The sequence below is a fragment of the Cricetulus griseus genome, chromosome 2 (genome assembly GCF_003668045.3).
Source record: "Cricetulus griseus strain 17A/GY chromosome 2, alternate assembly CriGri-PICRH-1.0, whole genome shotgun sequence".
In the NCBI taxonomy this organism is placed as follows: Eukaryota; Metazoa; Chordata; class Mammalia; order Rodentia; family Cricetidae; genus Cricetulus; species Cricetulus griseus.
Window position 1 is genome coordinate 162,428,367 of NC_048595.1, and position 121,896 is coordinate 162,550,262.

The window sequence follows — 121,896 nt, forward strand, 5'->3', positions numbered from 1 at the left end:
GATGGAGGTGGGATGGAGGTGGGATGGAGGTGGGATGGAGGTGGGATGGAGGTGGGATGGAGGTGGGATGGAGGTGGGATGGAGGTGGGATGGAGATGGGATGGAGGTGGGATGGAGGTGGGATGGGATGGGATGATGGAGGTGGGATGGAGGTGGGATGGAGGTGGGATGGAGGTGGGATGGAGGATGGGATGGGAGGTGGGATGGAGGTGGGATGGAGGTGGGATGGAGGTGGGGGATGGGATGGGATGGGATGGGATGGGATGGATGGGATGGAGATGGGATGGAGGTGGGATGGAGGTGGGATGGAGGTGGGATGGGATGGAGATGGGATGGGATGGGATGGGATGGGATGGAGGTGGGATGGAGGTGGGATGGAGGTGGGATGGAGGTGGGATGGAGATGGGATGGAGGTGGGGGATGGGAGGTGGGATGGAGGTGGGATGGAGGTGGGATGGAGGTGGGATGGAGGTGGGATGGAGGTGGGATGGAGGTGGGATGGAGGATGGGATGGAGGATGGGATGGAGGTGGGATGGAGGTGGGATGGAGGTGGGATGGAGGTGGGATGGAGGTGGGGGATGGGATGGAGGTGGGATGGAGGTGGGATGGAGGTGGGATGGAGGTGGGATGGAGGTGGGATGGATGGGATGGGATGGGATGGAGGTGGGATGGAGGTGGGATGGGATGGGATGGAGGTGGGATGGGATGGGATGGAGGTGGGATGGAGGTGGGATGGAGGTGGGATGGAGATGGGATGGAGGTGGGATGGGAGGTGGGATGGAGGTGGGATGGGATGGAGGTGGGATGGATGGGATGGGATGGGATGGAGGTGGGATGGAGGTGGGATGGAGGTGGGATGGAGGTGGGATGGAGGTGGGATGGAGGTGGGATGGAGGTGGGATGGAGGTGGGATGGATGGGATGGAGATGGGATGGAGGTGGGATGGAGGTGGGATGGAGATGGGATGGAGATGGGATGGGATGGGATGGAGATGGGATGGAGGTGATGGAGGTGGGATGGGTGGGATGGAGGTGGGATGGAGGTGGGATGGAGGTGGGATGGAGGTGGGATGGAGGTGGGATGGGGAGGTGGGATGGAGGTGGGATGGAGGTGGGATGGAGGTGGGTGGAGGTGGGATGGAGGTGGGATGGAGGTGGGATGGAGATGGGATGGAGGTGGGATGGAGGTGGGATGGAGGTGGGATGGAGGTGGGATGGAGGTGGGATGGAGGTGGGATGGAGGTGGGATGGAGGTGGGATGGAGGTGGGATGGATGGGATGGAGATGGGATGGAGGTGGGATGGAGATGGGATGGAGGTGGGGGATGGGATGGATGGGATGGAGGTGGGGGATGGGATGGATGGGATGGAGGTGGGATGGAGGTGGGATGGAGGTGGGATGGAGGTGGGATGGAGGTGGGATGGATGGGATGGATGGATGGGATGGAGGTGGGATGGAGATGGGGTGGAGGTGGGATGGAGATGGGATGGAGGTGGGATGGAGGTGGGATGGAGGTGGGATGGAGATGGGATGGAGGTGGGGATGGGGATGGGATGGAGGTGGGATGGAGGTGGGATGGAGGTGGGGATGGGATGGAGATGGGATGGGGAGGATGGGATGGTGGGGTGGGATGGAGATGGGATGGAGATGGGATGGAGATGGGATGGAGGTGGGATGGAGATGGGATGGAGATGGGATGGAGATGGGATGGAGGTGGGATGGGGTGGGATGGGATGGATGGGATGGGGATGGGATGGAGATGGGATGGGGAGGTGGGGTGGAGGTGGGATGGGGAGGATGGGATGGTGGGGTGGGATGGAGGTGGGATGGGGAGGTGGGATGGTGGGGTGGGATGGAGGTGGGATGGGATGGTGGGATGGGATGGAGATGGGATGGAGGTGGGATGGGGGGGTGGGATGGTGGGGTGGGATGGAGGTGGGATGGATGGGGTGGGATGGGAGGTGGGATGGATGGAGGTGGGATGGATGGAGGGGATGGAGGTGGGATGGAGGTGGGATGGTGGGGTGGGATGGAGGTGGGGATGGAGGTGGGATGGAGGTGGGATGGAGGTGGGATGGAGGAGGGGGGGGGGATGGAGGTGGGATGGAGGTGGATGGAGGGAGGTGGGATGGAGGTGGGATGGAGGTGGGATGGAGGTGGGATGGAGGGGGTGGAGGAGGGGGATGGGATGGAGGTGGGATGGAGGGTGGGATGGAGGTGGGATGGAGGTGGGATGGAGGTGGGATGGAGGTGGGATGGAGGTGGGATGGAGGTGGGATGGAGGTGGGATGGAGGTGGGATGGAGGTGGGATGGAGGTGGGATGGATGGGATGGAGGTGGGATGGAGGTGGGATGGAGGTGGGATGGAGGTGGGATGGTGGGGGATGGAGATGGGATGGAGATGGGATGGAGGTGGGATGGAGGTGGGATGGAGGTGGGATGGAGGTGGGATGGAGGTGGGATGGAGGTGGGATGGGATGGGATGGGATGGGATGGAGGTGGGGATGGGATGGAGATGGGATGGATGGATGGGATGGGATGGAGGTGGGATGGAGGTGGGATGGAGGTGGGATGGAGGTGGGATGGAGGTGGGATGGAGGTGGGATGGAGATGGGATGGAGGTGGGATGGAGGTGGGATGGGGATGGGATGGGATGGGATGGGGATGGGATGGAGGTGGGATGGAGGTGGGATGGAGATGGGATGGAGGTGGGATGGAGGTGGGATGGAGATGGGATGGAGATGGGATGGAGATGGGATGGAGATGGGATGGAGATGGGATGGAGATGGGATGGGATGGGATGGAGATGGGATGGAGGTGGGATGGAGGTGGGATGGAGATGGGATGGAGATGGGATGGAGGTGGGATGGAGGTGGGATGGGATGGATGGGATGGGATGGATGGGATGGGATGGATGGGATGGGAGGTGGGATGGGATGGATGGGATGGGATGGATGGGATGGGATGGAGGTGGGATGGAGGTGGGATGGAGGTGGGATGGAGATGGGATGGAGGTGGGATGGAGGTGGGATGGAGGTGGGATGGAGGTGGGATGGAGGTGGGATGGAGTGGGATGGAGGTGGGATGGGGTGGGATGGAGATGGGATGGAGATGGGATGGAGATGGGATGGAGATGGGATGGAGGTGGGATGGGATGGAGGTGGGATGGAGGTGGGATGGAGGTGGGATGGAGGTGGGATGGAGGTGGGATGGAGGTGGGATGGAGGTGGGATGGAGGTGGGATGGAGGTGGGATGGAGGTGGGATGGGATGGGATGGGATGGAGGTGGGATGGAGGTGGGATGGAGGTGGGATGGAGGTGGGATGGAGGTGGGATGGAGGTGGGATGGAGGTGGGATGGAGGTGGGATGGAGGTGGGATGGAGGTGGGATGGAGGTGGGATGGAGGTGGGATGGAGGTGGGATGGAGGTGGGATGGAGGTGGGATGGGATGGAGATGGGATGGAGGTGGGATGGGGAGGATGGGGAGGTGGGATGGAGATGGGATGGAGGATCTGGGATGGAGGTGGGATGGAGGAGGATGGGATGGAGGTGGGATGGAGGTGGGATGGAGGTGGGATGGAGGTGGGATGGAGGTGGGATGGAGGTGGGATGGAGGTGGGATGGAGGTGGGATGGAGGTGGGATGGAGGTGGGATGGAGTGGGATGGAGGTGGGATGGAGGTGGGATGGAGGTGGGATGGAGGTGGGATGGAGGTGGGATGGAGGTGGGATGGAGGTGGGATGGAGGTGGGATGGAGGTGGGATGGAGGTGGGATGGAGGTGGGATGGAGGTGGGATGGGTGGGATGGAGGTGGGATGGATGGGATGGGATGGGATGGAGGATGGGATGGGAGGTGGGATGGAGGTGGGATGGGATGGGTGGGATGGAGGTGGGATGGGAGGATGGGATGGAGATGGGATGGAGGTGGGATGGAGGTGGGATGGAGGTGGGATGGAGGTGGGATGGATGGATGGGATGGGATGGAGGTGGGATGGAGGTGGGATGGAGGTGGGATGGAGGTGGGATGGAGGTGGGATGGAGGTGGGATGGGAGGGTGGGATGGAGGTGGGTGGGATGGATGGGATGGAGGTGGGATGGAGGTGGGATGGAGGTGGGATGGAGGTGGGATGGAGGTGGGGATGGGATGGAGGTGGGATGGAGGTGGGATGGAGATGGGATGGAGGTGGGATGGAGGTGGGATGGAGGATGGGATGGGATGGGATGGAGGGGGGATGGATGGGAGGTGGGATGGAGGTGGGATGGGAGGGAGGTGGGGTGGGATGGAGGTGGGATGGAGATGGGATGGAGGTGGGATGGAGGTGGGATGGAGGTGGGATGGAGGATGGAGATGGGATGGAGATGGGATGGAGGTGGGATGGATGGGATGGAGATGGGAGGTGGGATGGAGGTGGGATGGAGGTGGGATGGAGGTGGGTGGGATGGAGGTGGGATGGAGGTGGGATGGAGGTGGGATGGAGGTGGGATGGAGGTGGGAGGATGGGATGGAGGTGGGATGGATGGATGGGATGGGATGGAGGTGGGATGGAGGTGGGATGGATGGGATGGAGGTGGGATGGATGGGATGGAGGTGGGATGGAGGTGGGATGGATGGGATGGAGGTGGGATGGGTGGGGATGGGTGGGATGGATGGGATGGAGTGGGATGGGATGGATGGAGGATGGGATGGGATGGATGGGTGGGATGGAGATGGGATGGGAGGATGGGATGGATGGAGGTGGGATGGAGGTGGGATGGAGGTGGGATGGAGGTGGGATGGAGGTGGGATGGAGGTGGGATGGATGGGATGGATGGGATGGAGATGGGATGGAGATGGGATGGAGGTGGGATGGAGGTGGGATGGAGTGGGATGGGGTGGGATGGAGGTGGGATGGAGGTGGGATGGAGGGGATGGGATGATGGGATGGGATGGAGGTGGGATGGAGGTGGGATGGAGGTGGGATGGAGGTGGGATGGAGGTGGGATGGAGGTGGGATGGAGGTGGGATGGAGGTGGGATGGAGGTGGGATGGAGGTGGGATGGAGGTGGGATGGAGGTGGGATGGAGGTGGGATGGAGGTGGGATGGAGGTGGGATGGAGGTGGGATGGAGGTGGGATGGAGGTGGGATGGAGGTGGGATGGAGGTGGGATGGAGGTGGGATGGAGGTGGGATGGAGGTGGGATGGAGGTGGGATGGAGGTGGGATGGAGGTGGGATGGAGATGGGATGGAGGTGGGAGGTGGGATGGAGGTGGGATGGATGGGATGGAGATGGGATGGAGATGGGATGGAGGTGGGATGGAGATGGGATGGGATGGATGGGATGGAGATGGGATGGAGGTGGGATGGAGGTGGGGATGGGATGGAGATGGGATGGAGGTGGGATGGGATGGGATGGAGATGGGATGGAGGTGGGATGGATGGGATGGAGATGGGATGGAGGTGGGATGGAGGTGGGATGGAGGTGGGATGGAGGTGGGATGGAGGTGGGATGGAGGTGGGATGGAGGTGGGATGGAGGTGGGATGGATGGATGGGATGGAGGTGGGATGGAGGTGGGATGGAGGTGGGATGGAGGTGGGATGGAGGTGGGATGGAGGTGGGATGGAGGTGGGATGGATGGAGAGGTGGGATGGAGGTGGGATGGAGGTGGGATGGAGATGGGATGGAGGTGGGATGGAGGTGGGATGGAGGTGGGATGGAGGTGGGATGGAGGTGGGATGGAGGTGGGATGGAGGTGGGATGGAGGTGGGATGGAGATGGGATGGAGGTGGGATGGAGGTGGGATGGAGGTGGGATGGAGGTGGGATGGGGTGGAGGTGGGATGGATGGATGGATGGGATGGAGGTGGGATGGAGGTGGGATGGAGGTGGGATGGAGGTGGGATGGAGGTGGGATGGAGGTGGGATGGAGATGGGATGGAGGTGGGATGGAGGTGGGGGGGTGGGATGGAGGTGGGATGGAGGTGGGATGGATGGATGGGATGGAGGTGGGATGGAGGTGGGATGGGATGGAGGTGGGATGGAGGTGGGATGGATGGATGGATGGGATGGAGGTGGGATGGAGGTGGGATGGAGGTGGGATGGAGGTGGGATGGAGGTGGGATGGAGGTGGGATGGAGGTGGGATGGAGGTGGGATGGAGGTGGGATGGAGGTGGGATGGAGGTGGGATGGAGGTGGGATGGAGGTGGGATGGAGGTGGGATGGAGGTGGGATGGAGGTGGGATGGAGGTGGGATGGAGGTGGGATGGAGGTGGGATGGAGGTGGGATGGAGGTGGGATGGAGGTGGGATGGAGGTGGGATGGAGGTGGGATGGAGGTGGGATGGAGGTGGGATGGGATGGAGGTGGGATGGATGGATGGGATGGGATGGATGGGATGGGATGGAGGTGGGATGGAGGTGGGATGGATGGGATGGAGGTGGGATGGAGGTGGGATGGAGGTGGGATGGAGGTGGGATGGAGGTGGGATGGAGGTGGGATGGAGGTGGGATGGAGGTGGGATGGAGGTGGGATGGAGGTGGGATGGAGGTGGGATGGAGGTGGGATGGAGGTGGGATGGATGGATGGGATGGGATGGATGGGATGGAGGTGGGATGGAGGTGGGATGGAGGTGGGATGGAGGTGGGATGGAGGTGGGATGGAGGTGGGATGGAGGTGGGATGGAGGTGGGATGGAGGTGGGATGGAGGTGGGATGGAGGTGGGATGGAGGTGGGATGGAGGTGGGATGGAGGTGGGATGGAGGTGGGATGGAGGTGGGATGGAGGTGGGATGGAGGTGGGATGGATGGATGGGATGGAGGTGGGATGGAGGTGGGATGGAGGTGGGATGGAGGTGGGATGGAGGTGGGATGGAGGTGGGATGGAGGTGGGATGGAGGTGGGATGGAGGTGGGATGGAGGTGGGATGGAGGTGGGATGGAGGTGGGATGGAGGTGGGATGGAGGTGGGATGGAGGTGGGATGGAGGTGGGATGGAGGTGGGATGGAGGTGGGATGGAGGTGGGATGGAGGTGGGATGGAGGTGGGATGGAGGTGGGATGGAGGTGGGATGGAGGTGGGATGGAGGTGGGATGGAGGTGGGATGGAGGTGGGATGGAGGTGGGATGGAGGTGGGATGGAGGTGGGATGGAGGTGGGATGGAGGTGGGATGGAGGTGGGATGGAGGTGGGATGGAGGTGGGATGGAGGTGGGATGGAGGTGGGATGGAGGTGGGATGGAGGTGGGATGGAGGTGGGATGGAGGTGGGATGGAGGTGGGATGGAGGTGGGATGGAGGTGGGATGGAGGTGGGATGGAGGTGGGATGGAGGTGGGATGGAGGTGGGATGGAGGTGGGATGGAGGTGGGATGGAGGTGGGATGGAGGTGGGATGGAGGTGGGATGGAGGTGGGATGGAGGTGGGATGGAGGTGGGATGGAGGTGGGATGGAGGTGGGATGGAGGTGGGATGGAGGTGGGATGGAGGTGGGATGGAGGTGGGATGGATGGGAGGTGGGATGGAGGTGGGATGGAGGTGGGATGGAGGTGGATGGAGATGGGATGGAGGTGGGATGGAGGTGGGATGGAGGTGGGATGGAGGTGGGATGGAGGTGGGATGGAGGTGGGATGGAGGTGGGATGGAGGTGGGATGGAGGTGGGATGGAGGTGGGATGGAGGTGGGATGGAGAGATGGGATGGAGGTGGGATGGAGGTGGGATGGAGGTGGGATGGAGATGGGATGGAGATGGGATGGAGATGGGATGGATGGAGAGTGGGATGGAGGTGGAGAGTGGGATGGAGGTGGGATGGAGGTGGAGGTGGGATGGAGGTGGAGGTGGGATGGAGGTGGGATGGAGGTGGGATGGAGGTGGGATGGAGGTGGGATGGAGGTGGGATGGAGGTGGGATGGAGGTGGGATGGAGGTGGGATGGAGGTGGGATGGAGGTGGGATGGAGGTGGGATGGAGGTGGGATGGAGGTGGGATGGAGGTGGGATGGATGGAGGTGGGATGGAGGTGGGATGGAGGTGGGATGGAGGTGGGATGGAGGTGGGATGGAGGTGGGATGGAGGTGGGATGGAGGTGGGATGGAGGTGGGATGGAGGTGGGATGGAGGTGGGATGGAGGTGGGATGGATGGATGGGATGGGATGGAGGTGGGATGGAGGTGGGATGGAGGTGGGATGGGATGGGATGGGATGGGATGGGATGGGATGGATGGGATGGGATGGAGGTGGGATGGAGGTGGGATGGAGGTGGGATGGAGGTGGGATGGAGGTGGGATGGAGGTGGGATGGAGGTGGGATGGAGGTGGGATGGAGGTGGGATGGAGGTGGGATGGAGGTGGGATGGAGGTGGGATGGGATGGGATGGGATGGGATGGAGGTGGGATGGATGGATGGGATGGGATGGAGGTGGGATGGAGATGGGATGGGATGGGATGGAGATGGGATGGAGATGGGATGGAGATGGGATGGAGATGGGATGGAGATGGGATGGAGGTGGGATGGGAGGTGGGATGGGAGGATGGGATGGAGGTGGGATGGAGAGGATGGGATGGAGGATGGGATGGAGGTGGGATGGAGATGGGATGGAGATGGGATGGAGATGGGATGGAGGTGGGATGGAGATGGGATGGGATGGGATGGGATGGGATGGAGGTGGGATGGAGATGGGATGGAGATGGGATGGAGATGGGATGGAGGTGGGATGGAGATGGGATGGAGATGGGATGGAGATGGGATGGAGGTGGGATGGGATGGGATGGGATGGGATGGGATGGGATGGAGGTGGGATGGAGATGGGATGGAGATGGGATGGAGATGGGATGGAGGTGGGATGGGAGGATGGAGATGGGATGGAGATGGGATGGAGGTGGGATGGGATGGGATGGGATGGGTGGGATGGAGATGGGATGGGATGGGATGGAGATGGGATGGAGGTGGGATGGATGGATGGGATGGAGATGGGATGGAGGTGGGATGGAGGTGGGATGGAGGTGGGATGGAGGTGGGATGGAGGTGGGATGGAGGTGGGATGGAGATGGGATGGAGATGGGATGGAGGTGGGATGGAGATGGGATGGAGGTGGGATGGAGATGGGATGGGCTTTTGGTGCAGAGCAAAGCAGGCACAAGAATGCCCCATTTTGACCTGAATGTTTGAACTTAGATCTATTCTTTTCTAAGTGGAACCCATCATCTAAGTGATGGAGGTGGTACTTATGAAGATATAAAGACTCAGGGCCTGAGCAAGTAGTGTAGCTCAGTGAAAAAGTGTTTGCCTTTCATACACTGAGGCCCAAGGTTCAATCCCCACTATATTGTCAAATTATAAAGGTATCAGAAAAAATAGCTTAACAACGAATAAATATGCAGGTTCTACGATCCCGCCCTGTGTGTCTTTAGTTTCAGGGACTAAGACCTAGAGACCCTTCTTTTATTTTTTAATTTTTTTCCTTTTTTATTTTTTATATATTTGAATTACAAACAAGATTGAATTACATGACAATCCCAGTTCCCTTCTCCCTCTCATCCTTCTCTACCACCCCCCCCCCCGAACTAAAATCCAACCTATCATATGTCCTTTCTTCTAATCTACACCTCACTCAAAATTTCTGCTTCCTCATGATCTCTGCATCCTTCCATTTCTTCCCTTTTCACTCTCGTAGCTTCCTCCCCCCTCTTCCCATGTTCTCAATTTGCTCAGGGGATGGTGACCCTTTCCCTTCTCCAGGAGACAAAGTTTGTCTCTTTTAGGGTCTTCCTTGTTTACTAGTATCTCCGGCAGTGTGGATTGTAGGATGGTAATCCCTTACTCCTTGTCTAAAATCCACATATGAGTGAGTACATACCTTGTTTATGTTTTTGTGATTGGGTTATCTCGCTCAGTATGGTTTCTTCTAGTTCCATCCATTTTCCTGCAAATTTCAAGATTCCATTGTTTTAGTTTTTTCTGCTGAGTAGTACTCCATTGTGTAAATGTACCATGTTTTCTCTATCCATTTCTTGGTTGAGGGGCATCTAGGCTGCTTCCAGTTTCTGGCTATTACAAATAGTGCTGCTATGAACATGGTTGAACAGATGTCCTTGTTGTATGAATGAATGTGCTTCTTTTGGGTATATGCCTTGGAGTGGAATTGCTGGATCTTGTGGTAGACTCATTCCCATTTTCTTGAGGAGTTGCCATACTGATTTCCAAGGTTGCTGTACCAGTTGGCACTCTCACCAGCAGTGGAGAAGTGTTACTCTTTCTCCACATCCTCTCCAGTATAAACTGTCATTGGTGTTTTTGATTTTAGCCATTCTGACAGGAGTAAGATGGTATCTCAGTTTTGTTTTGATTTGCATTTCCCTGGTGGCTAAGGATATTGAACACTTTCTTATGTGTCTTTCAGCCATTTTAGATTCCTCTATTGAGAATTGTCTATTTAGTTCTGTACCCCATTTTTTAATTGGATTGTTTGGTGTTTTGGAGACTAGCTTCTTGAGTTTTTTGTATATCTTGGAGATCAGCCCTCTGTCAGATGTGGGATTGGTGAATATCTTTTCCCAGTCTGTGGGCTGTCGTTTTGTCTTGCTGACTGTGTCCTTTGCCTTACAGAAGCTTCTCAGTTTCAGGAGGTCCCATTTATTAATTGTGAGGCCCTTCTTTTAAATACGGCGACCATGTGTGTGTGTGTGTGTGTGTGTGTGTGTGTGTGTGTGTGTGTGTGTGTGATGAATACATGTGTATGTTTGTGGCATGTGTACATGTGTGCACGCAAGTGTGCTTAAATGTGCACATGAAGGCCAGAAAACCATTTGGGGCCCAATCGTGTTCTACCTTATTTTCTTGACAGGTTGTCCCACTAAACCGAGAACTCACTGGTTAGATATACTGGTTAGGCAGTGAGCTCCTCGTGCTGCAGGTCTCCATGTGTTTCCACCCCTCACCCACCCACCAGCCAAGGAAGAGGCACTGAGGGAATACAGAACTAAGATGAAGTCATAATGTCTCCATGAGCTGCAGGGAAGTTTAAATAATCATTACATCCTCTCAGACCTCATTCATTCAATATACCTTTTACATTCCCTTAATACTTCAGGCCACTCCCTCTGCTCTCCTTTTCCTGGTAAACTCCCTGTGTGCATTTTAAAGCATGTGGATTTGCAGTTTACCCGTTTCAATAAGCCTAAATTTGGTCTTGTGTCACAGTCAAAACCTGCCATTTCTGTCTAGGGCACAGAATCAGTTATGGAATTATTTGACACCTGGTTGTAGGTAGGAGAAAATGACAGGAAGTTGTAAATAGCTATGACTTCAATGAGACAGAAGTTTAATTTTTTCCTCTGTGTTTAAGAAAGTGTAGGAGTACTGTCTTGGGGTTGGTGTGAAACCACTCAGTGTGGTCCTTTGAATGTAATTGGGTCCCATAAGCTCATAGAGAGAGGCACTGTTACAAGGTATGGCCTTGTTGGAGAAAGTGCGTCACTGTGGGGGTGGGCTTTCAGATCTCTTATGCTCAAGCTATGGAAACAGTTCACTGTGGAAACAGTTCACTTCCTGTGGCCTATGGATCAAGATGTAGTTCTTTCTCCAGCTCCTTTTCTAGTACCTTTGTCTGCCTGCATACTGCCATGTCCCACCATGATGATAATGGACTAAACTTCTAAAACTGTAAGCCACCCAATTAAATGTTTTCCTTTTTGAGAGTTGCTGTCGTCACGGTGTTTCACAGCAATAGAAACCCTAACTAAGATACCCAGTATCTAAAATATTTCAAATTTTCCCTTCAGCATCTCCTGCCTGTCCTTTCCACTTTATTGTGTGTGGCTTCTCCAGTTCAAGCCTTTATAGTCACTTCCATTTGGTACAAATGATAAATAAAAAAGAAGAAAGGCATAATGCCCTGCCTTGAAGAACATTTCTCAGAAATCACACATAAGTTCTGCTGGTATCTCATTGGTTAGAAGTGAGCCAAGAGCCACTCTTGACTGCAGTGGAATCTGGGAAATGTAGTCTTTATATTCAAGTAAGAGTTAAGAGGTTGCCTCCTCAACAAAGAAGAGCAGAGCAGATGCTGGGGTGCTAGAAGTTCCTCAGCACCATCTTGGTCTTCTTCCTGTGCAATCTGAACATGTTGAGAGTCAAACCACAGTGTGGGTAATAAGAAGAACGCTCGCCTTTCAGAGCTGAGTCTGAGAGGCTTTGAATGGTGCCACTCTGGGTTTGGGGACAGATGGATTTGGCACTGCTCGTGGAATTTCATGTGTCATAAGGAAAGCTGCCTGTAGAACATTCTTTTCCCTGGTTAGTAATGTTCTGTGTGTCCTCTTCCACCCTTACACTTGTGCTCAGACTCAACATAATGTTCTGGGACCTGGCTTTTCAAACCCACCTAACTGATGTCCAGGCCCTAGAAAGCATCCACTGCCTTGCTAACTTCGTGCCTGAATGCATTACTTGTCCTAACCTTCCACACCAATTCTCACAGTGTTAGTGCTCCCTGCTGCCTACCAAATAAATGCTTGAGTCCCTTACCAGGTGCATGAACACATACAACACACACATGTACACATACAGACACATACACACATAGACATATATACAGACACACACACAGAGACACACTCATGCGAACACACATAGAAACACAAATACACACGCACACACACGCACACGCACACACACACACACACACACACACACACACACACACACACACACACACCAGCATATTTCCTTGGCTCTTTGCATAAGCTATAACCACCAGCATGCGGGTGTCCTTTTGCCACCATTGCAGGACATGTTCTGAGCAGCTAAAGGAGGCTAAGACACAAGGAACAGAGCCACCACAGCAATGCTATCACAGCAGGGACCAACCTAATACCACCAGAAGAAAGGGCCACAAGAATGGCTACTAGCCATTTTGTTTTGCTTTCTTCTACTTTTGAAAATAATTCAAAGACAAATGTAGGAATAGCAACATAATGGGCCTTCACATATTTTCCCAGTTGCTAACTCAAAGCCTGTCTGCAAGAGCATGGTTTCATTTATATGTATGTATCATCCTTCTGTAGAGCAGGAAGAACCTTCTAAACTAGCGGTTCTCAACCTGTGGGTCACAATGCCTTTGAAAAACCTCTATCTTCAAAAAACATGTACATTACAATTAATAACAGTTGCAAAATTACAGTTCTGAAGTGGTAATGAAATAAGCTTATGGTTGGGGGCCGCACAACATGAGAAACTATATTAAAGGGTCACAGCATTCATAAGGCTTGAGAACCACTGCTCTAGATAGTTTCATATCACCAATTAAAGGAAAGGTTGCTTGTGTGGAGGCCATCACAATATCAAAATCTCTTCTAAAACAAAGCAATCCTTACTATCCCAAAGACCAGCGATTGCCTTTCCCAAATTGCCTTTCCCAGTTTGTCTCTTTGAATTACGTTTCACAAAAAGCCTAGATACAAGGCTTGGACAACTGATCTTTTCTACCTCTGCAGGCTCCCCTTCCGTTACCCCTTTTTTTTCTGATAATTGATTTTTGACAGAAATGGTTAGTGTGTCCCCTTGAGTCTTTGCCCTGGACATTGGTGATTGCATGCATCCCCAAAGCATTTTCATTACATTTCTACTTCCTATTGATTGATATTCTCTGGGGGTGGGGTTGATCAGGTTCAGGTGCCACTTTTTGGAAAGACTAAGGAGGTGGTGTGTTCTCAGTTGGCACTGCTATTGAGAGGTGACACCTCATGTCCCCCGGCCTTCTTTCTGCTGCTTCCAATGGTAGTCATTGGAGGTAACTGCCTAGAAGTATGATGTCCTGTGGGTGACAGTATAAATTTCTTCTTCATTACTGCTTATTAAATCCATCTCTTAACATAGTGCAGTCTGGACAGGAAAGGTAAGGTTTATGCTAGATTCCTTCCCTTTATTTATCCCTTTTCTAGCATCTCTCCAAAACACATTATCCTCTGAGAAAGCCACCTCACAAAATCACGGGAGTTCATGATGTCATCCGACTTCACTGCTAAGGGTTTGGGGGTCTCATCTGGGCAGCCAGGGGCTAGGATCCATGTGACACTGGAGATGGGCACTGTAGACCTGGGGACATGGCTAGAGCTGGACTACTTCATTCCACTTAGGCACTTGCTGGCATCCAGGTTCTGCTGCTACTGCCTGGGGAGTAGGAATAAACAGTCCAGTCCTGTCTGTTCTTACCTCACCCAGGATATCAGCTCAGCCCACAGAGCTTCATCCCAAATGATTCCCCTCCCCCTCCCCCACCTTCCTTCCTTCCTCTTCTCTCTCTAGCACCTTCCTTTTCTTTCTTTGACTTTCCTTCTGAGCCCTCGTCCCCAGTGTCTAGTTTTTCAGCCTGTTCCAGATGCATCCAAATGTTAGGGTCCTCTTCTCAACCTGACCCACTAAAAGGATTTCTTGACTATTCAAGCCCACCTCTCTCATCCTGGATGGTGTGGGAGGCTCTTTTTGATCACTTATTTTCTTGTGTTTATGACTTGACCCTTAGCAGTTAGGAGTTGAGCCTCTTTCTGTAACAGACTGTCTCAAGAATCCCTGTCATGCTCAACACAGAACTACAGTGCCACTAGTCACAGGGAAGTGTTCACTCATGGGGGGGGAGTGTTCACTCAAGGAGGAGTCTTCACTTATGGGGGGTGTTCACTCATGGGGGAGTGTTTACTCATGGGGGGAGAGTTCACTCATTGGGAATGTTCACTCAGAGAAATACCATTGTTTTGCACAGACTTTGATACCAGCACACCATGGAGATGAGCAGGAATTTTATCATTAGGCTTGGACATTTTTTTTATCTACTTGACCACTGTGGTGGATTGTTTTCATCTGTGGATTTAGGGGCAATGATTGCTTATAGCTTGGATCAGTGCTGGGCTCTGTGTTAGCTTTGCAGTGTTGTGAAAACTACGTGAGAAAATCAACCTAAGATCAACTTTGGCTACATTGTTTAGGGCCCAGGATGAGACAGACCATCATGGCCATGTGTGGACTGACAAGAGTAGTGATGCTCACCTCTCAGTACCCAGAAAGCAAGATGAGAGGAAGGAAACAGGGACAAGATTCACCTTTTGACTCCTTCCAACTGGGCCCCCTTCTCTTCATAGTCCACACAGCTATGGATTAATCTATTGATGAGATAAATTCCCTTATCCAATTACCATTCAGCAGCTCCACCAGCTGAAGACCAAACCTCAACACATGAGCCACTGGGAATATTTTGTATCCAAACCAAACAGACTCTGGGTTGTTCTCAAAACAGATGCTCTAGGCTCCAGAAACATGGTGAGCTGTAGAAAATTTTTCTGTGGGTGGCCACAGTGGAGCCAGAAGAGAGGACTTAAAGTGTGGGTATGGGACCAAAGATAGCATTGACTCTGTTCAATCTTTGCTTTTTCTTTTTAAAACTAATTAATTAATTTTATGTGTATGGGTGTTTTGCTTACATGTGTGTCTGTGTACCACATGCAAGTCTAGTGCCTGCAGAGGCCAGAAGAGGGCATCAGATCTCAGATTACAGATGGCTGTGAGTTCTGGGAATCAAACCCAGGTCCTCTGGAAGAGCAGCACATGCTCTTAATCATCTCTCCAGCCCCCACATTATGTTGTCATGGGGATTGACTTTAGGGCCACAAGCATGTTAGGGAGGGGCTTTACCATGGGGCTGTACCCCCATCTCTAACACTGTTAACTCTAAAGAGTCATGTTTTCCCATTTTAGGTCAGGAAGTACCGATGGGCCTTCACTATCTGTTTTATATACTTGTTGAGACTCACACACTAAGTGTGCAAGCAAGCAATGCGTGATTCTGGGCAGTGGACAGAAAGAATATGTAAAGAAGCCACCACCTTTCCTCAAGAAACAGAGAATATCTACAAGACTTTTTCATATTGGAAACCTGCTTGGTTGTTTTAATAGATTTTAACTAATGGGAGAAAGAGTTGATACCACTTATCCCAACATTATGGGTTTAAAAAAGAGAAATAACAGTTACACTAGACAAGGAGATATGGGTTCTAGTTCCACATGAGCCAGAAATGATGGTGGCCTCTTTCATACTGTCTCTGTTCCATATCTATAAAACATAGGACGACAAGATAACAACTATGTTTCATTCTTGTAGCCACTGTTGCAATTATGCTTTTGCATTTCTCTGTATTATTTAAAGACACATCCATTTTCTCAGTTGTTCCTCATGACAAACCCCTGGTAACATGGATGTGTGGCAGGGGAGATTGTGCCAATTTAGACAGTTGGGTATGGTGAGACTGAAGAATATTAGATGCTGGGTCAAGGTTTTATTAAAGATGAAACTCTTCCTCCTATTCGGCAATAGTTTCTTCTTAACGGAAGATGTGTGCCTGTGGTGGATTTTGGTATAATGGAGCAGGGGGTGTCTGTCTGTTAGGCTTCTTTGATGTGTGAATACAAAGCATGTAGTTCTTACTACATGGTGGATTCATGATTGCTGCTCTGTCATTGATTATCTTTGTCTTCTGGAGGCTCTGACCCAGCCGTTGACAGTGAATACATTAAATAGGCCACCATATGAAGTAACTGGAAGGAAAAAGAGATGGGCCAGGACAAGTTGGAGAAAAAGCCAAATGACAGGATGAGCCAGCCAGGTCCTACTCTGTGTACTCTCCCAGCACAACATACTTGCTCATATTAATAAACTTGCTGCTATATTCACCCCATTTCCCAGATGTTGAAACCAACACCTAGAGGGTCAAAAATTTGTCCAACTCTAAGTGTCAGAGCCAGGTCAGGAAGGCAGGCAATCTGGTTTCAGAATTTGCACTCTTACCACACTGATGCCAAGATTGAACCAGATAATAAGAAACCCCTGTGAGCTGCTAGAATAGAATGTATGATTAAAAAAAAAAAGAATACCTACTAAGCAACCTGACATTGGAACAAACATAATGTGTATTATTGTAGCACTGACAAATGGTTTTAATTATTTTAAAAATGAAGTATGTGGCAAGATCTATCAAACCTTCTATTCTAGGAGTAAGTAATGCCTGTCCCAGAAGTTAATTCTAAGCTTATGGTTCAGCTAATGTAGGAAGTCATGCTCTATAATAATGGAAAACATTGAACAAATCAGTAGCCTAGAGTAACTCATGACTAAGTAATTTCATAATACACTCACTAGCAGGATTATTAAAGGACCGGAGAATGAGCTACGTGTTAAAATGTAAAAATAATGTGGATTATGACAACACTGATAATGTTTGCCCGTGCACATGGCAGGCAGGGCCTGGAAGAGAACAGGAAAAATAATTCTACTAGTTAGGTTGAAGTCTTTGTTCTTTGACTTTTTTAGTGATGGCATGTTTAATAATGAAAGCTGGGAAGAGCTGCTGCTTGGTTGGGTTGAGGTAATTATCTGAGGGCAAGGTGTGGCTCTTTGCTAGGTTGCCTTGGCTGCCTTCATCCCAGAGTTCACAGGGGCTAGCCAATCTTGAAAGTGTCAGAGGACATTTTCCTGGAGTCATTCCAACTGTTCCTCTAGCTCCTACTTCTCTTCAGGTCATCTTCCTTTCAGAGCAATCATCCAGTGGCTCATCTCCGCATCTCTGCATCTCTACATCTCTCATCAGCGGGGCCCAGTGGGGATTTCCTCTTTGCACCACTGAAGCATCCTGGGATTAGGGTTCTCAAGCTTGTATGCATCACCCCAGTGCTGTGACTGCAGCACAGCATAAATGGCTGTCCTGAGTGGGGTGAGATTCCTTCCATCTTCATCTGTGGTTTTGCCAGCTAGTCCATAATAGATTAATTAAAGTAGCCACCGAGCTTCGAAAAGAAGCCTGGTGTTGGAGCTGTTCTGTCTTGCCAGTAGGTGAGTGATCTCCGGCCTTGGTATGGACCTGAAGCCTTCTCTCAGTGTCCTCCTACTACTAGGTAGGCCGAATGTGCCTGGAGGTAGTCTGGGGTATCTACCGAGAACAGAGTTTCAGAAGGTGCTTTGGTCTCTAAGTACCTTGGCTGGCTGGCTAAGGGTCACACAAGACAAGGAACCACGTGCGAATCTGCACCTATTTGCCTATGAATGTGGAAGTGGGCGTGCCTGTGAAATGGCTGGACATGCCAGTGGCAGAGCAGGTGAAAGGTGGTGAAGGGGACTTGGGTTTCTGGATAGTGTATCACTGCGCTGATAGTGTGCACATTGCAGGAAATGTGCGGTTTTCAAATAAGCAAAATTGGGGGAGCTTTGTGCTCTGCAAGAGCAAGACCGCGGTGTGTCAGGCAGAGAGCTTGGAGTGTGCAGTCTCACCCGCGTCTGCATTGTGTCCCCGTGTGTGTGTCTTTGGGAATGCGTTTTCGGCACACACACCCTGCCTTAACAAGGCATTTGTCTGTTGTTGTGTGCAAGTCTGTCTGTGCGGCAGTGCCTGGGTCCTGTTTGCGGCTGCTTGCTGGCTTTCCAGCTTCACTTGAGCCTGCAGTCAGGCTCTGCACGTGCGCCAGCCTCTGTGCGCACGTCCCCGAGTGACCCGTGTGCGGTGCCCGGAGACCTCTGAGTCGTGTGCACTCGCTGCCTGTCACTGCGCTGACGAACGCACCTCCACATGTCCGGGAGCACGTCTCCCGTTGTGTGCACGCTCCGTGTGCACGCCGTGTGTGTGTGTGTGTGTGTGCACGCCGCCCGTGTGTGTGTGTGTGTGTGTGTGTGTGTGTGTGTGTGTGCACGCCGCCCGTGGTGTGTGTGTGTGCACGCCGCCCGTGTGTGTGTGTTGTGTGTGTGCAGGGCGCTGTGCGCTGCGGCCGGAGGACCAAGCCAGGCTCCACGCCCCCGCGCTCCCCCCCCCCCCCGCGCACCGCAGCGGGCCCCGCGATTGGCCGCCCGCTCCTCTAGCCGTCACCTCCTCCCCCGCCCCGCGCGCCCGCGGTCCCCGCTGTCCCCCGCGGTTCCGGCGAGGCCGCGCCGCGCTGCGCTCCGCTCCCATTGGCTGCGCGCGCCTTTGTGTGGCGGCAGCTGCGGCCCCAGCGCCTTTGAATGTCGAGAGGGGCCGGGAAGGGAGCCTTTCCATGGGCCATCTGTCTCCCCGCCAGCCGCCGCCCCGCCGCCTGCGCCCCGCGCTCCGCCTCCCGCCCCGGCGGCTCCCGCAGCCCCGCCGCCCGCGCCCGGAGCCGCGCCACAAAGGGCCCGCGCGCAGCCGCCGCCGCCGCCGCCGCGCGAGGAGCCAGGATGGTCCTGGTCCACGTCGGTTATCTCGTGCTTCCAGTGTTTGGCTCTGTGCGAAACAGAGGTATCGCTTTTTCCTTTCGGGGTCTGCTTCCTTCCGAGCGCGGATCGCCGCAGGCACCGGGCGGGGACGGGGACGGGGGCGGGGGCGGGCGCGGCGGGCGGGGGCGCAGGCACAGCCTCGGGGCGAGCCGAGGCGAGCGGTGCTGCTTCCCACCCCCTTCTGGGGAGACCCCCGAGTGTGGGGTGGCACCCTCGCGGGAGCTTTTGTAGTGAAGTTAGGGTTTGGTGAATTTGGGTCCCTTCCTCCCCATATTTTTTATTATTATTTGCGGCGGACATGGTTCCTCCAAATCATAGCCCCTTCCCCAACCTAGCCCTGTATGACCGAAAGGAGATGAATGCCGTGTGTGTGTGTGTGTGTGTGTGTGTGTGTGTGTGTGTGTGTGTGTGTGTGAGAGAGAGAGAGAGAGAGAGAGAGAGAGAGAGAGAGAGAGAGAGAGAGAGAGGGGGGGGGAGTGGGTAGATTTGATTTTCTGTGATTTTTTAAAGGCATATGTATGTTTTGTTCTGTTTTGTATTTTTTTTTTCATTTTGGGGGCTTTAAGGCCAATGGCCGGTGAGCTGGGATCAGCCCCATCCCATGCTCCGACTCCTTCCTTCTCATGGGTACTGGTACCTTCTTGTCCCTTCCTTTTCTCTTATTTAATCCTTTTTGTTTTATTGCCCTTATTCTGTAGACCTGCACACCTCCCTCCCCGCAACTGTCTTTGTATGACAGTTGCAGTTACAGGTTCAAAATGCTTGTATGTATGCGTGTGCATGTGTATGTATGTGTATGCATGTATACGTGTGCGCGCGCGCGCGTGCTTACGCGCTTTGGAAATCAGACGTGCGCTGCCTTGCACCCCTGGGCCGGTCCGGAGCGGGTTGTCTGTTTCTTGGGTGTTGAGCTATGCGTGAGAATGAGGTGGGAAGCTGCCCCCACGCCAGGCCTTTGCCCGGGGCAGGGGTTGACCAAGCAGCAGGCTGGCGATGTCTTTGTTTTTAACTGTGGTATATGGGGTGTGTTTGCACGGTCCCCCTTCCCCACACCCCCTTTTCCTTACATTTCCCTGCAACAATAGCTTGGTTTCCCCCTTTCTTCCCCCGACTCCACATTCCTTCCATTTTCTTTTAATCAAAAATTCCCACCTCCCAAAGCAAATCTGAGATACATCAATTCATTTCCCCCCTTCTTTTTGTATTCTGCCTCTGGACTCACATTTCTCTTGGAAATGTTTCTTCTCTCCCACTCCACGTCTACTTAAATCCCCACTGGCTAAGCACCCCCTCCTTTTACAAGAATGATGTCTTCCCTTCACCTCCCGACCCTCTCTGGTCCTCCGAGTCAGAGCTGGGGGTGGGGTCACAGAGCCAGCGCTTTAGTGCGCCCCAGGGGCCAGACTGCACCAGGCTAGGAAAGACCAGCCCTCCTTCAGTCCAACTCTCCCCAACCCCGCGCCTCTCCCCAGAAATCTCAAGGCAAGGTTGGCCTCTTAGGCCTGTTTGAACTGCGGTTTTTTTGTGTGTGTTGATAGAATGATGACATTCTGCATTTATCAAATCTTTTTTTTTTCTTCATTGTGTAGCTCAGTGAATGGTCAACTCGCTGCTGTGTGCGCTGTGACCCTTCTGCCTCCGCATTTAGCTGTATTGTGACACCCTCTTAACCATTTCCTGTCTCCATCCGAGGAAGGCATTGCTATTTAAGCGGCAGTATCCCCTATCTCAGGCCAACGTGGTGGTGGTGGTGGGGAGAGGAGATCAGGACTAGATCATGAAATGCCACCCTGCTCCCCAGTACACAATTATCTCTTATTACTTGGCATTTCCTCTTAAAACGGGTGTGGAGCATTACACTAGGCAGAAATTCAAAAATGATTAAGAAGGGTGTTGAGCCTGAAAGTATAATTACCCTGATTAAATCATTATCATCCTCATTAATACCACCGATCTCTAAATACCATTGCAGCATGCTGGTTCCATATTTTGAAATTCAAATTGTTCAGCTGCCTTTAAGATTTATTTTTACTAACCCCTCCACCAACAAAAATCCAACAAAACCAATTCTGCCTGTCAGAATTGCAATGGCAAACTTTCACGGTAAACACACCCACAGCAAATTTTAGGGTCTGAGGGGTGAGTTGGGCTGTGGGTGAAATTTAGCACTGTGCGCTAGGAACTCATGACCTTTTGATAGAGGATACTAAAGCTTAATTCAAAGGTCCTAAACCACAATTTTTTCTTGTAAAACTATTAGATAGTCTGCTAGCTTAAGCCTGTTCTTTTAGTTTCCATTGTAGTAGTGTAGGATGTAGGCCATTTCAGAATAGATATAGAGAAATAACCATTTTTGTATCTTCATCTTGTTTAGCCAAGTACATTGCACTGTAAATCCCTGTTAAGTGGATTCCTTTTGCCCTGGCTTGGAGGCTGTAGCAGCCCATTTTCCACTTGTCTGGGTGACCATCAGCTGGCCTCCTGGCAACACCCAGGCATAACATTTAGTTGGAGGCAAAATTTATTAAATATATATTAAAAAGAAAATCTGTGATGAAATGACAGTTGCTGCTATTTTAGCCTCTGAAAAATTGGTGCACCAAGGTCTCTGGCTTAAGGGGAGCTGCTGTGGCCAGAGGGTCCTAATTGTTTAATTGTACAATGTCAAGAGCATCTTTGGACATCTGCCCTGGCCCTCAGGGCTGTCCCTTTAACAGCCGGCTCCCTTCTGCTGCCTGGCCAGCCAGACCTGCTTGAAAACTGAAACAAAACAGCAGCAGTCATAAAAGAATAAGGCGCCTACTTTGAGGGCCCTTCCAAAATAATAGTAAGTAGCCTCCCCAGAATGCCATTTGGCAATCTGAAAAAAAAAAAAAAAGAGAAAAACTCAAAACAAAGCAAAAACAACAACAAAAAACCTCAGCAAAATGGTTTTCCATTAAACAGGGGTAGCGTGTTCTGCTGTGCTGAATTTACTTCCTGTTCTTATTTTGTGGGTAATTTTTTATGTATCAAATATCCTTTTGGTTGTGTATCTTTTCACCTTTTCTTGTACTAAAACTAAAGCATGGTCTGTATTTTTTTACATCCCCCAGTTGACACTGTACAGCGCTCGGTTAGAGACGTTCCCCTGCTGAACCGTACTGTGGTCGTGTAGCCCGGCCATCTGCTCATTGTACGCTGCTTTTGTTGTTACCCTTCCGAAGCATGGTGGGCCCAGCCTTTTCTTTTTCTTTTTTTTTCTTTTTATTTTCCTTTTTTTTTGTATCGTGTGCATGATGACATTGTTACACACAGAATCCACTAATACTAATATACAATCTCAATAAAGAACTAGTTTTCCTATATTAACCTAGTGTGCTTTTTCTCTTGCTGTTTCCCCATTTATTGTCGTATCCTGCTGTTTAGAACCTCCTTGCTTTTCTGTCCTCAACCTCACCCACCACCACCCCCACCTCCCATTGTAAGATTTGAGTGAATGCCCTTTTCTTTTACTTTCTTTCCTTGTTTTCCTTTCCCACTCTCTCCCTCCTTTTCTCTCCTTTTTTTGTGGTATAGATATGGTGACTCTAATCTCATATAGCCCATATCTCATAACAATAGAAGCCTGGGGCCATGGGAAGGGTCATTTGTCCTGTCACACTGAAACAGCCCAGCCGCATAGAGATCCTCTATCTTCGGTCACCTGTGTCCTCAATACCTCCCACTTTTCATCCTAGTGTCCGAGCTACAAGGTATTGGAAAGCAAAGAGAAATTACACTGAGGTTGAGAAAAGGGGTACTGTACTTAACTAGCAACCTTGCAGTATTGACTCACCTGAAAAACCCATTCTGAGTTGTGTTTTAACTTTTCGTTCACTGTCTCATTGATTTACTGTCTTTACAAATCATGCTGGGGGTGACACGTGACATGTAGCCGAAGCCATGATCTGAAGCACTAAAGCATCCCTTTCTATGTGTATATTGAAATTCTTGAGACCTACAACTGTAAGTTTGTCATTTGGATCCTGGGTAAGGAAGATGTTTGTGACAGAAGCTCCTGATGGCCCTCCTCATCCTGGGGATGGCTGCCCCACCTGGGACTGTAGGAATAAGAGTCTGCACTTTCTGTGGGCTGTGAGCCAGTTAAAGCTGATTATAGCCTGCCTGCCTGACAGCTGCTTCATCTGTGGCCCTAGGGCCTCTCTGGGGAGAAAGCAAAGCAGATCTGGCTTTTGTCTCAGAGTGTGTGCCCCTTGGAGTGGGGGTGGGGAGGTCAGGAGGGAAGTCAGGACCCGTGTCCAAATTGAATTGCAAGAACCCTTCCAAGTGACTTTACCCCCTCCCTGTAATTGCTCTGGAAAAGCCAACAGAGAAGTATCCCCCCCCCCAGAGTGGAACCCAAATTCAAGCATTTGTCGATTACATCTATTCAATTTCAGCCCAGAACAAGCCTTGTTAAATGAGGCGTTTTAGACACCAGAGGAAATCAGTTGATTAAAGAAATTCATGGTTCCTTCAAGGGGTCATCATTTTGAAGCTGTTTCTCTTGGCGGCTGTGCTTAGTCTTGGCTCGGCTAGGCCAACCCTTCTGGGAGGGTCTCTGATGGTCCCCTCAGGGAGGATGGCCTGCCACCTCACTGGTGCCTGACCACTGTGCTTCCTTGCCTTCTTTGTGGCCTCCAGAGACACTCCCCACCCCCAAGAGCTGCCCTCTTTGCTCTGGCCCTTTGTTCTTTTCTTCCCAGCCTGGGAGGAAAAGCTGAACTGATTTACTGTGACACATGGACGCACATGGGTGTTCTTGGCGGAGGAAGCTTGTGCTATGGTGTGTGCAAATGGAGACATGCAGATCTGTGGGGCCAGGCCCTGGAAGCTTTTCTGGTTTGTCTTTAATTTATTTATTTTTTGGTTTATTTGAGACCTAAGTTTGGTAAAGCAAATGATACTTCCAAGCAACCTCGATTAAAAAAAACAAAAAAAAACAAAACAAATTGGGTGACCACTTTCATTTCTCCCTAAAGACAGATCAGTGTTAATCAACTCTAAGATTTTATTTTTTAAGTTAATGTTCAGTATTTCAGAATTCTCCAATACATATCAAGGATAGTTCTTCAATGATCCAGAAATAGTACAGAAAGCAATTGGCTTAATGGCAATTGTGACTTAGCAACACATTGAGTTTGGACTGCACATGACCCATGTTACCAGAGCTAAATGTCTAACATTGGAGAACTCTACCCCGACTTAAGGTCCAATAACTCTAAAACCATTGCATGTGGTCTTTATTCTCCCAGTCCTCTATCTGCTGTAGGAACATTGACTCCAGGATTTTGTACTAGCTGCCTGTAAATGGATCAGGTACCCCAGGGTCTCTGAAAAGATGGAGTATAGCTCTTGTTCCAGTCTTCTCTGGATTTCCCTTCTGACCGGCATTCGATAAGCCCCACTTAGTGAACTTCCGTAAGAAGAAATTTCCTACAAAACAGCAAATACAATTACACTTTCCAGATGAGGGGGAAAGACCACCCAGACGGCTGATGTTCTTTTATGCAGGTGACAGATCAGTGGAACCTCTTTTACAGTTCTGTCATCTTTCCTCATGTCCTTTTTTCTCTTTCAATAAGCATCTTGAAGTTTCTCTTTGGAAACTTTATGACTTTCTAGGAGGGTGAAGCCTCAGCTTTGGGCTCCGGTGTTAGGTGGAGTTTCCCTAGAGCTGGCCAGAAGACAGCTGGCCCTTGACTTTGACCCATGACTGTGGGTCCCTCAATTCTACTGGACCTTGCTGCCCAGATATACAGGACATGATCACATTAGTTACTCCATGGGTGTAAATAGCTTTAAAAAAATTCCCAGAGCAGCATAATGTGTATCGAATTAGTGACAGTTTGTGGTATGGTTTAGCCTCCGAGGGGCTTCCCTCAGAGAGGCTCTGATTCTGGGTAATTGATGAAGTACTTGCAATGCCTGTTCCTCATATGTTCACTCATTCATTCCTCCATTTGCTTACTTGTTCTTTCATTTTAGTTAATGATTATTCATTCAGTACCTACTTGGACCAAACACTGTGCTAAGGGGGTGCCAAAGAGAGACCTACTAAGATTTATGCTGCCTGAGACATCTGAGCTGAGGGTCTACGTGGGTGGAGAGTGTTCTCATTTGGAGTAGTTTAGAACTTGAGTCCTGGCTGTGTTGACTTGGAAGGGGGATATAGGTACCATTCTGAACATCACCTTGGTAATGAGCATCCTAAAACCCGCCCCATAGGGTGTGTTAAAATTATCCAAGGCACCTGGCTCACAGCAGGTGTCAAAGGCAGGGTAGAAAGCAGCTACCACCTTCGTAACTGTAGGTATTTACTGTCCCCAGGATCAGTATCACATAAGGTCGGAGATGGTGTTGTGGAGGGTTGTTGTGTGTGTCTTGATGGTGGCATGTATACTGAGGTAGATAATACCAGGAGGGGTGGGATACAAGTGAGTTTTGCCTAAGAACAGGTGTGCCTGTCGTATGTGCACATGGGTGAATGCGGGGACACCTGTGTAGCATTGTTTCTTTCTGCAGATACAGGAGCAGCAGTAGGGCCATGGTCCTGTGTTTGAACACGTCTCCCTAAATCACAACTCCAGGTCTGTAGAATGTACAGATAAGTCTGGAAGGGATTTTTGAGACCAGTTCCTGAGACCTTTGGGGTAGTTTGGACTTATTTCTTTGGCCACTGGGACTCTCAGGAGAAACAGGTGTTCATGCAACTTATTCTGGCACCTGTGACTGAGAGCTGACACTAGGGGACTGAGGCCAGGGGGAGGCGTGGCAACCTTCCAGGTGTGATACAGGCCCAGATTCCAGGTCTAAGGAGTGGGAGGAAGGCTTACATTGTGGGCCTTGCCATGAAGGGGGAATGACCAGGATCAAGTTGATGTGGAGGGCTGAGGGACAGCAGGTCTTTAGTGTGCCTTGAACAGAGTAAGATCACAAAGACAGAGAAGAGGAGAACAGCCAGCTTTGGAAACTATGAGTATCCTAGCACATGGATAAACACGGAATTTGGCAAAGCAAAGGCGACTGTGGCAACGTCTAGGAGCAGAGACCTCTGGGACTCTTCTGTAGTTTTAGTGGGAGCAGGACTCAAGCTTCCACAGTAACAATTGTTCATATTGTCTTGATGCTCTGTCCACGTCAGGTATCCCCTACTGGGTTGTGGGTTGTTCACATGTGTATCTTCAGCTGCTAGGCTGGCCCTTGGGAGCTGCCTGTCTCAAAACCTCAGCCTCTCTGGCAGCTGTGCCACCCTGTCCAGATGTCACAGTCTGAAGTTTTATTGAATTTCAATTCTTGAGAAAAGAGACTCAGAGAGAGAGAGAGAGAGAGAGAGAGAGAGAGAGAGAGAGAGAGAGAGAGAGAGAGAGAGAGAGAGAATCAGTCACCTGTACCCATGGGGAAGATGAAGCTAGAAGGAAGATCAAAGTCATGGGTGTGGCAAGGACGGTGTATGTGTGGCAAGTAGGTGTGATCTCAGGGTTGGCCCATTATCTTATTTCCTCCAGGTATAACTGTAGCCTGTGAGGAGGTAATTGAGGACCTGGAAGGAAACTGAGACCCAAAGTGCCAAAAGCCTTTGCCACCCTCTCCCTGTTAATACAGTGGCTGACCCAAGGTGACTGGCCACCCAGTCTTGGTCCCCCTGTGTCTTCTGTAGTTTGTACATTGTCAGGAACCTCCCGCCCCCACCCTAACTCTGAGTTAAGCATAGGAAGCAGTCTTTGTTTGGTGTTGGTATCTGGTAGAAGCAACTCTAGAAAACCAGGCACCATGTCCACATGGGGACATCAAGCTATGGGGAGGTTTATGTTCTCAGCACTGAGTTGGTGTTCCCACAAGGGAACTCTGAAATACAGGGTTAGAATGGTGGAGGACTCTGTTCCTGTGTCTCCAGCTGGGAACTGTGTTCTGGGATGGTAAGTTCTTTGCTTACTCAGAGGCAGATGCCAGAGGTCTGGGAGGTACAGTCTGTGCCCTGATTTCTGCAGATAGAATAGCAGTGCTTCTCACACCACGAATCCATGTTGCAGTCTTTCTCAGATCACCTTGGTGACTTCACAGATGACATGGGCTACATAAGGAGATGATGGAATCCCAATCTGGAAAGTTTAGGAAGTAAAGCAAGGGTATTCACCCTGGTGTGATCCAGTGAGCACATGCACAGGATGCCTTCCACATTCACCCTGGTGTGATCCAGTGAGCACATGCACAGGATGCCTTCCACATTCACCCTGGTGTGATCCAGTGAGCACATGCATAGGATGCCTTCCACATTCACCCTGGTATGATCCAGTGAGCACATGCACAGGATGCCTTCCACATTCACCCTGGTGTGATCCAGTGAGCACATGCACAGGATGCCTTCCACATTCACCCTGGTGTGATCCAGTGAGCACATGCACAAGAGGTCTTCCATATTCACCCTGGTGTGATCCAGTGAGCACATGCACAGGATGCCTTCCATATTCACCCTGGTGTGATCCAGTGAGCACATGCACAGGATGCCTTCCACATTCACCCTGGTGTGATCCAGTGAGCACATGCACAGGATGCCTTCCACATTCACCCTGGTGTGATCCAGTGAACACATGCACAAGAGGTCTTCCACATTCACCCTGGTGTGATCCAGTGAGCACATGCACAGGATGCCTTCCACATTCACCCTGGTGTGATCCAGTGAGCACATGCACAGGATGCCTTCCACATTCACCCTGGTGTGATCCAGTGAGCACATGCACAGGATGCCTTCCACGTTCACCCTGGTGTGATCCAGTGAGCACATGCACAGGATGCCTTCCACATTCACCCTGGTGTGATCCAGTGAGCACATGCACAAGAGGTCTTCCATGTTCACCCTGGTGTGATCCAATGAGCACATGCATGGGATGCCTTCCCTGTTTTCAGATATGCATTTGGGGTGTGCTTGTAGAGTGGGCATAGAAACAATTTATGCCTTCAGTAATGGAGATGCAATCAGGGCTTCATGCATGCTAGACAAGTATCCACAACTGAGGTGTCCAGCCCTTTAAAAATACCTTAAAATTTTTTTTCAGAGTCTTCCCAAGTTGTCTAGACTGGCCTCAAATGCTGAATAGCTGGGATTACAGGCCTTCAGCACTAGAGCCAGCTACATTCTCCATTTTTATTTAGTGTTATGATATGAGCAGTTTCACAGTCTGCTGTGCTGTTCTTACAGGCATCACTTTTAGTGACTGTGTAACATTTCACTCGAAACATTCCTGGTATACTAGGACTGCCTAGATCCCAGGCCTCTCTGGGTTGGCCTATCCCAGCTAAGGGTTATTGTGGTGGTTCCCACCCTCTACCAGGCCCTTCCACCGACAGGCTCAGTGAGGTATAGGTGAGGGGCTAGAGGAGAGGAGCTGCTGAGATAATCCCATCAACAGCCCAGGATCGTTTGCTCCTCCTCCTTCTTCTTCCAGGAGCTTCTCCATTGAACAAGTATATCTTTCCCTCAGTTCTGGGACTCTGCTCATCAGATGGTGACTCTGTAATTTGTGCTTTCTCGGGTTTGTCATCATGAAACATGCAGAGACGTTAGCCAAAGGCAAGAGTAATAATAAAGGCCCTTGTGGAGCTTAGTGGAAGTAGTCCTGGCTTCCACCCCTCTCTGTCACTGACTGTCCTACGAGGCTGGCCAAAGCTGAGGCCTCTCTATCTTCACTTCCTGTCTGCCAAGGGGATAATCGGCCTAATTACCCTTCCTGCTCTAAACAAATCCGTGATTTCCTCTTGGTGCGAACTTGCACTTCCTCTGCCCTTTTTGCCTTTTCTCTGGGAGGCAGCAACTCATGCCTTGGTGCCTGGTGGGCGAGCGCCCTTCTGATGGCAGGTGCTGTAGGCAGGGAAGGAGCAGTGCTGGGCAGGAGGCAACTCTCCTTGAAACATGAGGAATGTGTGCTGTCATGGACTGGGTAGGCCCCCTTATCTAGAAGGGGGTGGTGACATCACCCACATGGTGGCTTGGGCATGGCAATGCCAGCACGTGCTTCCTAGCTCTTAGGACTGGCCTCCCCAGCTCAGGAGAGAAAGTGCCAGAGATGAGGTGGATTGGCAGGAGCCTCAGGCTGGAGGGAGCAGGACTCAGCTAGCACCTGTCTCAAGGAAGGAAGAAACCTGGACAGCTGCTGCTACTTCCCATCCCCTCTGATGTGGGGGCTGAGGGGGATGCCTTGCTCCTGGCAGCTTAAGTTGTTCTAGCTTCCTCTTCAGCTGCCAGAATCCCTTTCCCCCATTCCTGAGAGCTTGAGGCACCCGTTTCTGGCCCATCCCTATCTCAGAGCAGCAGCTTCTGCTCCTGAGCTCTGTGGGAACTAATGGGTTAATGTGACCGTTCCCACTCTGGGCTGTCCTTCCTTAGCCAAAAGATGCTCTTCCACAAGGCCTGCTTGGCAGGGCTCATTTGCAGAGTGAAAAGCCACAAGGCCTCCCACTACCTATCTCTTCATCACTGAGGCCTTGGCCTGCTGACTAGAACTGAAGATCCTGTTCCACAGAAAGGGGAGAGAGCAGGAAAAACAGGCCCAGGCATCTTTTCCCACAGCTTCTGTCACCCCAACTTCTGCCAGGGGAGGGTGACCATGGGGATGGCTGGACCGGCCACAGTCCTGGTCCAATCAGTGTTCACCAGGGCCCCTAATCTTGGATGCCAGAGTGCACAAGCCACAGCCTTGGCCTCACTTTGTTGTCAGAGGAAGAAGTCAGGCCAGGTCAGGAGGGAGGCACCTCAGTGTGAGGGAACTGAGGAATGCTGCAGTTGCTCCACTGCAGGGTGTTGCCTGCCACGGAACCTCAGGGGACTGACAGTAAGACATGATGCAAGGATGAAGCTGCAGCATGGGTGAGAGGATTGGCCAGCTGTAGTGAGAGGGCCTTGACTTGGTCGTGCCTGGCAAGTGAGGGCAGATAGAAGAGGTGAAAACAAAGCTTGGGTGGTAACCTGGAGTGGCATTTCTTCTGGAGGGTCCCTGTGCCTTCCCAGAGAGTCATGGGAGAAAGCAAAAGCAGGAAGGGAAGGCAAGAGGGGTGACAGAAGCTAGCTCTGTTGTTCCTGTCCCCAGCCTCCCCTAAGCAGGGGCATTTATCAGTCCCATGGATTCCAGGTCTGTGCCATACCTGAGAGTTCCCCCTGGCAAGTGGGTGTCCATCCTCAAGTAGCCTCTAGACTCCAGGGAAGCTAGACATGTGCTTGGAAGATCCCAGAATTCTGAGTCTGGGGCCATAAAAGAGCCCAGACTTGAGGAGGGGCAAACTGCAGTTTCCAATTTTTACTTCTGAATTTGCAGAAAAAGTGATTTTTAGATAAATTATGCAAGGAATTCTACTTTATACGAACTTGAGGGGAAAGCTAGAATTTTGTGATGTACCCAGTCTAGGCCACACCCTGATTGTGGGGGTGCTTCACACCCCTTCTAAATGTGAGCACTTCAGGGGCAGGTGAAGAATACTTAGTTGGCCCAAGGCCTTATCTTCCCTGTGCTGGAGACCCAAGCTATCTAGTGGCTGGAATTGGGACTCTGTTCTCCCAAGTCCCAGTAAGGATGGAAGTCAGGTCTTTTGACTCTGAGGGCAGTGGGCTCCTGGCCCTCTAACCTAAGGCCAGGTTAGAAGTGCCATGGGCTCTTGGGTCTTGACCTAAGGCCAGGTAGAAGTGTCATGAGTCCCCTACGTCTAGGTGGGGCAATTAAGGGTGGCCTTACAGAAGATGTGCCTGAATGAGTCTTGAAGACAACAGGGATGTAACTGGGCAGGAGATGAGAACTTGAGGATGAATCCACAGTTGGGGCGCCAGAGAGGCCTCCTGAGGAGGAGGAGCTCAGCTGGAGCTGTCCCTGGTGCACTAAGGACTCTTTTCTTCTTATTGTGGTAAAATACATATTGCATAAAATTTGCCTTTTAAATCAGTGGTATTACACATACCCACACACAGGGTTGTGCAGACATCACTGTTTGCTATTTCCAAACCTTTTTAAATCACTTCAAATGAGGGTTTCCTTAGTCTTTCCCTATTCCCAGGGGTCTATTCCCAGATAGGGCTGGGGCTGCATTTGCCGAGTTTCCTTCTGAAAAGGATGGGGTGGTGGTGGTGGTGGTGGTGGTGCTGTGTGTGTGTGTGTGTGTGTGTGTGTGTGTGTGTGTGTGTGTGTGTGTGTGTGTGGTAGGGTAGGGAGAGAGAAGAAGAGAGGGAGATACAACACATACACACACACACACACACACACACAGAGAGAGAGAGAGAGAGAGAGAGAGAGAGAGAGAGAGAGAGAGAGAGAGTAAAGAATGCCTACCATTTGTCCTCAGGCCATCTGGCTTACTACCTACCACTTGGGAATCTTGTTCTTCCCTGAACCCTAACACCCTCTTCTGAAAAGATGGAGCAGACTTGATTTAATACTAGCAACATGAGATGACAGAAGCCAATTACGATGCCGATAAAGTGTGAGATAAGCAAAGCCCTGGATGTAGTTGGCAGAAGATGGTCATTTTCTGAACCCCATCCATGGGTTCTCTACCCTTCTGCAAGCACTGCCTGTCCAGGTCAGAAACAGTCCTGAGGGTATGGAGAGTGCATTTGGCTTCTGGGCAGACAGGAGAGGGTCAGGCATGGTGCATGTGTCTTTGCTGTCTAAGCAGTTAATGAGCCTCCAGGTTGGGTTGTGGGTGGCAGAGGCACAGATGGCTTCTGGCCACAGCCTCCCTGGAGACACCTCTGAACACTCCTGGAATGGGTAGAGAATGCACAGACAGGTTCCACAACCAGAACTAAGTAAGCCATCGTCAGTCTGGGCAACAGTGTGGACCATTATTTTGCCACAGGGATGGGGAGAGGCCACAAACCCCCACAGAAGTCTGGGGGTCCTCTAAGGGAGGAGCTCTGGGCTCTACAGCTGTCAGGCCAGTTCTGGCCCCTGCTCTGCCCACATGGGCCCAAATCCAATCCAAGAGGTAAATGTCAGAGTCCTGTGGCTGTCACTTTTGTTTGAGTTTTCTTTTCTTTTTCTGGAGTATTGGGTCCCTCTAGCCTCATTGTCATCCCACCCATTCCATCCACTCTTTCTCCTGCCCTCCCCACTGGCCTGATCATTTCTGCTGTTTCTCTGCTTTTTCTCCTGACTCTCTGCTGGCCTGCACCTGCCTGAGTGCTCCCGTAGGGGGCTGCTCTGTCCTCAAAAGAGTCATGTGAGGAGTGACTGGATGGTCAAGGTCTCCCTCTGAAGGGGTCAACCCTTCTGGGCTGTTGGTTCTGGCCTCTGACAATAGGGTTCCCATTCTTACCTGCCATGATGAGGTAAGCTGTGGATGTCCTGCACTGGCCATGATGCCCGGTGCACAGCAGGTTGTCCTCCCTGTTACATGTGGCCACAGGGAGTTGCCATGTGCAGACACCCTCTGCTGCCTCTCGCCACCTTGAATATGGTAAGAGGAAGAATCTTTGAGCCTTGACATTCTCATCTGTGAAATGGGAACAGTCATAGTGACCTCCCAACAGGATTACAAGGAGACTCTGATTAAGTGAGTTTGTTCGTCTCATCTAGCAGATGCACACAGAACACAGGTCTCTGCTCTTGATCCAGGAACCCCATGCCAGGTTCTGGGGACAGAAACAGAAAGATGACACCAATACAAGAGCAGCAGCAGACATCCCTGTAATGTCCACTTTGTGCCCAGGCATGGCCTCAGTCACTTACCTGTCTTGAAGAAATTGAATTTGGGTGGACCGGCCCAAGTTTCTCTTAATATGGAATGACACATGTGTGGGGGAGGAGATGCTGAGTCTGAGCGAGGGTTAAAGGAGACACAGTGAGCAGGCCAGGAATGGGGGGGTCATGCTACAGGTAAGGGATGGCAGGGAAGGAGCTCTGTAGAGGATGGGGTGACCTGGGGCACTATCAGGCCTCATTGCAACAAGCAGCTGAACAGTATTGCTTGTTGCCCAGGAATCAAGCATCCACAGTCTTCTCCAAGCTCAGGATTGTGAGCTGGGTGTTCTAGAGGAACACAAAACATGCAAGGGTCCCATAGTCTCCCAGGAAGTAGTGATGGGGATACTCTTAGTAAGGGGTTAGCACACTCAGTGATGGGAGGGTGAGGGCTGGGAGGGGAGGAAGCAGTGATGAATGTCTGAAAGACTGCTAGAAGATGCAGGTGGGACTGAACTTGACATAGAAACTTGGAGTGACAATTCTCACACTTTTCTACCAGATGCCAGGGCCCTTTGCTGCTAAAAAGCTTTCCCGTGGGAAGGTTACACATGCCCAAAGTTATGCAGGGTTGCAAGGGGTCTTGGAGAGTATCATCTGGTGCTAGTTCAAAGCTCTGCAGGGGCCTGCCATAAAAAGAGATTTTTGGTTTTCCTTCACTAGCATTTCCTAAAACTATCCAATCACAGACATTTGTGTTTTCTTTGTGCACACACATGTGAATCAGAGTGCATGGCTTCTAGAAACATCCATTAAACCTGATGCCCGGAACATGGCATGGGAAGTATTAGACTGAGAACCCAGCTCAAGACTGGCCAAAGGCAGCTTCCCTATATTGAGGGAGGTGGCATGTTGATTGGTGACACCTGGACCTTCCTCAGAGGACCCATCCTTAGCTACTGTCTGAGTCCATTCCAGCTGCAATAGCAAAACAGAAGTTCGTTTCTTACCCTTCTGGATCTTTGAAAGTCCACGATCTAAGTGTCAACGGATTTGGGGTGTGGAGAGGGTCCATTTGCTGTGACTTCACACGGATGGAGAAGGAAGATCTCCTTTGTAAGGGTACTAACCTTGCTCATTCAGGCCCTGCACATTCAGCACTTAACTACTTGAATGTGCATGCACACACATCTCCATCATTCACAAGAATTCAAGTTTCAGTATTTTGTCATTGGGTTTTTGCTTTCTTTTCTCCCACTTGTCCTCTGTGCCCTGTGATGCCCTCACCCTGCTGTCAACAAATTCTCAAGACAACTATCCCAACAGAGAGGCAGAGGTCATTAGCCAGGTTCATCTCCAGGCCGAGCCGTGCTGACTATGCCAACGTGCCTATGCCAGCCTCAGAACTTGGGCCTACACACCTATTTATCACTATCGTCAGGGCGCTGCTGCCTCCATGAACTCTTGTGAAACACAGGCAGAGAGGAGAGGCCACCGCTGCCAAGGATGGTGGCCCTGCTGACTTGGTGTGGTCTCTATCATTATGGGTAAAGCAGACTTCACAAGGCCTCTGAGTGGTGGTGAGTGGCCTGGGAGGTCATGGGGGGGCAGATCTTGAGCTGGGGCAGAGGATGTGCTTCATGTTAGCAGGGAGGGAAAGAAAGCAGGCACTGAAGTGTAGAGACCATATGAGGGCATCAGGAAGAGTTATCATGTCTCTTGGCCCCAGTCCTAAGGTCTGAGCATCAGATATGGTCACAGTCTATGGAGGTAGGATGATCACTGGTGTCTCCCCTATTGCCCCAGGCATTGGTGCTGATCCCGACTGAGGTGGTCACTCGCCTCTGCCATGCCAGCTGTGGAGTAGAAGAGACCGGATGATATAAATGCTGCTGCCTTGTTTTATGAAGTGCCCTAACAAGCTGGCGAGCCAGACACACTCAGTCTTCTTTATGGCCACTATGATTTTTTCCAACATCAAGATTAATTTGATGATAGCTGTTTATAAGCTCTTCCATCATCACATATACCCGTTACCTGGGAGGAGAGGAGGACTGGGTTTAATTTGTGAACAGCCCTCCAGGTCTCTCTGCCCCAGAATGTGTGTGGGAGTCTCGGCCATAAATCACGGCAGACACTGGCACTGCTGAGACCAGAAGGCAGGAGCTCCTGCTAGGCAAGCCCCAGCACTCATGTGCCAAGGAGAAGTCCTGGCATGTGGACTGCTCTGCAGATGGAGCAGGACAGGCAGGGATACTCAGCCATCTATGCTGGGAGAGAGACCCTGGGGAGGGTGTCATCTGGCTGGGAAATTTCACTTTCTTGAACCTACACTCTGTAAGAATCATCTGGAAGCTTGCTAAAATAAAATACAAACTTTCCTCCATTCTTTAGTCATTACCCCAGCTTCAGAGTCTAGGTCTTTCCCAGGGGAATGCAGGCTTCTACATGCCTGCCTCCAGTAAGGCTTGCCCTGTGGAGGTGACTCTGTGAGCTAAGCAAAACATAAGATGGTGATCGTGACATGCCTAGCCCAGGATTGGTATAAATAGACTCTTGTCTTAGTTACTTTTCTATTGCTGTGACCAAGGCAATTTTTCTATCGCTGTAAAGAGACACCATAACTAAGAAAACTTATTGAGACTCATGGTTCTAGAGGATTAGAGTCTATGGTAACAGGCAGACAGGTAGTCATGTAGTTGAGAGCTTACATCCTGATCCACAGTTACTAGGCAAGTGGAGGACAGGTACCTAACTAGGCATGGTGTGGGCTTTTGAAACCCAAAGCCCACCCCGAGTAACACACCTATTCCAATAAAGCCAGGCCTAATCTTTCCCAAATAGTTCTACCACGTAGGAGCCAAACATTCAAATATGTGTGCCTATGGGGGCCAGTCTCATCCAATCCACCATAACACTCATCAAAACGACACCCAATGCTTCGGCTTTCTCATCTGAGGAATGGGATGGAACTGTGACATTTCCCTTGGGTTGATGGAGACATTCCTTGAGAGTCCATAGGAAGTGCCTGGCACAGTGTGTGGGCTCTGGGTCAGGTTCTTTAGTGAGAACCAAGGCATGGAGCCTCCCAAGCCAGTTGTTGAGAGAGGTGGGATCCCCCTTGTTTTTTAACTAGCTTTAGGGGCTCAGAGTTATCCTGTTCATGGTCCCTGGCCTCACTGCCATTGTAACTGCATTCCATTTGTCTGCCTATGGAAGTGAGGGGAGTGTCCTGAGAATCAGAGGGCAATAATGACAGGCCCAGGACACAGCTGCTGACAGGTGGATGCCAGTACTCTTCCTTCTTAGGGCTTTGTCCACCCTCCACTCCTGCCCAGCTCTTCTCTTTTCTGAGGGAATGAGGCTGCTCTAGGGAAGACACAAGCAGACACAGAGGCCCATAGTAAGAGTCCAGACACCTGGGCCTGAGGGCTGGAATAGCAGGGCCTCTGGGTGGGGGGCTTGGTTGGGTCCCAGGTCATTCTGTCTCCTGGTCCACCAGAGCTCTCAGGTTTTTCAGACTATGAAGTGTCCTAGAGATATTTGGTCCCACTTACGCTTCATTTTAGGGGGGGGGAGGGGATTTGACCAAGGTCGGTCAGCAGACAGAGATCCAGCTCTTTATGTCTCAGTTTCTGTGTTCTATACTGAACCAGAAGAGCAAGAATCTCTTAAGTCACCCTGAACTCTGCATCTCTCCCTTTCCTTCTGCTCACAGCTATGGATTATTCTGTTATACATCAGCAGACGTACCGTCAGTGGAGGAGGGCAGCAGCCTCTGGAGGAGAGGTGGTGGTGGTGGAGGTGTGGTGGTGGTGCAGGTGAGGTTTTCCGTCAGGAATTGGGAACCTGGGCTCAGATGCCAGCTCCAAGGCTCCCTGGTACATTTTGAAGGGCTAGTGCGGGTCAAGTCAGACACAGTTTCCAGGGTAAGAGTGGAGGAGCTGGTGTAATCCACAGACTGTCTGGGACAATCCCCTCTTCCAGGTAAGGAAGCTAAGGTTCCTCAAATGTGAGTTAGCTTTCATGACTGTGATAAATAGCCGAGAAACAACGTAAAGGAGGGGAGATCTATGCTGGCAGTTCTGTGCTGGGCTGGCTCTGTTGTTTATAATGAAGCAAACCATCTGGTGGATGGGCAGAGGGAGAATCAGGAAGGGGCCTGGGCAAAACAGAACCTTCATGAAGGCGTTTCCTCCTACCAGGCCCCACCTCACAGAATCCCACTCAGCAATAAAGTCATCAATGGAGTAACTCGATCTCACCATCCTCACCTCTCAATAGCGCCACCCGGGAACCAAGCCACCAACACATGGGCCCTGTGAGGTGAGGGGTGGAGCACTCACTTCATAGCCAAATCATAAAGGCAGGAATCACAGAGGGACAGGTAATTTCTCACATAACATGTAACAAGCAGGAAGCACAGAGGGATACATGTAAATTCTCACATAACATGTAACAAGCAGGAAGCACTGTGGGATGCATGTAATTTCTCACATAACATGTAACAAGCAGGAAGCACTGTGGGATGCATGTAATTTCTCATGTAACATGCAGCAAGCAGGAAGTACTGCAGGACACATGTAATTTCTCAAACTATCAGTGCTGTTGGCAGGATGGTGGTGTGTTCTGTCTTACAGGCTCCCTGGGAAAAACTCTTAATGAGAGACTTGATGTCAGTTGGACTAATTCCTGGGTCTCTATATGGTCCTCTTTGGAATTTTCAAAGACCACCCCACCCCTGCTAACTGCCACATTCATATGACTCTAGAGTACATACACTTTCACATTTCACATCTTAGAAACTGAACTACGCTTTCTAATGATACTGTACCCTAGTTTAATTTCCTCCTGGAAGTCTTTCATTGGTTCGTAAAAAATGGTGAAACTTAGGGCCTTGCAGGTTTGATGCCATTTGACATTTTTTTATTATGGACTCATCCATACACAAAGCTTTGAAGACCACAAATCCACAGGATCCTCAAACAAACATGGCCAAGTTTGTGGGTTGTAAGACATAGGTTTCTTTCTTACCATAGTTGTTCTCCTCCGCCATGCTTGTGACATATGTAATTTAATGCAAGCTTCTCCTCCATCATGCATGTGACATGTATAGTTTAACTCAAGCTTATCCTCTGTCATGCTTGTGATATGTGTGTTTAGCTCAAGCACTTGGAAGGATGAGCACATCCAAGTAAGTCAGAAGTCAGAGGACTAGGAGGTAAAGTTTCAGAGTCCCTCGGAGGGCAAGCCTGGTTCTCCTCTCTCATGGCCTAGAGGTCCTTGCTGGCCCATGACCTCCTTCTTCATTACTATATAGCTCCTAAGGAGGGTCTCAGAGATACGTGATATTAAGGAGGCTTGAAGAGGACACACATACTGGTCCCAGAATCAATTCCAGGGAAAGCACCAACTTCAGCTCTTCTCCCCACAAATTGGTCATCAAGTCCCCTTCCTGTGCCTGAATGAAGTCAGGACACCAATCTCCTCAATACAGATGATCTAAAAGGTTGCTGTCCCCCTCTTTTTGTTGTTTCCCCAGCAACCATGATCTCTAACTATCTTGGAATGTCTTAGGTCCCTGTTGTCTCCTGGCTCCCTGGCTGCCCCCTCCATTTCTTTACCCTTTGGGTGTTCAGTTGCCCTAGACCTTTCCCAAACTCAGCTCTGCACACATGATCAAAATCATGCCTCACCATGCCTGCAGGACAGTTCTACCTAAATATCCAGATTGGCTTTGCCACATTGGGTATACAACCACCGTAGATGATGGTGATAATAATAATGACTGTGAAGATGTGGGAGGGCTCTGCAGTGAGTATAGTGACAGCTGCTGGGATAGACACTAGTCTGATTCTTCCTTCCAGTGACCCTTAGCTCTGGGCCACTCAACCACTACTGTAGCTTAACCAGTAGCTTGACACACCACTGGCCCATGGTACAAATTTCCATCGCTCTTATTATTGCTTTTATTTATTGCTGAAGTGCTTGCTAAGGCACTCACCTGCCAGGAGCTAGGCAGAAGCTGAAATAGATATGAATACCCACTCATTCATTCATTCATTCATTCATTCATTCATGCATGCATGCATCCACACATTCTTCAAATACTATTGCATCCTCTTCTCCATTCCTAGCATGTTCTAGTGCTGAAGATGCAGCAGGGAACAGTCCTAACTTTATGGAGCTTGGTCTCCTATGAGGGAAGATAGCAGTAGACAGATCGGTAACATGCCTGAGGTCACGTGTGCCACCATGCAAAATGACACGGGCAAGGGAGATGTGATGCTGGTGAGGACATGGAGAGAGGAGCTGGCCTTGGGTGACATGCAGGACAGGTCTTATACCTTGATATTTTGTTCATCAGAGCCCTCAGGTTTCAGGCAGTGGAAGAGGGAGCCTTGGATCCTGTCAGAGTGTGACATGATGTGACTAGACTGGATGCTTCTGAGGGCCTTTCATACCAGTTGGTTCCATATCCAAGGATTCAGCCATTCATTTCTGTTGAATTGGAAAATATATTGTTCCTGTACTGAACACAAACTGACGTTTGCTTCTCATCACTATTCCCTGAACAGTGCAATTGAACAACTGCTTACACAGCAAGTTTGCATTTATTGCTATTATAATCAAGAGGGGATTTAAAGCACATGGAGGGTATGCAAGGGTTATATGCAAATACTACGACACTTTATACAGGGACTTGGCCATTGTTGGGTTTGAGAATATGAGGGGCATCCTGGAAGAACCCCGAGAGTCAAATGAAGGACAGCCATGCTCACCCTGAGCACACACACAGAGCCATGCTCACCCTGAGCACACACACAGAGCCATGCTCACCCTGAGCATACACAGAGCCATGCTCACCCTGAGCGCACAGAGTTCAGACCCCATGAAACCTCCATGAGTCCTGCCCAAGACACCAGCCATGGAGGGCTGAGAGGGCCTCCACATCCTCTCCTTCTCCCCTAGGCCCTTCTCTAAATGTCCTTGTCATGGGCTTTATTTATTTATTTATTTATTTATTTATTTATTTATTTATTATTTAACTTTCTGTGTGGCCCCTTCTCTATGACTTCTCGTGTCAAGTCTAGACCTTGGTCACTTCTAGTCATGGTGCAGGTGCAGGCTTCACACCAAGGAAAAACAGGGACTCTAGAGCAGCAGAGCCTCAGAGAAGTAGCACTCTGCTCTAGCTGCTGTGCTGGTCTGACTGGGGACAGTGGGTGTTTGCTAGACCCTGTCCCCTACTATCTCGGCCCCCTTCCCAGAGGTGACAGTTTGCCAGCACTCTCAATCGAGTACCCAGCCCAGGGTGAGGTATGGTATGAAGTTTAGCAGAGCTTAGCCTCATGAAAGTGACAGTAAGCACATGATCTGCAGAGAGACATGATCATGTGAACACATTTTAGAAAGGGTGACCTATTTTTGGAGGCTATGCTGGAGGAGGATAGAATTTCCTGACCTTCCCAGAATTCCTTGTAATTGTGAAGGAACTTTGGAGGCCTTAGGGTCATCTATTAAGCCATTAGTCCTCTATTTACTCTCACTCAAGGGCACTGGGCTTGAAGCCTTGGGTACACGGGGAGCAAAACTCCTCCTGATGCATGTGGGACATCACTATCAAATTGAGAAGGAAGACATCCATCAGCCACAGTAAATACTGTTTTTGGTTTGTTTGTTTGTTTGTTTGTTTTGTGGCCATTGTGACAAAGCACCATAAATTGTGCCTTAACAGAAATTGTCTCCCAACCCTGGAGGATAAAATCATGGACTCAAGGGGCCAGCAGGTCCTTGGGTCCCTTGGCTTGTGCACACAACACTCCTGTCTCTATCTCTGTCGTCACCTGTGTTTTCTTCATGTGTCTCATGCCTCTGTAGGTTGCAGAACACATTCATTATTAGGATCTCACCTTACAGATTCCATCTGCAAAGAAGTTTCCATCTGCAAGCATTGGCCTAGGACTTCAACATACCATTTTGAGGGCAATATGAACCAGCATATAAGGACAGGGAGGACTCAACAGAGGGAGAATGGGCCCCAGTAGGCCCCAGGAATGGGAATCTCCATAGTTTTGGATAGTTCAGTGACACAGAGATGATGGTGAGCAGAGTGAATGTGAATAAATTAAACAGTAGTGTTAGGAATTCACAAAGTTCCCACATCACAGGCTCTTGGCTCCCTCAGAGCTGCCTGCTAGAACTGTAAGGCAAGGGTAATGAGGCCACAGAACTTAGGATAGATACTGCAGCCTATCCTTGTGCCATCCATTTGCTCCTGCCTTGCAGGAGGCATCATGGCATGTGTGTTTGTGTGTGCATGCTCATGCTTCTGTGACCTTTCCCATTGCCTGGACTTCAGGTATGGTGGCTAAAGGCAAATATGAGCGACTGTAATCTGGACAGTTGGATGAGCTGACATGTATTATCCAATTCCAGAGCCTCTGGCCCTGGACATTCTGCCAACACCTGGGACTGTCTCTTTCTTTCTTTGTTCTTATACAGATCTACTTCTCTTCCATTTCCTTTCCTTTTGTGTGTCTGGGAGAAACATGGGTGAATGAGACACCTCTTGTCACTACACTGATGGCCCCTGCTCCAAGGATGCTCATAGAACTCTGCTTTTGCCCTAAAGACCAAAACTGAAAGACTCTCTTGGTCACCCTACTCCCTATTCTTGTCCCAGCACAGTCCCCTGCCCTGCATCCATCCCACTGTGGGCTCCAGTCATGGCACTGATCATGGGCAAGTTCTACCCCTTCCTGAGTTTTGGTTATGCCTATAAAGTGGAGGTAGGAAGGTCCACACAAGGCTTACATGAAAGAGCCAACAGCTTTGAGAAGCTGGCATTGTGTAGTGCAATTTCATGCTACCATCAGTTTTGGTCCAGCAATTCAAGTGTGATGACTGGGCCCAGAGACTGACTCAAGGTGGCCAAGCCTGTCTGCTTCCTGCCTACATGGGTTATGTTCAACCTGCTAGTAAAGGTGAGTCTTAGGTAAGAGTTTACAAAGTGATGAAACTCTACAACAGGGGCATGTCAGCAGCTCTGGAAGGGTCAAGTAGTCTTCCTGAGAACATGACACATAAGAGGGACCTGGAGATGAAGTGACTTTAGCAGTCTAATGATAAGAGAGCAGTTCTTAGCAGAGTGTGTAATATCTGGGTGGCTGGAGCTCCAAGCCTCTTTGTCCAGTCTAGGGCCTAGAGCAAGGATAACGTGAGAACTGACATCAGAGAATCTAGAGGTATCCCATCCAGAAGAATCAGCATCTGATAATTCTATTTGGTTGAAAATTATTTTATTTTACTCATTTATTTAGAAAAAAAGTTTGCAGGGATTGGTGTGATATTCAACATTATCAGACACATAGGACTCTTCTACTTCTATGGCCAGCACTGCTATTTGTAATATCCACTCTCAAAGTCACTCATGACCAAGATGGCTGCTAAAGCTGCAGTTGTTAGATTTATACATTTTTCAGCAAAGAGAAGAAAATATCTTCATATGTGAAGGCATTTCCTAGAAAGTGTAAGTACCATTTCCATCTCCCCATAAATCCTAATGGACAGGTTGCAGTCACAGATAGCAGCAAGGGAAGCTGGGAAAACATCTTTACCCTGGGTGTTTATGTGCCTTTTATGATGGAAGGAGGGGAAGCAGCATGTCGGAGGAAACCCCAAACCTCTACCACAGTCAGTGATTTAGTTCTTCAGCTGACAAATGGTGCTCTAGGTCCCGATTAGCTAGAGATGCATCAAGAGTCCATTGACTCTTTGTTGGTTCAAGCCAGGATGTCCCACTCATGTGGATCATGCACGAACAGCCTCTTCTCCATGGGACCAAGTTCTTTTTGAGGGTGTGGTGAGGTCTACTGCTAGAACAAGAGCAGGATGTGTTTGTGGCTGTCCATCATGGGACAACATAGAGGATGGTCTGTACAGGGGCTGAACTAGGTGTCAGGGAAAGCAGTATTCTTATGTCTATGGAGTGCGCAGAACTTGGGGTTCCTAAGGAGATTGCAGTTGGAATCTGAAACCTCTTACTTACAAACACACTCTTGAAAACCCCATGGGTTGTGTCCTTTTCTTGAAGGTATTTCCACAGTAATCCCAGTTTTCCTGCTCATCCTTCCTTTCCATCCTTTTCCTTTCTGTAGGAGGGAGGAGTTAAGCACAGGCAGCACCAGGAAAAAGGCCTTATCTTATCAGGAACTTTGTCAGTGTTGCAGGAGGAGGAAGGTTCAGCTGCTGCAGAAGAGTCCCCCTAAGCCTGGCCTGCCTCACCATCGCCCCCACAGGCCTGTGTTCTCTGGCTCCCTTGGGCCACGAAGCAGGTGCAGGGATCTCTGGGAATACCAGAATAGTCACAGGGCTCACTCCATAGGGGAGGTTCTGTGTGTGTCCAGCCTTGGACTATGGAGCTTTGGAGGAGAGGGGCCTTAACTCCAGAGCAGACATCTTTGTTGACACTTTCTAAGGGGTTTTCCATGGCATCCTGCATCTGGAGGTGGGACTGAGCCTTCAGTTGCCCTCCCAGAGAAGTACAGGATAGATGGAACACTGTTGGGAAGAGGACCAGTTCTTGCCACCAGCTGGTGACAAAGCTGGTGTGTAGGTTCTTTTTCTTGATGTGAACTATGAAGCTTTTCTAGCCCTCCCAACCCATTGCTTCTAGTCTACTTGGATCAGGTATTGGCTTCCAGGTACTCTGACCTAGACATTTCCTTCTAACTCCAGATGTTAAAACATCACTTCGCCATGCTCTCTAGAATGAAACTTCAATTCCTATAGACTTACTTTTCTTTCTTTCTTTCTTTCTTTCTTTCTTTCTTTCTTTCTTTCTTTCTTTCTTACATTAACCATAGAGTTTATTACAGGTGGGGAGAGCAAAAGGGGGAGAAGAGAGAGTGACGAAGGGGAAGGGGGGGAGAACAAGAGAGAGAGACTAAGAGGGTAAGAGAGAGTGTGTGTGAGAGAGAGGGGCGAGGGGCAAGAGAGTAAGCAGGTGGGGAGGGGAAGAAGAGAGACAAAGCAGGAGAGCAAGAAAGAGACGAAGAGGGTATGAGCAAGAGAAGAGAGCAAAGAGGAAGGGGAAGGGGTAGACTTGCTTTTCTAAGAAGAACAATAAGTGTATTAAGGTACTTATATTTAAAATGGTGCAGAAAGCTTTGCATGTGCAGTATGTGTATATGCATATATATGTATATGTATATATATACATGTTATGTATGTGTGCATTAATATTTGACTGGGAATTATAGGCACATAGCAAATATCCTAAGGATGGACACTGTGTACAAGCAACATTTCTTTCCCAGGGATAGTTGCCCTCCAAGGTTTCTTATGGACCTCTCCAAATATTGTCATGCCCATTCCATTTCAGCTCCTTTGTTCTCTGTTAATGCTGTTCTCAGTATTGTCATCACACACACACATGATCATAGATAGAATGAGGGGAAACAAGCCAACAAGGTGGCTCTCTGTAGAAGAGCCCTTCCTCTACAGAGCCAAGACTGCCTCCTCTTCAAATACAAGCTAGAGACACCAGAGACCAGTCACCCTCTCCTCTGCTGTTAGTGTGCTCCTGGGTGACAGGCTCTGTCCCTTCCCAGTCCTTAGACTTCTGCACTAACAGGAGAGGGGGTTGGGTGAAACGCTTTTGAAGATCCCTTTTAGCTCGAATTTCCATGATCCTATTATCTACTTCATGCCCCGTTTCCCCACTTAAAGAAATTAGAAATAGAGCAGCATTGAAGATAATAGCTCATTTGTGTCCCTGAAGGATTTCAAAGGCATTTCCAGATTGCAAGCAAAATGGAGCTTGAATTTGAGTATGGTTGGTTTGCTAAAGGCACCCCCTCCTGCTTCCAGCTCCCACTCATGAGTGGAGTGCCACAGGGACGCCCTAGGTTTGCATGGGGACAAGTCCAAGATAAGGAAACAGATTAGGGGCAAACAGTAGTTTCTCTCCAGAGGCCATGGCCTGGGTCCAGCAGACCCTTGGGATGAATGAATTATTGGGAAAGCCAGTTTTCTTCATATGGTTTTTACATCCAGTGTTAACATGCCAGCTAGATTCTCCTAAGAAACCTCTCTCAAGAGGTTTGACATAAAGGAGTGGGTTGTGGAGCAGAGTGCTTTAGAGGCCTGGCAGGTCACAGGAGCTTTGGGCTGCTCTACCAAATCCTGGGGTTCTGTTCTAGATGCCATCCTTGTGGCCCAGGGTTTCATGTTACTAGGAACCCTGCAGGGCAATATAGAAGCTGCTCAAACTGACAATGGCACCTCTTATTGGACAAAGGAAAGCCCCAAAATGTTACCATTTGTAGGCAGAGTGTGCAAGCCTTCATCAGTGAAACTGGGCAGTTTGTGTCAGGGAGGCTCAGTATGCACAACACATTCAACCCCATGAATCTCTCTGTTCAGAGTGCTCTACAGCAAACTCACCTCCATTCACCTACTCAACCATCCATCCACTCAGTCACCCATGTACCCAATACACACAGACAGGTTGCACACTCTGAATCCAGCACTAGGCTTGGGGAAGCATTAACAAATGCAGCCATCTCCAAGCAGGAAGATCAAAGTCTGGAAAAAGATCCTGGTGTCCTGCTGGAAATAGGAGGTTTCCTAACACTGGCTTGGGGCCCAGGCGGGTCGCACTTCTGGGATTCACACCAAGAGGAAATTCATCATATACTTAACTTCCAAGAAAAAGGAAGTAAGTGACCAAGCAAAACATTCTGAATCTTCTAAAGCAAACAACAGGAAGACACAGGCTTGAAAGGCTCCCACCAGGTGCTGGTCTGCTGGGAGACATAAGATTTTTCTTTTTTTACAATTACAGAGTTTGGCACATTTGCCAAGGGCCATCTAGGATGTTTAGCTTCTCATCCAGCTAGCTCTATTCTGCGTCTTCTATTACTGACTGCCATATCTGCTTTCCAGATGTTGGATAGACCAGATGACCCCTGATGTTTGTGTTTGCCTTAAAATTCAACACGTTGGCATTTTTACAGGAGACTGTGTTATCTGAGCTCAGGTTGCAGGACTGCATGCATGAGCAATGGGGACAGTTTGTCCATAGCAGTGGCCTGGAAGGCAGCAGCTTCTGCTTAGAAGAGAAGAAATAACCTCTAGAGCTGTTTATCTGCGCTAAAACCTTGACCTGACAGTTGGTTACTGAATGGTAGAGAGGTTTTCTGGGCCCATTTCTTGGTACCTCATAATTAGATTGTTCAGAGAAAAGATGGGCCTTCATATGGCCTAAGTCCACACCGCATCAAACGAACAAGGAGAAAGTTGTATTTGTATGACCCTCAGCAATATACTTTACTAAACTGGTTCAGGCTACTCTACCTCCAACTGTGGCTTTGTACCCTAATCACCCTGGATATGAGGTTAGAGACTAGTTCTCATGCAGTCTATTCAGTGCCTAAAACAAGAAAACTATTTGACTTGGTTAAGGACAGGAGTATATTTTCTTTCCCTATGTCCCTCCATCCTCTACTCATATCTTGTCTCTCACAAGGGCAGTTGCTTTTGCAAATTTTTTCCCTTTCTATGAACTTGATGTTCTTTCTTCTACAGCCCCTTTCCAACTTTTCCACCAAACAAACACTTCCTTTTATTTTATACCCAGCTCAAATGTCACCTTTCCCCAGGGCTCCTTGGGAAAAGATACTTTCACTTCATTCCTACTGAGATATCATACCTTTAACCACTTTGATTACATCAAAATACATGATTTTGATGCACAGTTAGGTTTGAGAACCAGTACCTGAGACCACTAGGTCCTTAGATGTCATCTCCTAAGCAGCACTCCCACTTGTAGAGCTTGTTAAATAGGTGGATTTCTAGCCTTCTCCTCAGAGATACTCAGTTAGAATCTCCAAGGTTGTACTTGAGAACCTATGTGGACTTTCTGATGCCCACTGATGGTGGTGTGCTCTAGGCCTTGCTTGTTTCTTTGAATCCTCTCTGTGCTAAATCTATTAGAATCCACTAAGTGGGTTCATCCTTAGAGACAGAGTTTGTTCATATATACTTCTGTTTGGGTGAGATAGACTTTGGTTTCACAGACCTAAGTAAAGAAATGTTTGATAAATCATTTAACTCTTTCCCCACATCTTAGTTACTTTCTTATTGCTCTGATAAACACCATGACTGAGGCATCTTATAAAAGAAAGCATTTAATTTGGCTTATGGTTTCAGAGGGTTAGAGTCCATGATGGTGGAGGGAACAGCTTACCTCTTGATTCACAACCAACTATGAGGCATGGAGAGACTTTGGGAATCACACAAGTTTCCTGAAACTCCAAACTTGCGTCCAGGGACACACCTCCTCCAACAAGACTGCACCTTCTAATTCTTCAAAAACAGTTCCATAAATTGGGGACCAAGTGTTGAAACATAGGAGACTATGGGGGCCATTCTCATTCAAACCATTTCATTCCATTCCCTGGCCCCCACTGGCATGTGATCATATCATGGTGTAAAATGTATTTAGTCCAACGTCAAAAGTCCCCATAGACCTTTACAGTCTTAACACTGTTTAAAAGTCCAAAGTCTTTTCTGAGACCCAAGGTGATCTCTTAACTGTAATCCCTTATAAAATAAGAAGGCAAATGATGTACTGCCGATATACGATGGCACAGAATATATATTACCACTCCCAAAAGGGAGGAATCAGGGAATAATGAAGCCCAGCAGGGTACACTCCAAAGGCTGTGGTTCCAAGTCTGATGTCAGAGAGCTTCCCTAGCCCTTCCCTTCTGGGTTTGCTGACATCTCTTGGATTCTATTGCCTGAGTGTAGCTCTTCTTGGCAGATAGATATCCCATGGCTCTGGCACCTCTAACATCATGGGGTCTCCAGTACAATCCAGCTTCACACCATAGCCTCTCAGGGTTCTATGCATGGACTACTGTGCCACACATTGGCTTTAGCAGCCTTCCTTAACTGCAGAGGGAGATTTCACAACCTCTGCTGCACTCGTGTCTCCTTGACTTTAAAGCCAGAACTGCGCACACAACATGGCCACGTTGAGCTTCCTGCTTGGGATGGAGCCTGGTTCCCTTGAATCACATTTGAAACTGCTTTCCTTTGTTGTTGCTTTTAAGGAGCAGAAACTTCTTAGGCCTTTTTCTTTCACAAGTTGGAATCTTAGCTGGTTTGGGCCTTGCCTTGAGGGTATCCCTCTCTTTATTCCATTTAGGATTACTTTTCTCCTCATCTCTTTCAGTTCAAGTCTTGGCTCTTCAATTTCATGGAGCTCCCTTTCTTTTCTAACTGTACACTTTGTATTTCTTTTTGCCTCATCTCCTTTTCTCCATAAACCTTCATGAGAGAGACTGCTGAGAACTACATGGCAGAGTCAATATTAGGCTCTCCCTGATCCTCTACCAATGAAATTAGCCCATTACTTTTCAGTTTAGCCTCAGGCACATCCTTAGGGCAGGGAGGGAAAGCAGCCACATTATTTAAAAAAAATATCACAACAATTGTCTCTAGCCCAGTTGTGTAGTAGCATCTCGCCTTTTCAGTGAATTTGTGTTAGTGGCCACACCCCTTTGGCATAGCTTCAGGTACAGACATGACCAGAAGGTAGAGAAGAGCAGGGCAGGTTCTCTCTCTTGGGTGTTGGATCACATCAGAAGGGCAGAGACTGCATCTTTTGGAGCAGGAATGCCACGGCAGTTCTTTACTATTATCTGTGTAAGTTGTTCCTCAATAAAACACCCATTTATCATTTATCTTGGGTCTAGTGAACTCATTAATAACCTGCCTTCACAGTTGTTGACATTGTTCCCTTCTGAAACCTCTTGAGTCTGGCCTCCATAATCCACGTGGCTGTCAGACCCACGGTCTTCCAAGCTCAGTCAGCCCCACTTACAGTGCTCAACTGCTTTCCCAGCCCAAAGTCTTGCATATTCCTCCAAAAAACAGAGTACAGTCAGGCCTGTCACAGCAACAGCCCACTCCCTGGTACCCACTTTCATTGTGGTTATTTTTCTATTGCTGTGATAAAACATGATGACCAAGGGAACTTACAAAGGGAAGCATTTAATTTGGCTGATGGTTTCAGGGGGTTAGAGTTCATGACAGTAGAACAATGGAGCAGCTGAGAGAGCTCTTGATCCACAATCAACTATAAGGTAGAGAGAGAAACTGGGGATGCTATGAGTCTTTTGAAACCCTCATTGACACACTTTCTCTAACAAGGCCATGCCTCCTAATCCTTCCCATCAGTTCTGTCAACTGGGGACCAAGTCTTCAAATATATGAGCCTACGAGGGCCATTCTCATCCAAACCCCTACAACCCATATTCATCCTTCCCTCCTCTCTTCTCTCCCCTACCCTCTGCCTATGTCACCACCCTAAATATCTGTGGTCATTGAGCAAGAACCCCAAATTTCCAGGTCAAGGACTTGTTGTAAGACACAGGAGAATGAATATGTCCACAAGTTCCCCCTGCTTTCTTACGAACCAGGGGTATACATGTCACCATCATCAAATCCTGCCCTGGACTTTGTTCGTGTCCCCATTGGTCATATAGGAGAAGCCACATGATCTTTGTTCTGGGACAGTATAGTTCTGCTTTTTAGGGCAAGTCCATGGGGCTTGTTCTGTTTTAGGGAGTCAGGGAGCAGTGCATGTACCAAGGCTGGCCGTGAAGGTCTGTGTGATAGCTGGGATTACAAAATGCACAGATGCAAACCTAATCCTTCTGTGACTAAAGAGGCTTGTTTTTTCTTCTCTGTATGAGTGCTGTGTGGAAAACCAGTAAACAAGTTTTAAAATTGTATGTAGAGCCAGCATGTGGCTTACGGGTTCCTGGGAGCCATTAAAGAGTCACACAAGATGACCTCCCTGTGGGCTATGTTGAGAAGAGGGGCTTGTAGTGTGTGTGTGTGTGTGTGTGTGTGTGTGTGTGTGTGTGTGTGTGTGTGTTGCATATAACAGAACCAGGGTAAAGACAACACCTGGAGAAAGCGGTGTGTGGAAGGGGTGAGACATGGAAGCCTCTGGGAATGTTTGAGCACATATTATGAGTGCCAAGGGAGGTGGCAGGTACCTCACAAGGCAGCTGCAGAGGTGCTGCTTTAGGTGTGCAGGGCAGGGTTCCCCTCCCCTAGTAACCTGTGCACAACTCAGGCGACAGCTCTGTCTTTAGATGGGGGTGGTTTTCTAGTTAGCCTCCCTGGGCTCTGCTCAGCTTTTCACCAAGTGCTTCAGTTTCTGGTGGACAAAGTCAAATTTCACCCCTGCATCTCATCAAGAGACTGGGGGAGCCTGTGTCTGTTCTCTTCCTGGTGCTATCAGTGCCCATCTGCGGCAAGCAGCCAGAGTTCTCCATCCCAGAGACAGCTGTTGGTGGTCTGCACACACATGCAAGTGTGCACTCACAGTCTGAATTTGGAGATGGTTTGACTGGGCCTTTGTGGACAGGGTTGCTTCTTGCTGTTGGGACTCCCCTCAAGGGGAAGGAACTAGAAAATTTCTTGCTGCTCTTGTTTCCCCAAATCATCTTCTGCCAGCATTGTCTGCCTGGGTCCCTCTGTCTCTTTTGAAAAAAAATGAAATAATAAATACTAATAAAAAGACAGATTAGAATGGAGCAGCCTTGTTTTGTTCAGTGGACTTGACATCTATCCTCAGAGCATCCTCTGTGGGGAAGGTAGGGAGACATAACGTTACAGAGAAGCCCGCGGAACGGCTCACTATCTTGTCCAAGTATGACCACGAATGAGGAGTGGAGGCAGAGTTGACATGAAGGGGATCAGTGTTCAGAGGTCATGGCCTGGCCTGGTTCTTCACATAGCCCTCGTTCTGTGTGTGGTGAAGGGAGCCTGGGAAGACTACTCCATCAGCAGGTCCTTTGATGCTTTTCTGTCCTTGGGTATAGAGAAACAAATCATGTTCACACTCAAGATCTGGCTCTAGGCCCCTGTCTCCCTGTCTCTACTCCTTGGCCATTCCAGATGTGGGACAAAGCCTCTCCAGGCCCTGCCCCCTGCCAACCCTAAAGAGATCCACCATTCTCTGGAGTTACTCTCTAGGTGACAAGGCTAGCTGTCTAGAGACAGTTGTGAGGACACAGGGGCCCCCACATTGCAGAAGGTCAGCCTAGAGAACTGTGGCTCTTTGGGAGCAGTTAATGTGGGCTCTCAGGGACTAGTAGGAGTTTGGTATAGGAAAGAAGAGGCATGTGGGAGGAGGGAAGTCCAGCAATGGCAGGAGGGGACCTAGCAAGTCCCTAGCAGACAGGGGGACAGCTGCAGGGGAGGGACAAGGGCACAGAGTTCAGTGAGTGGGGAGGGTAATGCAGCTGGGTTAGGGGTGGGTGGGTGTGAGTGTGTGTGGGGGGTCTGGCCATGGGACAGTCTAAGGGATGACACGAGCCCTTGCCGGATCCTCAGTTACACATGTGAAACTCAGCAAACACCCTCTGGTTAAGAGAGAAGTTTGAGGGAACCATATTTTACAAAGATGTGCAAACAAAAAGATTTTGAAGAGACAGTAGGTTTGGGTGATGATGTGGGCATATATTCCCCATCTACTATCTGGTATTGAGCAGACAGCAGCATTAGTTTACTTAGGTGGGAACTGAGAGCTGAAATCATGGTCTGGGGACCCCCTCCATGAAGTACTGGCTGTACTGAAGCTGTGTCCTGGCTTTTCATAGGGTTTGTTCCCAGTGGTCCAGTGGAGAGAGCAAGCGTTGGGCCAGAGTCACAGTGAGGAAGGGGTAGATGCAGAACATACATATTTCAGAGGTGACGGGTTACCCGTTTGTTCATTGGTGACTCATATCTACCCGTCCAACATCCATGTATTATAAACTGACTCACAACGAAGTGGATTTGACCACAGGCCATTTCTGCAAGCTGAGTACAGAGGCCTAGATGGGCCATGTAAGACAGTGTCTTAAAGAGAAGGCGTTGTGCCCTGAGGGCAGACCAAGGGATTCATATCTATTGAGAAGTTCATCAATGCTGGTGGCCGGGGTTGCTTCCATAGCCATAATGTGGCATGCCTGAGCAGTGTCCACTCGGAGGCACCTGGACCTTTGCATGGGTTTCTCAGAGAGCATGGATGAAAGTCACTACCATCTGGGTGTGATACCACAATCCACTCACCGCCTCCTCAATCAGTCATTCCACTCCTTCCTGCCTGGCTTTCATCATTCTTCAGCTGGGATGCTTCTGCCACCACACCTCCAGAGCTCCATGTGGGGACCCAAAGGAGTCATGTATACAGCGAAGCCTGAAACCGTGCTGTGTGACATAAGAACACCCTTGTCATTTGTTACCACTATGTGGGGCCATCTTACTAGACTTATTTCCAGCTTCCTTCAGCTTACCGAATTCCCAGAAAAGAGGTTCACTATTTGTAGAACCAAGTCCACATTACCATGGTAACAAGCAGCAGTTTGAATGCTAACCTCACAGGAGTGTCAAAAAGGGCTAGCCTGAGGTGTCTCCTATTAGTATCTGGGAGTAGGAGGGAGCGAAGCCTCCTACTTAGCTATGGAAACAGTTACTGGTTGCCCCGTGCCAGGATGTTTTGTTCATACTGTTCAGCCTTGTACATTTGGAGAGACCCAAATCTGTGTTTGCCTTATTCTGACATTTTATTGCGATGCTGTCCCATAATGACTTCATGGGGTCCAGGAAGCCACCAGGGCACAGGCAAGATAAGCTTCACCACCACATTCCCACACTTCCCCCTTCTTTCCCCACCACCTCCTAATGGCACCAGCACAGCTGCAGTGATGGGGGGGATCCTTCCACTCAGAATCTTGGAGGTGCGGGGAGGGAAGGAGGGAGGAAGATGTGCGTGTGTGTTCGTATGCATGTGAGTGTATGTAGGATGTGTAGAGTGGGTTAAACATCAGTGGTGGCAAATAGACACAGGGCTCTCATCCTTCCCGTGTCACTCACTGACATGAGTGGAAGAGTTTCTTGTCCTGGTTAGGAAAGCTCTGGAAACCCGTATTCTCCAGGGCCTCCTGAGAACCTCATGGCTTGACCTCTGCAGCATGCCTCTTGCCCTAGTGTGGCTGCGGCACTTATAGTGCTGGGGTTCCATTTCTGCCCTTCATGCCCAGAGAACAAGGAAGGTGACCAGCCCTCCAGGTACATGATGAAAGTGGGATCCCAAGGGAGCTTGGGATCCTGGGCTAGATGGGTCAGGGAACTGTGAGCTCTCTCCAGGTTTCCTGAGTCCCAGTGCCCCCCGTCCTGGGGCAGAGGGGCTGGCAGAGTTGGCTGCATACCAGGGGTGATTGATCTCTGTTTTGGTGCCCCTGACCATGGATACCCCATTGAAAGTGATGTGGCATTGAAAATGCTGACCACAGGGCTTAACAAACCCTGCCCACTTAAACCTGGACCAGGGCTGAGCACCCAGATATGCCCACTGGGCTCTGAGGACAGCACGCCACTGAGGTGGATGGGTGTGGCTTTACATGGCTCTTCCTGGGACTCAGCCTTCCAAAGATCTCCAAGGGGATAGAAGAGGGATTAGAAGGAGCTCTTATCTGCATCACACACAGGGATGTTGAGCTCAGAGTAACTGCCTAAAGGAGCAGAGCTGAGGCTTGCTGGGCTCCCAGACCCTGCCTGTGCCCTGAGTCCTCTTGGCAGCTGCCTACTTTCCCAGAAGCAGATGGAAGGAGACTTCCACAAAGAGGTTGTGGTGCCCCGTGCTGCAGTTCCCATGGTAAGTTCAGGCCCCTCGTGTTTCTAATTACTCCTGGTGTTCTTTTCTTCCCATGGTGTGAGCGCAGGCTGGGCTGTCCCAGTCTACCATGCTACCCTGTCCCAGTCTACCATGCTACCCTGTCCCAGTCTACCATGCTACCCTGTCCCATGCTACCCTGTCCCCCACATCCCTTCCCCTTCTCACAGACAGGAGCTCCAGCCACAAGAAGCTTTCAGGGGTCACTAAGAGATGACTTTCAGTTCATTAAAATGGTTTTGCTGTTATTGTGGTAAAATACATAGAATGTGTATTTGGCTTTTAAAAACCATGTTAAGCACCGCAATTAAGTATGTTCACAAGGGTTGTACAACTTTCCCTGCCATCTCCAGAACCAAAGCTCTACTTATTACTACACAAGAACTGTTCATTTCTCCCCAGCAAACTTTATTCTAGTTTCTGTCCATGGATTTATCCACTCCAGGTCCCTCATCACTCTGTCCTGAGGAAAGATTCTGTATGTCCCTATATCTGAACCCCAAAGCAGCACATGGCCCAACCATGGATTTTTTTTCTAGTGGCGAACATGCCAGAGCTAAAGAAGGTAGAAGATAAGTCACATTTAAACTTAAAATGCCAAAGTTGGGCATGAAAGTGCCCTCATGGTACCAGCACTCCAGATATTGAGGCAGGAAGTCATGATTTTGAGGCCAGTCTGGGCTATATAACAAGCTCCTCTTTTAAAAGACTGAAACAAACAACTGAACACACTAGCCAGCCAACCTTGTACTATCAATAAGTAGATTTTTAAGGGACAGAGTAGGATGTTTCATGAAACGAAGACTAGAAATTGGAGACGGTTTTAAAATGTGCTCACTCATTCCTTCTTGGAGCACGCTATGCCTCAGGCATTGTGCTAGACACAGTAAATGTGTGTTTTCCGTAAGGTGGTTAGGGCAGGACAAACAAAAGGCAGCGTCAACACAGTTCCAAAATGTCTTGACCAACTAGAGACAGTGTGTAAGAAGCACTGTGGAAGAAGTGATAAAAATACTGTAGAGTTTGCCAGGTGAGAGTCTGGGGTGGGGATATGACACAGACTCAGACTGGAGAAAAAGGTTCATTTGTAGACAAGGTCTAGGAGGTCAGAGAAGGGTGTAACTAGTTTCGTTCAAGGGCAGAGGCATGGAGATACAATTTTTCTAGAGTTGTCATTTGGGACATTGTGAGGATAGGAGTTCACTAAGCAAAGTTTGAGAACATTTCAGACAGAGAAAGTGGTATGAGCCAATAAATAAATGACATTTTTAGATGATGAGGTAGATGTTGATACAAGTGGTACAGGTGGGCGCGGCTTGACATGGTGAATTCCGTGGCAGGAGGGCTACTGTGGGTGCTGTTTGGCTGTGTGTGGGAGGAATTGCAGAGTGAAAAGAAAGATTCAGTACACAACTGGGAATTGAGGTGTATGTGCTGACAACTGAGCTGTTGCTGTTGTTGAGTTGATGCCCATGAAAGACAGCCTTGGGGTTCACAGTTGAGCTCACTCTTCTACCAGCTCCTAACATTCATTCATGCTCCCAGAAACCCCCCTCCCACCATTCATCAGTTTGTACCAGGTGTTCAAGGCAAGATCAAAATGAGAAAAGTGAGTGTGGATAACTGGGTGGGTGGCTAGAGGGCAGGCCAGTGTGGGGGCAACCTGGAAAACACCCTCTAGACCAATGGTTCTCAACCTGTGGTCTGTGACCCCCGAGTGTCAAACCATCCTTTCCTGGGGGCAAGATCATTGGGAAACAGAAATTTACAGTATGGCTCATAACAGTAGCAAAATTACAGTTATGGAATAGCAACAGAAGCAATTGTTTGGTTGTTGGGGATCACCACAGCACAAGGAACTGTGTCAGAGGCTCACAGTGTTAGGAAAGTTAAGAACCACTGCTGTGGACCCTTCCTCCCTCCCAACACCATGGCAAGAAAAGGCTTGCACAGTGTTTTGTTTCCTGTAACTTTCTGTGCCCACTCTTAAGGAACCTGTGGTCAGGCTCAGGGTCTTCCCTGTTGGACATCTAGCCTACTCACCCTGTGAGGTTCAGAGGAACAAACATCTAATGTCAACTGGGTGTAAGGTGATGACCCCAGTGTCCAGGACTCAGGCAGACAGATGAGGAGACCACTGCTTGAACTGGTCCCCAGGATATGTGAGGTTGTCTGATTTTGCCCCATCATAAAAGAGTTACTGGGACACTATTGTCCTAGCTAGTGACTCAGGCAAGGACAGTCCTCTTAAATATTGCTTGAGGCATCCAGCTTAAAGTTTTAAAGGCTTTTTGGCTACACTTTGACAGATTCCAGACCCTCTTCTAACACTCAACTTGAAAAACAAAACAAAACAAAACAACAACAACAATAACAACAACAAAACCCCAGGTCAATTCTGTAAGCTTATGTTCTGAGCCTGAAACCATATTCTTTCAGGCTGTAGGAAAACCCACGTCCCCATATCTATTGCTCCTCCTCATGTTTTTGCAAATGGGGAGACAATCCTGGAGAGGTAAGGCAAGCTTCTAAGCCAGCAGTACTGTTCTCAGCTCTGTCTGGGACACTTTCTTTCTCCAACAACCCCACAGGTGTCTCCAGCAAAGGCAGTTTGCTGCTTCACTGGGAGCTGATGAACTTTCCCTATCTTTAGGCACATATGGCTACTCAGCCTTTGACTGAAGTGTTTGAAGCCAATGGTCTGATCAGGGTCCCTTTGGGGAGCATGTGGAGCTACCCTGTGTATGTACCTGTCACTAAACTCTACAGGATGCCTCTGTGCTGCCACTCCTGCCTTGGCGCACACTGTCACATGGCTCTCATTTGCCCCTTCTCCATGGGTGGTGGCTGACCCATCCCTATACCTTTGCACTAATTAGGAAATGCCCTTTGCTTTCACAGAGGTGGCCCTGAGCCAGGGCTTCATTCCCACTGGCTCCTTACTGGATACCTTAGTGCCCGGAGCAGGCAGCACGTCTATAAATGGTGGCTTTGTCCCCTCCCCTAGAGGTTTCTGGAGTGATCTCCAGAGACCCCTCAAATTCTCAGTTGGCAAATCTCCCTAATATCAATTGGAAGATGGCCCAACCAACAACTGTGTGCATTCTCAAGGGTCCTGTTCACCACGCTGCTGCCAACCTTATCTTGTGGGCTGGAGAAGACGGCATTCCAAAGAGGATGTGTGATGTCAGGGGCCAGAGGAAGGCCATCCTGTCTCCGAATTAAAAGGTTGCTTTCTAAGTCCAAATCCAATAGCACAGTAATGTGAGTCACTCTGCCAATTCCCTTGGGGAACAAATGTGTAGGCTCATCATCACAAGCGGCAGTGGCTGTAAATACTGACAACACATTGTCTTGTCTGGAGGGCTCTGAGCTGTAGCCAGACTGTGTGTGTATGTGTGTGTATGCTCCTAAGTGTGTGTATGTGTGTGCATGCTCATCGTGTGTCTGTGTGTGCATGTGTGTATGCACGCTCGTAAGTGTGCATGCATGCATGGCTGCATGTGTGTGTGTGTGTGTGTGTGTGTGTGTGTGTGTGTGTGTGTGCAGGGACACTGAAGAGGAAGGTGATGGATGTCAGTTTTGAGACTGGAAGATTTTCCATGATGACTCTGTTGACTTTAGAGGACAAGGCTTCCCCAGGCCCCCAGTTCTGCTCCTTCACAGGACAGCCTCCCCCCATCCCCACCTCAGGCCCCCAGTTCTGCTCCTTCTGTGGATGCACAGCAGGAACAAGACTTTTCAAATGTATACAGAGAAGAATCTCACCACAGGCCACAGCCCTGGATCGGGGAAGTGTGAGCTCTCATGCCTGGAGTGTGAGCCAAGCACCCCCCTCCTCCCACAGCTTCTCTGCGCCTCCCCATCCTCCCTCTTGCTCTCTACCTGCAGTTTGGCAGGACCCCCTGGAGGTAATTAATTAATAAATCAGTGTTTGCCTTCTTCCCAGAAAAGTGCTCTTTTTCCCTCTGTAAGTGACAAGTGTTTCAGTGGAACCTGGGGAGGTGTCTAGGGCTGGAGGAATTTCTTTTAGTAATCCATGCCAAGAAGGTTGTAATATCGTCTCCGTGAAATGAGATGATAGGGCTTGAGTGCCTCATGGTGGCATCTGCTAGTCCCAGCACACTAGCTTCACAAGTCTCTTGTCTGCAGGAAAATGTTGCTTCCGGGGCACCTGAGTTTCTTCCTCAGTTATTTTGCTAAAAAGGAGGTTCTGGGGTTCACTCACAGTTCATGAGGTCTCAGCAGCAAGTACCCTGGTCCAAAGCATCAGACAGAATGTTCTTGTGAGTGGCGGGACCGTGGTTGGGTATCCCCTCTCCTGCAGCTTTTCCTTCTCCTGGCTCCCGTGTTGAACAAAGCCTTCTCTGTCCACATGCTGTGACCTCTGACTCCCTGGTTACTCTTTTATCAGAAGCATCAGCATCACCATTGCCGCTGACCCACGTATAGTCTGACAGCTTACCGAGTACTATTATGTACACTGCTATTCTTCCTGGGATGTTTTCTCTCTTTGATGGAGTTGGGGGCAGTTATAATTGTCATTGTTTGGAGAGATTAACGTTAATTTTCTCTTCAGAGTGGCAAGCACTGGGGCCAGAACTAGAATCTGTTTCTTTTCTAGACTGGGTTATGTCTTTTTGGTTGTTTTTATTCTTTTGAGAAAGGGTATGACTGTGTAGCCCTGGCCAGGCTGGAGCTCACTGTGTAAACCTGCTTGGCCTTGAATTCACAGAGATCCCTTTGCTTCTGTTTTCCAAGAATGTACCACTACACTGGGCTTTGCCTTAACTTTGTCTTAACCATCCATCCATCCATCCATCCATCCATCCATCCATCCATCCACCCACCCATCCATCTATACACTCATACATTCTACCTAACAGGTAATTATTACACGAATGTTTCATGGTAACTATGTAGGTAGCAGTAGTGAATACAAAGGACTGTTCCCCACATACAGGATCTGTGTGTTCAGCGGAACATGCTGTCTCCAGATAGGGTATGTTGTGGGAACCTGAACATGAGACTCTTGGAGGAACACAGTGTGTTGACTTCACAACACCTGGCTCTTCCTTCTGACCCCAGTTAACTGGATGGGGGACCTTGGAGGTGCTTTCCAGCTTCTGATTTCAAACCCTTCAGTACGTCGGGCGGGATTTGGGTGGAAGAGCCGCAGTACCACTATAGACAGGAGGAAGGACACAACTGTTTTAGGTATGACACATCATATCATTTGCAAACATACCTTGTGTAGTTTATTCCTCACAGCAGCTGGAGAGAGATGACCTGGACAAGTAGGCAGGTCAAGGGAAACATTTCTGGAAGCTTCAGGGTAATCAATACTGACAGGTCTGTCTTAAGAGACAAGTTTCCTGAAGTTCTGTGGCCCTCAAATGTCAGTTTCCCACCAAGGCAAAGGTGAAAAAAAGATCACTAGGCTCCAACTCTGGCCCAATTAGTCCCACTCAGACTTGGGGACAGGGGACCTGCATTAAAACAAGCCTCTCCTTGATCACCAAGCAACATTGGGTACCACTCTGAAATGAGCAGAGCAACTTTTTCTTGGGATGGTGGAAGAGTTGGGGAGAATCCAGTGTCCAGATGTCATATGCAATATGACTTTCAGTATTCCAGATTTTCCATAGTGCTGTTCAGGACACAGGCAGCTCTGTGCTACTTGGTACCACCTCTGTATAGATGTGGAAGATGGCAAACCAGGCTGACACCGTGAGTTGTGTGTGTGTGTGTGTGTGTGTGTGTGTGTGTGTGTGTGCGTGCACGTGCAGGCATTCAAACCATTCCAGAAGCTTGATCGAGGCCACAGGCCAGTCAACGAGAACAGACTAGATGCTTCAACGACTGAAGCAGATGCGGAGAGGCACATGCTGGGGACTTATGGGATTACAGGGACACCCTGGTCCACACAAAGATGACCTGAAGGGCTATCTATTACAGTGGCAGCTGGTGCTGGGCTCTCAGGCTGATAGCCTGGCTCTTGGAAATGCAATAACTTAATTGGTGGTGGTGTTTTCCACCCCAAATTGAAGGAAGCATTAGAATTCTTCAGAACACAGTCTAACATTCAAGCTGGTGTTTGAGGCCCAGGTAAAGCTCTTTACCATTTCAGATCTGGACCTCTACCCCATTATTTGACATGGGAGGAAAATAAACCCTAGAGGAGAGATGGTTTGCCCAGTGTCTTACAAATGAGAGCTGAGTGGGGAAAGCAGGCAGCTACTTAATAAGGCGGCTTTTTCAGAAGGTGACTGGGTTCCCTTGCTGGGTAAGTTTGAGACATTCCATTCAAACAGCTGCTTCGTTTAAAGGCTCACTGTTTGAGAAGAGTTGGCAGGAGTACCTGTTTAACGCCTCAAAGTCCTTGTGGATTTGGTTCTGGGGCCCTTCAGAGGCATAGAAGGCCACTTTGGGATAACTCACTACTGGGAGGCATGGGACCCTCTGGCCAGGCAAGAGGACAGGCACAGGGAATATGTATTCCCAGAGTCTGCCTTGTCCTTGGTCACAGACTCAGTAAATATATGGCATTGGCATTGAATAAAGTCACCCTCAGCCAGGATCTGGAGTGTCTCAGATCTTAATGGCTCCTTTTGGTCCTGGGGGGTTAGGCTTACTAAATCCTACTCAAGAAAAAGAGATGTTTTGGGAAGGCACTCTTAGGATAAGCCAAAGAAAGTTGCACTTCCTAGAGTAAGGAGCAGATGAGGAAGACCTAGAGAGATGTAATTGTGTGGAAGAGTTTGAGTGGCATGGTAGCGCCCCCTTACAGGTCACAAACACAGATCTAAGGTCACTCACAAAAAGTGAACACATCAGTTCAGAGCCAGGAAAACAGAGGTTCAAAAGCAAAGGACAAAAACCACTCACTGACTTGGAGGCGAAGCCCGTGCTCCTCGCTCTGGCACAGTTTATTGGATTTCCTTTGTAGTTTACTGGCTTCCAGCTTATGGACAGTTCCACCAGATCCTGACTTGCCTCTAGCTGCATAGTCCACAACAAATGGGAAACAACTGTTTCTAAGGGTAGTCACAGGCTTGGGGACCCCAGGAATGGACAACAGAGGACTCTTACCTACTTCCCCTGTATCATAGTTCAACATTAGGTAATGAGGACTCCACAGAAACAAGCCCAACATGTTTGTTTCCTGCCCAAGGAGCCAAGAATGAGCAAGTGTGAGCATTTAGGAAGGCTTTCTACACTAAACGAGCGTGTTTCTGCTATGGGGGAAAATTCACTTGTGTGACCCTTTCCCCAACAGTGTTGACAAACACACTGTTACTCCCTATAAGTTCTCGATGCTTTATATAAATTCCTACATGACAGATATACGATATGTTATAGAAAACAGTACATATCAGTTACTTAATTCAACTCTTGTGTTTGGTAGGCAAAGAAACATTGGGTAGGGCCCGGGAGGAACCACCAGCCAAAGGTTCACAGGGAGTCTCTCACTCATGACCTAGACTATGCTGTTGTCAAGGTTGACTGCGGTGGGCTCTGCAAATGTGGGCTTCCAGGCTGTGGCAATGTAGACCCATCCAGAGGCTTTCTTACATTCTCCTTAGATTTTATTCAAGCCAGAGCAGTGCTTTCCAAGAAATGAAATGTCTATTTCCAAGCAGTGACCACTCTGTTCCCCCACTATTGCCTGCACCAACCCTTCTGATACCTTCTGGTGGACTGGATCACACTGCTTCAGTCTGGGTAGGACGTGGGTTGAATACTCATCCAGAATGCTGGCCTCCCCTTCTTTCCCTTGCCCATCACTGTCTAAATAAGTAGACTCATTTTTCTAGATGCAACAAAGCCCCACAGTCTTCCTTACCACCTCCAGATCCTGTGGTTCTGTACTTCCTAGTCTCAAGTGTGGCCCTGGCACAGGGAGGGGGCAAGGCAGAGACTGAGCTGGATAATGGTCTCTTAGGGTCTACCAGCCATTCCTGACCTCAGAGCCATTGACAGTGATGAGTTGGTTCACTGCTCCTGTGTCCTCAGGTGGTGGTATAGTGCTGTTTCAGCATCATACATTCTGGTTTTAGTAGAACTCAACCTTACAGTTTTTAGAGTCTCAATTTCCTGCGGAAGGGAGCACTGACTCTCTTCTGAGTGAAGGCGACAGACTAGTCTCTTTTTTCACTTTGTTTGATAGGGCAGTAAGCCTATCAGCCACTATTCCATAGCACTTTTGGGGTGTAAACAAAGCGACTGAAGAGATTGGAAGGAATGTGGGGTAATGGTGACTCTGAATCCCAGACTGGCTCGGATCTGGTTTTCTTTACTACCTCTGTGGTCTTTGTGTTTACTTTTCCTCATCCACAAAAAGGGTCTGGATTCATAGTGGCAGGAGATGATACCAGGCTCTCCCTCTAGGAAGTGTGATGGGCTCTTGGAAGCTGTTCTGAGGACCAGAGGCCAGGATTAAGGGATGAGTATGACTGGGATCACACACATACTCTGTAGTTAAGGGAACTGCCAATGCCAGGCTGTTGCTTCATGCCCATCAACAGCTCTTCTATGTAGGAGACTCACTCATCTGTGCCATCAGTCTTGAGTCCTGGGCTCTGGGGGCTCCTTTGGGGTAAGCCTTTTGAGGAAGGGCCAGTGTAAACAGTAGGCAGGCTTTCCTACCTGTTCTCAGTGTGAAGTGCTCCTCTTGGTCTGTGGATGTTAGATACGCCTGACACAACTGATTAATAGTTATCAGCCATGTCCCTATGCTGTGACATGTGATCATCTCCCTTTTTCAGGGCTGGCTTCCTCACTCACACAGCTTCTACTCCTGCTTCCATGCTTGTTTTCATGCCACTGTCCTCTGTCTCACCCTGTCACCTTCCCTGGCCTCCACCTTGCATCTTCATCTTCCCCAGAAGTGCTTGCATTACTCTGGTCCATGGTGATTCCTCTGCTTCCCGGATGCTCAATGGAACATTGGATAGGATTCAGCTTGAGGCTTCTTGCTGCCTTCATGGTCCACATTTTCACCTTATAAACTTCTCAGCAAAGGCCCTCAGTCCCTTGCTGGTCATGTTTGGTGGAAGTAGACAGGGCATACATAATGTTTTATTGTTTGCCAGCCCACGAGAACCACTCTAGCAGTACTCCACGTCTCCCTGTAGTCTGTGGCTATGTCTTGCTGGGCAGTGGACATGGATTCAGCCAGGGTTGCTTTAGGGAGAACATATATGGAATGATGGGTCAGTTCACTGGGGAAGATCCATGGCTTGAGGTCAAGGCTGGTCTAACCTCAGACAAGGTATGATACTGTTCCTTGCTCAGCATACCCAGCCTGGGTCTTTAGAAGGGACAGGCATTACTGCTTCGGTGACAAAGAAGATGGCACACCTTGTGGCCTGTCATTATGGAGGGATTCTCCATTTTCATTACCTTGGTGCTTGGCCTTGAGGAACACAAGAGACATGCAGGAACCTGGAGCCTTTGCTCTTCCTTGGTGTAGAGACCCAGAGGGGACAGAGCCCATAGCTCAGGCCCACAGCCACTTAGTAGCAGGATGAGTCCTTTGGAGTGTGGGATGCACAAGCTCTCCTGGGCATGTGCATCCCAGGAGATGGGTCTGTCATGGGTAAGGCCACTTACATTGTGTGGACTTAGAAGCTGCACTAGGAAATCAGGTATGGCGGCTTATGCCTGTAATTCCAGCACTTCAGGCGAGTGCATGACTGTGAGTTTGATGTCAGCCTGGGTTAAATGAAAACTAGAAATAAATAAAATAAAAAGACCTCTCTTGAAAAGACATTGTGTTATGAATGCTAATGTCTGCATGCAAGCAAGCCTGGCATCCCGCTTTCTCCTGACCACTTCCCGTTGTGTGTGTGAACATTCCCAGCCCTTGTGCTGGGCTTGTGGACATCCCAGGGCTCAGGCGAGAAGGGCAGTTGGCCAGACTGCACCCAACCCACCAGGGGCTCTCTTTAAGAGTCAGGTTCCCTAAGTAGAAAGACACATCAGAAGCTCATATAGCATCTTCTTTGTCCTCGGGGATTTAGAAACGCAACTGGGGGGCTCCCTTCTCTTTCTTCTGCAGCTTTACTTCCTGTTTGGGTCTTGCCACCCTGCTCTCCATCTAGCAAGACTGTACTTGTCCTCACACTGTGTGACCCCTTGTCACCCACTCCAAATGCCTCTCAACCTTGATGAATTCTCCAGGTGTTTCACACATCTACTCCAGAACACAGTGTTCTGGAGCACTGGCTGCTCTGCAGGGGTCACTGGGGAAATGGCCTGTAAGAAGAGAAGGCACAGCACCTGTGCATCTGTGAGGGAAAGACTAGCAGCCATAAGCACTCCTATGACCCAGCCAGACTGGATCTGGAAAGCCAGATGCAAAGCCTGTCTGCTGCTCTGTAGCTGTGTGGCTCGGAACCCTTCCAGATGCTGTCATACTGTCTTAGTTTCGTTTCCCATTGCTGTGACAACAAACTCTGACAAAAGCAGCTTAAGGGTGAGAATGTCTCTTTTAGCTCACAGCTTGAGGCATGGTCTGTCTTGGTGGGCAGTCAAGGTGGCAGGAGGTTGAAGCAGCAGCAGCCATCAGAAGAGAGCAACGAATGCATACTGCTCTGAGCTCCTGTTCGCCATTTTATGTAGCCCAGTCTCCCCCACCCAGAAAATGGTCCTCCCCACAATTAAGGTGGGTCTTAACTAATTTAATCAAGCTTAGTCTCCATAGGTATGCCTAGCTGCCCTTCTCCCAGGTGACTCTTCGTAGAGATAGATCCGCCTCCACACCTGTAGTACTGACCACACCCAAAAGGCGTGGTCACAGGTGTGGACATGACTGGTTAAAAGGAAAAGTTCTGGTTCGAAAACCCCCTTGGTGGAGAGCACCAGGGTGGCAGGGTCTCCATCTCTGGAGCTGGAGGGCCACTTGTTTTCTGTTCTTTTTCACCAAATAAACTCCATATATACAGAGTCTAGTGAATCCTGATTTCCACGACCATAACACTAGATCCTGTCAAGTTGACAGTTGACACTAACCATCATGGATGCCCAGTTAGATAAGATGCCCACAGCCTGGCTGGGATACAGGAGGCTCCAACAGAAGCCTCCCCTGGGTTGTCTTCAGCACTACAGGAAGCAGACAGGGTCTGAATTAGGTGAGCCACCTTCCCCACTAACCTCCTGCTGCCCCTAGAGAGTGCATATCTTGTTGGACACCAGGCTGTCCTTGATCTCCTGCCTCTAGAATATTATTTTCACATAGCTAGTTACTTACAAGTGACTAGAGATGGTAAGACAAACAGCCCCCACCCCTTGCAGAGCGGAGACTAAATAGGGTGAAAACGAGGTTCTGAAGTGACAGTACATTCCCTGATGTCATTGTGGAAGCATGATATTTCTGGAACAATAGCAAGTACAGCCCTTATCTGGGAATCTGTAGCCCCAGCCAGTCATGTCTCCTGCGTAAGCTTGAAACATTGTCCTCCATCTAGCCTGCCAACTGTCCCTGAAAGTCACCTGTGCTGGGTTCAGTCCTGCCATGCCTCTCCCCTCCCTTCCAAATAGTCTGCTGCCTGTTGACTACTTGGCTCTTGGAGACAATCCTGCTGTGGATCAGGACTCGCCATCCTCTACTCTACATGGCCAGGCCTGGCACTGAGTTTCATTTTACTCTCATCTCATGACTACTGACACAGAAGAGCTTTCTACCCAGATTGATCAAATGATGTGCAGTTTTAACCAGCTTGAGACATACTCGTACCAATCTAATGACCCCTCCCTACACCACCGGATCCCAACAATTATGAGGTCCAGATCCCCTCCATGTCCAGCATTGTGCAAGAGCAGCTGTGGATCTCCAAAATGGTCCCCACACTGTTTCTGCAATAGCCAAGGCCTTTCTGAATAAAGTTACCAGACAATTCTTTTAAAACGGATGTTCTGTCAGAGGGTGTCAGGGGAACTCTATGAACCTGGAGCATTCAGTGAACCAGGGCATTTTATGCTTGGGCTTTGCTCCAGGTGTTCTATGAGTTCCATGGAAAGCTTGTGGAGACATAAAATCCTGGTTGTTAGAAACCCAGATGTGTCACCTCCCTGTCAGAGCTCAAGCTTCACGCCTGAATTCAGCACAGACTAGCTGTGATCACTCCTATTTTTCAGGCTCTGGGGAGGGTGAATTAAAAGATAGAAGGCAAATCAGCTCTTTGCCATAGCATATTTGCTGTTAGTATTCTTTGAGCTTCACCGGAAGGATGCAGGAATCACCAATCCCAGTGAGCTACATAGCCATCTCCATTATGTTTTGCTGTGCTCTAAGAGGCAAATTTCTTTTTATTTTGGTGCCCCGGACACTGGAGCAATTCTTCTAGAGATCCATGGTGTTCATCATGGTGTTTTTAGCAGCATCTCTGGCTTCTCCCGACTACATACCAATGATATGGTACACCTGCCCCAATTTCAACAGCTATAAATGTCCCTAGATATTCCCAGATGTTCTCTGGGGACCAAGTTATCTCATCTTAGCTGAGTGTACAGTGTGGATACTGCCAACCACACATGTGGCATGCAATCCTCATGGCAAGGCTTTACGGCATCAAGTCAGCATCATTCCTGATATACAGACAAGTCTGACAGGCCTGAACAAGTTAGCTTGCTTCTCTGCAGTTAGTAGACCACATACCTGAGACCCAAACATGAGTCTGCCTGACGACAAAGTCTGTGGTTTTTATATGTGCATGAGAAGTGCTGGAGAGTCTTCATTTGTGGTATTGTGCATAACCACACTAAAATGCCCGTCAGTAGTAAAAGGTGGTGTCTTTTTACTCTTAGAGGGTTCTAATTAAATTGGCAAGAACAGTGGACACATCTGCCTCTACGTCTTCAGCCATTGCCGATAAAGGTAAATGATCACAAACTGAGGCACAGGCTAGTCTTTTGCTTGGTTCTGAGAGAGCAAAGAGATTCACACCCCCCCCCCCCAGTGTTCAAATATATTTACATAACCTTCATATGAACGCAAGTATAAAATGAATCTTCGGTTTAGATTTTTGAGGTGCCTTCTCCCATCTTTGTGGAAAGTCAAACATTACTAATTAAGTGTACTCCTATATTTAGAATGAGATAGCAACAGTAATAGTATTTGTGGAGCTAGAATTGCTATTTTTAAACAAAGATCCTATTAACTTACTACAAACCAACTTTACTTAAGTCAGGACTACCCAGCAAAGATACTGTTATCCATTCGTGATCTGAATTCTGGTGTAAGAATTAAACTGTGGTATACCTTACATGGCCCAGACATTTGTTTTACGATGAATCAGACAGTAGCCGTGACTTACTAGTAGACTTTTAATTAGGCCTGCCCTTTTCTCCTTTTCAGTCCCAGGAGAGAGAGGTTTTGTTCCAGGATGTAGTTATTGAGATTCCCTAACTATTTCATCAGTGTATCCTCTCTGCAGGTGATGCCTTTGTTCTTTGTGGCATCTGTGTGAGGGAATCCAGTGGCCTGGCCCGTCTTCCATCCTGACAGACCATGGAGATTTGATCCTACCTCCTTTTCCACAGAGTGGCATTGGCTATACTGCTGACTAGAAACCATGTCTTTCTCAATATCACTATTTTTAATTCCCTCTCCTCTGGCTCACACCAGGAATGTTATGACACAAAGCCAGACATCCTGCTCTCAACAAAGTTGTTTTCTATTTGATCAGGATTCCTAGCTCTTTGCACAATAAAGTCTTCATGGAGAGAAGGGCCTCAGCCACCTGCAACTAGTGACCCTCCTAGGTTTGCATTTGGGAGATGTGGTTTATCTAGTGTCTAGAGCTGGAGTCCCAAGTTCTGAATTTTCTTCCTTGGGGCCTTCCCAGGGCCAGATGGTGATGGAAGGAAGTGGATGGTGCTGCTGTTCTCCTGAGTAGCTTTTCTGACTTTGGTGTGGGTTGGTAACTATTGTCACGATAATGCTATACAATGACCCATGGCTAAGAACACATTTAATATCATTGCTATCCTTTCAGACTTGTTTAGATTCAGTAGAACTCATTCATGTGGGTGTGGCTTGCTGATTGTGGCTGGACTCGCGGCATCTGTGGACTTGAGTGGGATGGCATGGCCAGCCTGGCTTTGTTCCCTGTGGCTTCCTTGGTGTGGTAACTGAGCTCAGCCTTGCTCGTACAGCAGGAGCAGGAATCAGAGAGGAATGGTGTGAGATGCTCTGAGGCCTAGGCTCAGCAATAGAGTAATTTCTGCCCTTCTCTAGTGGCCAGTAAGTTTTACTACTTGCTCTTTGTGGCATCTGTGTGAGGGAATCCAGTGGCCTGGCCTGTCTTCTATCCCAACAGACCATGGAGATTTGATCCCGTCTCCCTTTTTCACAGAGTGGCATTGGCTACACTGCTGAATGTCTTTTTCAATATCACTATTTTTTAAGCTCTACTAAGCTGGCCAGGTTTCATGGTAGGGAATAGCCCTCCTCTGTTGATCAGAGACAATGAAGAGTCACATTACAGCCAGCGACATGGGGATGGGGTGTCTCAGAAGCCATGTTGTCCTGACATACGTAGTGCTCATCTGGCCTTCTGACTTAGCTATGGGAGGCTCAGGGTTCATCAGTGAGAGGACAGAGAAATATCAGTGGGCATAGGCATCTGTACAGAGATTCTTGCCACCTAGACACAAAACAGATCACTGTCACCTCTCAGGCTGTAAACTCGATGAGGGTATGTATGGTCATTGTCCCCAACATTCATCCCCACCATGTAAGCACTACAATCTAGCATGTGCCTGGCTCACAGTAGACTCTGTTAATAGTGACTAGGTGTAAACTTGATCTAATTCATTCATACCAACTAACTTCAATGTAATTTGATTGCAGTGGTCCTTGTTAGTACCTACTGTCTATTGGTTTCAGCTCAAACCTCAGTCTGTCTGTCAAGACTGTGTCCAAGTATAATCATGTTTGTTATGGGACTGTAGGAAATCGATTTGAGCATCCTTGGTAATGCCAGCCTAGCATACTCTACTCAGCAGAGACAGCTTGAGACAGCAGGAGAAGGGTGTGGCAGAGGCCAAGTGTCTGGAAGCTCTTTGCAAGGTCTTGGCATGATGTGGTTGGGTGGATTTTTAGATGGCTTAGTTCAGCCAAATCCAGCGGATGTCAGCCTGCTGGCTCTCCTGTCCTTTAAAAGCCTGAGAACCGTGGAAGGGAAATCTGAGACAGGCTCGAGAGTCATCACAATGCTGTCAGTGTGAAGGCGGCTAGGGCAGTGCTGCCTTCCAAAGTCCAGATTCTTAGAAGCAGGAAGTGCCCGTGCCAGAAGTCTGTGAGCTTCGCCTCCTCTGCGCCAGGCTGGGTTAAGGCTTGGTGCTGGCCAGAAGGGCCTGTGGTGAAGATGCCACCACTTCCTAAGCCCAGCTTGGAAGATGAGGGAAAGGTCTTAACTAGATGTCGTTCCCATCTCACATCTTTGCCTATAACCCTTCCTGGGCCCAGAAGCAGAGACTGCCATTAGGAGTGGAGGAAACCAGGTAAATTTGGGGTCATACTGCAGCCCCTAATGAACGTGATTACCCTTGGACATGGTCTTGACAGCTGAACTGTGAACTGAACACTGTCCTTTGTTCCTCTTAGAGCAGCTGGAGCTGAATTCAGTAGGCATCAGGTCCATAACAAAGACCACTGAAATCAAGTTTTGTTGAAGTGAGTTGCCAAGTCCTGGGCAGAGCTTGTCAGACCAAGGTGTGCAGTTTCTTATGGGTGACAGGAGCAGAGACAGGAAGGATCATGTAATGAATGACAGTGCAGTAAGAGGGTATATGTGTATATGCATGTTCACAGTATGTGGAGAATGTTTTCATGCGTGTGTTGTAAGATGAGAAGGTGTATTTGTGGGAAGGTATGTGTACATGTGTGGGAAGATGTGTGTGTGTGTGTGTGTGTGTGTGAGAGAGAGAGAGAGAGAGAGAGAGAGAGAGAGAGAGAGAGAGAGGGAGAGAGAGAGAGGAGAGTGTGTTGTCATGGTGAGATGGGAAGGGGTGTATGTGTGGTCATGTGAGATGTTAAAGGAAGTATGTATGTGTGTTTGTGTGTGTGTGTGTGTATGTGTACATGTATGTGTGTCTATGGTCATAGTGAGATGTTAAGGGGAGTGTGTGTGTGGTCATGGTGAGATTGGAAGGTGTGTGTGTGAGCATGTGTGTGGTCATAATGAGATGGCAAGAGAAGGAATCACACGGGAAGGTAAGAACGAATACCAGGAGACCAGATATGACTGTTAAAAGTGTCTGCCAGGTTCCCTGAGCCTCTCCATAGCTATGGATGGACCATAAGGAGCACCTTATATCAAGCCCCAGGTGCTTAGCGGTGGGGACATAAGCCTGACACAGGTAGACAATTACCAAGAGTGCCGGATGGTGTTCTTTGAAACATGCAATGGTATGACTAGGGCTAGAGGGCTAAGGCATCCGAAAGCGGGGGCGGGGGGGGGGGGCTGCACTTCAGGGTTGGTAGGGGATGACTGTCACCAATCACTTGCTGTTGAGCCAAAAGCCTGCTGCTCAGCTCCTGGGCATCTGTCCTTTCTTCTCTAATCTACATCTCAAAGGAGACACACCACCGATTATCTCTAGGAGACATGCATCTAACCACCATCTGGAACTCACAGATAGAGCAGTGACTAGAAATTTTACTATGCCAAAAAAGCCCCCAAGAGGATCTGGGAGAGAGCAGACCTTGGGTATTGTCCTAGAGATCCCAATAATGATAAGGATTCACCTGGGACATGATGATGTGCATTTCACAAAGTCTTAGTGGGTCCTGAGGAACTGCATCAAGTCTTATGATTGACACAATACCTCTAACTGTAGCATGGTCCTTAGAAAGCACTTGCACCCCATGGGATGGCCCAGCTGTGCCACTGTTTAGATGAGGATAGGCAAGCATCTAAGAGAAGGGTCAGCTCAGGGTCTCATAGCACGGATGGAACTGGGATGACAGAGCAGACTCTTGATGCCAGGGCAGTGCTTTTAAGTGGCTGAGAAAAATAGGCTAGCCTGGGTATAGGTGGTGCTGTGCTGGGGCCCACGGATACAGGGACCCCTGCTCCCTTCCTCCATCAAATGCCTCCCAGTGTACTGGCAGGACCTCTTGGGAATGTGTGCTTTTGAGCTGGGTGAAGGCCTGGGACTTTCCTGGGGAGTGTTATGGCTATAGATGGTCCTGAGAAGATCTCTGGGGCTCTGGGACAAGAACAGGTAGGCTTTGAGAAGAGGGAGAGATGATGAGGTAACAGTCCGAGCTGTCTTGACTAGCCCTAAGAGGCCTGTTTTGGCCTGTTCTCTTAGGAGGACCAACAGAACTCTGGGAACCATGCAACTACAATGGAAGATATTGAATTTATTTAGTAGTGAGGAAATGAAGATGCAGACAGATTCACTCTAGGCCACGCCCCTTGCTGTAGCTTGGGCTCATGCCCACAGTTTGTATTCTAACTTTGTGACCTCTGGCCAAAAAGCTATGGCTGCTTGAGTCCTTCCTTGGCCAAGCCTGTCCTTGCTTTCTGACTGTCTAGCTTTTTTTGTTGGCATTCACTTTCCTCACTGCTGGTGGCATTTGCAGAGCACTTTAACACACACTCTCACCTGTGGCCACACAATCCGGGAGGGGTACTTTGCATAACATTAGCTTTCTGCATCCTTATCACTGTGTTCCCCAGCCAAATACTGATGTGTAACCCTTTGATTGTCCTCTTGGGCTTTCATTGGAATGAACTCCTGGCCAGGGTCTCAGGGTTAGGCTAATGAAGGCTAAGGGTTTGTTAGTTATTGACTGGTCAGGTGGAAGGACAGAGAATAGCTATGAAACACAGATGATCCCACAGGTAGACAGTCCCTCCCAAACTGAGCCTCAAGCTGAAATTTTGGGGGAGACCTTCCCTGTAGGGAGTGAGGAGCAATTCTGTGCCAGGCTGAGTTCTCAGGGCCATAGACCCAGGCTTGTAGCCTAGGGATACTGTGTGCTTGGTCCTCCAGGAACTGCTTGGTCCTATTTAGAGGTAAGGGCAAAAGCAAGGCTTTTCCACGTAAGCCCCATGGGAGAACAAAGACCTGGGAGCTGTGTGTCCATGACCGAGGGAGCTGACACCTGTCTCATCATTCCTCTATTCCCTGGGTCAAGTCTCAACAACAGTAATCACAATTGTGCTAGCTCTGCTGAGCCATGTCCCATGACTCCTGTTGAACTCAAACCCCAGACTTAACCCTGGCTGGATTGCTTCCAGGCTGGCCTCCCCAGTCTCTGGGCACAGCACAGACTTGTTTATGCTGTGTGTGTTATAGCTCATCCTGTCAGTTTGGTCACACTTCCAGGCCATTTGAATTCCAGGGAGTCATAGTTTGTCACCTAGCAAATGTCCTACTCTACCAGGATTGAATGAAGTCAAACCGGACCCACCTGGCTTGTAGGTCTTCAGTCGATAACTGGTGAAAACATGATTGAATACAACAACTGCCCACGGTGCATCTCTCCCTCCCCCATTCTTCTTCCCTTCACTCCTCTTTGTGAACCTTAACCCACAAATGGGGCAGCTGACTGAAGTCAGGTAGCTGTTACCCAGACTGCATTTCCCGTTTCTATTCATGAACGTTTCAGGCCAGGCGTCTTCAATTTTCAGCTCCATTCATTTCAACGACTATATTGAAAACTTCCTTATGCAATGTGCCAACTGTCCGGTGAGAGTGAGATTCATTACAATTTAGCGCCCTTCATCAACCAACCGAGGTGACCCCATCATGAAGGCACATACTTTAGGGAGCCCCACTGGCCCCTGGTTGAGCATTGGTCCCTTCCTATGCCTCCTCTTTCTAAGCAATCATAGACCATTTCAAATCTCATCATTTGTCAAGGTGCTTTTTATATTCCCACAGCAAGTTCTGGATTTCATCATTTTTCCTTGTAAGAAATTTTAAATGCAGTTTATAGTCTGCAGCCCCTGCAGGATTCTTGACTTCTCAGAATGGTGGTGGACCCAGGCACATCTGCAAGTGCTTCCCTGGTGCCAAGCTGCAGTTGCACGTGCTGGAAGGTGTGTGGACAGCCTGATGCTAAATTGCTCCATTACTCCACTTAATTAATGACTTCTTGCTAGGGAATTGTGAGGAGCGTAGGTCAAGGATGGAGGAAGGAAGGTTGAGAAACGTGTTGACAGTGTGAGACACCAGACACCATTAGGATACATTGAATCACCTCACTCTCAGAACGCAGCAGCCCTGACTGCTAGTTCCGTGGTAGAGCTGGAGAAAGTAAGGCTGAAGAAGTTCAGAGAAGTCAGGTGAGATGCTCCAGGTTACACAACTACATGACTATGTGGCAGATAAAGAGCTTACCTTCAGCTCTGTTGGGCTCTAAGACTTCTTACCTTTCCATGGTACGGAGCAGAGCTTACTTTCAAGCAAGTGTTGTATGGCTACCCCCCCCCCCCTCTTTTAGATTAAGCTCATCACGTAGTTTCCTTTAGGTAGGACTTTGTTCCCAACTGGTAGTGTTTTAGTTGTGGGCACATATGTTGTGTGTTCTCTGGGACACAGGGAGCTCCAATGCTTTGTGAAGTATCCTATGCCGGACTTTTTAGTTCAAGGGCTGGGAAGTCACTCCCGCTCTAAGGGTTCTCTAGAAGTTGCAGGGTCAGGTGGGGCTGGGATCAGAGAGATCACCTGTGAAGATCAGAGAGATTGCCTGTGGAAGCTGCTGGGAGCTAGGGAGGGCTAGCACTCGGAAGTAGACTGGCTGAGCATGCTAGTGTGACAGTGGGGCTACTGTGGAAGTAAACACAGGTGAGGCAGGGGGATGAAGTGGTTGATGGGGATGGTTATAGGAAGTGGAAGAAACTGTTGTTAGTTTTACTCCTTTGGCCCTTAGCTCCTTGTTCTTTGCTCTTTTGGGGGCCCTCCACCCATCTCCCAAATAAATCACATGGAGTCTTATTCTTTCTTATAAATGCCCAGCCTTAGCTTGGCTTGTTTCTTGCCAGCTTTTCTTAACTTAAATGATCCCATCTATCTTTTGTCTCTGGGCTTTTACCTTTCTCTATTTCTGTATACATTTCTTTACTTCTTACTCCGTGGCTTGCTGTGTAGCTGGTTGGCTGGCCCCTGGTGTCCTCTGTCTTTCTCCTCTTCTCGCTCCTCCATCTTTTCTTCTCAGATTTCTCCTCCTATTTATTCTCTCTGCCTGACAGCCCCACCTATCCTTTCTCCTGTCTAGCTATTGGCCGTCAGATCTTTATTAGACCAGTCAGGTGTTTTAGACAGGTAAAGTAACACAGCTTCACAGAGTTTAACAAATGCCACATGAAAGAATACAACACATTTTTGCGTATTAAACAAATGTTCCACAGCATAAACAAATGTACCACACCTTAAAATAATATTCCAAAACAAGAAACCGTAAACACTGGTGAAGAGTTGGCCAGAAAGAGAGGGCAAGACAGCAAAACCAAAATACTAAGAAAGATCCAGGATCCTGCATCCCAAGAGAGAGAGCTGGGAGTTGGAGGGAAAGAAGTTTTTGCTTTGATGAGTCAAGACTAGTATACACGGGGTTACAGTAGAGCTTTTTACGGTCTGGAGAGGGTGACAGTTGGGGATCCTGTTGTAAGAGGAGCCCTTCTTGGAGTTGTTGATATACACACCCTCTGAAGTAACCCTGCCAGCACAAATTCTATGCAGGATCATCTTTACACATACACACCCACCCACACACCACAAGCTTCCTTCTCCCAGGTAACATTCCCCTCATACACATATGCACATACTCACAATGTATTGGCCTTTTACGCCCCTCTACCTACTCCTATACTTGCTTGAATACACTCATCCGCAGTCACACACATCACAATTCATACACTCAGACACATGCATACTGCCACATACATGCATGCCTTTTCACTTGGCACATAATTCAGGTCCTAATCAGCTCTTGTTACAGATATTCATACATTCTCAGCCTCCTCAGACAGTGGCCATTATTAGAGAACTGATGCCTAGAAGCTGTGCCATAGCAGCAGCCAAGTAGTCCATGGTGGGAATATCCAAGCTCCCACTTCCGTTGACCTTGTGGACACTGGCTGGGGACAGGAGCTGCAATGGCGCATCTGTGGTGCTTGAAACACTCTAGTCTACTAATTTTAGGCCTCTGGTACCCACCAGGCCAGATGGCTTTGGAATGTAATTAATCTCAGAACTGTAAGAATCTAAAGGGCTCTTCACTTGGCTCTGTGTGCAGATGAGGGGATCAAGGTTCAGAGAAGGCCTGCCAGGCTGTGACAAGCTGGGGACTGAAACCCCAGAGATTTTTGTTTGAGGCAGAAGCCGCTAGAGTAACAGGCTCAACTTGTGAAGAGTGAAGCACATGGCACACTACCAGCAGTGAGTCAGGCACTGGTCTGTGGGACCACATGTGCTCCTCACCTGCCCCCACAGAGAGCTGGCTCTGTATCTGGGGCAGGATGGCCACTGGCAAATGTTAGGGAAAATAGCTACCGGGTAGCTATGGACTCTGATCCCTTCCTTCTGGATTCCTGACCTTATGGGAATACACAAGGATGGACTAGGTAAAGGGTGACTGTCTTCCCTGGCATCACCTTGTCATGGTGCCAGAAAGCCAAGTTTCCCTTTTAAAATGGCTACAGAACTCTTATTTGAGATTTACCTAAAACTTCTCTGCTGCACTTGACTTTTGCCCCTGCCTCTGCTGAGTGGGGAATGAGTCTTATACTTTGTATCTTACACGAAAAGCTGTTTGGCTTTCATTCAACTTGAACTGCCATATCTGGACCTAACTGAAGTCTTGGGATTAGTGCCATAGGCTCATGCCTGCCTTTCCCAGTGCCACTGCAGGCCTTAATCCACAATGTGGGGGACCAGTTCTGGCTTGGAAGTCCCACTTCCAACCTCTTGCCAATCTTTTGGAGGTGCCCTGTTTCTTCCTTTTAGCAGCCCTTAACATCCCTCAAGCAAGGCTGCTGTCTGGCCTGGGGTTGACTCTTGCTTGATCATGTGTTTTTCCTCTTTGGGATATACTGTCTATTGTTATTAGTGTAGTTACATGGCTCTACTTGTCCCCATTACAAAATCATGGATCAAGAAATGTGACAAATATCATTTCTAATCCTACCACCCAGTGGGTCCACATTAGCCTATCAATGTTCTTCCATCTAGATTTTTTCCCCAGGCGGATGAGGGCTTGTTTAGTTTAGTGTTTTGTTTTGATTGTTTTTATTTTAATGCTGGAGGCCAATCCCCTCTAATGCCCAGGGCATTTGCAGACCTGAGGCTCCAGCAGTGGCTTGCATGGGAAGAAATGAGTCACAGCTGTTATTCATAGCTGGCTTTTTAAATTAAGAGCAAGGGAACACTTGCTGGGAGCTGGCACAGCAGTCTAAACCTTGAGACATATCAGGTAACTCCTGCATAGAAGGGATTTGCATCCTACAAGAGCCACCCATCTAAAAAAGCCCAGGTATTACATCATCGCCAGTGTCACAAAGTCTCCTGAAGGCCCACCTGGCTCACTGAGAAGCATGGGGGGCCAGAGGGGGTGGGTAGACAGTGTCTTCAGGAATCCAGGGTGGCAAAGATGCAGTGAGGTGGAGAGGGAAACTTTCCTGGAAAAGGTGACCTTCCTGGAGGAGGAGGCCTTCCTGGAGGAGGAGGCCTTCCTGGAGGAGGAGGCCTGGGGGTTGAGCTGCAACATCCTAGTCGGTTTGGAGGATGAGCAGGAAGTGTTTAATTTTGCTCTAAGAGACAATGACAGCATCAAAGACAGTGAGTGCATCTTTCTGGAAGCAGGCCCTGCCTGCCATCTCTTCTTCCCATAACCTCCTTCTCTGAGCCGGAGCTGGCCTTGGGCTACCCTGGCCTCCGGGTGACCTGACAGGTATCATGTTGGTCAACCACCTAAGGTGAATGCCCAGAGTCGTGGGAATGACTACAAACACTCGTTCTTTGCACCAGGTATCCATGATTCTCATTCCCAGGCTGTTCTATCAGGCCCATGGGCAAAGCCATCAGGAGTGCCCTTGTCGTCAGGCATTGTTGGGTGCAGCCTGGGAGCACATGTGAGGACCCAGGGTTTGGTTACTAGCACTGGGAAGAAACAAGAACAGTGTAAAGACAGCCTGAAGGTCTATTTTACCCTTTAAGGGCCAGAATGAAGAGGACATGCTAGGAGCTGCCATGACCGGGTCAAGGCAGTGACACTGAGAGCCACCACTGTGGAGGGTGCTGTAATAATCCTTGTTTGCTGAAGTGGAGGGCTGCTGGCACTGGGGGGCCAGACCTGCACTGGGGTTGGGTAGCAGAGGGTGGCTTTCTGACACTTATTTTTTTCACTCTAGGTCTGAGGCTCCCTATTTAGAAAACGGTGGATTCAAAGTCCCCTTCAGAATTTTGCCTTCTTTGCTTTAAGGCAGTAGGTCGAGACCCCTTTGGGGTGGAATGTTGCTTTCACAAGGGTCACCTAAGACCATCCTGCATATCAGATACTTACATTATGATTCAAAGCAGTAGCAAAATTATAGTTATGAAGTAGTAATGAAAATAATTTTGTGGTTGAGGGGTCATCACAATATGAGGAACTGTATTAAAGGCTCATAGTGTTAGGAAGGTTGAGGACTACTGCTTTCAGGCACCCTTGAATTCATGGGCATTGCATCTCATAACGACATGGTAGTCCCTGGCTTAGCTTCTGCTGAAGGGTCTCTGGTCACACTTAGCAGCTGCAGTGCATCTATGTATGCTTAGCTCCATGAAGTTGTGTGTGAGTGTCTTCAGGGTGCCAAGGGGAGTTGTCAGTTGACTGGGGTTATCCCTTCCCATGGCCATTGCCAGACTGTTCTTTATGAAGTTCACACCAAATGGCAGTACCACTGGCAAGGCTATGGGTATGGCTGATTTACTTCTAGGGTGAGTAGTAGGTTCCCTGGTGACGTTCTAGCGTATCTCTGGCCTCAGGCCCCCTTTCTCTCCTGCACTTCAGGCATCAATTCTTCCTTCTGTATTCTCTAGCTATGGAGAGGAAGCAAATGAGAGTGAGAGGGAACAGGAGGGAGACAGAGACAGAGAGAGAGGGAGAGAGTTCCAAGTTCTCCAGTGTAGAATAGCTGTGACTGCCATCATATTCAGCTGCCATGCACACACACCTGGCTGCCCAGGTTAGGGTTGCTTCTAGCCCATGTAGCATGGAGAAGGACAGAGCCCTGCTGTTCTCATTCGGAACAAGGAGCCTGAGGAGCATCCCTGAACTATCTATCTATCTATCTATCTATCTATCTATCTATCTATCTATCTATCTATCTATCTATCTCTGTGCAACTCTGTCGAGATTCCCTCGACACTCCCATGTTTACTTATTATTCATTTTCCAGGCCAGGCTTGCAGATTACTAAGACCCTGTCTCCACCCTGGGGAGCCTTCTAAGACAAAGCTCCTTGTGACAAAGCACAGTGTGGAAAGTGACAAGTGTCATACCAAGGCAAGTAAGCTGACTCTGGCACCTGCTACTGACAGCTCTGAATGTGCAATCCCTAAGCATCTGAAAATTCGAAGAGCTGATGAAGGTATCAAGCCAGAACAGACAGGAGAGGCAAGCCCTTCTTTAGAGCGCTTCTGCCCTGGCTATTGGTGTTTACTCAGGGTCACCGACAAGTAGTTTAAGATTGGGTGGGTTTGTAAAAAGATAGCCAGTGGCAGTGCTGGAGAAAGGAGAGGCAGGTTTTCCAGGGGTGTAAAAACTTGGCCTCTGCTGATAAATAAGATAATGCCACAAGGCCATCAGGACGCATGCTTTTGAGCCAGCTTAGTTTTCACCCAGGCAGGAGAGAGGAGGTTCAGGCCACAGTCTGGGTTTCCTTGCCAAGTATTTTTCTAGTGATGGCTCATTTCAACACACCTGTGGTTAGCTACTGCCATGATCCAGCAGTGAGGCCCGTGGCTAACCTACGGTCCTGCCTCACGGAAGTGGTACTCTATATGTATGTTAGTTTTGTGTCACCACCTATGATGAGGAGCCCATCCAAATGAGAGGCACCAGATCTTAGGGGCATACCCTGATAACCTCTTCATATTCCAAAGGCATGAGGCTCCCCAGTGAAGTCTTAGTCAGGGACCTTCTACTGGGGGCTGCTCACCTCATGCAAGCCAAGCGAGCAAGGAAAGCAGGCTCTGGTGTGTAGCCTATGGTGTGTGGCTAGGCTGTGGGCACGGACACTCTACCCCCTTGATCCCTCCCTTCAGAGCTCAGTGGAACACTGGGCACCATGGAGACTGGCACCCTGGAGTGGCATCCATGATCCAAGCTCTCCAGGCTAAAAGCCTCTGTCAGCAGAGTAATAGGACGTGACTTGCAGCAGGCAGGGAGCAGAGGTAGTCAAGTCAGTCGGGGCTATTTTTAAACACCCTCTCTCCCCAAGTGCAGAGCTCCAGCTCAGCAGGAGAGAACGGCTCATCTCTCAGCCTAGGGAGTCAAAGCACAGCCCCTTCTCCCACCCCACAGCTCTCCCACCCTACCCTTCCCTTCAGTATCAGATCCCAAACTGGGCAACCAGTCACGAACCCTGCAAAACCATAGGACCTGGTGTGTGAAGGGTGGATTCTGGGGGGTCTTGGTCATGCTGTGGCACATCTTATTGTGGGCTCAATTGCCTGGCTGGCTGGAGGCAAGCCATGGTCCTGGTGTCTTGGTTGACTGGCAGCTCACCCTGAAGCCTTCAAACAGATGTGTCCCTGCCTGTCTCATTGTCTACAACTCTTGGTGGCATCTCACAGCTACCTGTCTGGCTCAAATGTCAGGGCAGAGAGCAGCCACCTTTCTGTCTGTCACTCGTGCTGGGAGCTAAGCTCTGTCCTCCCTCTGCCTGGGAAGGAGGAGAGGGCTCTGAGGGTCAGTGTGCTGTCTGGTATGACAAGGCTGCCTGTGGCTATTTTCTCGCTTGTCCTTCCTGTCTTCCAGTTCCACCTCAGGAGCTGCCTGTGAGGCGTTCCCAGGGCCCAAGGACAGAGATGAGGGCAATTTCTGGTGGTCCTTACTGTCTCACCTTCACCACTCTTAGATATGGACTCATCACCTCAGAGGGAACCCTCACAGAAGTGCGGGGGGTGGGGGTGGGGTCTGCTGCTCACAGCTGACGTCAAGTGACCATGTTCCATGCTCTAAATGCCACACAGATAGGCCATATGATAGTGCATTCTGTTACCAAATGTCAACGGGCCCAAAGGGGAACCCTTCGGCCAAGGTCACTGCCAGACCCTCCCTCTTCCCGAAGACCCACCAGAACTTATGAGGCCTTTGGATGCAAAGAATGACTCCAAACCCACAGCTCAACTCTGAGAACTTACAGCATTCTTCTTGTTGGGCAGTGGTTCTCAACCTTCCTAATGCTGGGATGCGGGACCAGGCAGGAAAGAAACTCTGTCAACATCCATGCTCAGCAGTCCCCCCACCCTTTACTACTACTACAGTTCCTCTGTTGGGGTGATTCCCAACCATAAAAATATTTTCATTGCTACTTCATAACTGTAACTTTGCTACTGTAATGAATAGTAACGTAATTATGTGTCATGCAGGTTATCTGACATGCAACCCTGTGGGGTCTCGACCCATAGGTTGAGAGCCATGGTGTTAGGGGACCCTGACTCATTTCAGGTTTGTCACTTTGAATGACAGATCTTAAACTTGACTTGCGGAATTGTTTGGTTAAAGCATTGCAGGCAAAATCTCCTTTCTCCAGGGGGATACAGGTCAGATCAAGATGCTGAGCCCCAACCTTATAAACGGTGCCATGGCATCCAGCCCAGTCAGGGACTAGACCCTGTGATTAGATGCCCCACGTACATGTTTCAACTCACACTCCCATGGGGCAGCCTTTCTTTAGTTTTCCCATCAGCTCTGCAAGGGGCAGGATACTCACAGTCTTTGGCATTTTTGAGTCCCTGGATCCCTGATCAACGCAGCACTGTGACCTGGAATGTTACAGGAAGGACATTTGCTTTCTTTGAACTTCAGTACATTATCTTTTAAAAACATTGCGTGTGTGTGTGTGTGTGTGTGTGTGTGTGTGTGTACATGCGTGCGCACGTGCCACACATGTGTACAGGTAGAAGTCAGAGGACAATTTGTGGGGGTTGACCCTCTCCTTACATCATGTGGGTCCCAGGGATCAAATTCAGGTTCTTAGGCGCAGCTGAGTTATCTCTGTAGCCCTTGAACCTGAGTTTATCTCCTTTGGGGCAGTGTAGGAGGGTGCAGTCTGGGAAAAGATGCAATTGCCTATTGTGGGAACCCTGGGCACCTGGGGCCAAGGGGCGGGAGGACAAGGGGCAGGTAAACACACCCTTTTCCATGTCTCTTGCCTCTCTTTTTTTATTGTTTTGAGAAACCACTCAGAGTATTTTAAAAACCACATCATATATGCACACAGCTGTAGTAGGAAAGGGCATAAGTGTCCAGAGACACCACATTGGCTTCTCCCAGCCACCTGGGCTCTCTCCCTATACTCAAGAGCTCATGGGTCTTTCTCATGTATTTACTCTACTGCATACATGCTTCAATTTGAATCACATGACTTCATCCAACTCCCACCACATTCTTGGGTTGTACGTGTTCCCGGTAGCATCTATAACATCGGGCCTCCTTTGAGTAAGTCACTTTAAAAAAGCAGTTTCCTGCAGTATGTCTCTTTTGACTCCATGATGGTCCTAGAATAAAGATGATAGTATATTATAGGTGTTGCTGTTTGCTGCAGCTCTGGGCAATGAAACACGAACCACAAAACTCAACAAAACCCACGTGGAGTTTATTGGGAAAGGGAGGGGTAGGTGTTGGCTGACCAGGAGAGGAAATGAAAGAGAGAGAACAGGCAGGAGGCACTTACTTAAAAGGGAAAGCTTGCACATGGGTACAGAGTCCCTGCACAGCCATGTGATGTATGATGTAGCCCCGAAACACAGGACGCTTTGAGCTGTCTAAGTATCTGCTTGAATGCTGGTGTGCATACCCTGCCAGTTGTCAGGGAGTGGGGCAGCATAATGCCTGGATATCAACAATAAGTTAGGAAGCCAAGGTTCAGCCAGGATAAGTGTCTGCTAAGGTCACACAGCAAGTATGGCTGGACTTGCATGCAGCTTGCCTGATTTCCCAGGCAGATGCCACACGATGCGTCCTCAAGAAAGCCTCTATATTGTGCTGGCATAGAGCAGTTGCTTCACTGGAAAGGCATTGGAGCCAGGTATAGTGGCACAGCCTGTATCCTTAGGACTCAGGAGGCTGAGGCAGGAAGATTGTTCCACACATGAGTAGCCTACATCATGAGACCCCATCTAAAAACCCAACAGTCCTGGGTCTGGAAACCCAGGATTCTGAAGGCACTGCCAATAGGCAGGGTGGCTGCCCCATGGGATAGGTGGATGCTCAGGCCACCAGCTTTCAGTTTCTATACACACACTCTCTCTCACTCACTTCAGAAGGTCATATACAGCTTGTAGAATCAGGACCCTCAGGACTTCTGTTGCCTCAGCAGAGGGCGGGAAGGGGGCTGCTAGGAGGGCTGTAAGGAAGGCCACACCAGGTTTACTTGGGGTCCATTTTATGCTGTCACAGTGTTTATAATTGGGAAGCCAGGACTGACCCCACCAGGGCTGCAGGAGAATGTGAGTGACCAGGGCCTCATCTAAGCCACAGTTTCTGCTGGACCTTTATTCTAGGCTCAGGGACATTCCACAACTTCAACTAACATCTGGAGCCTAAACCAGAGGATGGGGTGAGAAGGGGGCAGAAGCCAGATCACCCCACTGTGCTGGACAGCCAGCCAGAACACAGGTTTGACAGTGTTGACAGGGAATGAAAGGCAGGCTTGGAATTAAAGCCACAGGCTTCAGTCTCTGACCCAGGCTTCATGTCTCTGACCCCATGAGCCTACATCTTGTCCTTGAAGTCGGGATGAGCTGGGAAAGCTTTCTAAGGTAAGTGATCCAATGTCATTACGAGGCCACCACAGAGGGACTGCCGCAGAGTCTACAGAGAAACTGGAGCACCAGGTTGGGAGGACTGCTGAGCATGGATGTTGATGGAGTTTCTTTCCTGCCTGGTCCCACATCCATTTAGACCCAAATAAATACCCATCACATGGAGGCAGGAAACAGTGCTGGAGTACCAAAACCAGAGTGCAAGGGAGAGTCGGGGATCCTAGGGCTGGCTGGCTGTCCAGCACCAGGGTTTGTCCTCAGCCTTCTTGACTTTGCTGCTGGCATTTTTGCTGCTAATTAACGTGGCACAGGGGTGGAGAGGGAGAAAAATTCAAAACAATTGATTTGTCTGTTTGCTAGCACGTCTGGGAGAGGCTGGGTGTGGGATGTCAAAACAAGCTAAAAGTCAGCACTTCATGTTCTAAAGAAAACATGGGGATCTGCAGGTTCCACATTTTGTCGTTCTATCCTAAAAGTTCTAGGAAATCAAGGGCCATCTGCAAATTCAAGGGAGCAGTGGGCACGAAGGGAGGCAAGGGTGATAGGGCCCTGGCTTGTGATCAGAAGCCAATTAATACACCATCCACTGTCCATCCTTCCCTTTATCCATCTACTCACCTGCCACCCACCCATTCACCCATTTATCCATCAATCCATCCATCCATCCATCCATCCATCCATCCATCCATCCATCCACCTACCCATTTATCCATCTTGTTCATCTACTCACCTCCCCATCTGTCATCTCGCTCCATCTTGAGAATTATCTGGGTGTTTCAGGGAAAGAAGATGAGGCTTTTGCTAAGTATTTAGATTACTGTAATGTTCAGACCAACTAGAACAGAACTCAAAACATAATCTTCACCTCACTAAATGGCAACATCATCAGAATGGTTATGTTTGACCCAGAAAGAAATGTTATTTGTTCAGCTTGCTTAGACTTGGCTCAGCTAGGAAGTATTTTCAGTCTTATCTGGGCCTACGTACATATCTGTGCTCAGCTGCTAAACAGCTATGAGACTGGCTTAAGGTGGCCTCAGCTAGGACAGTCTGCCTCATGTGACCTCTCACCCTGCAGTAGTTAGCCTGTGCTTATGTTCATAGTGATGGCTGAGTGAGGAGTGAGGAGAGAGACAGATGAGATATTGAGGGACTTAGGATATATATATATATATAATATATATATATATATATATATATATTTGGCTGAAGTCAGTCACATGACCAAGTGAGCTTCAAGAGACTGGAAAGTTATTGACAGGAAGAGCTACAGTGGGTGACTATATGGGAGGACTATATGTTTGCAAATTATCAACTATACCATTGTTTTAGTTGCTCAAGTAAAGAGATCAAGAATTCTCCTTGTCCCCTGTCTTTCTATGTTGAATACATATGTAAAGCTGGCTCCCTCTACTTAGAACCTGGCCAGTAATGCTCCTTTGGCAGCCTTACTGCCCTGGCCCAAGAAACCATTATCTCCTGTTCAGTTGCTGCTTTTTCCTTGGAGACAGTCACATTCTTTCATTTGTTGGTTCCTAGTGTCATTCAGAGTGGAAGTCAGCATGTATAACCAGTAAGGTCCTGAATGATCCGACATCTCCAAGATTTGTCTCATTGAAATCCTAGCATACAAATCTCCAAGTATGCCTCTAGGATCACTCACCACAGGGCATGTACACACGAGGTTCTCTGCTTGGTTATCTTCCTACTTAGTCATCTACCTCATTTGTTTTTTTTTTTTTTATGCAAAAGGTACCTACCCAGTGAAGGCTCTCCTGGCCAACCTGTTTACAATGGGACATTCCTCATCTCATCCTTTCCTGCTTTAGATCTCTGAATAGCTACTATCACCTACCATCATTAATAAGTGACTTAAATTCTTCTGTATCTACTCAGCGTCTAGACCACAGTCCTTGAAGATATAATATAAGACACTTTTAATTTAAACTTTTGTAGCAACCACATAAAAAAGTAAAAAGAAACAGGAGAAGTTAATATTAATAATATGCACTATTTCATTTAATGTATCTAAAATAGAATTTCAAAATATAAGCAATGTAAAGAGTTTTTTTGTTTTGTTTTTATATAAGTTCATATTAAGTCTCTAGATTCTGGTACATGCATTGCTTATTGTTGAACTAGCCAGCCACATTTCCTTGGGAGCCAGGGGTTTTGACTGTTTTGCTTGTGGCTGGACTCCTTGCACTCAGCAGATCACTTGCACATAGTAGGCATGCAATCATGCCCCTCCTGTTCTTTATAACCTTATTATTCTGAATGAATAAGTCAAGTTCTGAGTGACATCTAATTCTGTGGCATGACAGTGTGACCCAGAGAGAGCTATTGTGCACTTTGTTCGATCCCCAGCTGCTGGGGTGGAACTAGGCTTTGTGCCCCAGCCCTGCTACCTCATTTGGTGTTGCCATGGTTTCCTACTCCCCTACCCTGCACAGTAGGGATTTAATGTATTACCCTCTTTCACACATCTCCACTCTGGAAATGGATGAGAGGATCAGTGGTTAATCCAAAGCAACAATCCGCTCCCTGTGCTTTTGGCTCTAGCTGGAATGCTCTTATGGCACCATGACTCCCCAGAGTGGAGTTCCTGGTTCTTCCCTAAGGTGGTGCCAGACTGGGGTGCTGCTATTGGCAGACTGCCCTCTGCTGGACAGAAAGAGGGGCTGGCAGAGGGGAATAGGTGCTCTCGTAATCTGGGGTATAGCTCCAGTTCCAGAAAGTCTCCCCAGCCCATTGTCTGCAGTTAGCTTTGGGTTGGCCCAGTAGAGGCTGAAATCGTTTCTACTTGGTGGGACATCAATCACAATGTCACCTTAGATAGTCGGGATGCTAAAGGCTCACCCTGAAGATCAGAAGCTAGAACCAGAGATAAGAAGGTATCTGCCCCACTTATGGGGCTTTCCAGCAAGAGAGCAGGAAAAGCTGGACCTGAGTGACTTCTTGGTCTGGGTGGGTGGCCTGGTGAAAGGGATGCTAGCCTGAAAAAACTTTGTAGAATTCCAAATGAATAGCATAGGCGACAAGATCCAGCTAACTTAGGTCTGCTTGGGGAAAGGTAAAAGAGGGCTACTCACAGTGCAAACCAGAGACAGCCAAAGGGCTGATGGAGTCACATGAGAGGACCAGAAATGGGCCTTGCTGCAAGACTGGCCTCTGGGATCTGCCAGCTACGAGAAACCTTCAGCTCTCTGGTTCCCAGGTATCCTCTTCCCTCTCCCGCCTCCCTCCCTTCTCTTTCTTTTATTATCTCCCTTCCTGTTCTTTATAACCCTATCTCTCTCCTACTTTCCATTCTCTTTTCTCTTTTATTTCTACAAAAAACATCCTGTCTCCTCTGTATCTTTGTTTCTCTCTCTCTCTCTCTCTCTCTCTCTCTCTCTCTCTCTCTCTCTCTCTCACACACACACACACACACACACACACACACACACACACTGGAGTACTAGATGAAGGATCCTGAGAAGGTACTGTTTGGAAATTTAGCTGACTTGCTCCCTCCAAAGTCAAGCAGATTCTCAGTCACCCTTCAGCTGTCTTTTGGGAGGATGGGGAGACTGGGTATTTCACCAGGGTATTGTCTGAAATCCCAGAACAGGGTCTCTTGAAACAGATGCCCCTGAGAAAACCCATTGCCAGAGCTCATCTCTGCCACTCTTCTTCATCACTGTGCAGTGGTCAGATCCAGGCAGAGAGGGGAATGTTGATCTGATGTCAGGATGCTCAGGGAGCAGTGGAGGCCCCGGGGAGGATGTTATAGTTTGTCCTGTCCACATGGGTCAGGTTGGCTTGTGTGTGTATAAGCCATGCTCTGCAGTCTCCATAGGGAGGTCTGGGGGTGGGGGTGGGGCTTCTGAATTTGCTCTAGTGCTCTGAGTACCCAGTAAAGTGAGCAATACTCATGTAGAGTGTATACATCTGGGAAGATGTTGAGGTTTGGAGGTTTCCCTTTTTCTTAAGAATATTATTGAGTCTTTTTCCCCCTTTATTTCTTTTGTTTGTTTTTATTTTTATTTTTTTTTGAGACAGGATTTCACTATTCACTATGTACTTCTGGCTGTCCTAGAATCACTCTATAGATCAGGCTAGCCTCAAACGCACAGGGATCCACCTGCTTTTGCCTCTCAAGTGGTGGGATTAAAGGCATGCACCACCACTACCCGGCCTTAACTTGAATTTTATGAAGGATATAAGTTAGGAAATTCTCTGAATTCATGACCTGAGAAGAGTTTCTGATTTATGTAAGTTGACTGTGCTTGCACTCCATTGTCATGACCAGAGGCTGAGAAAAATATCTTAAGGCAGGAAAAGCTTATTTATTGGCTCATGGTTTCAGAGGCTTCCACAATGGTTGCTTCACTTCCTTGATTTGGGTTCAAAGTGAGACAGAACATCAGGGACACACTAGCATGTGACAGAGGCTGCTCATCTCATGTCAGTCAGGAATCAGAGAGAGACTGGGCACAAGATATAGCCCTCAAAGACAATCCCCACACCAGCAACTCACTTCCTCCAGTCAGGGCCCACCTACCACAGTTTCCACCAGCTCCCAGTCGTTTATCCAATTATGAATGCAACAGTGGAAAAATCCACTGATGAGTTTAGGCACTCATGACCCAGTCTCCTCCTTAGAGCCCCATTTCTGAATGTTGCCTTGGAAACTAAGCCCTCAACGCATGAGGCTTTGGGGTGACACTTCACCTCTAAACCACGACACCAACTAATGCCTTTGTGGAATAGGCTTTCTACCTCTGCCATGGTGGCAGCAGGGTGCTTCCTCTCTGGCTTTTTTTCTCTGGTCTAGTTGATAGTGACTCACACTGACTCCATGCGTCATGGACTGGTCACATGACTCAATGCTCATTGCAATGAACGGCCTTTCTTTCTGCATTTCTTCAAAGCTAGCCTCCCTGCCTGTATCTACTTGGATGATCTTCATTCCCTTGGCATCTGCAAATCAACACAGGGTTCAAATGCTGGAAGGCGTCAAATTAAATTCTCCTGAAGTTTGTAGCTCAATGCTACACACATTAGTCCACATGTCTCACTCATATCTTTGTTTAGTGAGGCTTTTGTGTGTATTGATATCTGTTGCCAGGTGCTGGGATGGAGGAGAATGAGGCAGACCTGGTTCTATCCTCATGTAGCACAGTCTTTGGACTCCAGAGGCTTTCCAGAAAATGTTTTGTTGTGTCTGTAGTGGGAATTAGTGCTTGCAGACATCTTAATGACTTTAAATATTTTCCTTTCTGTGATTACATTCTGTCTCTTGACCACCCAGCTCTCATCGCCCCTCTCTCCTGGCCCTTGGGGCAAATGGTGTCAAGACATTGGTCCTAGCTGGAGGCTTGCTGCTTAATTGCTGCAAAGCCATGGACAAATCGGTTCCCTTGGACCGCACAGCCCCCTCCCTGCACCATTTTGAGAAGCGGTTTCCAGCTCCTTGGGAGAAGCTGCACTTTTCATCAGAGATCAAAGGCTGGCCCTGGGGAAGCATCACAAAGCTGCTCTGGGCTGTAAAGGACCCCTTTGGGCATATCACTTCCTGTCTAAGCCTCCATTGGACAGGGAACCACAATATTGAGAAGGAGGAAAGCAGACATCTGGCTGCCCAAGAGGCTCAGCCTGGAAATAGGTCTCCTAGGGCTGATCAGAGCAGAACAATAGCTGAACAGAGTCACCTGGAGGTAAGGGAGGTTGGAAGAGGGGCCCAGGCAGCTGGGTTCTGGGCAGATGGCCCACTTTCATTTTCTTCATCTCCAATTTGCCTGGTTGTAGTCAAGTAGTTACTTATAAATATACCCCAGACTCCCAGGCTGTCATTCATGACTCTCCACCGGGTACCCTTCCTCCTCTTTTCCTGTGGCACCTCCCCAAGCATCTGCTTCCGAATGAATCACAAGGGATACATTCCCTTGTCCCAAGGAGTCCAGGTTTGAACGTCTCCCAGGATGCAGTAAGAATATAGGAAACAGGATGGCAGACTGTATTGTTCCAGGGAAAGGGGGCTCTTGGAATCAGTGTGGAGAAGCTCTGAAGAGGGTCTTACATCTCCTTGTACTGTGGCTTATGTGCCAGGACTTCAGTCCCTGAGAACTTAGGGTTGCTTTCCCTGCTGCTCAGCTCCTTCAGTCCATCTCCTCCCCCAACCAAGGCCATCATACTTGGGGTTGACCAGCTGACAACTTCACCTATGATCACCCACACACAAAAAGGGGAGCAGGGGATAGATAATGCCAGGAACTTGTGCTATCTTTTTGGAAAGCCCAGAAAGCACCCCACCCCCATGCTGGTACTAACTCCCCTTCTCTGTGGCATCTTCAGTGATCAGGAATTTTGGGGGACAAAGCACCTCTTAAAGGATGCTCTCCTGATGTGGACTCCAATCTCCCTGTCAGAAGGGCTTGGTCCCTTTGATGATAACTACTTCCCTGCTCACAGCTAGATTTCCATCCGTTCCTCATGACCAATAATTTAGTGGCCTCACAACCCCATTCCAATCATCAGGGGCAAGTTCATGAACGTCTACCTTAATAAAAGGTGTTTGAATGGTTCCCAGCACTCTAGACACTTCTGCCCTTCTATCAGTTAAACTGTTAAAGGAAAGCCTTAACCCTTTTCTATGGGGATTTCTGGAGACCTGGTACAATTTGTCTTGTTAGGGAGGCTCTCATTTTGTTGTGCTCTTGGACTCGTCCTTGATCTTAGGCCAGAGAGAGGGCCTGGAGCTGTTGACCAGCATGGCCCAAGCCATCTCACTATGTGCCATCCCTTGGTATCTCCACATCTTTCCCCATGATGTCAGAGGCAGATGCTTCCTTAGGCAGGAATAGACGTATTTTATTCCTAGGGGAGCTTGGGAAATGCATGGGAAAGAGAAGGGGAGGCGGGGTTGCCAGGGCCAAGGCATGCCATTCCTGTTCAGCAGCCAGGCCTGCAGGAGGACTCATCTCTGGGAAGGTCAGGTATGGACATGGACAAGTGTATGAGGGTCCTGTTGGGGGAGGAGGGATTCTGTGACAGACAGGGCAGGGCACAGTACACTAGGACTCAACGTATCTAAAGTCTACTCAACGTATCTAAAGTCTAGTTTGAAGTACCCGAGAGCCCTAGGACACACCACCCCAGCTTTCATGGACTCAAGGCCCTTCCTCTTATTTGGAGTGAAGGCCTTCACCATCTTGGCCTCATTTAGTTGGAATAGTTGACAATATCATGAGCAATCAATTTCCTTACCAGCTGGTAACCTAATCCTCACTTTTTTAGGATAATGGAGGGTTTTCTTCTTCCTTCCCTCTTTTTCTTGCCTCCCTTTCCCCCATCCCCTCCCCTCTCCTAATTCCTGTTCCCTCACAGAATGAGTCTAAACCCCTAAAAAGAAAGCACACTTGCCAAATAGTGTTTTCCCTGAAGACAATCACTTCATAGTGTTTATTGGAGGTAAAGTTCTTGTAAAAGCAAATGCCAAGTACAAGTACATCAGGCAAACCTCACAAGTCAAGCACAAAGGCGATTTCATCCTTAAGGATGAGCCTGTTCAAGAGTGGACAGAATATGGCAGCTTGGGAGCAAAGGTACCACTGTTCTGAATACAGAGCAGCCATAGAGAGCCCAGAGCCAGACAAGGACCCTGGGGTTGGGAGGGGCAGTTGGAAAAGATGAGAGAAAAGATTACACAGGCAGAGGGAGCTGGGGGAGAGCTTGGTGGTGGTAGAATGTCCAGGACTGGGCTTCAGGAAGATGCAGGAAGTGGCCCCTGGAACACAGGCTTTCCCTGCCTCTCACTGTCTGCAACCACCTCACAGCATCAGATGCCCATCTCAGCAGGGGATGGTGGTATGGGATTGGTCAGGTCTGTCCAGCTGTGGGGCCCTGTAGGCCACCATGGATTTGGTTCATCAGAATCTTCCTCTGCCTTCGGCTGGGCTTTCCTGTGGATGAGAAGAGGAGAGACCTACTTAAAAGATATTCATCTGGGGGTCCTTGTTAGGAAGATACACAGGTCACAAGTCAAAATGAGGCTCAGAGAAGTCCACAGTGACTATGAAGAGAGGTGCCCTGACCTCTTAGATGGAGGCCTGACACCAGAAGGCCTGCCCTTGGAAGTGACTTGCCAAGAGACAGACATTGGCTCTGTAGAGGGTCTGGTCTATCAGTTGCTTGTGTAAACTTTACACAAAGCCACATGAGTGAGGCCAGGCCCTCCTTTCCCTGCTGCTGGCCCTGCCATCCCTCCATACAGCACAGTGCCTCTGGAGAGGGGTCTCTTTGGCCTTCACTTCCACCTCCCTCTTCCATGGGTTCTGCCCCAGTGCCTGTTCTATGTTCTGTCCCAGGGCTGGTGGGGAGTAACCTGGGTTAATGAGCTAGGGACAACAGGAAACTAGACACCCTGAGAACCAGCCTGAGCAAGAGGGGGCAGCCTGCCAGCTTCCCTAGAGGCCCTCTTAGGGGGCTTGGGTCCCATCCTCCCTGATCCACATCTCCAGGGACTCCCACCCCTGGGAGTAGTCAGGGGAAGTTTATCCCAGAACAGCCTGTCACAAGGCTTTAGATTGGCCTGTGCCCTACATGCCCATGGACAGAAGTTATTTGTCACCCAGACAGCTCCATCTTTAAGAACTTGAATGCAATGTGTCTCAGCCCTGAAGTTTTGAGAGTGTGAGCCACTGTCTATAGAGAACTCTCTCTCTGTCTTTCCTCTCTCTGTGTCTCTCCCTCTGTCTGTCTGTCTCTCTCCCCCTCTCCCTCCCTCATCCCCCATCTCCTCTCTCTCTCTCTCTCTCTGTGTGTGTGTGTGTGTGTGTGTGTGTGTGTGTGTGTGTGTCTTCCCTGGAGGAACTCCTGCCTTGTCTTCTGGGACCTTGGTACTGCACACTCTGGTCTTAGCTGGGCTCTCTGCTCCAACCTAGGCCCAGTTCTGACTCCACTGCCTTTATCCACAGTCAGAGAAGGCTTCAGACAGAGCAGGGTATCCTCTTGGTACCCTCTTTTGGTCTCTGCATCACCCTTATATTAGTTAAATTATCTTGTCACTGCAACAAAACACCCCACAAAACAAGGTTTATTTTGGCTCACAGTTCAAGGAGATACAGTTTATCATGGAGGGGAAGACATGGTGGTATGAACAGAGGTGGCTGGTAACATTGTGTTTACAGTCAGGAAACAAAGAGTCAAATGCCACGCCAAGCTTGCATCTCCCTTTTACTCATTCTAGGACCCCAGCCCATGGAATGGCACTACCACTTTTAGGGTGGGTCTTTGCATCTCAATTAAGCCAATCTGGGTAACTCCTCACAGCCATGGCTAGAGTTATTTACCCTGTGATTCTCAGTGACATCAAGTTGACAATAAAGATGAACTGTCACAATTGTCCTCTGTGGGAGACCTCATCCTGAACTCCTTGGGCTACTATCACAAAATACCATAAACTGGGTAAACTGAAAAGAACATAAGTTTATTGGTCACAGTTCTGGAGTCTGGCAGTCTGGTCAAGATTCTGGCAGATATAGTATCTGGGGAAGGCTCTCTTTTTCATAGATAGTGCCTTCCAGCTGTGTCCTTACACTGTGAAGGGCCAGCAAGCTCTCTGGGGTCTTTTTTCTAAAGATACTAATCCCTTTATGAGAGTTAATTAACCCCCAAAGGCCCTACCTCCTAATACCACCACACTGGGAGTTGAACAGCCTCTTTCATTGCTAGTTGAGGTTCCTAGCTCCTTTGGCTGTCTTCTTACCATGGCTTCTAGGAGACATGTAGACTTAACTTTCATCTGTCAGTCACTCTGAGGGGTGTGTGTTATGCAAATCAGTAAACCCTTTAGACTTGAGAGCTTGCCACTGTTATCCCACAAACCCTTGGCCCTGTGTTTTCCACATCTCCCTTCTCTTCCCCTCCCCCGATTGGGGCTGTAGAGATTCTTCAGTCCTTAGACCCACCCACTCTCTAGCCACTGGCTGCTTTGGGCTTTTTGCCTGAGAGTCATGAAACAACCAGATCCTAGGCATTTATGGAGCACCTGTCCTGTGTCCCATGTGTACCAGGTGAGCAGCAGGTTAACCACACACTGTGGGCTTCACTGGTCCCAGTTGATCAGGCTTGACCTGAGCTTCCGATCCCTAGCCTGCACCTGCATTGCTTGGGCCCAGCCCCTGACTGTCAAGCACTGCTCCTGGCCAAGTCTCAAGAGGTGGTAATTGTCAACATCAATTTCCACAATCCTAAGACATACATTTTCCCCCCTTCTGATAGTAATTTGTGTCTTATAATTGATGTGTTTATTTAATATGGTGGGATTTACTTTGTTTATTTCCTTGCTCACTAAAAATGTCATTTAGTTCATGATGAATCTTTCAGTTGGTGGCATTTTAACCCTGGGGAAATATGATAAATGCATAGAATAATCAGGTACATCTGGAAATTATTTTTTAATGGGATGGAATGACTCTAATGGGAAAAAATGTGGATTGTCTACTAAAGGGTGGGGGACTTGGAGATGTCAGAGTTGTTCCGGTATCTCTGGCTGTTGGCTTGTCAAAGACTCCACATTCCCCGAGTTTCACTGTTGTTTTGGAGACCAAACCTAGCTTCTATGCACTTCTATATTGGTAATGAGGCCCAGGAACTCCCTGGGGATAGAGGTGACTAGGAAAGCCCTGTCAGTCCCACAATAGAAGAGTCCTCTGCAGGCAAAACTTGCATTTAGTGGCATTTGGCAGGCGCTTTCGTCTACCTTCTTCCAGAGCTCCTTCTGGAGATGCACATCTGTCTTGCCTTTCACATGTGCCAGCTAGAGGCTGCAGGAGTGTGAACCTCCCCTCAAAGAGCAGGAGGGACTGTGGGATGCGGGGGAGGCAGCAGCTTCTCCTGGCAGCAAGACAGGTTCCAGACGGGCAGAGGTAGAGAACACTGGCCACTAGCCTGATCTGTCCCTGCCCTGCCCTTGTTAAATCCATGGTTCACCAAGAGCCTCCTTAATCATCTCTGTCTGGGTCAGTTTCAAGCAGGTTTCAGTTCAGTCGGGCCCCAGCCCCTTAGTCCCTCTGTGTCCCCTCACTTCCTTCCATAACCAGGCAGATACCTAGACATGCACTGAGCATCCATCTACACCATACAAGACTTAGGGAGACTAGAAGTACGAAGCTTTAACACCAGGCTATGGCGTGTAGATTTCTCAGGTGGGAAGGAGAAGGCTCGCCATCCCATCTGAAGGAAGACCATCTGGGGAAGACTGGAAGGCTGGAGCTCTGTGGTGTTGCCTTCTTCCTGATAGCTACACTGTCCACAGGGATGCCACATACCACAGAGCACACTGGATGGAAGGCATTGGAAAGGCAAAACCACAACCGACCATGGAGACTTGTATGAAAATAGGACAGAACATAGCTCAAAACACTCTCACACTGAATATATGTTGAAAGACCGTTTTAGGTATATTGTTACATGTTATTACAATTGATTTCACCTGTCTCTTTTGATGTGAAAATTTAAAATCACCTGTGTGTGTGTTTCACATAATTCTATGGCAAAGCTGTCTTTAGCCTCACCAATATCCTTTAAAAACAAACACACAGCTCCACTTCTTTCTCTCCTGTGCAGTCCCACCTGTCTTCTGCTCCTGTATCTTATCAGAGCAGCCTTTTTCTTTCTTCCTCATTCCCTCCTTCCCTTTGTCTTGCTGACTCGACTCCTTTTATTATGTATGATGATGGATAGAGGTTTGAAAAGGGGGAACTAGTGTCTGCCCTCTCAGGCTCCGGTTTCTAGATACCCTGAAGCCAATATTCATATGGCTAAGGGACATGACTTACCCAGATGTTCATGGAAAGTGATGTTTTAGACAAATCTTCTCTGACTGACTTGGAGTCAGGTAGGAATTGTTTTTACTTTCATGTCACTTTTCAAATACATAGGTTACAAAGGTGTATGAGACTTGCCTCATTTACAAACTTCAATATGAGATAACTTTAGCCAAACAGCTACTGTCTGCCTCTACCTTTTCTAGAGTCAAATTCCCCAGGGCTCGATGCTTCTAACTCTTTTCGTGCTAGGCATTTACTTCCTGAATCAGGCACATCATTACGTAAATTTCAAACTAAACCATTAGATTGCTATTTTTGATTTTAAAATTCCAGACCATTGCTTATGTTCTTCACACTATTTTTTTTTTTTTTTGTTCTAATACAGCTTGTTGTTTGTTTTACGGCTAGTATATACTGTTCATTGTTGAGCCAAGTAGTGTGTAATAATTCTACTTGCTTGCATAACTTTTTTATTTCCCTGGAGATGATCACTGCCCCTTTATGGCTGTCTTGTTTCTTACGGTTTTATGCAAATTCTTACAGAAGTCTCTACCAATGTGTAAAACTCCTTCACATACCATGTCCATCCTCCTCTACCCAGACAACCTTTCAGATTCCCTAGCTTGTTTGGAGTCCGTGCAGTTACATGCTTGGGAATACCCCACCTCTTCAGAGTATGGTCTCCTATTTCATTGCTTTTCTTTCTAAACAGTGTCAGCAGTACCTCTTATGGAAGGAGCAAAGGTTACCGTTTGAACCTGGCATGGTAGTGCATGCCTGTAATCCTAGCACTCTGGAAGCAGAGGCAGGAGGATCAGAAGTTCAAGGTCATCCTTGAACACAGTAAGTTCTAGTCAAATGGTTGTCAGCCTTCCTACTGCTTTGACCCTTTAGTACAGTTCCTCATGTTGTGGTGACCCCTAACCATAAAATTATTTTCATTGCTACTTCACAACTGTAATTTTGCTACTGTGGTGAATCATAATGTAAATATGTAATGTGCAGGTGGCCTTAGGTGACCACCAAACGGATCCCAGCCCACAGGTTTAAAACTATTGTTCTAGACAATGAACTTACAGACCCTTCAGTTGCCTCTCTGCCCATTAGTCTGTCCCTTAGGACATAGGGCTGACAGGCACCTTGAGAATACATAGGCCTCCACGGGGGAGGAGGGCAGCCTTCCTCCCTCAGCTGTCCAGGTCCAAGGCAAGTTTAAACTACAACCCCAGTGTCTTCCTGCCTTCTAACTCCTGCCAAGAAGGCCAGGCCAGGCTAGATCATATGATGTGGAGACTGTCACCCCTTTGAATATCTGTAAGAGTCTGAGACACTTCTCTGGATGGGAAGGACTTCAAGGCCTCATGATGCTGCCTATGCAATGATGCTGTGTCTCTTCCAATGCACTCCCATTTCAAGGACCAGTCATGACCCCTGTGGTCGAAAGGCTCTCTCTTCCAATAAAGCTCACCTGAAGGGCAATTTCACGTCAGTCTGTTTCTATGAACCTCCTTAATCTATGAGAGTTAAAATTAATTTTACCTGTCTCTTCTGATGTTAAAGTTTAAAATCATCTGTGTGTGTCTCACATAATCCTATGGCAAAGCTGGCATTGGTCTCACCAACATCTGTTAAAAATAACTGCATTTCTTTTCTTTCTAACAGAGGTTAGCCTGGGCTACATGAGACTCTGTCAACCAATCAACCAACCAACAAACAAAAACAAACAAACCCTGAAATGGCTTTTTTGTCTATCCTCACAGTTAATTAATGGTTTGTTTAGACACAGAATTCTAGATATTGTGTCCAATCCCTACTCCCAGTACTTGGAAGGCACTTTCTCTATAATTTTTTTAATCTTCTAATATCTAATGGTATAATACCATGATGTGTATATTATGGTATTCTGACTGTGACTGCTTGCACATCTGTGTGCTCTGGAGGGTTCTAGAATTGTCTCTTTGTGTTTATGATTGCACATTTCATCATACATCCTGGTGTGTTATTCCAGAGACCACCTTTCCTATCTGGAAAACAGACCTTCTGTCTGGGAAGTATTTTTTTAAAAGTTTTTCCCCATGATCCTCTCCTCAGTATCTCCGCGATTCTCTCTCTTACAAGTGAAGTTCAGAGTTTTGTCTCATCTGTGTCCTGAGAAGTGTCCTCAGCTTTCCCTCCAGTCCTCCAGCTAAACTCCCGACTCTGCCTTGTGATTTTAATTTCCAAGTGCTCTCCATCTTTGTCATCCTTCCTTGTGAGAGCACTTCCTGTTACTTCACAGATCTCATATCTTATTTCCCAAAAGACATTAGAATACTTTTTCTGGTCCTTGCGTTATCTCTCTTCTCTTAGATTTTTTTCCTTTCTCTTTCTCATATAAAGGTTGGTTTGTTCTCTCTACTTTGTAGCCTGATTATGTCAAAATAGGTCACTAACAGCTGTTTAGAAGGTCTATGCACACATATGAGAAGTAATTGTCCAAAAGTGGGCCTCAGGATACAGAGGCTGGTGAGGACCTAGACATTTTATTGGGGTGTTCTGAACTACAAGCACCCGGAGAGCACTTCTGGGACCAACGACTTTCTTGGAAGAAGCAGCCCCAGTTTCCATCCCAATGTTCCTGTATAGACTGCAGAGTGATGTCTCATACCTGGTGCAGAGGAAAGACTTTGGGATAGATTTTTTACCTGGCCCTGTTTGGCTTTGTTTGTACCTCTGCCTCCTGTGCCTAGTATCCCCTCCCCCATACACTAGGGACTTTCTGGGAGGATGGGAAAGGGAAGGAGCTGTGCTTGTAGCTGGCCAGCAAGCAGACCTAGCATCCCTCTCCCAAAGTAGCTGTGCCTCCATTCCTAACCCTTCCAGCCTCACGGGGCATCTGCCCACCACTTGTTGACTGCCCCTACCCCCTTGGTAGGTGCTGGGTTTCTGATTTCTCAGTTTTGCTAATTCCACCATCTGCTTTCCAAACTCTGTTGACATCTGTTGTCTGCTGGTGTCACCTCTCCTGTTCCCTCTGTCCTATCTTTTTCTTATCCTTTCGCTCGTATGTTAGTGGGGTTGGGGAAGAGGCAGATGTATATTGAATCTACCAGGATTTTTTGTTTGTTTGTTTGTTTTGTTTTGTTTTGGGTTTTGGAGAGTGGGTTTCTCTGTGTAACATTCCTGGCTGGACTGGAACTTGCTTTGTAGACCAGGCTCACATTTGCCTCCCGAGAGCTGGATTTAAAGGCCTAAGTCTACAACACCAGGCTTGATGGGTATTTTAAAAGGTCATTTTCTATGATCCCTTCCCACTTAAAACTGCAACTTTTTTTTTTTTTGATTTGTTTTGTTTTGTTGCTTTTGCTGGAATAGAACTTGCTTCGTAAAGTCCAGGGCTTGGCTAAGTCGCCCTGTAAGATATTGTATGGGAGGAGTCTAATTTAAGAAAGCAAAGACGGCTCTAAGGGCCGTTAAACCCCTTTAACACGAGTGCTATTTATAAAATGGCCGCTTCTCTGGACTTTAAAGCAAACACTCTTCGTCTGCTAAGGCACACAGGACCTTTACATGGAAGTGTTAAAGATGGTGGCATACATATTCAAGCCTGTAGATCAGCTGTGTTAGGAAGGTTTTGCCTTTCACCAGCTCCAGGTTGCCCAGGGGTGAGGACCCCAGCTGAGGTGGGAGAGCCCTTCGCAGGTCCTCACCGAGACCTCTTTGTCTTTTGCCTCCACAGGTGCCCCCTTTCAAAGGTCTCAGCATCCTCACGCTACCTCCTGCCGCCACTTCCACCTGGGCCCCCCGCAGCCGCAGCAGCTAGCCCCGGACTTCCCGCTGGCACACCCCGTGCAGTCGCAGCCGGGCCTCAGCGCCCACATGGCCCCGGCCCACCAGCACAGCGGCGCGCTGCACCAGTCGCTGACCCCGCTGCCCACCCTGCAGTTCCAGGACGTCACAGGTCCCTCCTTCCTACCTCAGGCCCTGCACCAGCAATACCTGCTGCAGCAGCAGCTCCTGGAAGCTCAGCACCGCAGGCTCGTCTCGCATCCCAGGTCGACAGGGGCGGGGCCGAGGAAAGAGGGTGGGGCCGTGGAGGGGTTAAGGGCAGGGACTGGGACTGGGCTTCAATCAGCCAAGCATGGATGCAGTCCCAAGTGGATGGCTTTTGCCTCAGTTAGTGGCGTTCATTCAGGTGAGAGTCTAGTGTGTCTCTTCACATCACCTAGGTTCAGGGTTAGCAGCTGGGTAAGCAGTGGCCAGGGACATTCACGGTGAACTTTTGTAGCATGGGAGGTTTGACTACAGGCCTCTCAAGTCCCCTCCAGCTCGCATGGCTGCCTGATTCTGATTGCCCCCAAACCACACCAGAACACCAAAGGAAATGACTGGTTCTAGCTCTAGCTTCCAAAGGGCCAACGTCTAGTTGGCTAGTTGGAGGCTGGAGTTGGAGACTGGTTGTACATCCATGAAACCAAATAGAATTAGCAGTGACCAAACGTCTTAAGGTGGCAAGTCACTGCCCGTCTCTGAGCCTCAGCTGTTAAGAAGAAGAAATGTATGAGCACAGTTGGGTGTCTCTTAGTCTTCTGGGTCTCAGGGACCTTTGCACACTAAAAAGTTAATGACTGCCAAGAGCCTCTGCTTATATGGGTTTACCACGTTAGAAATTTTAAAGTATGTATTAATCCATTAAAAATAACAACAGACTCCTCGTGCTAAATTTATAAATTGTTCTCTTTTTAATTCTCTTCCTTTTACTGAAAATAGATTTTTTTCTCATATAATATACCTGATTATGGTTTCCCGTCCCTCTACTCCTCCCAGTAGCCCCTCCTATTGAGATCCATTCCCTTTCTGTCTCCCATTAGAAAACAAACAGGCTTCTTCTTCTTCTTCTTCTTCTTCTTCTTCTTCTTCTTCTTCGCAGATTTTTCATTTGAATTAGGAACAAGATTGTTTTACACGGCAATCCCAGTTCCCTTCTCCCTCCTGTCCTCCCCACTATCCCCACCCCCACTAAAACCCTACCTATCATATATCCTTTCTGCTCCCCATGGATGGTGAGGCCTTCCATAGGGTGTCATCAGAGTCTAGGGTATCCTTGGGATAAGGCTTAGGCCCACCCCCATGTATTTGGCTCAGGGAGTATTCCTCTATGTGGAATGGGCTCCCAAAGTCCATACCTATGCTAGAGATAAGTACTGAACTACTACAGGAGGTCCCGTAGATTTCCGAGGTTTCCTTACTGAAACCCATGTTCCTGGGGTCTGGATCAGTCCCATGATGGTATCCCAGCTATCAGTCTGGGGAGCAAGAGTTCCCTGATGTTTAGGTCAGCTGTTTCTTTGGGTAACAAACAGGCTTCTAAAGGATAATAATGAAATAAAAAAGGTAAAACAACAACAAAAAATAACAGTCAGAATTGGACAAACAAAGCCAACAATAGGAAAAGTGCCAAGGAAAAGACACAAGAACCAGAGACCTACTCAAGAGTCCCATAAAAACACTAACCGGGAAGCCATAATATATACGCAGAGGACCTGGTGCAGACCCATGCAGGCCCTGTGTATGCTGCTTCTGTTTATGAGTTCATGTTTGTGAGCTTTGATCATGTTGATTTAGAAGCCATCATTCTCCTGTGTCCTCATCCCCTCTGGCTCTTAGACTCTTTCTACCTCCTCTTTCTCAGGATCTCCTAAGCTTTGAGGGGAGGGATTTGATAGAGACATCCCACTTAGTGTTCCAAGGTCGGTCTCTCTCTCTCTCTCTCTCTCTCTCTCTCTCTCTCTCTCTCTCTCTCTCTGTGTGTGTGTGTGTGTGTGTAATGTCTGGCTGTGAATCTCTATATTTGTTCCCATCTGTTGCAGAAGGAAACATCTGATGATGTTTGAACAAGACACCAATCCATGAGTATAGCAGAATGCCATAAGGAGTCATTTTATTGCCTTTTAATTTATTATTATTTTTAAGAGCAGGAGTATTTGAGTTTACCTTAGGTCCCAGGGCTATCTAGTCTCAGGTTCTTGGTCACCCAAGCAGTGTCATCTGTGGGTTCCATCTCACGGAGTGGGCCTTAAGTTGAATCAGATGTAGGTTGGTTACTCCCGCTAGCTTTGTGCCACCGTTGCACTGGCATATCTTGCAGGCAGGACAGGATTGTAAATCAAAGGATCTGTGGCTTGGTTGGTGTTTGTTTCACTTTTGGTAGCCTGCAGAGTACCTTCCTGTGCCCGAAACACTAGAATATAGGGGTGAAGGCTGTCTAGGCACCAGCTCAACTTCTGCATGTTCAGTGGGTTGTGTAGGTGTTGTCTTTTGCAATGGGCCTTCCTGTCAGTTTGTGGGGAGCAGCCTACAGTCTTGGCAACATCCTGGGTTATCTGGGAATACCCATAGGACCCCTTTGGTCAAGAACTCAATTATATGTAACCAAGTCCTGGTACTGGAAACTTCATTTGGTGACAAGAGATACCCACCTGGGGCTCTGTCACCCTTTATTTGTCAATTTCATTAGGTTTCCCTCATATATGTATGTATTTTAGGAAGTTTGTACTGTATTAAAATTCCATACTACTCTTCAAATAACCCTTGATTTTAGCTCTCTCTCCCTGCATTCACTCCCTCATGCCCCTCTTCCCTCCTTCACTTGATCCTCCTGTTCCAGGCCCCCACCCCATCATCCATATTTCTCTTTCCTAATGAGCTCCGTCTGTCCCCTGTAGTCCCTTACTCTATACCTAACCTCTCATGGTTTTGTAGATTGTAGCTTGGTTATCATTGACTTAAGAGCTAATATCTGCATATAAGTGAATACACACTATACTTGTCTTTCTGAGTCTGGGATCCTCACCCAGGATGATTTTTTTCCTACTTCCATCCATTTACCTGAGAATTTAATGATCTCATTTTTTAAAATCACTGAGTAATACTCTGTTATGTAAATTCACCACGTTTTTTTCTTATCCATTCTTCTGTTGAGGGACATGTATGTTGTTTCCAATTTCTGGCTACTGTGAATAGAGCAGCAATGGACATGGTTGAACAAATGTCTCTGTGACAGGGTGAAGTGTCCTTTGGTATATGCCCAAGAGTGTCATAGCAGGATCTTGAGGTAGACTGATTCCCAGCTTCCTGAGGAACCACCATACTGATCTCCATAGGGCTGTACAAGTTTGTACTTCCACCAGCAATGGAGGAGCTCCTCTTCTTCCACAGCCATTGCGAGCTGTCCCTTGTTGTGATGATCTTAGCCATTCTGAATGGTATAAGATGGAATCTCAGGGTAGCTTTGATTTGCATTTCCCTGATGACTTAAGGATGCTGACAGTTAAGTATTTCTCAGCCTTTGAGTTTACTCTACTGAGAATTCTCTGTTTATATCTCTGTTTATACCCCATTTTAATTGGGTTGCTTGTTTTCTTGATATCTAGTATTTTTTGAGTTCTTTATATATTTTGGATATTATCCTCCTATCATATGCATAGTTGAAAAAATCTTTTCCCATTCTATAGGCTGCTGCTTTGTCCAAACGATGGTGTCCTTTGCTAAACAGAAGCTTTTTGGTTTCATGAGGCTCCATTTATTAATTGTTGGTCTTAGTGCCTGTACTATCAGTGTTCAGTTCAGAAAAGTTGTCTCCTGTGCCAATGCATTCAAGGCTATTCCCACTTTCTCTTCTATTGGTCTCAGTGTATTTGGTTTTATGTTGCAGTTCTTGATCCTCCTGGAATTGAGTTTTGTGCAGGGTGATAAGCATAACTCTATGTACATTCAGCTACATGCAGACATCTTGATTGATCAGCATCATTTGTTGAAGGTGCTGTCTTTTTTCCAGTGTGTATTTCTGACTTCTTTATAAAAAAATCAGGTGTCCACAGGTGTCTTCAAGTCAATTCTGTGCCTGGTTTTGTGCCAGTATTATGCTGTTTTTATTACTATAGCTGTGTAGTACAATTTGAAACCAAGGATAGGATGCTTCTCTCAGTTCTTTGTTATTCAGAATTGTTTTAGCTTTTCTGGTGTGTGTGTGTGTGTGTGTGTGTGTGTGTGTGTGTGTGTGTGTGTATGAAGCTGAAAATTATCCTTTCAAGATCTGTGAAGAATTGTGTGGAATTATGAATCTGTAGATTGCTTTTGGTAGCATGACCATTTTTCCTATATTAATTCTACTGATCCATGAGCATAGCATGGGAGATCTTTCCATCTTCTGATGTCTTCTTCAGTTTCTTTCTTCAATGTCTTAAAGTTTTTATCATACAAGGTTAGTTGGAGTTATACCAAGATATTTTGTATTTTTTGAGGCTATTGTGAAAGGTATTGTCTTCCTTGATTTATTTCTCAGTTTATTTTCTATTTTTATATAGGAGGGCTACTGATTTTTGTCAACCAATTTTGTATCCAGCTACTTTGCTAAAAGTGTTTATCAGCTGTAGGAGTTTTCTGGTAGAATTTTTAGGGTCATTATTGCATACTATCATATCACCTGCAAATAAAGATACTTGGATTTCTTACTTTCCAACTTGTATCCTCTTGATCTCCTTCAGTTGTCTTATTGCTCTAGTTAAAATTTCAAGTACTATATTGAATAGGTATGGAGAAAGTGGACAACTTTGCCTTGTTCCTGATTTTAATGGGATTTCTGTAAACTGCCTTTATTACATTTATGTATGTCCCTTGTATCTCTACTGTCTCTAGGACTTTTATCATAAAGGAGTTTTGTTAAGGCCTTTTCTGCATCTAATGAGATGCTCATGTGGGTTTTTTCTTTCAGTTTGTTTGTTTGTATGGTGAATTATTTTTTAATTTATGTTGAACCATCCTGCATTTCTGGGATGAAGCCTTCTTGATCATGGTGGATGATCTTGTTGGTGTGTTCTTGGATTCAGTTTGCATGTATTTTATTGAAAAAATTGTATCTATGGTTATAAGAGAAACTGGTCTGCAATTCTCTTCCTCTGTTGGGTCTTTATGTGATTTGGGTACCAGGGTAACCTTGGCCTCATGCAACAAATTAGGCAATGTTCCTTCTGTTTATATTTTGTAGAATAATTTGAGGAATATTGGCATTTACTCTTCTTTGAAAGTCAGGCAGAATTCTGAAACCATTTGGCCTTGAGCTTTTTTTGGTTAGGGAAGTTTTAATGACTGCTTCTATTTCACTAGGGGTTATAGGTCATTTAAATTGCTTATCTGATCATGATTTAATTTTGGTAAGTGGTATTTATTGAGAAAATGATCATTTCTTTCAGATTTTCCAATGTAGTGGAGTACACTTTTAAAAGTATTTCCTCATGAATTTCCTTGGTGTCTGCTGTAATGTTTCCCCCTTTTCCCTTTCATTTCTAAGTTTATGAATTTGGATAGTCTCTCCACCTTTTAGTTAATTTGTATAAGGTTTTGACAATCTTAATGATTTTTTCAAAGAACCAACTCTTTGTTTCATTGATTCTTTGCATTATATTTTATTTATTTATTTGTTTGTTTCCATTTTATTGGTTTCAACCCTGAGGTTGATTATTTCTTGTCATCTACTTTTGGGAGTGATTTCTTCTTTTTGTTCTAGAGCTTTCTGGTGTACTGTTGGGTTACTAGTGGAATCTCTCCTTTTTTTTTTTTAATGTAGGCACTTAGTTCTGTGAACTCACTTGCCTCTTACAACTCACTTGTCCCATAAGTTTGGTTATGTTGCCTATTCATTTTCATTCCATTCTAGAAAGTCTTTAGTTTATTTCTTCCTCCTCCTCCTTCTCCTCCTCTTTCTTCTTCCTCTTCTTTTTTCAAGACAGGATCTCACCATGTGTTTCTGGCTGTCCTGGTGTGTGTGTGTGTGTGTGTGTGTGTGTGTGTAACTGTGTGTTTTCCCTCTTTGATTTGCTGATCTGGGGTTATTTATTTCTTGTGTTTTCTTGGATATAATTAACTCTTTAGGTTGGAGTTTTCCTTTAGCACCTTCTGTAGCTTTGAATATGTAGATAGACATTGTTTAAATTTGGTTTTATCATGGAATGTCTTATTTTCTCTATCTATGGTGACTGAAAGTTCTGCTGGGTATAGTAGTCTAGGCTGGAATCTGTGGTCTCTTAGAGTTTATTGAATGTCTGACCCGGCCCTTTTGGCTTTTAAAGTCTTCATTGGAATACTTAGGATCTGCTGTGGTAGGGTTGCTGGGCTCTAGTGGAGACATACAGTTGTGGATGCTATTGATTGTGTTTTTAGGCTAGTGTCTAGGCATCTGAGTGTGGGAAGATTACAATTCTAGGTGCTGATATCTGTTCTTGTATTTGTTGGGTGGGTGATTTGTTCCTTGGTTTCTGTTGCCATCTCTGCTTCTCGAGAAAGTGTGGTGCCTGATAGGAAATTCTTCTGGGATCTTGATAGGTGTGGCTACTGGGGTTCTAGGCAAACTGTGTTTCTGGGTATTGGGAGCTGACATTTAGTAATGGGTGTGGACTAGACAGAGGTGCTAAGTGGATCCACAGGAGTGAGGACAGCAGAGTGCTCCAAGAGGATCTGGTTAGCACCCTGGGAATGGGACAGAGAGTGAGGAGAGGCCACAGCGTGCATCTGGTACAGAGCTGAAGATTGGATCTGGAGAGAGGAGGGAGAGTGAAGATCTCAAGCTTGCCTACCTGCTTCCCTGACTGGAGGGACCTGTGGGTTCCCAGGCTATAAAATAGTCCTATAAAAATGACCATGTATCAGTTCAGAACTTATCTGTGCCCTCATGTCTGCTTCTGTACTAGATCTTGAGGAGTCCTACATCACAAAGTTTCTGCAAAGTTCTACCTTTTGTTTGCAAGAGAGTTAAGGGTAAAAAGAAAAAATAGTTGTTGTTGGTTTTTTTCCCCTCTCTTAAGCTACCTAAAGGGCGTCACGGACTCTTAAGGGTGCTTGGGAGAACTCGGGCTCAGTGATAGATAGGGCCCTAGGCATTGGTGAGTGGGGACAGCCTGACAGTGTTGTGAGAAGTCAAGGAGAAAGGCTGCCATGAGTTGGTGTGTTCAGGGAAGTCTTCCTGGAGAAGGAGAACTCTTCCTTGAAAGTTAGGAAGAGAGTGATGGAGAGAAGAGAATGGTGGGAATGGATGGGAAGATTTGGGGGACCAGCTTCTGCTTACCTGGGAAATTCCTTGGTGTTTGGGGACTCCAGAGTGGGGGCATCCTCAGTAGATGGAGGGAATGTCATTTAGGGCTCTTGGGAGCTTGGGGGGCCCAGGCAGCTGTTAACATAAAAGTCTTTTTTTCTGTACAGGCGGAGTCAGGATCGAGTGTCTGTCCACCCCCACCGCCTCCACCCCAGCTTTGACTTTGGCCACCAACTGCAGACACCTCAGCCCCGGTATCTGGCTGAGGGAACTGACTGGTGAGTGAGTGAGTGAGTGAGTGAGTGAGTGAGTGAGATGCTGGGCAGCACAGGAGGGAGGGAAAGAAGGAGAGAGGGAGGGAGGGAAGAAAAAAGGGAGAGAGGGAGGGAGGGAGTAAGGGCGGGCAGGTGGGCGGGCTCATCAGACCCATGGGAGTTTCTGATTTGTTATCACAGGTTAGACCCCAGTCTACTGTGTCTACTTCACTCACCTATAGGGCCTGGCTACAGGAAGTAGCGCAGTGTAACTGGACACTATCCCAGATCAAGTCTGGGGCTTGGTGTTGACAGCCAGAAAGAAGGGAGACAGGATGTAAAACATTTCCCAAGCTCAGTAGAACTACAAACCAGTGGACTCTAGAGGACAGCTTGCGAGGAGAATGCAGAAGTGTCAGGGTGGTCAGGGAAGGCTTCCTGGAAGAATCCGCAGAGAAATGATAAAACTTGTCAGTAAGGCCGTGCAGGGAGTGTGACTTGGGTGGATGTAGAGGTAAGGTAAGGACTGTGGATAGGAGCTGAAGAGGAAGATGGAGGGTGTTGTGTCTTAGAGACAGGTAGCCCCTAGGAAATCTTCCAGTTACTCATGCTTCTGGGACTTTGCAGCCCACTCACCTCTCCAACTGTCAGCCAGGAAAGATCAGGTCTTAACTATAGTCAGACTAGACCCCCACAAATAGGTAAAGGACATCAGTGGATGCAGTGGATTTCTGAGTAGTTGTTGCTAAAATTCCTTTCCTGGGGAAACGGGACCAGGAAACGGGACCACTCACTCCCTTCAAGGTCCAAATGACAAGTCAAAAATTTGATGTTACCCAAGTATCCCCTTGAGAACCAGTGAGTGTGTTTGAGCATGGGTGGCCCCAAAGCAGCCTTGCTTGGAATTTCAGTGATCTTCTCACTCCCTCCTTCTCTGGGGGAATACCAGCAGTCCACAGGCCCTATCCTGACTGATGCCCAAGGAGCCACAACTGATCTCAGGAAGATGGCGGCAGTTTTGTTCAGAGGATAGTGGTATATTGCACTGGTATATTGCAGTAGCTCACTCCAAAGAGGGATGTGCATATACACACCTATATGTGGGTCTACACATACACTTACATATGTATGTGTACATATTAGGTGCACAGAGAGAAACAGAGAGGCTGTAACAGTGACTTTGGGGAAACGTAGGTGAAGTGTATCCTGGAATTCTTTGTTTCTCTTGCAACTTCTCGATACAGAATGCAAGAGGGGCACCCACAGCTAAGCACTGAACCATACTCCTGGAATACAGTTGCAGAGAGGGAGGAGGGGGGAGCAAAGGAGCCAAGATGTTGCTAGAAAAAACCCACAGAAACAGTTGATCTGACCTACTGAGAGTGCGGAGACCCTAGTCATAAAGCTGAGGAAACAGCATTGGACCAAACAAAGCCCTCTGAATGTGGGTGCCAGCTAGGAGGCCAGGGCAGTCTATGGGACCTCTAACAGTGGAGCCAGTCTTCAACCCTAGAGCACAAATGGACTTTGGGAGTCCATTCCCTATGGAGGGATACTATTGCAGCCCAGATACAGCAAGGAGGGCCTAGGCCCTCCCCCAAATGATATGACAGACTTCGATGGTCCCCCATGGAGGGCCTCACTATCCCTGGGGCGGAGGTGAGGGGTGGGTTGGGGAGGTGGTGAGGAATATGGGAGGATGAGAGGGCGAGAGAATGGGGGCATGGATATGTAAATATGAATGCCTCTAAAATTAAAAAAAAAGAATACAAGAGGGGTGGGGAGAATATTCCTTAATGGAAGAAGAACAACAACTATTTTTAAAAGCTGACAGGCCAATATATCATCTTCCACACATTGGGCCAGGAAAGCTGGTTAGGTCAGGGTGGCTTCTGGAGCTCCTTCCCTTATAGCTGGGACTGATTCACAGTGTAGCTCTTGTTGGCCCACTGTTTCCCATGATTCTGGGCACCAGAAAGAGCATTGTTAGCATGCTCTGATGACTCCCATTCTCAGAGCTCTCAGGTACTCCCCGTTAAATTGAACAATCTCTTAAAAGATGGATCGCACTACTGCCAACTTGCGCCCAGCCTTTTCCCAATTAGCAGATTCAAATTAGGAAGATATAATCACAGTCTGGATTCAATTCTGTCCCTCAGCAGTCAAGTCAATTCAGTTTGATTCAATTCAGCACACATGAGCACCCAGAGCGCTTGTACACAAATGAGTGATCTGAACACAAGCACACGGTATGTGGGACTACACAGGTGGGGTCTACGGTGGGACCCTACAGTAGGGTCTCTCTTGGGAGGAGTCAGGAGCAGCACAATGAGTCATCCCTGCCCTTAGCTTGCTTATCCATCCAAACTTAGTCTTCTTTCTCTTTCCAACCTCTCTGCATTCCCCGCTGCCCTGAGAAACAAAGAATAAGGATCCAGGAGGCTGTTCCACATTCCACAGTCTTGTGTGGACCCAGCCCTGGGCTCACCCTGGGTTAGGAGCTGGTTCCCTGGCATCCTTCAAAGAGGATGCTTTCGTTTAACATCATCTCAGCCCACATTTAATGTATTTCACGGGCTTCGATATCTTTCTGTTGTTATAGTTACTGACATGCACATTATCCAAACCTGGCTAGTAGAAGCCTCTTCTGGAAGATTCCTTCCACCATGACCCTGGTGCACCTCAGTAGTGTTCCTGCCTTTGGTTACGACAGAATGTTCCAGTTTCTCTTGTGTTTTTTTTCCCCCCACAGAACCAGAGTTAGTTCCATTTCTCATTAGCCACCAATTCCTCTTCGTTGCTTTGTGTGGATCTAAGTTTTTGCTGCATCATTTTCTTTCTGACTGCAGATCTTTCCTGACTATTTCTTGTGGTGCTGGCCTAGAAGCACTACTCCTTCTGGCCTTTGCGCATCTGAAAAAGCTTTACTTCACCTTCTTTTTGGAAATCTGTTTTTTTTTTGTTTGTTTGTTTGCTGGATGCAGACTTCATTCTTGATAGTTTCTTTCTTTCTTTTTCTTATTGATGCCATCCCTTTCTCTCCTGGCTGCTTTTATGACAATTTGACAATTTGTATTCACCTTCTCTATCTGAGGAGCCTTTTTTTTTTGAATCTCAGGTTGGTTTTAAACTTTTATCTTTATTTTTTTTTAAATGTGATTATTATGTACTTTGAGACAGGGTTTCTCTGTGTAGCCTTGGCTGTCCTGGAACTCACTCTGTAGACCAGGCTTTCTTTGTGTTACACTGCCGAAATTTGTTAATGATTTGAGCCTATGGGTTTATAGTTTCCATCAAATTTGGAAATGTTTTATAGAACACATGTTTAAATGAAGTGTGTTTTTCTAAACCTTTAGGAAGTGGCCGGCTGGGCTAGGATTCCTTTTTAGCCTTTAGGATGAACATTAGAGTGGGTCCCTTGCCTGTGGTTTTACTGAATGGTGAAAATGTGGCCACTGCCTGTCCTCAGTCTGGCCTTGGCTTCCTGCCCTGAGAAACAAAGAACCTGATCCTTTTAGACTCTTTCTTGGAAGGGAGCAAGGTTCTTGAAAAATGGTTCTTATGATCTGGGCGGCTCCAGGTGCTCAGACTGAAAGGTCTTAGATGCTGGTCCGGAAGGACATGGAGACGCGTCATTATGGGTAAGCAGCTTGTGGGACGATTTATTAATGCCATTTCCGCCCACTCTGAGCGGCAGAGTTGGCAGCGTGGGCTCTGACTTTGCCCCAAGGTGGTGTGTGAGAGAGACCTCTTCTGAAAGCGGTTGGAGCCCCCCTCCCCCCAGCTCGTAGCTCATGAGGCTGTGTCCCCACAGGGATCTCAGTGTGGACGCTGGCTTGAGTCCTGCCCAGTTCCAGGTGCGGCCCATCCCTCAGCACTATCAGCACTACCTAGCAACTCCTCGAATGCACCACTTCCCCAGAAACTCTTCCTCCACACAAATGGTGAGTGACAGAGTCCTGGGGGGATGTGAACTTCCTCACTGCATGCTAGTGGTGTCCTGAGGCCAGGGCTCTGCGGTGCCCAGGGTCCTCTGAGTCCTGGCTCCTAGGCAGACCAGTAGCTGCCCTCCACTCTCAGCCTGAGTTCTTATTCCAATTTGAGGAAGAGGAAACGGAGCGAGTGACTAGTCCAAAAGCCAGCACTGCTGAGGAGTGTCGAGGAGGAGAGGCAGCACGGCAGGCTGTAGTCTTGGGGGGAAATGCCCAGTACAGAAAGACACTGTCCTGGGGCTAGGGAGGTGGCTCAGTCAGGAAAGCACTTGCTGTACAAGCGTGAGGACCTGAGTTTGATTCCTAGCGCACACACGAAAAGCCAGGCATGCCAGAACTGTGGAAGGGGAGGCATGCAGATCCCTGGGGCTCACTGGCTTGCCAGCCTAGCATTATCAGTGCGCATCCGTTGCTAGTAACAGCCTCAGTCTCACAAAACAAAGAGGGCAGATCCTGAGGAAAGACACCTGAAGTTGATCTTTGGTGCGCCTGAAAACACACACACACACACACACACACACACACACACACACACACACACACACACTCCTATCTTCCTGGGCTTTACTTTTTTGTAAGATGGAATGTGTCTCTCACAGGGCTGCTTGGAGGGTCACAAGAGATCCTAGAGGGACCTCCCTGCAGACTCAGGCCACCCCCTCCCCAGGAGCATATTTGGGGCTACAGAACCCCAAATATGCTAGAAACATCAGGTTGGGTTTGGGGTTGCAAGTAATATTATGTGTCACTTGCAAGAGAAAATCTTGTTGCTGTCCCCAAATAGAATTCTCCCTTTTCCACCCTTGTTTCTGCTATTTAGCCACCCTGTAGCTTGGGGAAGGAGCCGTTACTACATACCAGACACAACTTTGAGCACCCTCATATAACTAATGTTACTTTCTCCTGCCAGTGCCCCGTATAACCAGGCATTATGTCCAATTTACACATTGGCAAACTGAGGCCTAGAGAGATTAAATAATTGGCCCCAGAGTATGCAGTGGGAAGCTTGACAGCAGACAGTCTGATTCCTAGCCAGGGTTATGGAAGGCTGCATAAATCAGAGCTCAGCTGTATTTAAAAATGCTAATATTTTTGTTCCTCATGAGTTTGTAAAAGTTTGTTTTTGGTTAGAGATGCCGCATTACAATACTATTCACCTTGGTTACTGACTTTTTTGGCCCAGTGCTGAACCATAGCCATTCTGCTGCTCTTGGAGATAGTAGAGGAGGCTCCTGCCATCCAGATGCCTGGGCCTGAGTCTTGACTCTTGCCACTTGCTTAGTGACATGAGTTGATTATTTAATCTTCTTGTGCCTTATTTGTCCCCACTCCCCCACCCCCGTCAGTAAAACAGGAATTTATAATTGTACCTGCAGTTTCCATCAGGTGAGGCAGTTAAACTGCTCAGAACAGCGCTACTGTGTAGTGGGTGCTCAGTCAGGGTCAGCACCACTGTGTTGATGGTTATCATGCCATGTACAAGCTTTGCTCTTCATGAATAGAGCAGAAAACAAGAGCAGGAGGGACAGCTCTGCTGACTGCAGCAGGTCATGTGTGCGCTGGCTGGTGGATGAGGGAGGAGGAGTTGCCTACTGGGCCCAGGAGAAGTCTGAGTTGTCACTGTCTCGGAACTGTTTTCTCCCTATCAGGTTGTCCATGAAATTCGGAACTACCCTTATCCGCAGCTTCACTTCCTTGCTCTCCAGGGACTGAATCCTAGTCGACACACCTCTGCTGTTCGGGAGAGCTATGAGGTATGTTGCATTGTGTGGTACTGACCGGTTGGTGAGCTACCCTTCATACACCATTCTCTCTGCCCGTCTGTGCCAATGGTAGATGCAGGTGGTGGGAAGTTCGGGATTGAAGGCAAGAAAGAGGGCACGAAGAGGGATTGCAGCTTCCCTCACCACACAAGTGCTTCCGGCTGGCAGTGTGACTGCTTCCTGCACACCTCTTCCACTCGGGTATCCTCCTTGAGTGCGTTTGTGTGTATTTGTACAGGTTGAGCACACATGCTTGTGTTTCCCTCTTTCCAGGAGCTGCTGCAGCTCGAGGACAGGTTGGGAAACGTGACTCGGGGAGCTGTACAGAACACCATTGAGAGGTTCACCTTCCCCCACAAGTACAAGAAGGTGAGGCTGTGTAGACTGGCTGCACAGTCAGGGCTGGGACGGGAGTTGTCAGCGTGTCTTCTTGAACCAGCCTGGCTGTCTGCAGGAGACACAGACCAAAACCCAGAAGCCTTTGCTCTGGTTACATGGCTCTTCAGGATTTTCTCATTGGCCCACAGCAGTTGTGGCCAGGAGGGAGGATGGGATGCTCTTGACAGAAAAGGGAGACAGGCTGAGTGTGCAGGTGTTGACTAGAATGGTCACTTGTGTATTTGTGCATGCGTAGGTATACAGAAACATTAGTGTTTGTATCAGTCTGGTGGGCGAAGGGGCTCCTGCACACGAGGCTAAAGAAAAATACCTTAGAAAACAATCCCAAGTCTAATGGGCAAAGAAGGTCTCTAAACAGTGTAGGGTTGGGCTCTTCTGGGGACATTTGAAAGTTTCAGAAGTAGAATCTGTAGGGTTGGTACTCAGAAACAGGAGCTTTTAAAACATCATTTCAATGAAAACTTGGAAGAAGCCAAACTGTTCTTTAATAAGTAAATAAATATAAACATCCATAACAGATTACTATTTTACAACAAGAAGTATCCCATTAAGCTATGGAAAGATGTGGAGGGAGCTTAAGTATGCACTGAAAAGTGAGAGAAGACAGCCACACAGGTTGTAAACTGTATACTTTGAACTACATGGCATTCCGAAAAACAATACTACAGAGAGATAAAAAGAAAGAAGGTCCAGGATTGCCTTTGTGGAGGGAAAGAACAGGCAGAGGGCCAGCGATTTTATTAGTGCAGCAAATTATTTTGTGTGGCACCATAATGAAAACAGGTGACATTATGCATTTACCAAAAACACAAGGCGGGATCCCTGAGTTAGTTAGCTTGCCCATTACTGTGAGAAAATCCCTGAGAAAAACAAACTTTCATGAGGGAAGATTCTTTTGGGTTCAGAGTTTGGGAAGTTTGTCCATGGTTATCTCTGGTTCTGGGATTGTGGCGAGGCCTGGTAGTCAGGAAACAGAGAGGGTACAAATGCTGGTAAAGTATGCCCTTCCAGGGAACACCCACAATGACCCACTTTCTCCAACTAGGTCCTACCTCCTAGTTCCCACCACCTATAATGTTATCAAAATAGAAATGCATCAATAGATTAATCAATTAATAAGACCAATGCCCTGAGGTCCAGCCACTTTCCAAAGCTGTCAGTGCACAGTCAAACATTTAACATTTCAGATCCAAATCTTAATTCATGGAAATTAATGAACTTCAGCTAATAATGGCCAGTATGGGTTCATCATTTGTCACAAATTTACCACATAATATGAGATATTCATATAAGGAGAAGCTATGAGGTGGGGCTACATCCTGCTCGTGACTTGGGTCCTGGCTAGGGGCAGTGAGGGAATGAAGAGAGGACAGACACACATGTTAGTATTCAGGCATCTGTATTGCCCTGTCCTTGGGGTTCTGACAGGATACGCCCTCAGCTGCAGTCACTAAGAGCACCATCTGTGCCTAGTCACTATCTTCCTTTTTAAAAGGCCCTGCCCACCTCCCATTTTTTTCTCTCTCTGCTTCTCTGCCTGTCTCTCTGTCTCTCCTCTCCCCCCTCCTCTTCTGCCACTCTTGTCCCCAGAGGCTGGTCTCTCCTCTCCCCCCCTTTCCCATTCACTTTCCCTTAGTAAAAAAAAAATACCTCCACCCAAGCCCTGTCACATGGCATCTTTCTCTTGAGCACTACTTTTTAAAATTACAACAACACATCCATGAAGCTGGGTTCAGATAGGGATCTCGAGCATTATCACCACAACCTGGAACCTCAGCATGCTTATTTTGTAGTGCAGGGGAAGGGGTTGGCTGGTGCCAGTAGGAGTTTCTGTAGGTGAGCAGTCCCAGACTGTAAATATCCAGGTGAGGGAAACTGAAGTTGCTAGTCTTTGCACACATTGATGAAGTGTGCATAAACACTCACACTTGGACTCTCAAGAGAAGCTTTGCCATTTCTCTTGAGACTGGGCCATATGGGTAGCAGATTTGCCAATTGTCCCATGGGTCTGGGGACTTGATTTGACTGTGAACATGTCAAGATACACACTCACCAAGGACTTCTTCACTCAGGGCTTCCTCAACTCCCTAGTGGGGGTTGGAGATACACTACTGATAGTTTTTATGTAACCTAGAATCACTGTACCAAAAAAAGTTAATGTTGAATCAAAGTAAAGCAAATTTAGGGAAATGAAGGGCAGTCCAGGGCTCATCATGGTGCACCCAGAGAACTTCATCCACTCTATTGAGACCCAAGACAGCAGTAGTTGGAATCACCTGGGGCTGAAGTCAGACAGCCAGTGTTGAATTTCAGTTCTTCTGAGTGTAGCTGTGTTGCTGTGGACTGTGGCCCATGCCTTCTATTTTCAACATGGCTGCTTCAGTGGGATGATGCAGCTTCATACACAGGGCCCGGTACCTACCTTGTGCTCAGGAACAGCAAATGGCTAGTCATTGTTCCCAATTCTTGTCTGTGTGCCAGGTGTCAGCATCAAGACCACAAATCATCAAATATGCACCTCCTCTGCATTTGTTACTTTTCTATTGTGATAAAATGCCATAACCAAATCAACTTAGAAAAGAAAATGTTTAATTGGGCTTACAGTTTCAGGAGGTTGGAGACCTTAGTGGCAGAACAAAGGCATGGCAGAAGAAAACTCCGAGAGCTTACAGCTTGATCCAAAAACAGGAGGCAGAGAGAGCACACCAAGAATGGCACAAGTCTCTTGAAATCTTAAAGTCTGCCCCTAGTGACGTACTTAATATTAGTTATAAATGCCTGGCTTTATCTTCGGCTCTTTTCTTGCTAGCTCTTACAACTTAACCAGTTTCTCTTCATCTACGCTTTGCCTTGGGCTTTTTACCTTCCTTCCTTCCTTTCTTTCTTTCTTTCTTTCTTTCTTTCTTTTTTTTTTTTTTGTATCTTACTTTCCTGCTGTCTCCATGTCTGGCTGGCAGCACAAACAACGTTATTAACAAAGGCAGCAGAAACAAATGTAACACACCTTTACACAGTTAAAGTACTAATCCCCAGCATAAACAAATGCAGCACATATTTGCCTAATTAAAATAATATTCCACAACACAAAGTTCTGTAAATAATGGAGAAAAAGAAAGATCTAAGAGACTAAAGACTGAGAAAAAGAAATGAGACGTGAAAAGAGAGAAATAAAGATTAGAAATAACTAAACAAGATACTGTTGAAGTAAAGCTCTGACACGAAAAGGAAATCATGAAAAACTATGGTGGGTAAAAGCTATAGAAACTAGGCATGTGGTTGGGGCTTAACACTAGGCATGTGGTTGGGGGTTGTTTTGGGCATTTCTTTTCTAGCAGGGCCAGTCCTGCTGACCCTTTGGCAGGCAGATTGTCATGACAATAATTAATACTAAAAATACCCCCCCCCCAAAAAAAGGCCGGACGTTGGTGGCACACGCCTTTAATCCCAGCACTCGGGAGGCAGAGGTAGGCAGGTCTCTGTGAGTTCGAGGCCAGCCTGGTCTGCAGAGCGAGTGCCAGGATAGGCTCCAAAGCTATACAGAGAAATCCTGTCTCGAAAAACAAAAACAAAACACACACCTAAAAATAATGCATGGCAAACACATAGGGCAATGGATACTGGTTTTCTGGATAAAGGGACCGTGCAGGAGCCTGCATCATTTGTAGCTGGTACATGGGGCACATGGGGGGGGCATCAAGAGGGAGCAATAGGCTTCCTTGTGTGTTCTAGCCAGGTCAGGGTACCCCAGAGTAAATCAGAGTAGGGAGCTTTTGGGCTTCCAACCAGAGCAGGTAGTCCTGATGTCTAGGCCTAGCCCCAGTGTCACTCTCTGGTCTTCATCTGAGACTCCACATGTCTCTTTGCAAAATGACTTTGCAGCTTGCTTGCCTCTGGAGAGAGGGCAGAATGGGTGATTCTTTTTCTGTGGTTACTCTCAGACTTAGGATCAGATGTCTGCATCATGGGGATAGGGTCACAGAAGCTAGACAGATTTAATTCAATGGTTAGATTCTTCCTTCCCCAGAATATCTATTAGGCAGCAATGGCCTGTCTTGTACTTGGTCACATGTATCACTTTAAAACTTTCTTCAGAGCATTAGCAAATAATTAGAATTGTGGATAGAAATTCATAAATCAGGAAGTATGCACAGTAGCTACATGGCGTTTAACCTCATACTAGAGCTGCCACTTATCTTAAGGGAACTTACTGGCTAGAGAGAGAAACACAACTATGGAAAACAGTTTAGAACCATGTGGTACAAATTACAGGGATAATGGTGGTGGGGATATTCTGTGTTCATCTAATAATGAGAGCACAGATGAATGGACATCAGTGGAAAGAGTGAATGAGGAATCTGGGAAGGAAGGAAGGGAAGGAGGGAGAAAGGGAGGGAGGGAGGGAGGGAGGGAGGGAGGGAGGAGGAGAGAGGGAGGAAGGGAGGGGAGGGAGGAGGGAGGGAGGGAGGGAGGGAGGGAGGAATGAATCAGTGAGGCATTCTGTACTTAGAGGCAGGGGTACATGTTGGATAGGGTGTGAGAGAGAGTAGACAATGTGAAAGAAGACAGGTGAAGCCAAAATTCACAGCCAGTAGCTTTGCAAAGGGCAGAATGACTAGGAGCCTGGCTCCTTTCCAAACACTGGGCCCCTTGACAGTGTCTAGGACAACAGTCTACTGCCCTCTTACTTGTTTGATTTTTAACTTTCTCTCTCCAGAAGCAGGAGTGAGGAGTTATGGGTGAATACTTAGAGATTAACCCCTAGGGAATGAAGCCTCCCCTAGAAAGAGAGGAGGCTGTGGGAGAAAGTCAATGGACAACAGGAGTCTGTACTGGGTAACTAATTTTTTTCCCTCTACTCACAGCGAAGACCCCAGGACAGCAAGGGCAAGAAAGACGAAGGGGAAGAGTCAGACACAGATGAGAAATGCACAATTTGTCTGTCTATGTTGGAAGATGGAGAAGATGTAAGGTAAGAGGCCACTCTTGTAGTTCCTCCCCCTTCTCTCATGGATGTTAGTGACCTGTCACTGTACTGCATGCCCAACGAAGGAGGCACTTACTTGGTGTGTACCTTAGGGAGCTACAGTGTTTCATGGTTGCTCTAGCAAAGTGGTGTGTAAAATATTCTAGATGTGGTAACCATGAACATGGAGTCATGGAGACATGGATGGGTCTAAGACAAAGCCAAGGCCTTTATGAGAGAAGGCTTCGACAGTTCCAGGCATGGTTTCCCTTCTCAGCCACAGCCTCACTCCAGGATCTGGGTTCCAAGAGCCCTCTTTATCAAGTCCTCAGTGGTTCCCATCACCTTGCCCCTGCTGCTGGTCACCTGACTCTCCTCTTTTCCAGACGCCTACCTTGTATGCATCTCTTCCACCAACTGTGTGTGGACCAGTGGCTCGCCATGAGCAAGAAATGCCCCATCTGCCGAGTGGACATTGAGACACAGCTGGGAGCCGACAGCTGAGGGAGGAAGCTAGCCAGTGGATGCCCCGTTTCCTTCACCAGGTCCCCCCCCACCCACGGCCATAGCCCTTGCAGCCAAACTTTGCCTTCTGAGCCATTTGACGTAGAGAAGACGCCTGCAAGCACATTTTGTGGAAAGAGGAGTTGGTATCAGTGTCTGAGGGAGAGGAGAGGTGGGAAGGACCCACCCATCCAGAATGGTGACTGCCTCATCGCCTTGCTGTGCAGGGGGGGGGAGGGAGCTGGCCGTGCCCAGAGCAGGGGCGGGAAGGGGGGGCCCAGCTGCTGAGAACTAGATGTGATCTCGAGGGTACTAGCTGGTGATTGGCCCTTCAATCCTGTCCTTTGAAGGATTGTGTATATACCTCTTGACCACGTAGAAAACATGTAGGGGTCTCTAGCTATTCTGTGGATGGCAGCCGGAGCATGTTAGCTTAAGAAAAATGTCGTGTGTGGTGCTGTAGTCATCTGTGGTGGACATGTCGCTATTACTGAACTTGCACCAAATATTTCTCATTGAGTTTCTTGTTTTGGTGCCTGACCGAACCAACCAACCAACCAACGACAGCCCCAATCTTCCCGTCTTTATGAGCGAAAAGAAAAAAAAAAAAAAAAAAGGAATCAAAGGTGAAAAAAAAAAAAAGCCAAATCCTGTTTACGGTGAAAAAGGATGATAATTTTTCACCCAGGTTGGGAGGCGGGAGGGGGGTTCTCGTTTGTTGTTTTTTGTTTATTTCCTTGGGCTTTGTTTTTCTCATGTTTACAGTGCACGGAGTGTGAGAGGGGCATCTGAGAAGGGGGTGGGGCTTAAAAGGAACAGATGGGATCTCACTGGGTTTCTGAGGCTTTTAGGCAAGGCGAAGAGGGCAGAGCCCTAGCCAGTGAAGGGGGTCCATTGCAATGTGGGCTCCCCAGTCCTAGAGCCCATTGCTTGGCCCCAGCTGTCTTTCTGGGTTCCACACTGAACCAGGGAAGACACAGCCTCCAGCTATAGCTTCCCCATGTTCCTGGGAGCCAGTAGCCCCCTGATCATGCCAATTCCTAACTTTATCCTGAGCTCTCATCTTGCCACAAAGAGGCAATGTAGCCACTGCCTCCCTATGCAAACAATTAACCAGATGATACAGATGAAACAGCATCGGCAGTGTACATACACTTAGCCTTGGCCCAAGTGCTCCCAGCTGGCACTCAGGGCTGAGGTCAAGTCCATAACCTTGGGAGTAACTTGAGCGTCCTCCAGGATCCTGCCTGATTAGCCTCTCCGAGACGGCCCTTGTCTGAGCTGGGAGGCCCGTGTCCCTAGCCCCTTGATCTTCTGATTCTTCTGGGAAAGTCTCTTTCTTTCTCTGTGCCTCAGTTCCAGTGGGGAGAGACAACAGTGTGTCCCCATACCCCACATTCCTTCTACTCCACTCAGATCTGAGAATTAACGCTATCCAGCCCATTGTGTGTTCTCTATCCTCTCATGGCAGCCTCTGAGGGTTTAGTGATTGGAGTGGAAAAGGAGATGGGACATTCTAGTGACACCATATTACAACATGCTTTCTGTATCACTCGTAATTTTTCAGAGAGATGAGAGGACAGAATATTGGAGGTGGGGAAAAATCTGCCAAATTCTAACCCAAGTGTAGCTCTTAATCATGTGCAGAAAATGTCAGGTTACCTGACATCCTGTAACCTTCTTTTGCCCTGGCCCTCCTCCTCGTCCTTCATTTGCCCTGATCTCAGAATCTCAGAATCTATCCCGACCTGAGTCCCTAGCCAGTCTCAGTACCCTCATATCAAGGAACTAGGGTGCTGATTGGATAAAGGAAAAAATTTCACAAGGATGAATCAGGATCAAAATTGACAAGGAACAACTGGACTTGAGAGAGATCCTTCTAGCACAGCATCATGAGGGAATGGAATCCATTATCCAGATGAAGGCTACTCCTGGGACCCATCTTCTGCTGTCTCCTAAAATCTCTGCTGGATGTCTACTGGAGCAAGTGTTGAGGAAGATGATCACTAAGGCGATGTCTTTGCCTGGTGGAATTATAAGATGATAGGTGGAACCAGCACACACCCAACGGTGCTTATGGTGAGCACTGTGACAGTGAAGGTCAGTCCTGTTGAGTGTGACCTTTTCCAACTCTGGTTGCACGAATGATGTCTCCATTGCAAAGGCTGGATACCCACCAGGTGGAGCAAGAATGTTTGAGTCAGGATGTCAGGGAGCTGCTGACCAAAAGCCACCAGAACTTGTGAATTCTCTACCGCTCCTCCCCAATGGCTGTGTCAAAACCAAGATTTCATCAGAAGATGGCCTGTGGCTCAGAGTTGGTTGGGGTGGTCTAGGTAGGTCATTGCTCTCTGAGGCCGCTCACTCTCTGTTCTTGCCTTTGAGGCTGTCTGCATGCCTGGCAGGAACTCAGGAGGGAACTGGAACTAGTGTCCCTGGTTCTAGTCCTGGCTCTTCACTGGCAAACTGGGAGATGCTGGACCCTCCATTCACAACCCTTGCCCTGCTGGGCCTCAGCTTCCTCAGCTGTGACACAAGGAGAGGCTGGATTAGATGCTCGCTAAATTTCTCCCAATACACACATCCTGTGACTCTTTCTAACATCAACACATCCTTCAAGTTGTAGAGCTGTGTGCTGCCCATGCTGCTGAGAGGCCTTCTGTACCCACACATACCTGCTTCGGAGGCTGAGGCATGCAGGCTTAGTGAGAGGGTAGGATGGTTTCTCCTTGCTCATTTGTACAGGCTCTTTGAATGCCCCCAGGCTAACATTAGAACCTGGGCAGGGAAGGGGTTGATCCTGCCACTCCATCCCCTTCCCACCTAGGGTCCTTATGCCCTGACGGTGGGGGCTGGAGTAGCACTTAAACCCTCCCAGTTCCTGTTTCAGGACCGCTGATTGGGTGGAGGAAAGCCAAAGCCTCTGCTCCAGGTCCCCAGACAGGCCAGGGAGCCAGAGAAGAGTGGAGAGGAGACAGGGCCAGGCCTCAGCATCTCACATCTACCATCTCCAGGAGAGAGACATCCATAGTTCTCCTGCTCAACTCAAGGGACTCAGACCCTTTACTGACTGAGACGCATGAGTGCCTTTGACAGCGGCCCCGGGTTCAAGTTGGGCCTCCTAACCGCAGCCATGGCGCAACAGGTCCATCTAGGACACCAAGCAACCCAATGCCACGAATCCAGCTGGACACAGGCAGAGGGCAGCAAGGGCTGCACATTCCTCCACCTGGCCAGGCCCCCAGGTCCCCCAAGTACCCTCGCCACCACCTGTGACAGGCCACAAACTCTTCTCTGTAAAGGCCCCCAGCCTCCGTGCAAGCATTCTTAACTCTTTACGCCTACCGAACAAGCACAGTTTTTTCAATGGTGAAGAAAAAGCACCAGACTTTTTTTTTTCCTGAAGAAATAAATCCCCCAAGCCGCCCCGCCTGCGGGACAAACATTCCCCATGTGGGGCTGTAGCAACGTCTGTCAGGTCCCCTTGTGTTTCATCTCCTGCGCGCGCGTAGAGCAAATGCTAGAGCGATTTCAGCTGATAGAAAAACAAAAAAAGAAAAAAAAAACATGGCACGTTGCTAGTTTACAGGGTTTTGTGAGTTTAAATGCCTTATATTTAACAATCATAATTTATGACTAACTTGTAGATATCGTGGGTTCTTATTTAATTATTTTTATAGTTGTTTTGCATTTTTAATTATAATTTATTTATTTAGAAAGGATACTAATGTTTTTTATTGCTCCTATTACCTCATTTTGGCGTCGTTTCTGGGAGTGGAATGCTTTGCATGCATTGGTACGATGACAACTGCGAAAACAAACAAACAAACAAAAAACCCATTTTAAATAAAAGTCTGCGAACTTTATTTCGTCCAAACTATCAGGGTGTGTGATTGCAAGCTGTCCTACTGTGGTGCTGGCCTCTTTGGATACATTCCATACGAAATGCAAACCTTTGATTCTGTATGCTGTGATCTAGTGAAAAGCTCCAATATAGTGACTGTATTTAGCACATATATAAATATAATTTGCACTCGTCAGCAGGCTGGGGTAGTCCTTTCACTTGCCACCCTTGGCCCCTCCCCCAGCCCTCTTTCCCACCTCAAGCCTGCTTTCTGTCTTCCCTCCCTCTTCCTAACTCCTCAAGCCGTATCCTCCATCCCCTGAGGACAGTCTCAGGGTACAGGAGGTAACTGGCTATACCTGGGCTGGCTCCCACTCACTAAGGTTCCAGAATTGGGGTCCTTCAGTCACAGTGGGCATGGTCTTCTGAAAGACAAAGAGCCTGTTTTATTAGGTGGAGGCCCCAAGGCTTTGGTTTTCAGACCAGACCCACAGCAGGCTGCTTGTGCTCTCTGGTCTCCACGAGTCAGTTTTCTGTTCCTAGAGAGGGAGGCAAGATGGGTGAGATCTTGGGTCCCTCAATTCAGAAAGAATATGATACAGTCCCAGGAGAGATCACAAGAATGGGTCTCTCAT

At 48.2% G+C, this 121,896-nt stretch overlaps 1 protein-coding gene across 1 annotated transcript; it reads left to right on the top strand.

Moving 5' to 3' along the window:
• The first annotated feature begins 19,190 nt into the window (after positions 1-19,190).
• On the top strand, positions 19,191-117,417 carry Rnf165 (ring finger protein 165). Its single transcript, XM_027397947.2, has 8 exons — positions 19,191-19,251; positions 98,196-98,511; positions 105,710-105,820; positions 109,611-109,740; positions 111,438-111,542; positions 111,825-111,920; positions 116,813-116,919; positions 117,300-117,417. Exons 1-8 carry the CDS (start codon positions 19,191-19,193, stop codon positions 117,415-117,417), a joined length of 1,044 nt encoding a protein of 347 aa, XP_027253748.2.
• Positions 117,418-121,896: the final 4,479 nt, after the last annotated feature.

Excerpts from the sequence above, each read along its gene's own strand:
- Rnf165 (XM_027397947.2), top strand. The coding sequence starts at position 19,191 with ATGGTCCTGGTCCACGTCGGTTATCTCGTGCTTCCAGTGTTTGGCTCT. Across the intron at positions 111,543-111,824 it reads CTGTTCGGGAGAGCTATGAG|GAGCTGCTGCAGCTCGAGGA; the intron begins GTATGTTGCATT and ends CCCTCTTTCCAG. Across the intron at positions 111,921-116,812 it reads TCCCCCACAAGTACAAGAAG|CGAAGACCCCAGGACAGCAA; the intron begins GTGAGGCTGTGT and ends CTCTACTCACAG.